The 134,744-nt window shown below is 51.6% G+C and overlaps 12 protein-coding genes and 2 non-coding genes across 28 annotated transcripts in view; 5 read left to right on the top strand and 9 right to left on the bottom strand.

The window, feature by feature from the left end:
• Positions 1–30,210, top strand: part of LOC139011060 (zinc finger protein 791-like) — a 35,689-nt gene extending 5,479 nt beyond the window's left edge. The window contains exons 2-4 of the mRNA XM_070416258.1: positions 23,660–23,786; positions 23,977–24,037; positions 25,780–30,210. Coding sequence (XP_070272359.1) covers positions 23,660–23,786; positions 23,977–24,037; positions 25,780–27,424 — 1,833 coding nt within the window. The 3' untranslated portion in view covers positions 27,425–30,210. The remainder of the gene's footprint in view (positions 1–23,659; positions 23,787–23,976; positions 24,038–25,779) is intronic.
• A 7,322-nt stretch (positions 30,211–37,532) lies between these two features.
• On the bottom strand, positions 37,533–52,981 carry MAN2B1 (mannosidase alpha class 2B member 1). Of its 2 annotated transcripts, none has more exons than XM_070416256.1 (24): positions 52,777–52,981; positions 51,960–52,062; positions 51,613–51,786; positions 51,058–51,251; positions 49,867–49,999; positions 49,500–49,645; positions 48,998–49,114; positions 46,222–46,307; positions 46,018–46,138; positions 45,860–45,938; positions 45,549–45,658; positions 45,091–45,198; positions 44,681–44,797; positions 43,139–43,348; positions 42,219–42,316; positions 42,019–42,136; positions 40,780–40,898; positions 40,588–40,689; positions 40,301–40,388; positions 40,043–40,123; positions 39,360–39,590; positions 38,472–38,627; positions 38,263–38,365; positions 37,533–37,763 (listed from the first exon to the last, which is right to left on the bottom strand). In XM_070416256.1, exons 1-24 carry the CDS (start codon positions 52,933–52,935, stop codon positions 37,654–37,656), a joined length of 3,063 nt encoding a protein of 1,020 aa, XP_070272357.1. In that variant the 5' UTR covers positions 52,936–52,981; the 3' UTR covers positions 37,533–37,653. The 2 variants fall into 2 exon arrangements, with proteins under 2 accessions (XP_070272357.1, XP_070272358.1); XM_070416257.1 differs by having other exon boundaries at positions 46,222–46,304; positions 52,777–52,980.
• Positions 52,982–57,897: 4,916 nt separating this feature from the next.
• On the bottom strand, positions 57,898–59,452 carry WDR83OS (WD repeat domain 83 opposite strand). The gene is made up of 4 exons (XM_070416254.1): positions 59,178–59,452; positions 58,957–59,062; positions 58,383–58,480; positions 57,898–58,286 (listed from the first exon to the last, which is right to left on the bottom strand). Exons 1-4 carry the CDS (start codon positions 59,225–59,227, stop codon positions 58,220–58,222), a joined length of 321 nt encoding a protein of 106 aa, XP_070272355.1. The 5' UTR covers positions 59,228–59,452; the 3' UTR covers positions 57,898–58,219.
• WDR83 (WD repeat domain 83) lies at positions 59,357–63,602 on the top strand. Its single transcript, XM_070416252.1, has 9 exons — positions 59,357–59,669; positions 59,753–59,873; positions 59,954–60,059; positions 60,314–60,362; positions 60,444–60,570; positions 61,676–61,743; positions 61,838–61,946; positions 62,055–62,169; positions 63,267–63,602. The coding sequence occupies exons 1-9, from the start codon at positions 59,567–59,569 to the stop codon at positions 63,414–63,416; spliced, it is 948 nt and encodes a 315-aa protein (XP_070272353.1). The 5' UTR covers positions 59,357–59,566; the 3' UTR covers positions 63,417–63,602.
• On the bottom strand, positions 63,461–67,492 carry DHPS (deoxyhypusine synthase). Of its 2 annotated transcripts, XM_070416250.1 has the most exons (9): positions 67,111–67,486; positions 66,364–66,528; positions 66,004–66,125; positions 65,826–65,922; positions 65,659–65,745; positions 65,073–65,178; positions 64,893–64,996; positions 63,736–63,861; positions 63,461–63,652 (listed from the first exon to the last, which is right to left on the bottom strand). In XM_070416250.1, exons 1-9 carry the CDS (start codon positions 67,315–67,317, stop codon positions 63,557–63,559), a joined length of 1,110 nt encoding a protein of 369 aa, XP_070272351.1. In that variant the 5' UTR covers positions 67,318–67,486; the 3' UTR covers positions 63,461–63,556. The 2 variants fall into 2 exon arrangements, with proteins under 2 accessions (XP_070272351.1, XP_070272352.1); XM_070416251.1 differs by lacking the exon at positions 63,461–63,652 and having other exon boundaries at positions 63,764–63,861; positions 65,073–65,218; positions 67,111–67,492.
• A 2,546-nt stretch (positions 67,493–70,038) lies between these two features.
• Positions 70,039–70,362, top strand: GNG14 (G protein subunit gamma 14). Its single transcript, XM_070416255.1, has 2 exons — positions 70,039–70,155; positions 70,237–70,362. The coding sequence occupies exons 1-2, from the start codon at positions 70,039–70,041 to the stop codon at positions 70,360–70,362; spliced, it is 243 nt and encodes an 80-aa protein (XP_070272356.1).
• Positions 70,363–70,963: 601 nt separating this feature from the next.
• FBXW9 (F-box and WD repeat domain containing 9) lies at positions 70,964–76,124 on the bottom strand. The gene is made up of 10 exons (XM_070416249.1): positions 75,619–76,124; positions 74,334–74,473; positions 74,130–74,255; positions 73,101–73,213; positions 72,926–73,017; positions 71,938–72,086; positions 71,742–71,855; positions 71,523–71,612; positions 71,371–71,436; positions 70,964–71,288 (listed from the first exon to the last, which is right to left on the bottom strand). Exons 1-10 carry the CDS (start codon positions 76,025–76,027, stop codon positions 71,214–71,216), a joined length of 1,374 nt encoding a protein of 457 aa, XP_070272350.1. The 5' UTR covers positions 76,028–76,124; the 3' UTR covers positions 70,964–71,213.
• Positions 76,125–77,911: 1,787 nt separating this feature from the next.
• Positions 77,912–94,767, bottom strand: TNPO2 (transportin 2). 5 transcript variants are annotated; one of them, XM_070416248.1, is made up of 25 exons: positions 94,625–94,766; positions 93,149–93,260; positions 91,838–91,913; positions 91,602–91,751; positions 89,454–89,560; positions 89,226–89,359; positions 89,064–89,145; positions 88,867–88,989; positions 88,642–88,760; positions 87,566–87,626; positions 87,302–87,467; positions 86,963–87,115; positions 84,001–84,226; positions 83,636–83,807; positions 83,088–83,174; positions 82,902–83,009; positions 82,658–82,816; positions 82,081–82,168; positions 81,799–81,897; positions 81,153–81,248; positions 80,744–80,819; positions 80,378–80,477; positions 80,224–80,298; positions 80,009–80,110; positions 77,912–79,904 (listed from the first exon to the last, which is right to left on the bottom strand). In XM_070416248.1, the coding sequence occupies exons 2-25, from the start codon at positions 93,245–93,247 to the stop codon at positions 79,821–79,823; spliced, it is 2,742 nt and encodes a 913-aa protein (XP_070272349.1). In that variant the 5' UTR covers positions 93,248–93,260; positions 94,625–94,766; the 3' UTR covers positions 77,912–79,820. The 5 variants fall into 5 exon arrangements, with proteins under 5 accessions (XP_070272349.1, XP_070272346.1, XP_070272344.1 ...); XM_070416245.1 differs by having other exon boundaries at positions 79,818–79,904; positions 79,984–80,110; positions 80,744–80,849; XM_070416243.1 differs by lacking the exon at positions 94,625–94,766 and having other exon boundaries at positions 79,818–79,904; positions 79,984–80,110; positions 93,149–93,276.
• On the bottom strand, positions 81,966–82,040 carry LOC139011966 (small nucleolar RNA ZL2). The gene has a single exon (XR_011471764.1). It is a non-coding gene; the product is annotated as a small nucleolar RNA ZL2 (small nucleolar RNA).
• Positions 83,876–83,944, bottom strand: LOC139011942 (small nucleolar RNA SNORD41). Its single transcript, XR_011471745.1, has one exon. It is a non-coding gene; the product is annotated as a small nucleolar RNA SNORD41 (small nucleolar RNA).
• Positions 94,768–98,877: 4,110 nt separating the features above from the next.
• TRIR (telomerase RNA component interacting RNase) lies at positions 98,878–102,187 on the bottom strand. Of its 2 annotated transcripts, XM_070416241.1 has the most exons (3): positions 101,790–102,168; positions 99,630–99,707; positions 98,878–99,321 (listed from the first exon to the last, which is right to left on the bottom strand). In XM_070416241.1, the coding sequence occupies exons 1-3, from the start codon at positions 102,126–102,128 to the stop codon at positions 99,214–99,216; spliced, it is 525 nt and encodes a 174-aa protein (XP_070272342.1). In that variant the 5' UTR covers positions 102,129–102,168; the 3' UTR covers positions 98,878–99,213. The 2 variants fall into 2 exon arrangements, with proteins under 2 accessions (XP_070272342.1, XP_070272343.1); XM_070416242.1 differs by lacking the exon at positions 98,878–99,321 and having other exon boundaries at positions 99,631–99,707; positions 101,813–102,187.
• A 2,056-nt stretch (positions 102,188–104,243) lies between these two features.
• On the top strand, positions 104,244–112,329 carry GET3 (guided entry of tail-anchored proteins factor 3, ATPase). Its single transcript, XM_070414003.1, has 7 exons — positions 104,244–104,430; positions 105,253–105,400; positions 110,103–110,251; positions 110,332–110,482; positions 111,196–111,303; positions 111,381–111,578; positions 111,988–112,329. The coding sequence occupies exons 1-7, from the start codon at positions 104,270–104,272 to the stop codon at positions 112,117–112,119; spliced, it is 1,047 nt and encodes a 348-aa protein (XP_070270104.1). The 5' UTR covers positions 104,244–104,269; the 3' UTR covers positions 112,120–112,329.
• A 2,431-nt stretch (positions 112,330–114,760) lies between these two features.
• Positions 114,761–119,905, top strand: BEST2 (bestrophin 2). Of its 5 annotated transcripts, none has more exons than XM_070414000.1 (11): positions 114,761–114,829; positions 114,931–115,011; positions 115,779–115,978; positions 116,101–116,195; positions 116,909–117,142; positions 117,235–117,389; positions 117,670–117,747; positions 117,912–118,064; positions 118,150–118,230; positions 118,399–118,553; positions 119,010–119,905. In XM_070414000.1, exons 3-11 carry the CDS (start codon positions 115,827–115,829, stop codon positions 119,431–119,433), a joined length of 1,527 nt encoding a protein of 508 aa, XP_070270101.1. In that variant the 5' UTR covers positions 114,761–114,829; positions 114,931–115,011; positions 115,779–115,826; the 3' UTR covers positions 119,434–119,905. The 5 variants fall into 5 exon arrangements, with proteins under 5 accessions (XP_070270101.1, XP_070270100.1, XP_070270102.1 ...); XM_070413999.1 differs by having other exon boundaries at positions 115,737–115,978; XM_070414001.1 differs by having other exon boundaries at positions 114,783–114,829; positions 114,915–115,011; positions 115,737–115,978.
• A 1,862-nt stretch (positions 119,906–121,767) lies between these two features.
• Positions 121,768–132,998, bottom strand: HOOK2 (hook microtubule tethering protein 2). 4 transcript variants are annotated; one of them, XM_070416237.1, is made up of 22 exons: positions 132,853–132,998; positions 132,241–132,326; positions 132,099–132,171; positions 130,976–131,026; positions 130,732–130,864; positions 130,582–130,649; positions 130,169–130,231; positions 129,795–129,875; positions 129,542–129,702; positions 129,315–129,455; positions 127,978–128,179; positions 127,081–127,191; positions 126,889–126,976; positions 126,200–126,269; positions 125,393–125,530; positions 125,234–125,321; positions 125,004–125,038; positions 122,953–123,035; positions 122,769–122,872; positions 122,439–122,549; positions 122,299–122,370; positions 121,768–122,218 (listed from the first exon to the last, which is right to left on the bottom strand). In XM_070416237.1, the coding sequence occupies exons 1-22, from the start codon at positions 132,895–132,897 to the stop codon at positions 122,069–122,071; spliced, it is 2,154 nt and encodes a 717-aa protein (XP_070272338.1). In that variant the 5' UTR covers positions 132,898–132,998; the 3' UTR covers positions 121,768–122,068. The 4 variants fall into 4 exon arrangements, with proteins under 4 accessions (XP_070272338.1, XP_070272339.1, XP_070272340.1 ...); XM_070416238.1 differs by having other exon boundaries at positions 122,769–122,869; XM_070416239.1 differs by lacking the exon at positions 132,099–132,171.
• Between the last annotated feature and the right edge of the window lie 1,746 nt (positions 132,999–134,744).

Raw genomic sequence — 134,744 nt, 5'->3', positions numbered from 1 at the left:
AGGAAATTCAGATGACACAGGCTCCTGCCCTTGGACAAGGATTCTTGCCCTGGCCCCACCCCCAACCCCAATGAACACCCAGACCAGGCTCCTTTCCTTGCTTCCATCTCAGAGCTGCTTGAGAGGCCACCCTACCTGCCTGAGACCTCAATTATGTGATCATAGGGTTCTTCCTACCATGCGGGGGGAATGTGTGTATTATGAGCCCAGACACCAATATCATCAGTCCCAAGGGAACCATCCCTCTGCAGGTGACTATAACAGTGGGTGCCACCAGCCACCCGGTGCATCTGTCTTCTCTTGCTCTGACCTGCTCTGCTGCCTGATGGCAGCCCTCACTGTGTGCAGCTGGAGAGAGTGCGGTGAGCTGTGCTAACCCCTGTAGCATTGCTGAACCTACCAAGCTTTAATTTGATGTTCAGCCTACCAGAATTGGCAGTTTCAAGAACTCCGAGCCCTGGTCAGTGTGCCCCAGTTGGTTGGGCATCGTCCCAGGCACAGAAGGTGCTGGATCTATTCCCAGTCAGGACACATGTGCAGATTTCAGGCTCAGTCCCAGGTAGGGGGCATCCAGGAAGCAGCGGATGGATGATATTTCTCTCTCATCGACATTTCTATCTCTCTAGCCCTCCCTTCTCTCTCTGAAAATCAATACTTTAAAAAAAAAAAATCCAAGGCGTTTGGAAACAGGAGTATGGGATCAGGGCCCTCCTTAACTTAATCCTTGGTCTTTGTTGGGATTTATCTATTAGAGTGAATCTGTGACAGAGGCTGGGTTGGCCCCAATGTGTAGGGCACAGGTGGGAGAGGGGGTCTATACCCTGTGCAGAAGGTGGACCCATTGGGTGGTTGTTCCTAGAAGAGCAGTTATTTAAAGAGAGAAAAGGGAAAAAATAAATAAATAAAGAGAGAAAAGGGGGGAAAGGGTAGGTGGCAGACTGATCCACACTCCTAATTCCAGAGGGATCCCACTAAATTTTTTTTTTTTTTTTTTTTTTTCCCCCCCCCCCCACCGCCCCAGATCCCACTAAATTTAATAAACAAATACCCCGGTAAGGGAGTTACTGAAATAATATAGAATACAAATAGAGATTTCACCTTAACCATGAGAACTATGGTCTTACTTAATTTCTCCATGGTCATAGCACCCATTTTCTTAAAGTATACCACAACCAGCAGGGAAGGTTTAAACCAATGAGTTATAAGTTAAATTGTAATTTAGTCTTTGGCACTTTCAAATTATATTAACAAAGTGGGACTCCACTGTCAATGCCAGTTGAAGTCATATGGCCTAATGTAAACTAAACAGGGCCTTGAAGGATTGAAAAGCACTGTACACCTTTTTAGTGAAGAAGTGGTTATCCCCTCTGGTTTACCTTTGAACAGCTGAATTTGTCCCTTTTTTTTTTTTTTTTTAAGATAGTTTGAATTTGACTTGATAGAATAAATTCCTAAATGAGCTTAACTTGCTTGAAGCTCCTTTGTTGACTGATGGGAGAGCAGTCTTTAATTGCATTGATTATAATAACTGGATAGCTTATAACTTTCTTTTAAAATCATAACTAGTAGGGCGGGGGGGAAAAGGAGACATATGTAATACCCTTTGTAAGACTTTAAGCAATAAAACAATAAAAAATAAATAAATAAAATCATAACTAGTTATATGATTTGACTATAGTTGGCAAAGGTGAATTTTTACTTGGCTTGTTCTTCAAGAATGAATGACACCTCACAGTGGATTACTGCAACCTTGAGGCTGTGGTCGAACCAAAGAAGCCCTTATTCTCCGTCCCCAACATTATAGAAATTACTGCCTCTATCCACTCAGGATATTTACCCAAACAGATTTGACTCTGTTTGTTCTGCTCAGTACCTATGTCAGCAGCCTCTTAGCTGCAGTTGCCCTTCACCTCTGAAGGGACATGGTACACCTTTACCTGGTTACTCTCAGGGAACCTCAGCACCATTGTCAGCACCCCCAGTCTCCGCAGCAGGATCCGAACTGTTTTCACTGCTCCAGGAACACAGGTATGACACTACACTAATGACCTCTTCTGAGAGTATTCAGGACATGAAAATAGTAATAAAAAGGCAAGAGGCCATTGCCACATAAGTGAGTTGAGTGCCTTGTTTAAATTCCCAAAAAGTATTTGGTAATCTGGACACAGTGAAAAAATCGCTATTATCTCTCTTAGCACCCACAACATTGTCTAGATTCTTTTGGTGCTCTGGAGGCAACATAGTCTTTGTTTACACATTTTACTTGAATCTATTTGTTATTACTTGCAAGCTGGCCCACCTTTGAGTAGGTACCCCTAAAAATGGGGGGGGGGCCTTAGATTTAGTCAAATTGCCATACAACAGGCACTCCCTTAGCACCGTCAGACACTGTTTCCCAATAGAGGCTTCAGTGACTTCCTGTCGTGCCTCCTGGAGTTACCCATGATGGCTCCAAACTGTATGCCACTAGAACTGCAATTGTCACTGCTTTTATAGAGCTATCCTAAAAATAGCCCTGAAAATGTCACCTCTTCGAAAGCTACCCATTATGCCCTGGGACCTGTAAACATCACCCCAAGAACTCAGTTCCACTATAGACTCCTTCAGACAAGATACGGCTAAACCTGTGCCTTCTGGCCCAGCTGGGGTGCCTCAGTGGTTGAGCATCAACCTGTGAACCAGGAGGTCACTGTTTTATTCCCAGTCAGGGCATAGTCTCCAGGTTGCAGGCTCCATCCCAGTGTGGGGTATGCAGAAGGCAGCTGATCAATGATTCTCTTATCATTGGTGTTTATATCTCTCCCTCTCCCTTCCTCTCTGAAATCAATAAGAAAATATAAAAAATAATAATAATAAAACTGTGCCCTCTGGCATATCCTACTGACAGGAGGGGGTGGCCTTCCCTCTCCTCAGTTCCTTGCCAGGTGCTGTGGAGCTGAAGGAGGTCACCCCTTTCTAAGACCTCCAGACTTACTGGGGAGCTTCTCGGGATTCCCTTAGTTAAAAGCAATGGGAGCTTACAGACTTCTGGGATGACATCGCCTCATTCCTACATGATGGAGCTCAGGCAGACTTACTACTGCTATCCCTTAATTCAGTGGTTCGCAACCTTCCTAATGCCGCAACCCTTTAATACAGTTCCTCATGTTGTGGTGACCCCCAACCATAAAATTATTTTCGTTGTTACTTCATAACTGTAATTTTGCTACTGTTATGAATCGTAATGTAAATATCTGATATGCAGGATGTATTTTTTTCTTTTTTTATATATATATTTTATTGTTTGTTTGTTTGTTTTTTTACAGAGAAGGAAGGGAGAGGTATAGAGAGTTAGAAACATTGATGAAAGAGAAACATAGATCAGCTGCCTCCTGCACACCTCCCACTGGGAATGTGCCTGCAACCAAGGTACATGCCCTTGACCAGAATCGAACCTGGGACCCTTCAGTCCGCAGGCCGACACTCTATCCACTGAGCCAAACCGGTCAGGGCTATATGTGTTTTCTGATGGTCTTAGGCGACCCCTGTGAAAGGGTTGTTCGACCCCCAAAGGGGTCACGACCCACAGGTTGAGAACCGTTGCCTTAATTGGAATATCCTTTTATGCCCCGACCTGCAGGGCACGCTTCGTGGGTATACCGCACCAAATCCTGCAAAGGAATGAGAGGATAGGAGACAAGACAAAGTTCTGATCAAGCCTCAGTTTTATTCTTTACAGCGAGTGGTATTTATGTTGTTTCTAGAGGAAGGGGGTGGGCAAAGGAAGTCGTTAAGGATGTAACAGACTTTGGAATGTCGCAGCTTATCAGCGGAGATGTAGCTTGCTTTGTGCTTAGGGTAAGGGTATGTTATCTTTTAACTCCAGGCTAAATCGCAAGGTTAACTTTTAACTCCAGGCCAAACCGGGAGTTGGCTTGGAGGAGCCAGAAACCTCTTGTTGTAAGCTGGAGATGTATATGTGATTTATAATGGCTCCCAACAATTCCTCCCTTACCATTTAGTTAAGGGTGGGCATTAACCGACTGGGGGAGTAGTGACCTGGTTCCTCCCATGAGATCGGCAGATCTCACCTCTGGTGGCTCTTGGTATCTTTTGGGGAGGAGAGGCAGAGCCAACAATTATATATGTATGGATACCAACCTCTATGCAAACCAGGTATGCTCACAGAGAAATCCAGAGGCGGTCGAGAAAATTTTGATTTTCTGTTTTGACCTTCCCTTGCAGTGCTTTGCCCTGCACCCAGACGGCACCCATACCATACCTCTATATAGAGTGTAGGTAAGCATTCCTCTGGCTTTATGCTGTCCCCGCGGGGAGGGAGCTCTGGCAATCATAATCACGTTCTCGGTCTATAGTAGTTAAACGGTGGTAGTGAACCTGAATGGGTTTGGCCAGGATGCTATCAATTTGCTGTTTGACAAAACTTGTCAGTTTCTTAAAAGCCCATGGACCAAAGGTTAAAATTAACAGTAAGCTGACAAGGGGGCCAAGTGCAGGAAGCAGGTAGGGGAGTAGGCCATTGAGTCCGCTCCAAAGGGGGTTTTCGAACAGCTCTCTTCGCCTTTTCACCAGGTCTTCCTGGAGTTTTCTTATCTTGTCTCAGACAATTCCAGATTTGTTGGCATAAAAACAGCAGCGTTCCTGTAGGGCTAAACATATTCCTCCCTGCTCTGCTATAAGTAAATCTAATCTTCTTCTATTTTGTAAAACTACTTCTGCTAGGGAGTCAATTTGGTCTTGGAGATCATTGATCTAAAGGGTAGACTGAGGGTACAATTATTATTAGAAGTGATGTTACTGATGTCATCTGGAATGACAAGGGGCATAGATGTACCTAGGGTCATGCATAGCCAACAGTTTTCTGCAAGGGATGGATTGGAGGCATTTAAAGCACGGAGTGTGGCTTCTAAGATATCAGAGGTTTGGGTGTCTAGATCTACTCCTCATGATTTAGGTAAGGCTAAAGAGTGATAGTGGAGGGGAGGATACATGTTTCTAATGAATTCTTCAATTTGGTTCTGAACTAGGGCTTCCCTGACTCTGGCAGAATTTATAGTATGATAGGCAGCTTTCTCATTTGATGACCCATCAGTAAAAACAGTTAAAGCTCCAGGAATTGGTTCCTGCGTAGTATTTTTTGGTATAATGATGGAGGTCTTATATAAAAATTGTAAAAGTTTATCTTTTAATAGGTGACAACTAAGTTCCCCTGAATATCCATTTAACCCAATTTGCCAATTTTAAGTCAGTTTGAAATAGCATTTATTCTTTTAACTTTACTTGTCCTAAGTTATGGACAGTAAATGACCTTAATTAAATTTCTGGTATTAGTTTTTGGGTAAATTTACATAAACTTTGTTTAAGGAGACAAAACACAAATTATTTAATTTAGCTTTTGAGGCCCAATATATTGATTTTTAATTTTAGTTAGGCATCTGAAGGAAACCTTTTTATTTCCTTCCAGACAGCTTTCTTTCTCACACAAGCAACAAATGTAAGAAACATGGTTGCCTTTTGAGATTTTAACAAATACTGTCGCAAAGCTATATTTTTCAAGTGATTATTTTAAAAAGGCAAAGCGAAGCAAGTAAATTTAGTATTTAGTAAACTTTTGATTCACAAGGGACAAATGCTGCCCCACCTCCAGCCTAATTTAAAATGCAGCGGCGAGGAGCTTTTGTTATTTCAAATTACATCTTAAAATTCCACTGCTGTATTTTAAGAAATATTAAACAAAATTACTTGTTTTGCCCTTTCTCAGAGGCAAAAACTTAAAATATATTTATTAATTTATATTTGATAAAGCTTTCTATGTGATTTCAAGTATATTAAATTGGCTTTATTAAAAAATCCTTTAAGAAGAGAGAATAAACTTTTGAAAACATTTCAGGGCCCATGAAATGTCCCAAAGTCATTCCTTGGTTATAGTTTTGAAATCCAACTTGAAAGACCATCAAATATATACGTATATATATGATTTAAAGATTATATACCTTTTATAATTATTAAGAGATATCAATTAAATTTAAACTGATCTTTGTATTTAAAAATTTCTGTTGGGATCACAGAATTTATCCTCTTTTTTAATCAGATGAATGAGTAACATATTTTGAATTCTAATTATTTCAGAGAAAGCACAAGATTTTCTTAAAAATAAATTTCTCTACGTTAGGCATTTAGTTACCACAATTATAATTTTTCCCAATTTGATTTAACTAGAACTTTTTAGCTGGCAAGTCAAATATTTAGCATTTCTCAATCAGTAACATTTTTAGGAATAAACTTCAAAAAATGCAGGACATAATCAACCAACAGATTTAATTCTGCTCTTTAGATTTTGTACGAAGTACACTTAGATCTTATTTAATTCAGTATTATGTCACTTCAAGATACCTAGGTATAAACTCCAAGGTCTTAAATTTCACAGCAGATTTGGAAAACCACACTTGAGGCTGGCAAGGCAGGCCTGGCCCCAGCCTTTGATTTTAAAACGACCATAATTTTTCCTCTGGGGAAGGCCAACAAACAAGGTTGTAGATACATTGCTTCCTGCCCCTTGCTAGTCGGTGGGAAGTTTCAATATTGGCCTGGGGGAGGAAGTGGGGGGCTGTTTTCCCTGGAAGAACAGGTTTGGCCTAGCCTGGATTAATCAGATGTAAATTAACCACATTCTTTAAGAATTTGTTACAGGTGGGAAGCAACTAGCCCCTTTTCTCATTAGAAATGTTTTGGCCAGCCTTTTCAATTAACAAAGGGCCGGTTTTTTACCGGGCTACTTAGATTTTTATAATTAATATAGATCAATAATTCTTGAGATTCAAATCTAGATTATTATTTTAAGGCAGTTATTTTGGTAACTTTTCTATAACAGACAATTTTACTAAATTTCTTTGAGGCTTTTAAGATTAACTTTGGAACAGGCTTTATTAACATTTCAAAAATCACTCTTTATTATGGAAATATACCAATCTTATTGTTAGAACCAGCCTGCATTTCTTCCCTGGGTCAAATTCGCCATTTTTCTTAGGAAATAATCAGTCTTGGGTTTTATTCTGTACATTTGTAAAGAGATTTTTAGCTCAAAACTCTATCTAAATGTCCAAAATCAGATGATGCGCGCTTTTAGTTCCAAGCCAGTTTTTCTCTTTACACGTGAACAGAAATCCCAGACACATTTTCTAAATTTTGTAAAACTTTTTTAATTACGAGAAGGAAATTTTAAATTTGAATACTGGGGAGGAGGCGTCCATATAGGATCGCCATGTGTTCCTTTTTCCTTTCCCCTACATATCCTGCTTTGGGGGAAGTTTTAGCAAATGACTTAGATGGCGTATTTGTTCCCAAAGTCATGCTTAATAGAAGAAGACATTTTAAATTTTTTCCTATTTTGCTTTCTAAAGTCATGGCTAGCACCCAAGGTAATCTTAGCCAAAGTTTGGTTGTCATAAGATGTTCTCCAGTAATTTTTAAATAAAACACCAAGTAATCTCATTGCAGGAGAGCCCACAGCTCTGCCCTCTCCTGCCATCTCTGAATCTCTCCGAACCAGAGAGAGATTCGGCAGCGGGGTTTCATTTCTTAAAAGTAAAGAAGCTTTTTAAATCTTTCTTTTTAACCCTAAATCTTCGTGCTCTGAGGGACTCCCTGAGTCCTTCAAGAAGCCTTTTGAATCTTTCTTTTTAACCCTAAATCCTCGCACCTTGAGGGACTCCCTGAGTCCTGTAAGAAGCCTTTTGAATCTTTTTAACCCTAAATCCTCGCACCTTGAGGGACTCCCTGAGTCCTGTAAGAAGCCTTTTAAATCTTTCTTTTTAACCCTAAATCTTCGCGCCTTGAGGGACTCCCTGAGTCCTTTAAGAAACAGCTCATGAGAACTCAGAGCCTGACCCATGTCTTAGCCTCTTCCACGTAAGCCTCCGGGACGTATAAACCCCGTGCCAGGTCAGCCCAGGAGTCGACAAGGAGACGAACCAGCGAGGAAGATGCCAACCGCTACCTCAAAGGAGAGGCCCCTGTTCATGTGTCATAGGTCTGGATGTTGAAATTCTCTGCTGAGACTACTTCAGTCCTGTTTATGCCACAGGTGTGTTTTCCTACGTAAGCAACCGGTTGGTATAATCCGCCAACTCGGACCCCTAGATCAGAGCTCCCCAGATCAAAACTTGTTGTCAAGTGCCTTCCTCGGAGCTGTTTTTGCAGCTCACTCCTCCTACGTAAACAGCCGGTTGGTATAACCCGCCAACTCGGACCCTTGTGAGGCAGGTAACCTGCTAGGACCCTCAGGCATTCACCAGTCGGGAGTCAGGCACCCCATGAGTGCTCACAAGGTGGACGGCTTGTGTTTGTAAATAGGCAAGGAGTTTTCCCGGAGTAACAGTGACACAAGTTCTTACTGGTTTACTTCTAATTTTGGGTGGACGGTTTAAGCTTTAAAGTAGGCAAAAACACTTACTTCAGAGTCTCAGCTGGAGTCCCCATTTTCTCAGAAAGACCACTAAGACAAGGTGAACGCAGGGTTTTTGGAAGGAGTCAACCACGTGGAACGAAACCAAGGGACAAGCCTGAGTGATTCGGAGTTCTCTCCGCCGAAATCGGGTACCTTTCACTCTTCCCCGAAACAACAAGAGAGTGCTCAAAGTGGACTAGAGGCAGGAGACAAGGGGGGAGGCAATGAGGGAAGAGAATGCCTATCCAAAATGAATGCGTTCACTTACCAAAGCAACAGGTCTGACTCACAGAGCGGGTAAGCAAAGCAGCGACCAGGAAAAAAGCAGGCTGACTCACAGGGCGATCCCAGTGGCGCCAAGGGGAGGTCCGGCCGGACATAAAAAGTGAACGTTCCTGAGGAGGATTGGAGAGCGGAGATCACGTTTGGGCGCCAGTTATGCCCCGACCTGCAGGGCACGCTTCATGGGTACACCGAACCAAATCCTGCAAAGGAATGAGAGGATAGGAGACGCGAAGAAATGGAGGCAAGACAAAGTTCTGATCAAGCCTCAGTTTTATTCTTTACAGCGAGTGGTATTTATGTTGTTTCTAGAGGAAGGGGGTGGGCAAAGGAAGTCGTTAAGGATGTAACAGACTTTGGAATGTCGCAGCTTATCAGCGGAGATGTAGCTTGCTTTGTGCTTAGGGTGAGGGTATGTTATCTTTTAACTCCAGGCTAAATCGCAAGGTTAACTTGTAACTCCAGGCCAAACCGGGAGTTGGCTTGGAGGAGCCAGAAACCTCTTGTTGTAAGCTGGAGATGTATATGTGATTTATAATGGCTCCCAACACTTTTAAAGGATGGGACTCAAGGGTCAACATGACTGACCAGCAATTGGCTTCGCTGGCCATGTTTACAAACTCTTGGGTGATTGCCTACAAGTTCCCCTTTGTGGTAAACAAATTCTATGACTTTTCTTGCTTCACTGTTACCCACAGTATAAATCAAGGTAATACCTGTCTCCACATTTACTAAGGCCATAATGTGAGATCTTGCCAAGACGTTCCTCCAGGTGGGAGTTCTAGACTAGTAACAAAGGAACTCATTTCACTTCTCAGAATATACGGTAGTAAGCTTGTGAAAACGGCTTCAGAGGAAGTTTCTCTTCTCTTCCAAGTCTCAGGGTGCAGTCCTCATAGAACACTCTAATGGCTTATTGAAATAACTTCAAATCAGTTGAATGAAAGATGGCTTCTTTCAGCCATCAGTCATTAGCAATCATTATTAATGTACTAGAGGCCCAGTGCACAAAAATTTGTGCACTCGGGGGGTCCCTCAGCCCGGCCTGCACCCATTTGCAGTCCATGACCCCTTGGGGGATGTCTACTGTCAACTTAAGCCCACTCCCCAGGGGATCAGGCCTAAGCTTGCAGTCAGAAATCCTTCTGGCAGCCAGGGAGCCCTCAGGGGATGTCCGACTAAAGGCTTAGGCCCCCAAGGGAGCTGTGATGAAGAAGCTGGGGTGACAGAGGAGCCATGCTGTCCCGCCCCGCCGCCCCGGGTCGGGTTGCACACGGGACGCCCCGGCGGGCCGGCAGATTGCTGCTGCCCTGCCCGGGCGGGCCGGCAAATCACTGCTGCCCCACCCGGCAGCCCTGGATCAGGTTGCACACGGGACGCCCGGGCGGGCCAGCAGATCGCTGCTGCTCCACCCGGCCACCCCAGGTCAGATCGCACACGGGACGCCTGCCACCCCGGGTCGCAGATAGCAGGCCCAGATGGCGGCGGGGCAGGCGGGATGGTGCTGACCCGCCCTGCCTGCAGTATGCAAATTAGCCGCCATCTTTGTTGGCAGTTAATTTGCATATTGTGCTGATTAGCCCATGGGCAGTGTAGCAAAAGTACGGTTAATTACCATGTTTGTCTATTATTAGATAGGATGCCTTATCTTTTTTTTCTTAATGGACTTGGCTTTTCTTTACAGCAATTTTTGGTTTGCAGAAAACTTGACCAGAAAGTAGAGTTCCCACATAACCCCTCTGCCTCCACATAGTTTGCCCTATTTTTTATATTTTACTAGAGGCCCAGTGCATAACATTCGTGCACTGCAGGAGCGGGGGTCTCTCAGCCCGGCCTGTGCCCTCTTGCAGTCCACTCCTGGACCTCTTGGGGGATGTCCACCTGCTGGCGGGGAGCCGCCCTAAGCCGGCAGACAGACATCCCCCAAGGGGTTCTTAGCGCTGCCCTGGAGGCGGGAGAGGCTCACCAGCCTTGAGCCTGGCTTCTGGCTGAGCAGCATTTCCCCTGAGTGCACTGACCACCAGGGGACAGCTCCTGCATTGAATGTCTGCCCCCTGGTGGTCAGTGTGCATCATAGCAACTGGTCATTCCCCCGGTTGGTCAATTTGCATATTAGGGTTTTATTATATAGGATATTACTGTGGTACATTTGATATCAGTGCATTAAAGTCCACAGTTTATATTAGTGTTGAGTGTTATACAGTCTCTGGGCTTTGGCTAATGTGAAATGATGTGTCCATCTTTTCTGCATCACGTAGAAAATTTTCACTGCCTTTAAAATCCCGTGCTCCACCTATTCATTCATTTCTCCCTCCCACCCCCAAATCCCTGGCAACAAAAGATCTTTCATTGTCTCATAGTTTTGTCCTTTACAGAAGTATGTTTGGAATCATAAGTGTGTAGCCATGTCATATTGGCTGCTTTCACTTAGTAATATGGTTTTAAGGTTTCTCCATGTCTTTTTGGCTTGATACCTCATTTCCTTTTATCACTGAATAATATTTCATTGTATGGATGTTCCAGTGATTAATTTTTAAATATATTTTTATTGATTTCAGAGAGGAAGGGAGAAGGGAGAGAGAAACATCAATGATGAGAGAGAATCATCGATCAGCTGCCTCCCACACGCCCCCCACCAGGAATCGAGTCTGCACCCAGGCATGTGCCCTGACCGGTAATCAAACCATGACCTCCTGATTCATGGGTGTACACTCAACCACTGAGCCACACCGGCTGGGCCAGTGATTATTTTTCCATTCACCTATTGGAAGATATCTTTGTTACCTGTAAGTCTTAGTAGTCATGAATAAAGCTCTTATAAACATGCAGGATTTTTTATAAATATAAGTTTTCAACTTATTTGGGGAAATAAGGAATATGATTGCTTGCTTGTATGATAAGAATAGGTTTAGTTTGCCCTAGCTGGTTTGGCTCAGTGGATAGTGTCAGCCTGCAGACTGAAAGGTCCAGGTTTTATTCCAGTCAAGGGCACATGCCTAGGTTGCAGGCTTGATCCCCAGTAGGGGCCATGCAGGAGGCAGCCAATAAATGATTCTCTCTCATTGTCGATGTTTCTATCTCTCCTCCCTTCCTCTCTGAAATCAACAAAAATATATCTTTAAAAAAAAATAGGTTTAGTTTAAGAAACTGCCTATCTTCAAAAGTAGGCATACTGTCTTCCATTCCCCCAGCAGTGTATGAAGGTTCCTGTTGCTCCACATCTTTGCCATTATTCAGTGTTTGCTCTCAATGTTTTGAATTTTAGTCATTGTAATAAGTGCCTAGTAATATCTCATCCTTCTTTTATTTGCAATTCCTAAAGATATATGATGTTGAGCACTTTTTCCTATGCTTATTTACCATTTGTGTGTCATCTTTGGTAAGTGGATGTTCAGATCTTTTGTCCATTTTTAACTGTGTTGCTTATCTTCTTATTGTTGGATACCAATCCTTTGTCAGATACGTGTTTTGGAAAGATTTTTCTCCCAGTCTGTGGCTTGTGTTTTCAATCTATCAAAACTGTTTTCGCAGAGCAGATTTTATTTTAATGAAGTCAAACTTACTTTTTTCTTTGATCAATCTTGCTTTTGGTGTTATATCTAAAAAGTCATCACAAACCTTGAGTCACCTAGATTTTCTCCTATGTTATCTTCTAGGAGTTTCATAGCTTTACACTTTACATAAGATCTGTGATCTGTTTTGAGTTAGTTTTTGTGAAAAGTGTAAGATCTGTGTCTAGATTGATTGATTGGATTGATTTTTGCATGTGGATATCTCGTTTTCATGGCACTCTGTGTTGAAAAGGCTATGTTTTCTCCATTGACTTGCCTTTGATCCTTTGTTGAAGATCAGTTGATCAGCCCTGGCCGATGGCTCAGTTAGTTGGATCGTTGTTCCATACACCAAAAGGTTGTGGATTCAGTTCCAGGTCAGGGCACATACTGAAGTTGCCGGTTCAATCCCTGGTTGGGGTGTGTGTACCAGAGGCAACCGATTGATGTTTCTATCTCTCTCTCCCTCTCTCCCTTCCTCTTCCCCCTCATCTCTCTCACTAAAATCAATAAGAACATATCCTCAGTTAAGATTATTTTTTAAAGATCAGTTGATTATATTTGTTTAGATCTACAGGAAAAAATTGACTTCTGTATATTAACCATTTATTTTTCATTCTTACTCTATTCTCTTATTAGTTCAAGGGGTTTTCTTTATTGTTATTTTCTTTGACATTTTGTCCATAAATAATCAAGTCATGTGACGAAGACAACTTTAATTTCTTACTTATCATTCTGTATACCTTTTATTTCCTTTTCTTGTTTTACTGTATTAGCTTAGACTTTACAGTGTTGACTAGTACTGATGTGAGGGGACATCATTGCCTTCTTGATCTTACCAGGAAAGCATCCAGTTTCTCACCATTAAGTAGGTTAAATGCAAGTTTCTTATAGAGGGTGTTTCTTAAGAGGGTATTTCCTAGTTTGTTACCATAAATTGATTTGAATTTTGTCAAATGCTTTTTTTTACATTTCCACAGCCCCTTCCTCATTCTTTTTTTTAAATATCTTTTTATTGATTTCAGAGAGGAAGGGAGAGAGAAACATCAATGATGAGAGAATCATTGATTGGCCGCCTCCTGGACGCCCCCTACTGGGGATTGAGCCTGCAACCCAGGCATGTGCCCTTGACTGGAATTGAACCTGGGACCCTTCAGTCCGCAGGCAGACGCTCCATCCACTAAGCCAAACCAGCCAGGGCCTTTCAGTTGTTTCTTTTATACAACATTGACTTTTAAAATGATTGTTGATAGCCCTGACTGGTTTGGCTCAGAGGATAGAGCATCAGCCTGCGGACTCCGGGGTCCTGGGTTCGATTCCAGTCAAGTGCATGTACCTTGGTTGCAGGCACATCCCCATGTAGGGGGTGTGCAGGAGGCAGCTGATCGATGCTTCTCTCTCATCGATGTTTCTATCCCTCTCCCTTCCTCTCTGTCAAAAATCAATAAAATATATTTTTTTAAAAATAAAATGATTGTTGATATAGTTGGATTAATATCTACCATAATGTTTGGTGTTTTCTATTTGTTCTCCTTGTTCTTTGTTTCTCTTTTGCCTTTCACTTTTTTTTTCTTTCTCTGCCTTTGAGCATTTTACCTGATTTTATTTTTTCTTCTTTCTTGGCATATTTATACTTTTTAACTTTCTTATTAGTTGCCCTTAAATTTACAGTATATAGTTACAATTAACCCAAGTCCTCTTTCAAGCAATGCTAAACCATTTCACTGGTTGTATACATTTCTCATAACAGAGTATTCCCAATTCCTCTCTCTCTCTGCACCTTATAACACTGTTACTGTTCATTTCGCTTATCCATAAGATATAATTACTGAATACTTTGTTGCTAGTATTATTTGAACAGTGTTATCTTACAAATTGAGAATTTTTAAGGTAATGTTATTTTACCTTCATTTATTCCTTCTCAGATGCTCTCCCTTTCTTCATTTTCCTTCCTTTTTTTATATATCAGAGAGGAAGGAGAGGGAGAGAGAGATGGAAACATCAATGATGAGACATTCATTGATCAGCTGCCTCCTTATCGCCCCACACTGGGGCTCGAGCCACAACCTGGGCATGTGCCCTAACTGGGAATCAGTGCTCAACCACTGAATCATGCAGGCTGGGCTCATTTTCTTTCCTTTTGAATAATTTCTTTTAACACTTTTTGCAAGGCGAAGCAGATGTACTGGTGAAAAATTCTCTCAATATTTGTCTTAGAAATTTCTCTCTCACTTTTGAAGGATAATTTCACTCAACACAGTTTAGTTAGGTTGTTTGTTTTTCTATCAACACTTTAAATATTTCATTCCAGTCTCTTCTTGCTTGCATTATTTGAGACCAAAAAAAAAGTCTGACTTAATTCTTGTTGTTTATCCATAGCTAAGGTGTGTTTTCCCCCTGGCTTCTTTCAAGATTAAGACTTTTAGTGTGCTGTGTGATTTTGGTGTTGTTGGAAGCCAGACATGATGTACTGTGAAGAAGGAATTTTGGTAAATAGGCCTTTAGTGTGAGGTTTTTAAGTGTATCTAGCAATGGTTTAACCTGTGTTTACTATTTTTATACCTGTAGGTATCAGGCTACATCTGGTGTCCTTCCTTTTCTCTCTCCTGTCATCTTTGGGATTCTCTAGAAGCTTCTTAAATAAGGTCTGAAGTGTGGTTCTTTCTGTGAATTCTACTAGAGCTGAACCTAAACACTGGTCTCTGTGTACCCACCAAGAAGTGGGGATTTCCTATTCTGTTCTTTAACCAAATGGGTAAATTATGCCATCATAACTACTGTGGAAAGCATCTTCTCTAACCCCTTCATGTAGGTGTCAGTGGGTTAATGATCTTTTTCAGAGACCAGTGTTTAGAGAAATGATGTGCCTGAAAGACTGAAGATGCTATTAAATTTACAAGGAAGTGGTTATGTATAGAGAATATGAATTTTGGTGACCAAGTCATAGAATTTTTTTTCAAGAAAAATGATCTTAAGTATAATAATGTGACATGCAAAAAACATTAATATCTCAAGAAAAACTATTTTAAAAAAAAAATACATTTTATTGATTTTTTTACAGACAGGAATGGAGAGGGATAGAGAGTTAGAAACATCAATGAGAGAGAAACAGTTGCCTCCTACACACTCCTCACTGGGTATGTGCCCACAACCAAGGTACATGCCCTTGACCGGAATCGAACCTGGGACCCATGAGCCCGCAGGCCAACACTCTATCCACTGAGCCAAACCAGTCAGGGCAAGAAAAACGATTTTAAATATGATAATGTTACATGCAATAAACATTATTACAAGAATAAAAGAATTTTTATCTTTCTCCAACTGGCTTCTTTTGCTTATCATGATGCTTTTAAAGTCTATTTTGTCAGATATGAGTATTACTACTACAGCTTTTTTTTCTTTTCCCTCCCTTCATTTTCATCCTGTGTGTGTTTTGTTTTGAGGTGGGTCTCTTGTAGACAGCATATAGTTGGGTCATGTTGGTTTGTTTTTTTAATCCATTCAGCTACCCTACACCTTTTGATTGGAGCATTTAATCCATTTACATTTAGGGTTATTATTGAGAGGTACTTATTTATTGCCATTTTAATTCTGTATGGCTAGGTTTCTCTCTCTGTTTCTTCTTATTGCAGCAATCCCTTTAGCATTTCTTGTAATGCTGGCTTGGTGGTGATGAACTCCTTTAGCCTTTTTTTGTCTGGGAAGCTCTTTTTTTAACATCTATTTTGAATGATAGCCTTGCTGGATATAGTAATCTTGGTCTCAGATCCTTGCTTTCCATTACCTTGAGTACTTCATGCCATTCCCTTCTGGCCTGTAGAGTTTCTGATGAGAAATCAGGTGTCAGCCTTATGTGAACTCCTTTGTAGGTAACAGTTTGCTATTCTCTTGCTGCCTTTTACGATTCTCTGTCTTTAATTTTTGACATTTTAATTATGATGTGTCTGGGAGTGGGTCTGTTTGAGTTCTTATTTGGGTTTCTCTGTGCCTCCTGAACTTGTGTGACTTTTTCCTTTACCACAGCAGTTCTCAACCTGTGGGTCACGACCTTTTCACAGGGGTCACCTAAGACCATCGGAAAACACATATATAATTACATATTGTTTTTGTGATTAATCACTATGCTTTAATTATGTTCAATTTGTAACAATGAAATTGGGAGTCACCACAACATGAGGAACTGTATTAAAGGGTCGCAGTATTAGGAAGGTTGAGAACCACTGCTTTACCAGGTTAGGGAAGTTTTCTACCATTATTTCTTCAAACACCTTCTTTATTCCTTTCTCCCTTTCTGCTTCTTCTGGCACACCTACTATTCTAATATTGTTATGTTGCGCATTGTCCAACAGCTCCCTTAAGCTGTCCTGTTTTTTAATTGTTTTTTCTTTTTGGTTCTCTAATTGAGTGATATTTTCAAATCTGGCTTCTAATTCACTGATTTGATCCTCAGCTTACCCTAATCTGCTGTGTGTTCCTTCCAATGTGTTCTTTTTTTTTTTTTTTTTTTTTTTTTTATTTTCCTCTTAAAGTATTACAAAGGGTATTACATAAGTATCCTTCCCCCCCCCCCCCCTGCCCTTGACAAACCCCTACCCTCCCTTACCCCCCCGTGTCTTATGTCCATTAGTTATGCTTATATGCATGCATACAAGTCCTTCGGTTGATCTCCCCTCCCTCCTGCCCCCCAACTCTCTCTGGCCTTCCCACTGCAGTTTGACAATCAGTTTGAGGCAGCTCTGCCTCTGTATCTATTATTGTTCATCAGTTTATAATGGTCTTTATTATCCATGAATGAGTGAGATCATGTGGTATTTTTCCTTCATTGACTGGCTTGTTTCACTTAGCATAATGCTCTCCAGTTCCATCCATGATGTTGCAAATGGTAGGAGTTCCTTCTTTTTAACAGCAGCATAGTATTCCATCGTGTAGATGTACCACAGTTTTCTAATCCATTCATCTACTGATGGGCACTTAGGCTGTTTCCAGATCTTAGCTATGGTGAATTGTGCTGCTATGAACATCTGGGTGCATATATCCTTTCTGATAGGTGTTTCTGGTTTCTTGGGATATATTCCTAGTAGTGGGATCACAGGGTCAAATGGGAGTTCCATTTCCAATTTTTTGAGGAACCTCCATACTGCCTTCCATAGTGGCTGCACCAGTCTGCATTCCCACCAGCAGTGCACAAGTGTTCCTTTTTCTCCACATCCTCTCCAGCACTTGTCGTTTGTTGATTTGTTGATGATGGCCATTCTGACAGGTGTGAGATGGTACCTCATTGTTGTTTTGATTTGCATCTCTCAGATGATTAGTGACTTTGAGCATGTTTTCATATGTCTCTTGGCTTTCTGAATGTCCTCTTTTGAAAGGTGTCTATTTAGATCCTTTGCCCATTTTTTGATTGGATTGTTTATCTTCTTTTTGTTAAGTTGTATGAGTTCCCTATAAATTTTGGAGATTAAGCCCTTATCAGATATGACGTTGGCAAATATGTTTTCCCACGAGGTGGGTTTTCTTGTTGTTTTGTTGATGGTTTCTTTTGCTGTGCAGAAGCTTTTTATTTTGATGTAGTCCCATTTGTTCAGTTTCTCTTTAGTTTCAACTGCCCTAGGAGCTGTATCAGTGAAGAAATTGTTTTGGCATATGTCTGAGATTTTGTTGCCTTTGTATTCTTCTAGAATTTTTATGGTTTCCTGTCGTACATTTAAGTCCTTTATCCATTTTGAGTTTATTCTTGTGTATGGTGTAAGTTGGTGGTCTAGTTTCATTTTCTTGCATATGTCTGTCCAATTTTCCCAACACCATTTATTGAAGAGACTATCTTGGCTCCATTGTATGTTCATGCCTCCTTTGTCAAAAATTAATTGAGCATATTGGTTCGGGCTAATTTCTGGACTCTCTATTCTATTCCACTGATCTATATGTCTGTTCTTGTGCCAGTACCAGGCAGTTTTGAGAACAGTGGCTTTGTAATACAGCTTGATATCTGGCATTGAGATCCCACCTACTTTGTTCTTTCTCAGGATCGTTGCAGCTATTCGGGGTCTTTTTTTATTCCAGATGAATTTTTGGAGAGTTCGTTCTAGATCTTTGAAGAAGGCCATTGGTATTTTAATGGGAAGTGCGTTGAATGTATAGATTGCTTTGGGTAGTATGGACATTTTAATGATGTTGATTCTACCAATCCAAGAACATGGTATGTTCTTCCATCTGTTTATGTCTTCCTCTATCTCTTTTTTCAACGTCCTGTAGTTTTCTGAGTAGAGGTCTTTAACCTCTTTAGTTAAGTTTATTCCTAGGTATCTTAATTTTTTTGGTGCGATGGTAAATGGGATTGTTTTTCTGATCTCCCTTTCTGAAAGTTCACTGTTGGTGTATAGAAATGCCTCAGATTTCTTGGGGTTAATTTTGTATCCTGCTACATTGCCAAATTCATGTATTAAGTCTAGTAGCTTTTTGATGGAGTCTCTAGGGTTTTGTATGTATAATATCATGTCATCTGCAAATAAGGACAGTTTTACTTCCTCTTTTCCAATTTGGATGCCTTTTATTCCTTCTTCTTGCCTAATTGCAATGGCTAATACTTCCAGTACTATGTTGAACAGGAGTGGTGAGAGTGGGCATCCCTGTCTTGTTCCTGTTCTTAGGGGAAATGGTGTTAGTTTTTGTCCATTGAGTATGATGTTGGCAGTGGGCCTGTCATATATGGCTTTTATTATGTTGAGGTATGATCCTTCTATTCCCACCTTTCTGAGAGTTTTTATCAAAAATGGGTGTTGGATTTTGTCGAATGCTTTTTCTGCATCAATTGATATGACCATGTGGTTTTTTTCTTTCAATTTGTTTATGTGATGTATCACATTTATTGATTTACGGATGTTGTACCATCCTTGCATCTCTGGGATGAATCCTACTTGGTCATGGTGTATGATCCTTCTGATGTACTGCTGGATCCGATTTGCTAAGATTTTGTTGAGGATTTTGGCATCTATGTTCATGAGGGATATTGGCCTGTAATTCTCTTTCATTGTGATGTCTTTACCTGGTTTTGGTATTAGGGTGATGCTGGCTTCATAGAATGAGCTTGGAAGCGTTCCTTCCTCTTGAATTTTTTGTAGTAGTCTGAGGAGGGTAGGTTTTAGTTCTTCCTTGAATGTTTGGTAGAACTCCCCTGTGAAGCCGTCTGGCCCTGGGCTTTTGTTTGCTGGAAGCTTTCTGATGACTGCTTCAATTTCTTCCATAGTTATTGGCCTATTGAGGTTTTTAGATTCTTCCTGATTGAGTTTTGGAATGTTGTATTTTTCTAGGAATTTGTCCATTTCCTCCAGGTTGTCCAGTTTGTTGGAGTAGAGTTGCTCGTAGTATTGTTTAACAATCATTTGTATTTCTGTGGGGTCTGTTGTTATTTCGCCTCTATCATTTCTGATTTGGTTTATTTGGGACCTCTCTCTTTGCTTCTTGGTGAGCCTGGCTAGGGGTTTGTCAATCTTGTTTATCCTTTCAAAGAACCAGCTCTTGGTTTCATTGATTTTCTGTATTGTTTTTTTGGTCTCTATTTCATTGATTTCTGCTCTAATCTTTATTATCTCCTTCCTTCTGCTCACTCTGGGGTTTTCTTGTTGCTCTCTTTCTAATTCTTTGAGTTGTAGAGTTAGATGATTGACTACCATTTTTTCTTGTTTTTTGAGATAGGCCTGTAGAGCTATAAACTTCCCTCTCAGGACTGCTTTCATTGTGTCCCAGAGGTTTTGGATTGTTGTGTTTTCATTGTCATTAGTGTCCAGGATGTTTTTAATTTCTTCTTTGATGTCATCGGTAACCCAATCAATATTTAATAACATGCTATTCAGCTTCCAAGTGTTTGAGTATTTTGGGTTGTTTTTATTGTAGTTTATTTCTAACATTATGCCATCGTGGTCTGTGAAGAAGCTTTTTATGATTTCAATCTTCTTGAATTTGTGGAGACTTTGCTTGTGACCCAATATGTGGTCTATTTTTGAATATGTCCCATGAGCACCTGAGAGGAATGTATATTCCGCAGCTGTGGGGTGAAGTGTTCTGAAGATGTCAATTAAGTCCATCTGATCTAGTGAGTCATTTAGGATTGCTGTTTCTTTGCTGAGTTTTTGTCTAGCGGATTTATCCAGTGATGTCAGTGGTGTATTAAAGTCCCCTACTATGATTGTATTGTTGTCGATCTCTCCCCTGATATCTTCCAGAAGTTTTCTTATGTATGTGGGTGCTCCTGCATTGGGTGCATATATGTTTACCAGGGTTATATCTTCTTGTTGTATTGATCCCTTTAGTATTATGAAGTGGCCTTCCTTATCTCTGGTTATGGCCTTCACTTTGAGATGTACTTTGTCAGATATAAGTATTGCTACCCCAGCTTTCTTTTCCTTTCCATTTGCGTGAAAGATATTTTTCCATCCCTTCACTTTCAGTCTGTGTGAGTCCCTTCTAATGAGGTGGGTCTCTTGTAGACAGCAGATGTATGGGTCATGTTTTTTTATCCATTCAGCCACTCGATGTCTTTTGGTTGGAGCATTTAGTCCATTTACATTTAAAGTTATTATTGAAAGGTATTTGTTTGTAGCCATTTCTTTTTGTGTGTGTGTGTGTGGCTGTTTTCTTTCTGAGCTTGATATTTCTTCTTTTTACACCAGTCCCTTTAGCATTTCTTGCATGGCTGGCTTGGTGGTGATAAACTCCCTTAGCCCTTTTTTGTCTGTGAAGCTTCTTATTTCCCCTTCAATTTTGAATGATAGCCTTGCTGGATAGAGTATTCTTGGATTCAGTCCTTTGCTTTGCATCACTTTGTAGATTTCCGTCCATTCTTTTCTGGCCTGATGTGTTTCTGTTGAGAAATCATTTGATAATCTAATGGGAGATCCCTTGTATGTTACTTTCCGTCTCTCTCTTGCAGCCTGTAAGCTTCTCTCTTTATCCTGAACATTTGCCATGGTAATTATGATGTGTCTTGGTGTGGGTCTTTTCGGGTTCACCTTGTTTGGGACTCTCTGGGCTTGTGTGACTTTTTTCTTCCCCACCTCAGGGAAGTTTTCTGATATTATTTCTTCGAATAGGTTTTCTAATCCATGTTCATCTTTCTGTTGTTCTGGCACCCCTATTATTCGTATGTTGTTTCGTTTCATGTTGTCCCAAAGCTCCCTTAGGCTCTCCTCCTGTCTTTTAATTTTTTTCTCCATTTGCCGTACAGTTTGAGTGTGTTTTGCTTCCTTGTCTTCTAATTCACTAATTCGGTCCTCCGCTTCTCCCAGTCTACTGTTGATACTTTCAATGGAGTTTTTTATTGAAGCTATGTCACTCTTCATTTCTTCTTGGGACTTACTTAAGTTGTTGATTTTTTCATCTGTTTCTTCTAGCTTCTTGCATAAGTAGTTGAGTTTTTCATCTGTTTCTTCTTGCTTCTTGAACATGTGGTGCATGTACTCTAGGAACCTTATTCTGAATTCTTTTTCCGTCATGTTGCATATCTCTGTCTCACTTAGCTGCTTTTCTGGCGAGTCCTCCTTTTCTTTCCTTTGGGGGTTTCTTTGCCTACCCATGTTTGATCTCGCTGACATATGTAGATGTTGAGGTGTTCAGTGGCTGCTCCCTGGGTGGCAGGGGCTCCTTGGGTTGTGGTTGCTGCTCAGACGGTTGCGGTAGCAGCTGCTTTCCAGTTGGCAGCAGCTCCTCTGGTGGGTGTTGTTCACAGCTGTGTTGGCTCTTCTGGCTGGTGGGGGGAGGCTTCACGTACAGTTGCTGTTCCACAGACAGAGGGTGTGGTGATCAGGAGGCTGTGGTGATCAGGAGGCTGCGGTGATCAGGGGGCTGCTGTTGCTTGGATCTGCCTGGTCAGGGTCTGTGTCTGTCCCAAGAGACGCGGCTGTCTGCCATGCGGTCTCCCTCCGACCCTCTGGGCTCAGGTCTGGCCTCCAATGTGTTCTTTATTTGTGTTGTGTCATTCTTTATCTCAGACTGGGGTTTTTTCATATTTACTATATCTTTTTTCATACTGTTGAGCATTTTTTTAAAATATATTTTATTGATTTTTTACAAAGAGGAAGGAAGAGGGATAGAGAATTAGAAACATCGATGAGAGAAAAACATGGGTCAGCTGCCTCCTGCACACCCACTACTGGAGATGTACCCACAACCAAGGTACATGCCCTTGACCGGAATCGAACCTGGGACCCTTGAGTCCGCAGGCTGGCGCTCTATCTACTGAGCCAAACCAGTTACGGCCTGTTGAGCATTTTTAACATCATTACTCTGAACTCTGTTTCAGATAAATTTCTTATCTCTGCTTCACTTTTCTCCTAGAGAATTCGATAGTTCTTTCATTTGGAGGTTGTTTCTTTGTTTCCTCATTTTGGTTGTCTGTTTGGATTTATGACTATGTTTTACGTAGATCCCCTATACCTCTCTATCCCTAGTGCAGGACAGTGTTAAAGGCTGTTTCTGACTAATTGGATCAAGCAAAGACTCAAAGCCTCCAGAGACCGCCTCTTTCTACAGACTAATAGGATTCCAACTTGAATTGCCCCCGGCAGTCGTCCTCAGGTGTAATGAGTTTTTTTCAATAGGGTGTGGCAGTTGATTTTGCCTGGAGGCTAATTGTTACTTTTAATTTCTTAAGTGGCCTCAGGGCAAGGTGTTTTCCAATAGGGTGTGTCGACTATCTTCCCCTCAGGCAAGGCAGATGTCTACTAGTATGTGGGAAAGATGTCCTCCGCTGTGTGAAGGAATGACTCAGCCCAGGAAACTTGGGCTGTCTGCCTTCTGAGCTCTATTCCCCGAGTTCCCAATCCTGGGTTCTGCTTTCACAGCTCCAGTCCGTTTCTCCCTCCCTCTGCCAGAGCACAAGGTGGATGGCTCCACAAGGAATTTTTGTGCATTGGTCCTTTAAGAGGGTGCCCGAACTTTCAGCTGCCACTCCCTGGCAGACAGCACCCCACTGCTTTTCACAGCTAGATGTTATGTGGTTGCCCTTCTCAGTTTGGTGTTCTCTGCTGGGGAGCCCAGCTTCAGGATTACATCCCAGAGTTCTCAGTGGCACCCCTCTCCCCCACAGCTGAGATATCTCTCTGGGACTTCAGTTGCTGTCTGTGGGTGCCCAGCCAGCCCTTTCGCACCTCCACCCCTCCTACCAGTCTCTGTGCAGTCTCCACCTTTGGTCCTTGGGTATCAGGTTCTCTTCTGTGAGTTTTCCATTGATTATTCAGGAAGCCTTTCTGTATTTCAGTTATAATTCCAGCTTGTTCCTGGGAACATGTTCATGCAGCATCCTCCTACTCTGCTGCCATTTTTCTAGAATATTTTGATACCACAATATATGTGAACTTCTTATGAATACATATGTGGGATGCTTTAGGATTCAGTGGCCTTTGAGGATGTGGCTGTAAACTTTACCCTGGAAGAGTGGGCTCTGCTGGATCCTTCACAGAAGAAACTCTACAGAGATGTGATGCGGGAAACCTTGAAGAACCTGGCCTCAATAGGTAAGGGTGTCAACATTCCTTCATTTAGCAACTTAGAGAACAGATGTTTCTTGTCTATCAACATTATTCTCTGATTTGGAATAGGGAAAGAGAACACTTTTGTAAACAAACCAGGCATAGTCAGAGCTCGTCACAGACCTGCAATGTAATAATTCTTAAACTTTTTTATTTTTCTGGGCCTACATTTCAGGAAGAAAATTAGAAGACCATAACATTGGCGATCAGTACAAAAATCAGGGAAGAAATCTAAGGTAAGTTATATTCACAACAGAAATCAGTGTCCCCACAAGGGGATCTTCATATGTGATGAAAATTTAAAAACAAGCAGACACTCCTCAAAAAATTAAAAATGGAATTGCCTTATGACCCAGTGACTCCACTTCTGAGTATATATCTTAGGAAACCCAAAACATTAATTCAAAATACTATATGCACTCCCATGCTCATTGCAGCACTCTACAATGGCCAAGATATGGAAGGAACCCAAGTGCCCATCAGTGGACAAGTGGATAAAAATATTGTACATATATACAGTGCAATACTACTCAGACATAAAAAAAAGAATGAAATCTTATCACTAGCAACAGCATGGATGGCACTAGAGCAGGGGTGGGCAACCCCTGGCACGCATGCCAAACATGGCACGCCAGTAACTTTTGCTGGCACGCGAAACCCTCTCTTATAATCTTCCATTTACAATTTTTTTCTTAATATCGACTTTTTTATTTTTCAGATAAATTCAGTGTAGGTGCATCTTAGTTAAGACCATAGACATGGATTGACGAAAGAGAGGAAGAGCAATTTCTATGCCTCTGCCTTAACTCTCCCTGCCTTCCTAGATCCGACCAGTGTTTTGGTTTCATCCACATACGCTTGTGAATCTTTGTTCTCAGTGATGAATTTTGTTAAGTCTCGTAATAGGAGTAGCCTGACGGATGAAAGTAGTAGCTCATGGATATCTCTGAAGGTCACGAAATATAAACCTGATGTAAAATCTCTGTCATCAGTGATGCAGCAGCAAAAGTCCCACGGATGATATCAAACGGAGTCATAAAGTTTTTTGTCGGACTATCAGTGTACATGTATACATTAAAAAATAAAAGTATTTTTCATCATCATATACTGTGTTTTTGTCGCTCAAATGAATTTCATGATTTCTTCAAGGTTCTTCATATACGTACACCTTAAGAGATATCAAGTAGGCGTAACATGTTCTCAAAAAATTAGGGTTGGCACGCAGAATAATTTTGAGTCAGAGATTTTGCTGGTTTTGGCACGCACTCACAAAAAGGTTGCCCACCCCTGCCCTAGAGGGTATTATGCTAATGGAAATAAGTCACACAGAGAAAGACAAATACAATATGATTTCACTTATATGTGGAATCTAAAGAACAAAATAAACAAAATAGAAACACACTCATAGATACAGAGAACAGACTGGTGGTTGTCAGATCAAAGTGGGGTTGGGGACTGGGTGAAAAAGGTGAAGGGATTAAGAAGTACTAATTGGTGGTTACAAAATAGTCATAAGGATGTAAGATATAACATAGGAAATGTGGCCAATAATTTTGTAATAGCTATGTATGAAATATCAAGGGGACAACCACTATGCTGTACACATGAAACTAATACAAAATAATACTTTATGTAAACTGTAATTGAAATAATAAATAATAAAAACAGACACAGCTTCAAATTTATTTAATTTTAGAAAAATTTTACCAAAAATGTTTTCTAAATTGTGACATAAGATGTTCAGTGTTTCCAAAATAGTTTACTTGGAAACAGTATTCAGAAACTCCATATATGAATAGCACTACTTTAATAAAGAAGGTCAAACCTTCTTTAAGAGCATTCATTATATTCAGTTTCAAACAATTCAGACAGGGCAGAAAACCTACTCTTTCCCTATAAATTGTAAAAACAATTCTAATGTTTATGAATAAATGTAAATTAATAAGTCACTAATCATGTACTTCTGGTTTTTTTATAGACATATGGCAGAGAGAGACTGTGAAAGTAAAGGTAGTCAATATGGAGAAAACTTCAACCTTATTTCAAATCTTAATCTGAACAAGAAAACTTCTAAAGTAAAACCATGGGAGTGCAGTGTGTGTGGAAAATTCTTCATGAGTCGTTCATCCCTTAATAGGCACATAAGATCTCACACTGCACCCAAACCATGCAAGTATCAGGAATATGGAAAGAAACCTTACAAATGCAAGATATGTGGGAAAGCCTTCAGTTATCTTCAACCTTTTCAAAAACATGAAAGAAATCACAGTGTAGAGAAATCATATAAATGTAAGGAATGTGGGAAATCCTTTAGATATCGTCAGTCTGTTCGAAAACATGAACGAACTCACACGGGAGAGAAACCCTATCAATGTAAACAATGTGGGAAAGCCTTTAGATATCATCAAACCTTCCAAACACATGAAAGAACTCACACAGGAGAGAAACCCTATGAATGTAAGCAATGTGGTAAAGCCCTCAGTTGTCCCAGTTCCTATCGAAGCCATGAAAGGACTCATACTGGAGAAAAACCCTATGAATGTAAAAAGTGTAATAAAGCCTTCAGTTGTCCAAGTTCTCTTCGAAAACATGAAAGAACTCATACTGGAGAGAAACCCTATGACTGTAAGGAATGTGGGAAAGCCTTTATTTCTCTCGGAAGCTTTCAAAGACACATGATAACACATACTGGAGATGGACGTTATAAATGTAAGGACTGTGGGAAAGCATTCAATTGTCCCAGTTCATATCGAATACATGAAAGATCTCACACTGGAGAAAAACCCTACGAATGTAAACAATGTGGTAGAGCCTTCAGTTGTTCCAGTTCCTTTCGAACACATGAAAGAACTCACACTGGAGAGAAACCCTATCAATGTAAGGAGTGTGGAAAAGCTTTCCATTGGCTCACGACTTTTCAAGTCCATGTGAGAACTCACACTGGAGAGAAACCCTATATATGTAAGCTATGTGGTAAAGCCCTTAGTTGTCCCACTTCCTTTCGAAGACATGAAAGAACTCACAGTGCCGAGAAACCCTATGAATGTAAACAGTGTAGGAAAACCTTCAGTTCTGCTCTAGGTTTGCAAATACATGAAAGAACTCACACTGGAGAGAAACCCTATAAATGTGAGGAATGTGGGAAAGCATTTGTATCTCTCACAAGCTTTCGAAGACACATGATGACACACACTGGAGATGGCCCTTATAAATGTAAGGAATGTGGGAAAGCATTCAACTGTCCCAGTTCATTTCGAATACATGAAAGAACTCACACTGGAGAGAAACCTTATGAATGTAAAATATGTGGTAAAGCCTTCAGTTGCTCAAGTTATGTTCAAGTACATGAAAGAACTCACACTGGAGAGAAACCCTATGAATGTAAAGAATGTGGGAAAGCTTTCATTTATCGTACAACCTTTCGAGGTCACATGAGAGTGCACACTGGAGAAAAACCGTATAAATGTGAAGAATGTGGGAAAGCCTTTAGTCGACCCAGTTCATATAGAAGCCATGAAAGAATTCACACTGGAGAGAAACTTCTTCAGTGTAAGCATTGTGGGAAAGCCTTCAATTGGCCCACATCCTTACATAAACATGTCATAAGAATGCACACTGGATAAATTATAACTGATAAATACAGAAAGGTTTTCACTCTTTACAAATACACTCAAAGTTATGTGAAAACTCCACTGGAGAGAAATGGCTATGAATGTAAGTTATATGGGAAAGCCAGATGCAAATTAATTTACATGTAATACTCCAGAAAATTAGTGACATAAAAGAAATGTTTCAAAGCTAAAAATATATTTTCTTTATCAGAGACTCATCCTGAAATTCAGTCTCTGGACTATGAAACTGTCTCTGGGCCTGTTACTTTTGCAAATGAGCAATTAGTTCAGGCAATTCTGTAAGTACTCTTTAAGCAACAGTATACACTTTTAATAGGTAGTTTTTCTTAAATCAGCTTATAAAATTTTTGTTTTTCCATTTTAAAGTCTGTTGGATTTATGGGTGAGTTGGAATATAATTGTACTACATACTAGTAGGATTAATTTTTATACAAAAACCTAACCCTGTAAGTTAAGGGAAATAGTGACACATTGGAATTTGTTAGGGTTTTCCTATTGGCTTATGTGGCAAGTACTGGATATTTCTTACCCATGATAAATATTCCTCTTCTTAGGAGAAAAGCTTTCTTTGTCTTTCATCAAAAGAGCCTTACTAATTTTTCTTACTAAAGGATATTTGGCATAAACTTGTAAATATGCAAAGTTTATTATCTACACTAATAAAAGAGAAACATGCAAATTGGTGTCACTCCGCTACAGCCACCAGCCAATCAGATGACTATGCAAATTAGCCCAACAAAGATGGTGGTTAATTTGCATATGCAGGCATGAAGACTGAAGATGGAAGTGGCTTGGCTTCTCCGCCGCGGCCGGACCAAAGGCCTGGGTCCCAGGTGCTGGAGGAAAACCGGTGCCAGCAGCCAGGGGAAGGAAGGTCTATTGCGCAAATCTTCATGCAACAGGCTTCTAGTAGAGTATGATATCACTTGAATTGCTATTTACATCTTTCCCTTTACTCTGTCATTGGCTGTGATTTGGAAAACAGACTTCACATTAAGAAGAGCTACTTGGCCGTAGCCAGTTTGGCTCAGTGAATAGAGCATTGGCCTGTGAACCAAAGGGTCCCAGGTTCAATTCCAGTCAAGGGCATGTACCTTGGTTGCAGGCTCAGCCCAGGCCCTGGTTTGCTCATACAGGAGGCAACCAATCAATGTGTTTCTCTCACATCAATGTTTTTCTCTGTCTTTCCCTCTCCCACTCTCCCTAAAAATCAATGGAAAAATATCCTCGGGTGAGGATTAACAAAAAAAAGAAGAGCTATCTGTATTAACATCAGCCTCAAACTTACAGAATAATCTTAAAATGTTTACAAGTATAATTATTTTATATTTAAATTCACAGCTACAATATATTTGCACCAAAGCTACATTTTCCCCTCAATCCAATAAATCCTACGATACTCTGATGTCACTATTTAAGGTATTGTTTACCTATAATACAATTAGAATGATTATTTGCTATCATTCAAGTCAACTAGTGGCATCACCATCCCTCTATTCATATTGAGTACCTACTATGTGCCTGAGCTGGACACCAGAAATATAACAGTGAACATAACTAAAGTGGTTACTGCTCACAGTGTTTCAAGTTTGTGAGATTAAAAGCACGTTTCTAACTACTTTCTTATGTGTTTTTAACACTTAAATTCTGATTAATTTTTCATTATAACATTATCTTAGGTAGACCAATAAGCTTTTATATTTTCCACACACACACAAAAAAAAAGATACCTGTGACAGGACAACAAAATGTAGAATTGGAGATGGCTCTCCTGAAACGTTATGTCAACATGAGTAAGGTTGTGCCCTACATTTTCTAGAACATTTTCTGTTCTTTTTATGCTTTCATGTTAAAATTCACTAATAACCTCATTTGCATGAGATTCAGAAGGCCTCAGTTTTTGAACCATAGAGCACAGAGAGACAGATGCATAGACGTTTTATATATACCTGCTTCCAATCCATTGTCATTATTTGTCCTGCCAGTCAAGAGTGTCCTAAATGCCACTAGCAACTACATGACTTCCAGTTTCTTAGAACTGTAGGTTTCCACAGATGCCTCCACAAGATCCACAGCAAAGAACTGTCCTTTTGGCATTTTCTAAAAGCTCTCAAGTATCCACCAAACAACAAATTCAGACTGTTGTGTTTGAGAATGTTCTCTGAAACGCTGACTTCTCTAGACTGTACTTGTATAAGGTCTAAGTTGCAAAGTAAACAACTCATTCTGTTATTATTGCTAGTGACTATGTGTTCCTAGACACAGAGACAGCTACAGAGGTGCTGTCAAGAAGAACTACATGGAGTCTGTTCCCCTGCTGCAGTGTGCAGTGACTGCTCTGACTCAGTCCTTCCTCACATCAGGCAGATTGTGGATATTTTCAGTTACAGCTGAACATAAGTCCTTAGGACATTGTCAGTTATGTTTGTATAATTTAAAGCAGTGTTCACTGACGTTTTTGGGTTTTTTTGTGTGTGTTTTTTTTGTCAAATGCTTCTATAGATGTTTCTTAGAAATTTTTTCAACTGTTTCAAACAGCTTATGTGCTAACAAATATATGTTACACTTCCTGACAGGATATATTAATAAAACATCCCATTGCAATTGTGGATTTTAGGTCAATTTGTGATTTTTGTCAAGTTAATCATACATTTTAAATCAGTGTTATGTATTTTTTCCTCAGGCAAGTTTTTTTTTTTTTAATTTTCCTATAGTTAAAAATGTTTGTGATTAAACTAACCTCTCATTCATTCTTTAATAAAACCTTATATCATGGCTTTGTTGGTGCCTTCTTGCCAAAAACTGTAGGATCACATCTGTACTAAAGAAAGCGGTGTAATGAATTGTGATAAGGATGACCACACACCATACATGATAATGGGTTGCATCAGTGAGAGATCTTATGCAGTTTGGGCTTGTGGTAAGTGATGGGATGGGTATTCCAGGAAGGAAATGTTCCTGTGTATTGGATACTGTGGGGAGGAAAACTAAATTCTGTCTTTGGTAATCATATTAGTTCTTAACTAAACATGGGAATATTCCCTATGGTATGTGGGACACTTTCATATAAAGTACCTCAGTTAAAATGTATAAAGTCGCTTGCTCTTTAGCAAACTTTATAATATCAACTGACCTTTTGGATTCAGATAAATCAGTGGTTCTCAACCTGTGGGTTGTGACCCCTTTGGGGGTCGAACAACCCTTTCACAGGGGTCGCCTAAGACCATCGGAAAACACATATATAATTACATATTGTTTTGTGATTAATCACTATGCTTTCATTATGTTCAATTTGTAACAAATTGAAAATACATCCTGCATATTAGATATTTACATTACCATTCATAACAGTAGCAAAATTACAGTTATGAAGTAGCAACAAAAATAATTTTGTAGTTGGGGGTCACAACAATATGAGGAACTGTATTAAAGGGTCGCGGCATTAGAAAGGTTGAGAACCACTGAGATAAACTGTCAACACAAACCTAGCAAGGGAGAAAGATAAGGTCCCTATTCCATTTGAGCCTTTTTTGCTCAGAAACTATGGATGGTCTTGATGCAGTTTTTTAACATTACTCTCCTGTCAGGCACTAGACTCAAAATACCCACCATTTTTTGTACAGCCACTATAGAAAACAGTATAGAGATTCCTCCAAAAACTAAAATGGAACTATCATATGATCCAGCAATCCCACTTCTGGATATATAAAGAAAATGAAAACAAAATATATATATATATGGACCCTATGTTCATTGCAGCATTATCCTATATAATAAAAGGGTAATATGCAAATAGACCAAGTGGCAGAACCAATCAAAACAATATGCTAATGATATGCTAAGGCTGCTCAACCACTCGCTATGATGTGCACTGACTACCAGGGGACAGTCAACCAGTCGCTATGATGTGCACTGACCACCAGGGGGTACATGCTCCGACCAGTAGGTTAGCTTGCTGCTGGGGTCCAGCTGATTGGGACTGAGCAAGATGGGCCAGACACACCCTGGAGCCCCCCCCCCCCCCCAGTCCCTCCCCGGCCTGATGATCGTGCACTGGTAGAGTCCCTCAGCCTGGCCTGCACCTTCTCCCAATCTGGGACCCCTCAGGGGATGTCAGAGAGCCAGTTTCAGCCCAATCCTGCAGGCCACTCCCCTTGGGAGGGCGCCTGATGCAGGGCTCATGGCTGGTGAGAGATGCTGCGGCAGCACGAGCCTCTCTTGATCGGGACTAATTGGGCGCAAACCATGGCAGGCACAGTGGGGCCAGGATGGGCAGGAGCAGCAGGCAGCGTTGGACTGCGGGTTTCGGCCTGATCCCTGCAGGCCACCCAGAGGGACCCCACCCATGCACAAATTCGTGCACTGGGCCTCTATAATAGTCAAGACATGGAAACAACCCAAGTGTCCATTTGATAGATGAATGGATAAAGAAGTGGTGCATATATACAATGGAATATTACCAATGAAAATGAATGAAATCTTGCCATTTGCAACAACAATGGACCTAGAGAGTATTATGCTAAGTGATATAAGTCAGACAAAGAAAGGTAAATATATGGTTTCACTTACATGTTGAATCTAAAAACAATGAGATTATACTGATGTTTGATAGGAGAGGAGTGGGGGAATGGGTGAAAAGAAGGTGAAGGGAAATATAGTTAATATGATAAATTTGCATGGTGATAAATGATTACGAGGCTTAGTGTGGTGGTCACATTGTAAGCTATATAAATATTGTACACCTAAAACTAATACAACATTGTATGCCAACACTTTGGGTATATAAGGAAATAAATGCTTTGAAGAAAACTAAACAGTAACGTGAGGTAATAGACGGCTGGATATGTGTGTGTCTCTCTTCTCTATAAAGGGTCAGGGCCTCAGTGAGTGAGGATGTCCTTATTGATCATTTTTACTTCCACCATCTAATTCATTTTAAACACTGAGGAGGAATTACTCCGGTGCAGATATCAACAGTGGGGAGCAATATAGGCAGTTGATGGCTGTGGTTAACAGTAATGGTTTCAATAAAGGTATAGATGTGGTTAAAAGTTTTATTGCATGCCCAGCCAGAGTGGCTCAGTGGTTGAGCATCAACCTATGAACCAGATCATGGTTCGATTCCCAGTCAGGGCACATGCCCAGGTTGCAGGCTCAATCTCCAGTGTGGGGTGTGCAGGAGGCAGCCGACCAATGATTCTCTTTCATCATTGATGTTTCTATTTCTCTCTCCCTTGCCCTTCCTCTCTGAAATCAATTTTTTTAAAAATTAAAAGTTTTATTGCACGTAATAGTAATCACAAGTTTAGACATGGGTGATCTGAGACAAGACTTCCTATTGCTTTGGGCCACAGGTATTTGCCTTTTTTTTTCCCATTATCATTTTGCTGCCACACAGTCTGCACGAGGGAAGGGTTCTGGTCATCCGCACAGCTGTAGCCCATCATGGGTTTTCCTGTGAATAGAGTGATACTCAAGTCCAATGTAATTTTCTGGTTAAAACGCCAAAAAGGTCTATAGGAGTAATCAAAGGAATGGTTGAGGTAAGCTGCAGACAGTGCATAATCTTGAGTAACACCTTATTTAATGGAAAAGGGGTATGTTTGACCACCTCAAAATGAGACTTTTCTCATGTCTTTCATAAGAGGAGATCTGGAAGCTTTTTGTTTCAATGGCCCACAAAATTATAAAGTCCATTTTGCTGTTCACAGGACTCCTTTCCATATTCTTAGACTTCCAGCACCTCTTATGGAAGGGGGATGGTGGATATTGCCAGCTTTGTGTTTTATTAAAGAGCAAAGGAAATCCAAACTTCCCCCATTTTTCCAGTGATGTTTTCTTTGCATGGTATAGCTTATGTGATTTCATAATTATTTGTCTCAGTTGTTTTTGCCTCCTTCCAATCATTCATCTCGTCTTACAAATGAAAGTTAAAAGCAGGGAGAACTAGGTCATACCAAACTCATATAGCTCAGAATAATGGCATCTCTGTTTTAAAGGCCTGCAATCACCTCTACTGGGTACTGTCAAAAATTTTAGGGATTCCAAGATGGTGGTGGAAAAGGTGGAAGCTACACTGACCTTCTCCCAGAACCCAACTGGAATTACAACTAAAATATAGAAAAAATCATCCTGAATAACCAATAGAAGACTATCTGGAAAGAAGCCTTATAACCAAGTACTTAAAGAGAAGGCCACATTGAGACTGGTAGGAACGGCGGAAGTACGAGAGGGCTGGCCAGGCTCCCACAGGCAGCCGCTGAAGTTCCAGAGGGACATCTCACCTGTGGAGGGGTTCCCCTGAGAAGTCTGGAGTCTAAACTCTAAGCTGGGCACCCCTACTCAGAGCACCAGAACAGGGAAAGTTAGCCACATAACATCTGGCTGTAAATAGCAGAGGGGTTTCTGTCTGCCAGTGAGAGATGGCGAGAAACGCATGCACCCTCTTGAAGGGCCCACACACAAAATTTCGTTTGCAGTCACTCACCTTGGGTTCTGGTAGAGTGAGGGCAGAGTGGACCACAGCTGCGTGAGGAGAGTCTGGGGTTGGTGGCTCTGGGGAGAGAGCTGAGGGACAGCCAAATCCCTGTGCTGTCATTCCCCCATACTACTGAAGCCATCTTTCTCAGACAGCTTTCCCATCTGCAGTATTAGCCTGGGGGAAGCAACAGTCCCACCCATTAGAACCTCTCTTGCCCCACCCTATCGGGTTTATGCCCTGCTGAGGACTACAGCCAGAGACTGAATAAGTGACTGAGACTAACAGCGAGGATCAATAGTCACTTTAAATGTAAATGGCTAAGAAAACAAAACCCATGTATATACTGTCTTCAAGAGACCCACCTCAGAAGGAAAGATACAGACTAAAAGTAAAGAGATGGAAAAGATATTTCATGCAAATGAAAAGAAAAAAAAGCTGGAGTAGCAATATTTATATCTGAAAAAATTAGACCTAACACCAAAGCTATAGTGTATTTATAATAATAATAAAAGCATAATATGCTAATTAGACTGGACAACCTTCCGGATGAAGCCAGGACTGCCCAGGTCCCAGGTGCCTGCTGGCGGACGGAGGGAAGCCCGGGTCCCAGGTGCCAGAAGGAAGCCGGTGCCGGCAGCCGGAGGAAGGCAGGCCTACTCTTGCACAAGTTTCATGCATCGGGCCTCTAGTCAGTACATAATGATAAAGGGATCAATCCAACAAGAGGAGATGACCCTTGTAAACATTTATGCACCCAACATAGAAGCACCTAAATATGAAAAGCAAATCTTGATGAACATAAAGGGAGAGACTGACAGTAATACAGTTCTAGTAGGAGAATTTAACACCCCATTGACATCAATGTATATATCTTCCAGACAGAAAAACCAACAAAGAGATGGTGGCCTTAAATGACACACTGGATCAAATGGATTTAATTGATATCTTCAGAGCATTCCACCCCAAAGCAGATGACTATGCATTCTTTTCAAATGCACATGGAATGTTTTCTAGGATAGACCACATGTTAGGACACAAAACAAGTCTCAGTAAATTTAAGATTGAAATCATAGAAAGCATCTTCCTCTGACGATAATGCTATGAAACTTGAAATCAATCACAAGAAGAAAACTGAAAAGCACAAAGACAAGGACGCTGAACAATGTTACTAAACAATGAATGGGTTAACAATGAGATCAAGGAAGAAATCAAAAAATACCTTGAAACCGATGAACACAACGACCCAAAATCTGACGGACAGAGGGAAAGCAGTCGTAAGAGGAAACTTCATAGCCTGACAGGTATATACATGGGTTTTGTTTTCCCTGACACCTCAAGAAACAAGAAAAAGCTCAAAGAAACAATGTAGTTTTAACTTAAAGGAACTTGAGAAAGAACAACAAAGCCCATAATGAGTAGAAGGAAGGAAATAAAGATCAGAACAGAAATAAATGAAATATAGTCTAAAAAGCAATACAAAAGACCAATGAAACAAAGAGCTGGTTCTTTGAAAAGATAAACAAGATTGGCAAACCTTTAACCAGATTCATCAAGAAAGAGAGAGAGAGGCCCCAAATAAATAAAATCAGATATGAAAGAGAAGTAACAACTGACACCAAAGAAATACAAAGGATTGTAAGAAAATATTGTGAACAACCAAATGCCAACAAATTGGACAGTTTGGAAGAGATGGATAAATTCTGCCCTAGTCAGTTTGGCTTAGTGGATAGAGTGTCGACCTGCAGAACAAAGGGTCCCAGGTTCAATTCCAGTCAAGGGCATGTACTTCGGTTGCAGACTCCTCCCCAGCCCAGGGCCCTGGTCAGGGCGAGTGCAGGAGGCAACCAATCGATGTGTTTCTCTCATATCAATGTTTCTGTCTTTCCCTCTCTCTTCCACTCTCTCTAAAAATCAATGGAAAAATATCCTCAGTGGTTGAACATAGGCCTATGAGCCAGGAATTCACCGTTCAATTCCTGGTCAGGGCACATGCCCAGTTGCAGGCTCCATCCCCAGTGTGGGGCGTGTAGGAGGTAGCGGATTAATGATTCTTTCTCATCATTGATGTTTCTGTCTCTCTCTCCCTTCATCTCTGAAATCAATAAAAATATATTTTTTAATAAAAGATCATACACCATGATCAAGTGGGATTTATTATGGGGGTGCAAGGTTGGCACAATATCTGCAAAATATAAATGTGATATACCACATATACAAATTAAAGAATAGAAACCACAGGATCTTAATTGCTTCTGGCCCTTTAAATACAGTTCCTCATGTTGTGACCCAATCATAAAATTATTTTCGTTGCTACTTCATAACTGTAATGTTGCTACTATTATGAATCGTAATATAAATAACTGATATGGCCCTGACCGGTTTGGCTCAGTGGATAGAGCGTCGGCCTGCGGACTCAAGGGTCCCGGGTTCGATTCCAGTCAAGGACATGTACCTTGGTTGCGGGCACATACCCAGTGGGGAGTGTGCAGGAGGCAGCTGATCGATGTTTCTAGCTCTCTATCCCTCTCCCTTCCTCTCTGTAAAAAATAAAATATAAATAAATTAATTAATAAATAAATAACTGATATGCAGGATGGTCTTAGGCAACCCCTGTGAAAGAGTCGTTTGACCGCCAAAGGGGTCGCGACCCACAGGTTGAGAACCACTGGAATAGAGGGGAAACACTCCCCAGAGGTTCCTAGCTGGCCTAGGCCCATGCCTATCCTCTGCAACCCCCCAATCCTGCCCCAAAGAGGCCTGAGAAATATTTTCTGGAGGCACATCCAACTTGGGGAGAGGGTGCAATGCTGGTCACCTGACACCACCTTTTCCCGGGCTCCAGCCCCACCTCCTTATTGGTTCAGCCCTCCCCTTCCCAGCTGAGCTCAGACCTTCCCCAATTAAACTCCTCCCGCTTGACCAGGATTAAGCCACACCCCTCCGTGGCCTCAATGAGCCTTCAGGGGGCCTGCACACCAAAGTCACTTCGTTTTTACTCTCAACCTCCTACCTATTTCATCAAAAGGTCTCCTTCCAAAATTGACCCAGAGCAGGCCAGACTCTGCCTCTGCCTCCTGGGAGGTCTGCAACTCCAATATCCGCCTGTCCCAGTCCCCGCTTTGGGACCTGCTGAATCCACTTCCTCCCCCAGGCCCTCCCAGGTTCCTCGCCTCAGGGCCAGGTCTAGGAGGCCCCAGGTGTGTATGGTTCACTGAGCGTGTGGTGGATGATGAGGCAGGTGTGAACAGTATAGAGCCGTGGTTCTCAACCTTGGCTGCACATTAGAATCACCTGGAAATCTTTTTAAAATCCCGATTTCTGGGCCTCATCCTCCGGAAATTCTGTTTGTTTGTTACTAATGTTGTAGCCCCACCCCATAACAAAGAAACAGAATTTCCGGAGGATGGGGCCCAGAAATCAGGATTTTAAAAAGATTCCCAGGTGATTCTAATGAGCAGCCAAGGTTGAGAACCACTGGTATAGAGTCTGGTGTAAGGATCCAGGCAGTGACCTCTCTGCAAGGCATCGGGTCAAGGGTCAGCTCAAGTCTGGAGACCTTTCTGGGTCATAAATTCCATCACCCTCAAAAAGAAATTCAGTCACACCTTGACCCAAGGCTTGGTAGTGGCATTTTAATGGCTTTCACTGGTGTAACAGCAGCAAGAAGAGAAGGGGAAGTTGGCCTGTCCCCTGCAGGAGGGGGCTCAGCTGGAAAGGGGGCAGCCTGCCCCCAGCAGGTCTAGCCTTCCTTTTCCCATCGAACGGAGGCCAGGAAGGTGCGGATTTCCATGGGCTGCAGTGTGATGCTGGCAGGGTCCAGCCGGGAGGGAGAGGGCTTGAGTGTGGGGCCTGGGGAGGTGCAGGGGAAGAATGAGGGACGCAGACTTACTCTGCCTGACTCCCCCCTCCCCTGTGCTCCCTCCCCTGAGCCTGGACACAGCCACACACCCTCAAATCTGTCGCCAGGGCCTCACTACCAGACTCTTCAATTGCTTCCTAGGGCCTGGATCCCTCCCCAGATCCCCAAGTCCCTCCCAATGCCTGGCCACTGCCCTCACACCCTCAAGTCCCACCTCAAGGATTGTCAAGCAAACCCCAAGGTTGATGAAAAGCCGCACCCCACTCCCAAACTAGACACTGACAGAGACTCAGATCTTGTCCTTGGGACTGCACTCCAACCTCAAAAACCCAAGATCCACCACTAGTTTGCTGTACTTATTTAAGACCCTGATACCCCCAGCCTGGATCTGAACACCACCACAGACCCTGGAGCTGCCCTGGGTCTTGGCCAACACTCCCACACCTTCCACACAGCCCCCAGCTCCCAACCCCAGGGGCAAGCCCTCACCCGTGTTTGGTGTCCACTGGAGCCTGGAGGCCTTGGCCCGGAGCTGGTTGGCAGCCAGCGTGGTCTCCTTAAGGTCGGTGATGGTGAAGGCAGAGAACAGGTCCTGCAGGCAGCGGATGGCAGGGCTGAGCGAGGGAGGGTCAACGCGAGGTTTCCCCTCTCCCTCCGCTGGCTTCTCTCCTGTTTCCTTCCCACTCTGCCCTCCTCACCCTCAAGTCCAAGGTAACTGGAGAGCTCAGGTTGCCGACCATGTCCTCCCCTAGAGCGAACTGGTGCTCCAGGCGCAGCAGCAGCATTTCCCGGCCCCAGCGGGCTAGCGTGAGCAGGTGCACATTGGGCGGCAGCTCCCGCCGCAATCCCGAGAACTGAGGAAAGGAGGGGGCGGGGCTGAGATGGGGGCGGGGCTGAGTAGGAGGGGAGGGGCTGAGCAGGGGGCGGGGCTGAGCCGGAGGAGAGGGGCTGAGCCGGAGGGGCGGGGGCTGATCTGGGGGCGGGGCTGAGCCGGGGGAGAGGGGCTGAGCCGGAGGGGCGGGGCGGGGGCCGGAGGGGCGGGGCGGGGCTGAGCTGGGGGCGGGGCAGGACTGAGCCGGAGGGGCAGGGCGGGGGCCGGAGGGGCGGGGCTGAGCCGAGCCAGAAGGCGAGGACCCGAGGGAGGGGAGGGGTTTGGTGAGGGGCGGGGTTTGGCCGTGGTCATCGGGGCAGGATTTAACGTGGGAAGGACCGGGCCCAGCCAGGAACGGAAAGGCTGTGCTAATGAGCGGATGGGGCAGGGCTGGGCTGGGGGCGTCCAAACGATCTGGCCTGAGACCCCAGAGAGGGCGGGGCTGAAGACGGAGAGGCGGGGCCGGCCGAGGGGCGGGGCGGGGCCTGGGGGAGGTAAGAAGGGCGAGCAGAGGTGCGGGAAGGGGCAGGAGCAGAGGATGTGAACCTCCTTGAGGGATGGGGCTGAGCTGCGACTGCACGCTAGCTAGGCCATGGCCTCCCCGGGAAGAGTTGGGGGCCGGCGACGTGGGTTCTGGCTGAGCCTAGAGAGATCCGCCCCCGCCCCTTCAGGCTTCCTCCAGCTCCTCTCTTTCTGCTGGCCCGCCACCCCTCACCTGCTTGCGCGGGGCGACCTCCAAGTGGTAGGGGGTGCCGCTGCCCCTGGCCAGCACAAGCTGCGGGGCCAACAGCTCCTTCTCCGCCTGCAACCGGTGCCCTACGGCCGCGGTCCGGGCCTTGTCCAGCAGCACGAGGTGCCGCCCTCGTACCCACAACCCCGACTCCGATGTCTCTAGCAGTGGCTCCCCAACTCCGCGATCGTCGTCTTTCAGCAGCCTTCGGTGCACCTGCGGGGAAAGTGGCCAAAAGAAGTGAAGACCCCTCTGGCCAATTTCAGGGCCAGAAATTGTGGGGACTTCCAGATAAATTGAACATTGGGGTGATCAGATGAGAATGAAGGTATGCTATAGGGGACCCCAGCAGATGTGGGGATCCTACCCACCAGAAGAGAGGGAGGTAGAGGCCTAAAGGAAGCCTGGGTAGAGCAGGTCAGAAATTGGAGGGGGCGCCTGCGTAAGGATTGAATAACAAGTATGGAGCAGCTCACCCTAACCCTCCCCCTCAATCTCACCCTCAAAAAAAAAGCATGGAGTAAACTTATTACATAGGAATGGAGGTCGCAGCTTGGGGGACCCCAAACAGAAGGGTGCAACTAGCAGAGAACCTGGCTTCCCGGTCCAGCAGGGGCCGGGGGGGCCTGGTGGGAGAAGCCTGGCTTAGATGGGCTCAGACCACTCACCATGAGCTCTATGGAGCCATCGCTCAGGCTGCTGCCCCCCTGGGAGCGGTCGGTCAGCACTGTCAGCTGCATGTTCCCATCCTGGGGGCAAGGGATGAGAGTGAGGAAGGACACTGCCAGCCAGGCCGGGCCCCAGGCAGGCAGCACAGGGCATGGTGGGCACGGCCAAGACGCTGGGAGATGCTAAGAATGAGAGGTGACACCACTGTGTAGAAGAGGGTCTGGAAAAGGTGGGGAGCAGGATAGGGGAGGGGGTACCGTAATGTAAATGCGGGTGTTGACTGGATAGTAGTTTCCTGCCACTGGCTCCGTCTGGTTCAGCTCCCAGGTGGGACGATAATCCCGCCTGAGGGGGTGGGGGGAGGGAGAGGGTTTGGTCGGTCAGTCCTGGGTTCTGGCTTCCCTTCCCCAACTCCCTTTCCCAGGCTCACCCACTCCTCACTCCCCCTTCATACTCTCCCACCCACACTCATAGGATCGGCAGATGCCCCCATCACCCATGGGCCCCAACACCACAGTCCTCCTGGGTGCCCCCATCACCCCACCTCCTCTCCAGGATCTCCCGGCCATTGCTGTCGGTGAAGAAGAGTCCCTTTGTCTCCAGCGCAGTGTCAAAACGACTGATGACTTCCTTCCCCCAGTCATCACTAGACCCAATGGAATAGGAAAACGGTGAGCCAGGCCTACCATCACTCTGCCCTGGCCCCTACCCCAGAAGCCCAGTCTGTGCCACTCACCCCACGGGTATTGGTCCCACCGTCCACTCCAGCTCCAGGTGCCGCTGTCCCGGGTACAGGCGCACCACCTGGGAACACCAGGCTGAGAAGTTCTGGTGCACCTCCTGCACCAAGGCCGTCTGCAGGCACATTGGGCAAGTGTGAGCTTGCACCTGAGCGGAGGTGGGCCCTACAAATACCCACCCCTGCCGTGAACCTCACAAAGGCCTACACCAGGGTCAGCCCCACCAAGAGCATGAGAACACAACCTACCTGCCTCATCTGCCTAGGAGTGAGGCCCATACTTCCCGCCACAGTCAATGCCACATAATTCTCGCTTGCTACCCCATCCTCCTCCTTAGAACAGGATTCTAGCTGGGCATGTGGCTACCTACAATAAAGACTGTATGGCCCAGCCTTCCCTGAGGCTATCAGTAGCTGTGGTCTGCCCAATGCAGTGATTAAAGTGGTGTGAACATTTCTTGCCCCTCCCACTAGCTCAAATGCAAATGTAATGGCTGGAGCTTGAGCAGCCATCTTGGGTTATGAGGTAGAAGCTGAATGCTGAGGAAGGCAGAGCAATGAAATAGGAGGGGCCTGAAGGACTGTGGAACCACCCCACCCACCCTGGATGGTCCAGCCAGACTTTCTGTTCCATGGAAAGACCCTGCCTTGTTTTAGGCAGTTAAATTGGGTAATTCTGTTACAGCAGTAAAACTATATCCTAACCCAGGTATGCAGACCTTCCCGTCAAAGGTGAGTCTTACCATTACCTGCCCCATTCCCATCCTAACAGGAAGTGTTCACAAGAAGCCCCTGTTCCCGACCAGATGCATGCTCAGCTACCCACTGGTGAGAACCACCCAAGCCCTATCCAAGTGTGAACTCTCCAGTACCCACCCCAAATATAATCCTGTCCTAGCACAGATCCTTGGTGAACTCTTCAAGATACTCTACCTATTTCTCCCCATTGACTCCACACCCTACTGACCCCCACAGCAGATGTGAATGCCTTGGTATACCACAACATAAAAGCTGATGAATACCAGCCCTGTGGAAGGATTTCCCATCTTCCCCTCGGTCTTAGCCCTCTGATCTGATGGAGACACACATCCGTCCCCCTTCCCCACTCCCACCCAACACATTGCATACCACCCTCCCAGACTGCACACATGCGCGCACACACACACACACACACACGCACGCGTGCGCACACACACACACAACCCAAATGCCCACTCATCATTCTTGGCCCCGGACCTTCACCAGGCGGGTTTGAGCCCAGCGGCTGATTAACAGAGGTTTCTGTTGGTTGGGTCTGAAGATGTAGGCACCTGAGGCCTGGGAGCTTAGAGTGTTTCCTGTACTGGCGTTGTACCTGGGGCCGGGAAAGGTAAGTGTCAGGTAAGAGACCCCAGCTCTCCTCCCAGCCCCTCCCTGGCCTGGTGGGCATCCCTCACCAGTAGAAGGCTTGGTGAACAGGCAGCAGGAGGTGCTGCTCCAGGTTCTTCATCTCCACCAAGAGCCCCGTGTCAGGGTCAAAGCTGGCCGAGATGTACTGGGCAGAAGAGGGTGGACAGATGTTAATGAGCATCCCTTCAGCCAAGGGCAATTTCCTCCTTCCTGGGACTCAGGAGAAAGCCCTAGAGTCACTCTCCCCTCCTCTCTCTTGCTCACTCTTCACTCCTGACCCTACTGGCAAATCCTAATAGCTCCACCTTCTGCCTTATCATCAGTCTGCCCTCTTCTGACCATCTCCCAGGCCTTCCTGGACTAGTGAGTGCTGCTGACCAATGCCTAGTCTCCGGGTCTTATTTCAGACCAAAGGGTCACAGGTTTGATTCCGGTCAAGGGCACATACATCAGCTGCAGGCTGGATCCCTGGGCCGGGGCACATGGGGGAGGTAACAATCAATGTGTCTCTCTCACATCAATGATTCTCTCTCTCTGTCTCTCCCCCTCCCTTCCACTCTCTCTAAAATCAATCGGAGAAAAAATATCTTCAGATGAGGATTAACACAAAAAAAGGAAATTTATAAATTTTAATTTATTTTAGGGCTTTGTCTGCTGCTCCCTGCCTGCCTGGATTCCTCTTCCCCCAAAATGTCCTCCGAGTGGGCTTCACTTAATTTGCAGGCCCCTATCACCATCAGCTCTGACTGTCATCTGTCAAGTGCCACCATAATCACACCAGTCCCTCAAAACAGCCCCGGGAGAGAACATTGAAACTCAAAGGAAGGCAGTCACTCACTCCAGGACACACAATGGGGGGTGGTGACATTAGACCATGAACCCAAGACCTGCTGACCCAGAGGTCAGCTCACTATGACATCTCAAACTTGTCGCTGGGGCAGAGAAGGGGATCTGAATGGGTTCTCACCTCATTTTGGATGGTCAAGACACGGGACGAGGGCTTGACCCGAGATGAGGACTTGATCCAAGATAAGGACTTGTGGAATCTGGGCTCAGGGCGGTCAGCCCGTGGGCTCCTGCCAGGTACCTGGGTTACTGAGTAGATGCTGAAGCCAAGGGCAGGCACTGAGGCTGAGAAAAGCAGCTCCTGTACATCTGAGCTGGGCATTGTCACCACCTCAGGACAGGGAGAAGGGAATCAGAGTCAAGAGGCTGTGCGTACACACATGGAGGCGTATATACTGGGAGGGGTCATACTCCAAAAGGGGAAGGAGTCCCAGGACAGGGAGAAGAAATGTAGGTGTTGGGCGGGATAATGAGGCGGGGAGGGAATTCTGGGTTCAAGATTGCAGAGAATGCCGAAACCGGTTTGGCTCAGTGGATAGAGCGTCAGCCTGCGGACTGAAAGGTCCCAGGTTCGATTCCGGTCAAGGGCATGTACCTGGGTTGCGGGCACATCCCCAGTAGGAGATGTGCAGGAGGCAGCTGATCGATGTTTCTCTCCCATCGATGTTTCTAACTCTCTATCTCTCTCCCTTCCTCTCTGTGAAAAATCAATAAAATATATTTAAAAAAAAAAAAGATTGCAGAGAAGCCCTAGCCGGTTTGGCTCAGTGGATAGAGCATCAGCCTGCGAACTGAAAGGTCCCAGGTTTGATTCTGGTCAAGGGCACATGCCCAAGTTGTGGGCTCGATCCCAGTGAGGGACTTGCATGAGGCAGCCGATCCATGATTCTCTCTCATCATGGATGTTTCTATCTCTCTCTCCTTCTTCCTTCCTCTCTGAAATCAATAAAAATTAAAAATAAAAAGATTGCAGAGAAGATTCAGTAGATAGAAAACAACCCATAGGGAGGGTAGAGAGACTGTAGGAAGGGGGAGAAGTGAGGGAGTAAGTGGGGGAAGGGATCTTTGAGGCAGAGGAGTGAGGGAAAAACAAGATTCCTGGGGGAGGAAGAGGTTCGTGGGAAGAGGCCTTTCAGGATGAGAGTAGTATCCATAAATAGAAAAATATTTCAGCCCCAGCCAGTTTGGCTCAGTGGATAGAGCGTCGGCCTGCAGACTGAAGGGTCCCGGGTTCCATTCCAGTCAAGAGCACAGGCCTGGGTTGTAGGCTAGATCCCCAGTAGGAGGCGTGAAGGAGGCAGCCAATCAATGATTCTCTCTCATCATTGATGTTTCTATCTCTCCCTCTCTCTCCCTTCCTCTCTGAAATCAATAGCAACATATGTTTTTAAAAAAAGAAAAATATTTCATGGAGAGATATTACAAAGAGGGAAATACAGGGGAGGAATGTTCCCAGGAGATTTGATATTAAGGGGCAGAGGGGGCAGATTCAGAGGAGGAAGAGAAAGTACTGGGCCTGAGGTACTCATGGACGGGCAGGTATCCATGAAGACAAGTATCCAAGGAGGCACGGGGTCCATGAGGGGAAGGAGAAATGCCCATGAGGGCAGGGAGTCATTGGAGGAGGGGGGTCACGGGAGGAATATTCATTAAATGAGCTCACATCGCTGGGCACAACTGCACCACTGGGATCCTTCACAAGGAAAATGTGTTTGCTGACTGGGAGCCGCACCATCCAGTTTACTTTCCGCCCCAAAGGGTTATAAACGGTCACCTGGAACTGGGGAGGGAGATCGGGGTGCGCATGAGTCACAGCAGGCCTTCTCCAAACCCAGGCACGATGCACTGCCACGACCCTGGGTGATCCAAGCCCCTGTGTGGTCTCCATCCAGCCCCGGCTACACTGTGGCCCAGGGGATCTGGCCCAGAGGGACCCCCCAAAATAATTTGGCCACCAGTCCCACCTCATCTTCTCCCAGTCGGGGATCTGCAGCTCTCATCCCACCCATTAGACCTGCCTTCCCGCCCCGCCCCCCACCCCACCGTAGCCCACCCATCCCAAGCGTGGCTCACGCTCTTTGAAGTCTGGCTGAGCGGACACTGGCTGGTGTTGAGATTGCGGCAGAAGGTGAACTCTTCCTTGGAGCCGCTGAGCCGCGCTAGCGCATTGCTCAGGAGAACCTGGGGAGGAACATAAAGGCAGGGGTCCACTCTGCAAGCCCGTGGGAGCTTCCTCGCCCCACCCAGGTCCCGCCCTACAAGCCCTTCTGGGCCCTGCCCCATTTCTGTCTCCGCACTCCCACCCCCCACCCCAGTAGCCCTTCCACGCCTCGCCCGATTCAAGACCCCTCATCCCAGGCCCCGCCCCACTGGCTCTTATAGGCTCTGCCCTGGTGCCTGGTCCTGCCCCGTTCTTATCTATGCCCCTCCTGCCGCCAGCCCCGCCCCACAAGCCCTTCTAGACTCCACCCCCCTGCTTTGACCACGCCCTTCCTGCCTCCGCCCTTATGCCCCAGACCCCGCCCACGCACCTCACAGGGCTCCCAGCCTGCTGCCAGCTGGCGAGCGTAGTCATTGGCCACATGCTGCTTGGAAGTCCCACTGACGGCATCGTGGTGCTGGAGCACAGCCATTGCCTCATCTGCAGGCAGATGGTGGTGAGCGAGTGGTGAGCTGGGTGGGGTCGGTGCAGGACTCTGAGCCCTGATCTCAGAGAGATGCGAATGGTCACGTGCAGGGCGCCAGGGTTCTTAGGGGCTTTGAGAAGGGACTCCAGGATGAGGCCATGGTCTGGTGTCCAGCTTGGGCCCCGCCCCCACCCCCTCACCAACCATACACCTACTGAGGGGTGCACTGTCTCCAGAGCCATAGGGTCCCATGTTGGCCGCTGGACCTGCCAGTGCCTCCAGCTGGTTGCATACCTAGGAGGCAGGGAGTATGTTGAGGGACGGGGCCGGCTGGGACCCCTAAGCTGCCCCCTTGAGTCTAGCACCCACCCACCTGCAGGAAGTTATAGCTGAGGCGCTCGTAGCGTTTGAGGGCCGGCCGGCTGGTAAAGTAGCCAGTCCAGAACATGTGGGGGCCATCGGCATAGGGGAAGAAGTCATCCTGTTTCACCGACCTGCAGCGGCAGAGGCATTGCGGGAGAGTCACTACCCACAGGGCATGCACACCCCCCTCAAGCTCCCCAGGTCCCCCACATACCAGGTGAGGTTGGCCTTGTTCAGCTCCCAGAGGTAACAGGCCGGAGTGGAGTAGAGAACATTGACACGGCTCCCATTGGCCTGCTGCTGGGGGAAGGTGTTGCATGTGTGAGCCCTCTGGAGTCTGCAACTTCCTGAGGGGGTGGGCCCACAGGTGGGCAACACATACACACATTTATGCATCCAGTGGGTTCAGATTCTCTTAGTACACATTTTGAATGCAAACCAATAATCAAGTGTGAAGATGTATTTTGGCCAAACCTAAATATTACCAGCCTGGAAAGAATTTCAGTGATGCAAGAATAAATCTGAAATATTACTAAACTTTTTAAATAATTCCTATTGTATTATTAAAAACTTTCATGGGAAAATTAAGTCTGACATATAGGGCAGGAATAATCATTTCTCAGCACTGTCAGGTTATTGCTAAATGACACAATTGTCATAATGAATAGAGGCTCACTTTCAACTGAGGGAGGTAGAGGAACAGGCTCAGTTGGTTAATGTGTCGTCCCAATATGCCAAGGTTGTGGGTTTGATCCCCGGTCAGGGCACATACAGGAATCAACCAATGAATGCATCAATAAGTGGAACAACAAATCAATGTTTCTCTCTCTCTCTCTCTCTCTTTCTCTCAAATGAATCAATAAAAACATTTTTTTTAATAAAAAGAAGGTGACATCTTCCATGAGGAAAGGATGTTTGTATCAGTACCTGGTACAAGTAGATGCTCATTCACTCACTTGAAGGGAAGTGCATGAGACCACAGGCCTTTATGTGCGGACACACATCTACAGTCTTCAGCATAGTCATATACACCGTTACATACACAGACCCACATACACACTGTATTCACTCAGCAATCACTCAATTCTTCAACATGCTCGGGATGGCTGACGCAAACTAGAACCACAGGCCAGCCCCGCTCTCATGGGATTCACAGCCAAGTGCAGGAGAAAGACTGGACAGATAGTCAGTTGGTTACAATCGGCCTGGATGTGACAGGTATTTGTGAGGACTGGTGTGAGTACAGAGGAAGAGCAAGAGCTCTACTTAGGGTTTGTGAATGCTTCCTGGAGTAAGAAACATTGGTATCTTAAAGGAGAAGCAGAATGTTTTCAACCTCAAATAATAATAATAAATTAAAAACATAATATTTATTATTTACCCAGCACTGTTCTAACTGATCTGTGTAAATGAACTCATTAAACTCTCATCCACAGCCTTAACAGGTGAGAACCACTATTATGCCCTTTTTCTAGATAAGAATACGGGGAGGTACTGAGTACTAAACATTTCTGAAGGTCACAGAGCCAGCAAGTGGCAGAGCCAGGATTAGAACTGAGAGATTCCCACTTCCAGTAGAATGGAGTGGTCAAAGAAGCCGTCAGTGGTGGGAGAAAAAACAAGAAAGTGTGATGTCCTGACAGCCCAGGAACATGGTATCTGCAGAAGGAAGTGATCAGGTTTTTCAAGGCTCCTCAGGGACATGGGGAAGACTGAGAAATGTCTTTTGGAAGATCCTTGGTGAAGTTCCTGAGAGCTGTTTTGGTGAAACAGCAGTGCAGGGAGCAAGCAGACGTTGAGGACATGGAGACTGTGCTGATAGACAACTCTGAGGAGGGAAGTGATGGGAAGGGACATCTTAGATGGAAGAGGGGAGACAGGTTCTGTGCTGATGGGAGAGTGACTGCCTGCCCACACAGCCACAAGCCACAGGCCAATTACAAGAGCCACACCAATACATCTGAATAATGGCCACCCAAAACCTTCCATGTCCTAATACCTGTGACATGGCAAACAGGAATTAAGTTTGCAGGTGGAATTAAGTTGCTAATCAGATGAACTTAAAACAGATATTATCCTGTCCTAGCTGGTTTGGCTCAGTGGATAGAGCGTTGGCCTGTGGACTGAAGGGTCCCAGGTTTGATTCCGGTCAAGGGCACATGCCCTGGTTGTGGGCTCGATCCCCCGGGGGGGTGGGGGGTGGGGGAGGGGCAGGAGGCAGCCAATCAATGATTCTCTTCATTGATGTTTCTATCTTTCTCTCCCTCTCCCTTCCTCTCTGAAATCAATAAAAATATATTTTAAAAAAAACAAAAAATAGATATTATCCTAGATTATCTGGGTGACCCCAATGTAATCACAAGGGTCTTTAAAAGTGGAAGAGGGAAGTGAAAGAAGTAAGAGTGAGAGAAAGAGATGTGGCAGTGGAAGCAGGATCAGACTTTAAGATGGAGGGAGGGTGCCATGAGCCAAGGAACATGGGCGGCCTCCAGAAGATGAGCAAGGCAAGGAAATTTTCCCCTAGAGCAGTGGTTCTCAACCTTGGCTACACATTAGAATCACCTGGGAATCTTTTTAAAATCCTGATTTCTGGGCCTCATCCTCCGGAAATTCTGTTTCTTTGTTACTAATGTTGTGGCCCCACCCCATAACAAAGAAACAATTTCCAGTGGAGGAGGCTCAGAAATCAGGATTTTAAAAAGATTCCCAGGTGATTCTAATGTGCAGCCAAGGTTGAGAACCACTGCCCTAGAGCTTTCAGAAGGAATACAGCCCTGCTGACATGCTGATTTTAGCCCCATGACACCAGTGTTGAACTTCTGACCTATAGAACTCTAAGATAATATATTTCTGTTTGAAGCTGCTACATTCCTGGTGATTAGCTCATTATAGGAGCAAAAGAAAACTAAGAGAGCACCCATAGCTACTCCCCTTGACCCAAGGCCCGGGGATCTAAGCACCGCATGTGCACACAGGGTGGACACACTCACCTGGGCATTGACCAGCTGGATGAGCTTGTCAAGGTTCTTGAACCACATGTTGGCATTCTCATATTGGAAGTCCGAACCCATGGTCATCACAGTGTGGTTGGTGCGGTAGAACTGACCCTGCAGACAGAGTGGGGGTGTCCTCAGGCCAGAGTGTCCTCGCCACCCCTGTGCACAGCTGTGTCTTGGTATATATGTGGTCAACTGTGAATTCACAGTAGCATGGGGAGAGGGGTGGGACATGAATAAAAATAGCCACAAGTTGTTGAGTTAATTCTCTTGGGCCTGCCATGCTGTTTCATGACCATGGTGAGTGTGTGGGGAGGGGAAGGGCTCCACAGGCTTCTAATCAGGAGCAAATCCAGAAGGAGGACATGGTGAGGTGAAGGGACTATGACCTTCCTCTGAGGGTAGGAGGAGGTATTAGGGAATCAATCCCTGGGCTGTGAGAAGGACCTGATGCAGTATGTACCCCTGTTTTCCGGGTTCTGGGCACTGGGGATACCTGGTCTTTGGCTAACTTTAGGAAGTAATCAACCAGATCTTCGGCGTTGTACTCAGGGCTGTGGCGGTCATCCACGATGGGTTTGTCAGCACACACGACGTCCCAGCACAGGTTCTCCGGTGGGTTGTAATTGTTGGGGAGCACACCTGTGGCCACACTAGACTCAGGGGGTAGCCCAGCGCCCTGGACCTGCCCTGGAGTCACAGCCTGCAGTGCCCCACCCAAGTCGGACTTCAGAATTTGCAGGGGCCCAGCGCAAAGTGCTGAGCTCTTGGTGGTAAATTATTAAAAACTTCAAGATGATGACAGCAGAGTGTAAAGCCATGCCTTTGGAGGCGACCCTGCCCCCACCTATCCACCCCCTTACTGGTGAAGAGGTCGGCGGTGGGGGGCTTCAGGCTGGCACTGCCCCGCCACACCTGCTCCATCTCAAGCTTCATCTTCCGCACCGATTTATCTTGGTAATCCAGGCGCCCGAAGAAGAAGCCGTCAAAGCCCATCTGGGAGAGGTGGGGGATGAGGACAGGAATGAGGGCAGGGTGACTAAGTGCGAGGCCTTCTCACCACCACCCTCCAGCCCCCCTCCGCATGAAAGGGGTGGGTCAGAGCACAGAAAAAAGCAGCTCTATCCCTCTCTCCCTCTCCCTTCCTCTCTCTGACATCAATACATATATATATATATATATATATATATATACATAGATAGATAGATAGATAGATAGATAGATGATAGATGATAGAGATAGATATAGATATGTAGATATCTATATCTATCTATATATATTTTTTTTTATTGATTTTTTACAGAGAGGAAGGGAGAGAGATAGAGAGTTAGAAACATCAATGAGAGTGCCGAAACCAGTTTGGCTCAGTGGATAGAGCGTCGGCCTGCGGACTCAAGGGTCCCAGGTTCGATTCCGGTCAAGGGCATGTACCTGAGTTGCAGGCACATCCCAAGTGGGAGATGTGCAGGAGGCAGCTGATCGATGTTTCTAACTCTCTATCTCTCTCCCTTCCTCTCTGTAAAAAATCAATAAAATATATTTTAAAAAGAAACATCGATGAGAGAGAAACATCGATCAGCTGCCTCCTGCACATCTCCTACTGGGGATGTGCCCACAACCCAGGTACATGCCCTGACCGGAATCGAACCTGGGACCCTTGAGTCCGAAGGCCGACGCTCTATCCACTGAGCCAAACAGGTTTCGGCATATTTTTTAAGTGTATATATTCCCACTTCTGCAGGCTGAGAATGGAAGGGGTCATGGCACTGGTCAAGAAGCCTCTTGCAAAACAGGGCAGGCCTCCACCTGCCACCTGGCTTGGGGAGGAGCCAGGATCCTAGCAAATGGGGCAGGGCCAGGAGAGGGGGAGAGGGGCAGCTAGAGGGGGGTGGTCAGCAGAGAGAGGCCGAGGCCAGAGAGGAAAAGGAGTGGGGTTCCAGGGGCAGGGTCTCAAGAAGTTAGAGGGACAGGTCCCAAGGACGGGCGGGGATTGAGTGGCCGAAGGAGGAGTCAAAGCAATGAAGGGGAAGGCCCAAGGGAGGCAGGGAAAGTACCTGCGCAAACAGTGAGGCCTGCTCCCGAGAATGGCCAAAGGGGTCGATGTGCCAGGCCACACGGGGGCGCCCGTCATTGCCAAACGTGTCCTCAAGGAAGCGGAGCCCTAGTGTCATCTGGTCTATGATGGCTCCGTAGTGGGTGGCCGCCTCATCATTCATCACCCAGCCACCGTTGGCAAACTCCAGGCGCCCTGTGCCAGAAGGGGCAAAATCCAGGTAGGCTGTCAGGGCCGGGAGTGGGGCTGGGGTTGGCAATGCAGGGGATGAGAAGACCTGCCTGCATGCCCAGGCCTGGAAGAAGAGAGGTCTCCCCCAGGCCAGTATAGCCAGATATGGAACAGAGGGCCTCCTGCATGGCAGGCTTCCCAGAGGATCTATTGGAGATGGGGCCTTGCAGGATGCATAAGAGTTCTACAAAGAAAGGGAAATTCCAGGCAGGCAGATCACATGCGCAGTCAGTCTGCACGTAGCGTGATAAAATCTCAGAAGGCAGGATGGCAAAAACAGAAGCTAGGCTGGGCTTCCTCTTTTCACTTCCTTAGGGCAGCTCACCCTGGCGCACCAGGTCCCGCACAATATCCTGTGTTGCATTTGTCTGTTGATGCCACCAACGGGAGAAGAAGGCCATCTCCACGTAGACGAAGCGACGGGTGGGCTCCGCCAGCAGGGAAGAGATGACAGAGTCTAGGATGTACTGAACACCTGCATGTTGGATTCTATTGTGGACTGTGGACACAGGGGTCAAGCAATCAGGGACCAGCAAGCCAAAGGGGACATTCCTAGACACAGGACCCCAAGCTGGGCATTGCCCCCACCCTAATATCCAGGACCCACAGAGGATGTGAAGAGCTCGGAGGGATCAGGGGAGTCCCAAGCGTCAGTCCCCACCCTCTACTCACTGCCATAAAAGTACTGGTCCACGGTCTTGAGCCAGCCCACGTCATCGTGTGTGTGGGCCAGCAGGTGCACATTGAGCATGTTCGGCTTCACCGTGGGGCATGTCTGCACAGGGACCCCAAATGCACACTCACACACCTTGTCTCCCCAAAGTTAAGAGGCAGGTTGGGGTGGGAGCAGGGGTGGGGGGCACAAGGTAAGTCTTGATCTAGAGGTGAGTAACTCAGAGAGGTCGGGACAGGCACTCCCAGGGAGGACACACACATAGTTGCACTGACGGATACAACTCCCTAGCGGCACACTCCTCAGGGCAGCTCTCATTCATACCCTGGGAAAATAATAGTAGTAGCTAATATTTATTAAGCATTTACAAATACCAAGCAGCCACCTTGCGGGACAGGGACACTATTATCTCCAGTTTGCAGATGAGAGCACTGAGATCAGAGAAGTGTAGTGATGACAGTCCCGCAGCCAGGAAGTGCAAGGGCCAGGCTGGAACTCCAGGCCGGCCGCCGCGAGCTCCAGTTCTCAACCAGCATCCGCCCCCAACCCCCACACGCACACGCCCAATCACACGGTTCAATGCATGCAAAGTCCAGGCAAACTGACCCACAGAAGCAGGAAAGCAGGCACCGGCAGCCCCATTCTCAGACGCGCGGAGCCAGACCTCCCACTGACACAAAGCACGCCCTCAGACCACACAGTCATATTAGCAACCATAAACCAGGCAACCACAGAACAGACCCACCCACACCTCCAGACCCTCCTCGGGGCTTCCCTCTGGCTTGTGGACATTTCCGCTCGCCGACTCCCGCTCACCTCGTATCCCGCGGCCCGAACGCTGGGCGCAGCCAAAAGCAAAAAAAGGAAGGAAAGAGGTGGGAGCGGTGGGCACAGTGCACGCGAGCTCGTCCAGGGCCACGCTGCGCCCCGGCCGCCGCCGACGCGCACCCCCAAAGGCCGCGCGCGGGCTCCCATGGCTGCTCCGCCGCCGCCGCCACCTCGCCGCGGCCACTGCCTACACTACAGCCAGTTCCCGGCCCCGCAAAGGCCCAGCAAAGCCCCGCCCCCATTTGCGGCCTAGCCAATGGGAGCTTGTGGAGGCGGGGCTAGGGCGCAACTCGGCCTGTTATTGGATTGAGGCCGTAGTTCCGGATACTCCTACAGTCCCTGGCCCGCCCACCCTCCGTTTGGCAGAAGAGCCTTGAACGTTTCGCCGCCTTGGTGTGGACTGGGAGACCCCCCGGAGGTCTCAGATTTCCCTCCCCGAGCCGGGTTGCCTAGGCGGTGCCCGGGGTCCTCCGGCGTTCCATTAGCCTTCAGGGCTAGGAGCAGGGAGGGTTTCATGGGCGTCCTGTTCTGTCCAATAGGAATTGAGCGCTGGGGATGGGAGGCTTGCAGCCTCCTTGAGAGAAGTTAGTACACGCAGACCCAGGAAAAAGCCCCAAGGCTGAAAATCTATCTCCATGAGCAGAGGGCAGGGGAAACCAAAGAACGAGTCTTCCCTCCCACTAGTCTAAAAATTAATGGAGCTTGTTAAGGGAAACTTACCTAAGAGGCACCTCTTGCGTGACTACAGGAGGAAATGGGTCCCTGTGCCGCTTGACAGGTGCCAAAGAATTATATAGGGGAAGGGGAGAGGGGCGGACAGTCATAGGTACTAGTACACGAATGCTACCAGGTATGGAGATTATTTCACATGTTTGAACGGGCCAGGACAATAACCTGTTCCCGGAACCAGCGCAGAGCGGGAGGCAAAGGGAGGTACTGGTTTATGTCAGAGTGAACATCAAATACAGTCAGGCAGTGTCTCAGGGAGGTTTGCAGTAGGCAATCTCCCCCTTCTGGCCCAGGTCCAGCTCTCGGGTCCAGCAGTGGTAACTTCACGGAAGTCTCTCCTCCACACTCTACCCCTCATGACCAGCTCTTACAATCTCACATGACCCCGTTCCCCACGGTGCCCTGAGTGGTCAGCACGGGGCTTCAGTAGCAGGGAAGTAGCTCTCTTAGTTGCCAGTTGACCTCATTGGAGACATAGTCGGCAGCAACAGTACCGACACATACAAGAAAAGAGACCAGTTAAAAGAAGCAATCCAAGTATTAGTAACTTTTTCCATCTTGCGTCCCCTCTGCCAGGACCTAAACCGGTGGATTAGTAAGTCACCTAGGTTTTGGCTGGGTCATTTAAGGCATTTACATGAGTTTTCATATGTACTAACAAAGAAGAAATATTAGCAGATTCACCTGGTATAAGAACACAACATTCAGTTTGGATAATGGCACAGGTCCCCCACCCCCCACCACACACATACACAGGCCTGTAAGGGATTGCTACAGGAACAGCAGGAAATCTAAGGTCAGAAAGACAAATAGTTAGCCCTGGCTGGTTTGGCTCAGTGGATAGAGCATCAGCCTGCAGACTGAAGGTTCCCGGGTTTGATTCCAGTCAAGGGCACTTATCTCAGTTGCAGGCTCCTCCCCAGCCTGGGCCCTGGTCAGGCTCATGCAGGGGGCAACCAATCGATGTATTTCTCTCACATCCACATCAATATTTCTCTCTGTTTTTCCCTCTCTCTTCCACTCTCTCAAAAAAAAAAATCAATGGAAAAATATCCTCAGGTGAAGATTAAAAAGAAAAAAAAGACAAATATTTAGTAGGGACTTGAATTGGGAGATCTATGAGAATTATACTTGCAGTCTGATCTTTAGATGTTAGTGTAGCCGCAGTGTTTGGAACCTGGCCAGGCTGTGTAAACCATACTTGTTGGTCAGAAAGAAATGGTGCTCTTCCTCACCAACAAGTAAGGAGGTGAATAGGGGGAGGACTGTATTAGATCAGGACCCCTACCTTCTCCCCTCTTTCAATGGTGCATGTACCAGTCTGAGTATAGCCATCTCCATGGCTCCTGACTGCATTAGGGTAATAGGGTCCTACGGGAGACTGAGCAGTTCCTCTCCCCCAGGTGCATGAAGTAACCAACCCATCACAGGGTGTATCTCATTGCAGATTCCAGTGAATGTTCCAGGGACGATAAGGCCTGGTGCCTTCAATATCACGGCCCACTGGTCCATGGCAGCATCAAGACTATTACTGCGACCTTTGTTTCTCACACCTTAACCATACTGGGTGCCTCGTTTGAGCTCCCAGCCTGGCATACAGAGCAATAGGCCCCACTGTTGATCATTTAAGAGTATTTACACTTGGGAAAACACCTTTGTATACAGGCCAAAGTTGGTTTTCTAGTTAGTAAGTTAATCTGTTAAGGACCCCATTTTTTGAAAAATAGATTTTTATTCCTTCAGAGAGAAAGGGAGGAGAAAGAGACAGGAACATTAATGATGAGAGAGAATCATTGATCGGCTGCCTCCTGCACGCCCCACACTGGGGATCAAGCTCAAAACCCGGGGATGTGCCCTGACTGGGAATCAAACCATGACCGCCTGGTTCATAGGTCGATGCTCAACCACTGAGCCACACCAGCCGGGCAAGACATATCTGTTTTAATTAAACCAACACACTTAAACTAGCTTTAATGACAAATCATGTGATCTTCCCAGAGCATGTGGTTCTGAGAAAGCATTTGGCTTAATTTCTGTATCTCTGAGAATTTTAGAATACCCAATCCTTAATTTATAGAAGCACTTCATTCCATTAAGCCAACTAAACATAGCTCTTTTACAAGTTAGCAACACCATTTCGAGGTAGAAACTACTACACCAAAACAACACATATATACACACACATGAACATATGGCTTCTAAAAAAGAGGTGGGATCTGTTCAAAGGAGCTTCCCCGCTGCCCACCCCGCCTTTATCTGCCAGTCCCTCTGCTAACAGAGTTGTAGACATTCTAACATCTTTTTCTAGTTTCAGTTTTTCCTTTCTAACCCTGTCTTTTGCTTCTAGCTGGGCATCTGTGACCAGCCTACAGTTGTAGCCGTGGATTTCCTGCCTTGCCAAAGCGAAGTTCCTTAAACAAGGAGACCAGCCAGCATTTTCAGAGTCCCCTGTACTCAAGCGGCAGTCCACTGTGTCTGGCGTACAGCTCACCCCTCCCCCCATAGAGGTCAATGGCCAGGTCGACCCCCTTTACCAAAGCCCATTTCTTTGGTCTCCTGGCGGGCTTGTCAATTGTTAGTACACGCACACCCAGGGGAAAGCCCCAAGACTGAAAATCTACCTCCAAAAGCAGAGGGTGGGGAAAGACCAAAGAAAGCTGCCACTCCTCTCTAATAATAGTTTTCAAAGGGAAACCGACATACAGGTGTGTCTTGAGTGGCTGCAAGCTGAAATTGATCCCCATGCTGCTTGGCAGGTGCCAAAGAATCGTACAGGGTAAAGGGAGGAATAGTCATATATACTGACATGTGAATGCTATTAGGTAGGGGAAATTACTTCACATGCTTGAACGTGTCAGGACAACCTATTCCAGGAACCGGCACATAGCATGAGGCAAAAGAGGGTGATCTGTGTCAGAATGAACATCAAGTACAATCAGAAAGTTGTCTTTTTCTTGGGGGGAGGGGGGAGGCGGGGGGGCGGGGGTTACTAAGCAATCTCCCCATTCTAGTCCAGGTTGGCTCTCAGGTCCTACAGCAGTCAAGTCATGGAACAACAGTCTCTTCCCCTCTGGGGGAAGACAGTCTTTTATGTCTTTCCAATTCCCTATCAGTCCATCTAGTTCAATGACATTATTTCACTCCTTTGATAAGAAAATCAAAGCCCTGCCCTAGCTGGTTGGGCTCAGTGGATGGAGCATCGGCCTGTGGACTGAGGGGGCCCAGTTCAATTCCAATCAAGGGCGCGTACCTCAGTCGCAGTCTTGCCCCCCTGCTGGGGTCCTATCCCAGCGGGTCCAGGGGTCCCCAAAGGTGTGGACGGAGTCGGCGAAGAAGGAATGACACGAAGACAGCCTTCAGTTGATCAGCAGCCTAGTCAGGATCTATAGCCAGGATTTCCAGCCAAAGTTCTGGTCGGAGCTCTGGTTAGGAACTGATGAGGTTCTGATGTTTATTGTCTTGTTACATTCGTATTTATACCAGCCGATTTTAATCCTGTCAATTTCTATTACAAAGGTTAGGGCGTTTCTTATCTCCATTCCAGGGAGTAAAGATTATGTAGCTTAACTACCCGCCTGGCACTAAATTAAGGGGTTGTATCCCCTCCCTAACCTCAGGGAAAGATCCCCACCTGGGGAAACAACCTTTTTGGGAGAGGTGACCTTGGTTAAAACACATGGCGCTTAAAGGGAGCAAACATATTAAGAACAGTATGCTATATATGCCAGGTCCATTGAAACATATGCTGTGCAGATGTTTCTTTCCTGCAGCGACTGTGTCAAGCAGCGAGGATGGACCGGCTTCCGGCACCCCCCCCCCCCCCATCTCACATTGATGTTTCTCTCTCTCTGTCTCTCCTTCTCCCTTCCACTCTCAAAAGATCAATGGAAAAAATATCCTGGGGTGAGGATTAACAACAAACAACAACAAAAAGAAAACCAAAGCCCACATTCCTCAGGTCAGCAGGGCCACTGTCCTGTCTCCGGCAGCTGACTTAGGCATGAAGGCTGTGAATAAGCAAGTGAAGCAGAAGGCTCCAGGCGGGCCTCACCCCAGGCCTGAGGAAGTGGAGGAACTGGAGCTCTTCCAGGAGAGCACCCGCAGTGCACAGAAGGAGAGGTCTCAGAGAACAGCCAGAGTGCAAATCTTTTTTTTTTTTTTTTTTTTAATATATTTTATTGATTTTTTACAGAGAGGAAGGGAGAGAGATAGAGAGTCAGAAACATCGATGAGAGAGAAACACCGATCAGCTGCCTCCTGCACATCTCCCCACTGGGGATGTGCCCGCAACCCAGGTACATGCCCTTGACCGGAATCGAACCTGGGACCCTTCAGTCCGCAGGCCGACGCTCTATCCACTGAGCCAAACCGGTTTCGGCGAGAGTGCAAATCTTTATTACGAACTGGTTTCAACAAGAAAATGAGTGTTTATACCTAAAAACATGGACAGCTCTCCCCCAGCAGCACCCAGGGTGGGGAAGGAGGGCAGGAGTCTATCTAGGGTTTTCCCCTCCCTGCCCCAGTAGAAGTGGGACCCCAGGCCAAGGTCCAAGTTCCTTCCATCCAGCTGGGGGCCCTGCGACTACCTCACCCAGGACAGCCAGCAGCTGAGGGCAGGGCAGGAGGCTGAGCCGCTGAGGCCCAGCCCTGGAGGGAGGTGTATAGAGAGGTCCAGGATGTGACCCCTCTAGGCTGACATCAATCACCAAGGGGGTGTCATGGGCTGAGGGTTCTGAAGATACGACATCACCACGGCAGAGATGGACAGCCTGAGTGAGACGGGAGAAAGGTGTCAGTCAAGATGGGAAGGCTTGGGTCCTCCCCCCCTTACTTAGGAGTCCCTCCTCCTCCAGGCCCAGCCTCACATGAAGCTACTCATCATCTGCTTAGTGTCTTCAGAGCTCCGGGAGTTGGCGAAGCTGATGAAGGAGCAGTAGACAGCAACCCAAGCGCACCACTTCAGCTGGGGAAAGGTAGGTAGATGGGCGGGTTAGGTCAGTGGAAGACAAGGGGCATTCCCAGGCCCTGGTTCCCACCCCCTGGTTTCAACTGGGGCAGCGTAAACCTTGTCCCCTTGACCCCCAGGAGCCCCTCAGTCTCATCCACCCAGAGCCTCCTCCAGGTACGGAGTTGCTGGCCCTACCTCCCTGGCCAGGGCCTCTGACCCCACCCTCAGACCTAGAAAGACTAGACTTCGACATAGCCTGTCATGCTCATGACCCCGCTTTCTCCACCATCCGCTCCAGGTGGCTGTACAGTCTGGCCCCACCCTCACACCAACCTCCCACACACCCACCCTGACCCGGATTCCTGACTCCCCGATGGCTTTGGCTTCCTCAATCCAACGTCACCCCAGCCCCGCCCCTCAGCGCCGGCCCCGCTTCATTCCGAACCCGCCCCAGGCCTCGGAGCCCAGCAGAGACACGCAGCCCTGCCCACCTTCAGCATGAGGCCGCACATGCTGAAGATCATGCCGAGCAGGTTCATGTAGTCCGGCGTCGGGTCGTCCAAGGCCGGGTTACACTCGCTCGGCGGAGGCTTGTACCTGCGGCGGGATTGAGGGTCAGGGGCACTCACGTCCCGCCCCCGGATAGACACGTGCTTCCCTGGGCCCCGACCCACAGTCCGAGCCTCGTTCCCACGGCGCCGGGGGTCCCTACCTCAGCACTTTGTTCGGCCTCCGCGGGTCCGACATGTTGTTCGTGGACATAGCGAGTCGGGGACACCCCTCTTCCGCCGCCGGAGTGGCCCCTTCCGGCGTGGAAACCGACGGTGCTTTTTACAGTCACACCCGCAGCCCTCGCGCTTCCGTACCTAGCGGCGGGGGGGGGGGGGGGGTACGGGTAGTGGAGGGAGAAACCTGGAACCTAGAGGCAGCCTGCAGCAATTGTATTTTCCAACATTACCTCCAAAAAGCCGAAACTGTGAGCCCGGAAGTGGGGAACCGGAAGTAGACCGCAGGGACAATAATAAGGTTGCACCAAGCGAGAGACGCTCGGAAACTTCGGTAAAGACCGATGGAAAGCGGCGAGGAAGGCATCCCGGAGCCATGTCTTTCCCTGAGCCCAAGCCGCGTGGCCCAGTGCTGCCGGAGAAACGGTTGAAGACGCTGGACTGCGGGCAGGGAGCGGTGCGAGCCGTGCGATTTAATGGTGAGCGCCCTCGTCTTCATTCCGGGTCGGCCTGTGGCCTCTCGAGGTCGGCAGCCGGGTAACCCCCGCCTGGTCTTCCCAAGTGGACGGCAATTACTGCCTGACGTGCGGCAGCGACAAGACCCTGAAGCTGTGGAACCCGCTGCGGGGGACGCTGCTGCGGACGTACAGCGGCCACGGCTACGAGGTGCTGGACGCGGCCGGGTGAGCCGGGGCCAGGCCGGGAAAGGGGCATTGGGCGGGGATCCCAGGTCGATGCTGACCTTCCCTCCCCTGCCCTCCAGTTCCTTTGACAACAGCAATCTCTGCTCCGGCGGCGGGGACAAGGCGGTGGTGCTGTGGGATGTGGCCTCCGGGCAGGTCGTGCGTAAATTCCGGGGTCACGCAGGGGTGAGTACAAGCAGAAAGAAGCCTCATTAGAACGTGGGTAGCGGAGGGGACCCGCATTAGTGTGCAGGGGTGACAGGTACCCTCCCACACACATATTAAGCGCATTCACAGGCCCCTTGCTTGCAGTACCCTCAAAACCTTTCACCTCCCCTACCGCTAGCTTTTGTCCTCACTTTAATCTGCACTGGGAACCCGGTCTTTATCCCAATCCTTCAAAGACCAACCATATCTGAGTGGTAGTTCCTGTTTCTCAGAAGGTGAATACGGTGCAGTTTAATGAAGAGGCCACAGTCATCCTGTCAGGTGAGTGCGTGGCCTAGGTAGGGGCGCCCAGGGGAGCCCCTGCCCCCAAAACCTGACCTCACCTTCCTGCTGGCCTCACAGGCTCTATCGATTCCACCATCCGCTGCTGGGACTGCCGCTCTCGGAGGCCGGACCCAGTGCAGAAGCTGGACGAAGCCAAGGATGGTGTATCCAGTGTGAAGGTGTCAGACCATGAGGTCCTGGCAGGGTGAGTGGAGCTAGACCATTGCCCCTCCCCGGTTCCACTGCCTATCACAGCCGCCTCTGTGCTTAAAGTCTACTCTCCTCACTGCCTCCCAAGACCCCGCAGTCTGGTCCTTGCTGACCTCTCAGCTTCTGTGATCCCCAGCCTCGTTTCAGGGAAATATGCCAAGCGTGCTTTGCAGCTGCTCTTCCTCTGCCTGGACTGTCTTTCTACTACTTACTGCAAGTGTTTTTGAGCACCTCCCAGGGGCCACTTTTTTAGGCAATGAGCATGTAGCAGTGAATAAGGGAAATAAGGAAAAAATTCCTGCCCACAGAGTTGATATTTAAAAAAGAAAAAATTCCCATGCAGAGCTGCCCAAGTGTTGCCACAGACCGAGAGTGCCATTCCCACCATGGGGGGAGTTTGGACTGTCTAGCCTGTTGACTGGCCACTCCCACAAGGTTGGCTCCTTCTCGTCCTTCAAGTCCCAGTTCAGATGTCACCTTGGGAAGGACTTCCTATATTACCCTCAGTCAGTGAGGCTCCAGAAATGTCTCCTGGCTTGGTCGAAGCTGTGTCCCAAGCCATCCCTTCCTGCTATGGAATCTGGCCCAGAGAGGATGCTCGGTGCCTATCAGAAACGAATTGAGTTGTTCCTAATGGTCCCTGGGTCTGGGTCTCAAAGACAGTGCCTCAGAATTCCCCTCATGAATTCACTTCAGTGCATGTTTTCTTGTTTTCCTTTTTGTTAATCCTCACCCAAGGATATGTTTCCCATTGATTTTGAGAGAGGGTGGGAGGGAGGAGAGACAGAGAAAAACATCGATGTGAGAGACATTGATTGGTTGCCTTCTGAACTCACCCCTACCAGGGCTGGGGAACTACAACTGAGGTATGAGCCTTGATCCAGAATTGAACTCTCGACCCTTTAGTCCACAGATCAACACTGAGAAAACTGGCTAGCCCTGAGACGGGAGTATGACAGTGAGGGGTGCATAGAAAGGATGGGCTCAGCCTTGTCCTGAGGGCCCTGGCCAGGTGCAAGTGTAGAGGGACACAGGTTACCTAGAGCCATGGAGCCACTGGCCCCAGTGGAAACTTTAATCGGATCCACCCTCTCTTGCAGCTCCGTGGACGGCCGGGTCAGGCGCTATGACCTGAGGATGGGACAACTCTTCTCAGACTACGTGGGCAGTGAGTCTGGCCAGGCTGTGGGGCAGGCAGGGGAGGCAGAGGCAGCAAAAGGGGCCCCAGCCCACCTGCCTATCCACCTCTCCCCCCCGCCCAGGCCCCATCACTTGCACCTGCTTCAGCCGGGATGGCCAGTGCATCCTGGTGTCCAGCCTGGACTCCACGTTGAGGCTTCTAGACAAGGACACAGGGGAGCTGCTAGGGGAGTGAGTCCTTGGGGTTGTGGGGCCCCTCTCCCTCCCCCTCCCCCTCCCCCTCCCCCCCGCCTTTGCCCCTGGTAAGGCCCGAGCCCCACTGATTCCATCCACCCCCAGGTACACAGGCCATAAGAACCAGGAGTACAAGCTGGACTGCTGCCTGAGTGAGCGTGACACGCATGTAGTCAGCTGCTCCGAGGATGGGAAGGTGTTCTTTTGGGACCTGGTGGAGGTGAGCCTCTCCACCCCCACACTGCACTGTCCCCAGTTTGCCTTTACCTCAGTCATTCCCAGACCGGGAAAAGGGAGTGTTATTAGAACAGTGGCTAGAAGGAGAGGGCAGGAAAGGCATTCCAGCAAAGGGAACAGTATGTGCTAAGGCTTCTAAGCGTGGCACGCGATGGTCAGGAAAGAGCAGCACTTCAGGAAGGCAGTGGCAGCAGCAGGAGCCACGTCAGGCAGGGCCACCAATGCCAGGCTGAGCCACTGGGACTGACCTTGAGGGTGGGGGAACCAACGGCGACATCTAACCCTGGGGGAGATGAGGCCGTAGTTGTTCAGGAAACCTGAGCTACTTCTGAGCATCCCTGTGGTTTCCGGCCCCAAGTCCGTGAGCCGTATCCTGATGTGTCCCAGCCTGGTGGCGGCATCAGACTGAGAACAGACAGGCTGGGCTTACGGGATTCAGGGCTGGAGAGTCTCATGGAAGAAGATGTGGGTGCTGGGGCTTGGCCAGGGAAGTAAGTCCCTTAAGAGGATGGAGGGAACTGGGGACCTAGGGAACTTGAGGGGGACTAAGGAGGAGCCAATATTCTGCCTACTTGAGGATCTGATAGAGCAGAGGTCACACTGAAGGAAGGGGACATTTCAAGGGAAAGAGGAACCGGGGCCTCCTTGAGAAACAGTATGTGTGGAGCTGCTGTGTCAGCGGGTTGATGAAGGAAGTACAAGCACTGATGCTGCCAAATAGACCTGTAGAGCCCCTATGGCGGCGGGGGGATGCAGCTGAAAGCCGGACATAACGGCTCAGAGCGGGGTGGTGGCCTCTGAGTATAGTCTAAAGCAGTGGTCGCCAACCTTTCGGACCTCACGGACCACTGCTGGTCTAAAGGCAGAACCAAGAGGATTTACAGATAAAGGGATGTGAGGTGTGAAAAAGACTCCCAAGGTTTTGGCTTGAACACCTGGAAGGACGAGCCACTGAGAGGCTCATTTTTGGGCAGCCTAGTTTTGCAGTGACTGGAAAGCCATTAGAAGCAGATGGCTGAAGGTCAGGGGATGAGAGGCTCACTGATAACTGCTCCCCCCCCCTCCCTCCTTGTTCCACAGGGTGTCCTGGCCCTGGCCCTGCAGGTGGGTCCTGGTGTGGTGCAGTCACTGGCCTACCACCCCACAGAGCCCTGCCTGCTGACTGCCATGGGGGGCAGCATCCATTGCTGGCGGGAAGAGGCCTACGAGACTGAGGGTGGCACAGGTTGAGGCCAGGGGACCCACCACCACTAAGGACACAGATGCAGACTCTGGACCACTAAGACCATTTATTCCAGATGTGCTACTGACCAAGGAGTGGGGGAGGGGCTGGGTCTGAAAACAAATAAATAGGGGGAGGGCCACCGCTGTCAGTCTTTGTTCTTCTCAGGCATGAAGGCGTCTACCTTCTGGGCAAAGGTTTCAGCCACAAGCAAGGGGAACACCAGGGAGGCATCAGCATAGACCTGTGGAGGGGACCCAGGTAACCATAGGACCCAGAGCTATAGCTTGGGAGACCCTACACCCCAGCAGGCTGGCTGGCCCTCACCTTGACAGGCTCTGCATCCATCTTGATCTTGCCCCAAGACACAGCTTCGTCCGGCCGGGCACCAGAGTCAGAGCCATCAAACTCCTGGGCCGTGTTGACGTAGACAGCATAGTCAGCCCCATTCCGCTGCGGGCGGGGAGACAGACAGACACACACATATAGAGGCAGGCGCTGCAGCTAGAGAAGCTGAGCCATGTGTCCTAGATAAAGGAGGGCCCCTTGGTGGCCCCTCTCTGCAAGGGACGGGTCCTACATCGATGCTGGGCAGTTGGGGTTGGAGAGTTACTGGGCAAATGATAGGTAGTGTTGCCCCAGACCAACCTCCTAGAGAGCAGTAACCCTCTCACATCTGCCACCAACTCTATCTTTATTTATTTTTTAATATATTTTATTGATTTTTTTACAGAGAGTTAGAAACATCGATGAGAGAGAAACATCGATCAGCTGCCTCCTGCGCACCTCCTACTGGGGATGCGCCCGCAACCAAGGTACATGCCCTTGACCGGAATCGAACCTGGGACCCTTCAGTCCGCAGGGGCCAACAATCTATCCACTGAGCCAAACCGGTCAGGGCTCACCAACTCTATCTTTAGAAGACCTCTGAACCCAACCACTTCTTACCTGCCTTGGTCCCTACCCTGGTCCTGGCCCTAGTTGTTCCCCCTGCAGCAGCCAGAGGGCACCTGTGAGCACCTGAATCACAGCCCTCAAGGCCCTGCCAGTCTGGCCTCACACCTCCCACTCTCCCGGCTTCACAGGCCTCCTAGCTGTTCCTAACATTTCAGCCACCTCAGAGCCTTTACACTGGCTGTTCCCTCTGCTGGGACCTCTTCCTCAAGGCAACCACATGGCTCCAGGGAGACATCTACTAAATTTGCTCTATTCACAGGTCACATTTCCCAGAAAGGCTTCTCTCTTTTTGGTACAGTGTACCTTTTTATTACCATCTTGTCATCCCTCATTTTTCTCCATGGCAATGACTGCCACCTAACTTACTGTCTCCCCAACTAAAACATCAGTCGCAGGAAGGCAGGGATCCTGGCCTGTCCATGGCTGTGTCTGCAGCATGGGGCCTAGGCCTAGCACACAGACATCGCTACATGGCAGACCCAAGTGCCACCCCCACACTAGGGACCAGGTGCTCCATCCCCACTCACCATGAGGTTGGCATTTGCGATGTGGTGCTTGATCAAACCCCCACCCAGGATGATCATGCCAGAGCGCTTGGCAAAGATGGCCTGTGTGTTGATGAGCCTCAGATCTGGGGAAGAGAACTGTGATCAGGCCCTGGGCCCACCCAGCCCTCCTCCCCGACTCCTCTGGCCCCCACACCTCACCCTCCACGATGTCCAAGACCAGACCCGGGTTCTTGTAGGAATGGAAAAAGATCATGTCGCCCAGCGAGCCATCTGTGAGTGCCGGGCTCAGTACGGGGATGTGGTTCTGGGGGAGTGCAGGACAGGACAGCAGCAGGAGTCAGATCCTGGAGGGGATAGGCTGGTCCCCATTCTGGCAGCGTTCCCTCTCTGCCCGATTCTGGGCATGGGGTTTAACTTTTCTGGGCCTCAGTTTCCTTGACTGTAAAATGACAGTAACAACAGTACCTCCCTCACAGACGAGGAAGCATTTACAAGAAAACCCACCCAAAACACTTAGGCCCATGCCCAGCACATAGAGAATGGCAGGCTGTTATTGTTCCCACTGCTGGACGTCAGCCTCTGAGGAGCAGGGGCCCTAGCACTGCCCCAACTGCTCCCAGGTGGTGTGGGAGTAGAGCTAGGATATGAGGACCACACAATAGCTGCGTGACCTCAGAAAAGCTGCCGAGCCTGTGTCTGAAATTCCTCATCTAAGAGTGCAGGTGATGAGAACAGCACTGACTCCCTAGGTGACTGTGAAGATGAAACAAGTCCAGCCCCTCACCTTCTGGGCCCAGTAATACACTGACTCTGGGTGGTTGATCTCCTTGCCGAGGCGGGCAATCATCTTGGAAGGCGTCCACTTCACACCCTGGGAGGGGACATCAGCTTCAGCCAGTGGTGCCTTCCCTTACTGCCACCATGCTAGCCCCCAGGTTGTCCCAGCCCCACCTCTGTGTTCTGCTCCAGCACCATCTGGTCCAGAATGGGCATCAGCCAGTCCTCAAACTTGCAGTAATTGTCATTGGGCACCAGCAGGTTCCCAATCCTGGAGACAGGAGGCAGACAGGCATCAGGCCCCAGGACCCTCAGTCCAGCTCCCCTGCCCAACACCACTTAGGCCCCCCACCTGTTAATCCCGTTCTCGCGTAGCTCCTTCCCCCTGAGGCTGAACTCGCCCAGGTATGTGGGTGCCAGGCACTTGATGAGATCCTCCTCCACGCCCCCAGCCGTAGTAACCAAGACATCCACCTGCAGCCACAGACAATGAGGTTGGCCCAGATAGGAGGACCCTGCCCTCATTCTGGGCAGGGCTCCTAACTCCCAACCCTCACCTAGTAACTTTACAAGAATGTCTGCTGCAAAACAAAACTCAATCCTGTCCCTCTGCTTAGAACTGGCCCATGTCTATCTTACTAAAATACCCGTGATCTTATTGCCACTGACCCCAGAGAGGTCAAGGCCACAGCCCATCCCATCAGCTCCTCACCATGTTGTGCTGCACGAGATAGCGGATGGTCTCACGGATGCCTGAACTGATGAGGTTGGACGTGTAGCCCAGGAAAATGGTGCAGCCAGTGAGTGGGCGGCGGCTCTGGGTCAGGTCTTCGTGCTGGTCTTCATCCTGCGGCAGAGGTTCCAGCTTCTTCTCTATCTGTGTGCGAGAGAGGAGTCAAATTAACCTCTGAACCCGAACTCCAGCCCAAGGACCCCAGTGGTTTTCAGGATTACACTCCGCTCCCAAGCCCTGCCCACTCGGAAAGAGGACCACTTATACCAGGAACCAGGGGAGGGAGTGCAACTCCGCCCCTTTCACAGGTTGGCTCTGCGGCACACCCTCGCTTTGCCTCACTCGGGAATCAACATCTTTGCAGGATTCAGCCGCCTTTCTGCTGGGAGGAGCAAATCCAAGGCCCTGCCCTGACTTAGGCTCTTCCAATTCCTCCTTCCAGGCCACGGTCTAGCCCTAGGCTCCTTCCATTTCAGAAAATAGACAAAGACTATAAACCGCCCTCTACCTAGAGTCAGTCCCCGCCCCTTATTGATGTTAGGATATCGTTGCGGGGGCGGGGGGCCAACTTCCTCTCTTTAACACAGAAACTCCAACTCCGGTATGGCCCACCTCTCCAACCATTGGGCCGCCCCTACGAAGGACACGCCTCTTTCTCAGGTAAGCCCCGCCCCCTCCACGAACTGCACTGCGTTGGTGCCACTAGAGGCCACGCCCCCGCCTCACCATGGCATTGATTTGATGCACCGCGCGCCCGAAGTTGGTGGCCTGGAAACCAGTGGTGCCGAAGGCTTCCAGCATCGCGCGGTAGTCCACGCCACGGTTGAAGTCGTAGCCCCGGACCTGGGCGCTCTCGGACGGCAGCGCCGAGCTGTGCTGAAGCACCGCGGCCCGCGCCGCCGCCGGCGCCTCCCCTTCCGGGGGGCCCTCCATGCTCCGCCGCCGCGCTCGGATCAGAGCAGTCCCACGCCAGCCTTCAGGGGCCGCAAACGCTGTACCTGGCACGCGCTTTTCTACGAGAGCACAACAGGGCTCGGAAAAAACGGGAGAGGGAGACCGGAAGTTGTTTAGTCACCAGGCCGTCTTCGAGGCCCCTAGTCCGGGGCGTGGCCTGTTGCGAAATACGGAAGCCGCTTAGAGCCCTTATTCCTTTTCGCGACGCGCCTCACAGGAAGGAGGACTCATTGCCGCCTAGTGGAGGCCCACCGCGTTGCGGGGCGCCTGTCCGTTTCTGTCCCCTGGAGTGAGAGAATGGCTTCTTCTTTTTTTTTTTTATTGATTTTTTACAGAGAGGAAGGGAGAGGGATAGAGAGTTAGAAACATCGATGAGAGAGAAACATCGATCAGCTGCCTCCTGCACACCCCCCACTGGGGATGTGCCCGCAACCAAGGTACATGCCCTTGACCGGAATGGAACCTGGGACCCTTGAGTCCGCAGGCCGACGCTCTCTCCACTGAGCCAAACCAGTCAGGGCGAGAATGGCTTCTTAAACGTCCCCTTGGACAGAATTCAAGTCATCGGGAACTGTCAGTTTCTGCCACTGAGCATCTCTTATCCAATGGGTATTGATCCTTGTCCGTACCTCGCAAGTCCATGAATGCAGGATTTTGTCTGGTTTCACTGCTGAGCCCCTTACCCTAAGCCAGTGGTTCTCAACCTTGGCTGCACATTAGATTCACCTGGGAATCTTTTTAAAATCCTGATTTCTGGGCCTCGTCCTCCCGAAATTCTGTTTCTTTATTACTAATGTTGTAGCCCCGCCTCATAACAAAGAAACAGAATTTCTGTAGGATGAGGCCCAGAAACCAGGATTTTAAAAAGATTCCCAGGTGATTCTAATGTGCAGCCATGTTGAGAACCACTGCCCTAAGCAGTGTTGGACTCATATTGGGATCTCAGCAAAGATACTGAATGAATGAATGAATGAATGAATGAACGAACAAACGAATGAACACATACAAGGGCATCAGCATGATCCATGAGGAATGAAGGAGGAAGAAGTTGGTAAATGAATTCAGAGTGGGCAGGAGGTGCCAGACCAGGCAGGAGCCTATGGGCTGTAGTAAGGAAGGTGGGTTTTATTCTTAGAGGCTGAGAAACCACTGGAGAGTTTTAAAAAGGAAGGGAGGGCCCTGGCCATTGTGGCCAGTTGGTTGCGTGTCATCCCATTCACAAGGTTGCCGGTTCAATTCCTGGTCAAGGCACATGCCCAGGTTTCCAGGCTCCATCCCCAGTAGGGGGCATGCAGGAGGCAGCCAGTTGATGTTTCACTCTTACATCAGTGTTTCCCTCTCCCTCTCCTTTCCTCTCTCTCAAAATCAATTTAAAATCTTTTTTAAAGAAGGAAGTGAGAGACTAAAAATAAGACTCACCATCTTAACCATTTTTAGTGTATAGGTCAGCAGCATTAAGCATATCACATGGTTATGCAAACAGTTGCAAGCACAATCCATCTCCAGAACGTTTTTATCTTCCCTAACTCTGTCCATATTAAACACCAGCTCCCCATTCCCCTACCCCAGCCCCTAGTGCCTACCATCTTACGTTCTGTCTCTATAAATTTGATTCCTCTAGGGACCTCACATGCATGGAATCGTGTGTCCATTTGTGACTGGCTTATTTCACTCAGCATAATGCCCTCAAGGTTGGTTCATCCATGTTATTCTGATTTGCTTTTTACCATTTCCCACTGGCTACCTTGAGAATAGTGGCAGGGGTGGGGGTGGACCAGGGTGGACTGGTCCAAGTGAGCAAGGGTGGAGATGGGACCCATGTGGTGGTGGAGAGAAGTGACCAGATTCAGGACCTAATTTGAAGGTTAATTGGCTGGGACTTGAGACGGGATTAGAGGTGGGGATACCGGAAAGAGAGGAATAAAGGAGTTTGAGATTTGGGCCAGGGCAGTTTGGTGGATGGTGGTGAATCTGGGGGCAGAGGGTCTGGGGAGAAGGCAATCCAGAATCCAGCCTTAGCCTATTAGGTGAGAGACACCGGAGCGATGGGTGGGATGGACCAAGGAGGCTGGAGGGTCCTCAGGGGGATCGAGGTCAGGGCAGGGTTGGGTTGGGGCAAAGGAAGCCATCAGCATAAGCCATGGACTGAGGCATCATGTTGTGGATCCCAGAACAGAGAGTGTAGGTGGAGAGGAGAGGCAGGGATGCACCCGAGCCTGGGGACACTGCACACTGGGGTACAGAGGCTGGCAAAAGAGGGGTGTTGGGGCCAGTTAGCAGGGGATTAAGCAGATCAGTGACAGGCCAAGGCCACACACTCCCTCTGCCAAGGTAACGCAAGACCACAGGGTGCCCACCAGGCCTCCTGGGGCAGGGAGCCCCTTGGCTGAGGCAGCTGCTGCTGCTGTCACTGGTGACATTTCACTCCGTGAGTGTCCTGGCTTCAAAGTCTCTGCAGGGGTCAGGGAGGAGGGGACTGGAGAGGCCAGGTGGGGGAGGAGGGGGGCGAGGGAGAGAGGCAGAGCAGGGCCACAGGAGAACTGAGCAGCCAGGAGTCGGCCATAGTCCTCAGCTGAGGTATGTGGTTCTGATGGGTGGGGAGCATCCACCCCTATCCCACAGTTCTCAGGGGACACCAGGAGAGGTGCAGGGACCCTCGCGTGGCCCTAGGACTCCAGGTCTGGGTTCAGCCTGCTTCCTATGGCCCTTCTCACCCTCCCCCAGATGTCCAGCAAGGAGGCCATTGGCTGCGACATCGGGCAGGCCCGCCAGGCAGTGGAGCAGCTGAGGATGGAGGCTGGCATCGATCGCATAAAGGTGAGGCTGAGGCCAGATGGGCACGCCTGGGCGAGGGGACAGAGGGACAGCCAAGGTCTGGCTGACTGAGCTGGCCTGCAGGTGTCCAAGGCAGCCGCTGACCTGCTGCAGTTCTGCATGGAGCAGGCCAAGAGCGACCCGTTCCTGGTGGGCATCCCAGCTGCCACCAACCCCTTCAAGGAGAAGAAGCCTTGCGCCATCCTATGATACTGGCCCCGAGGCCCCCTCAATAAACATGAGGTAAATGCTCCTCAGGGCTTGGTGAGCGGCAATGGGGGGCAGTGGGGAGCTGCAGGCTTGCAGGGGCACCTGGCCCACCCCCCTCCCCGGCCCACTCCGGGGTCACTGCCACAGGGGCACACCCCCTGGACTCTGGACGGAAGAGCATACACCTATGGACTAGCCCTAGCAGGTCCCCTCTCCCTCTGCACAAACACATTCAGGGACAGTCCCTTTCTACATGCCATTGCACACTGTATACATACACGTCTCTCTCACACACACACACACAGAGGTGTCATCACACAGACAGGTGCCCACATCCTCCAGAATCTCCCTCTTCCTCTCACACGTGCACACTCACGGGCATGCAGTCAGTCACAGACGGGGTTACAGTGACATCACACACAGCCAGCTAACTCGCCTCCCCGGGGATGCACAGACACACACGATCCCAGGAATGCACTTGGGTGGACACAGGCGCGCCCAGACATACACAGCAGAGGCCAGGGCGGTTGGGTGGATGGTGATGACTTTGGGGGCATCCCCAGCGTCCCAGCCCCAAGCAGGCACCACTCCAGGCCACAGCACCAGTACATCAGGTTTATTTCCCCTTCGCTCTCAAGGGAAAGCAGGCGTCCAATCGTAAACAGGACCTGAGGGTGGGCTGGACATGGAGCACAGACCAGGGACCCTGCCCAACGGTGGCCTGGAGTCCTTGTGCCCCAGGCCTGAGCCCAGGGCAGCACCAGAAAAGGGGAGGGCCCCCCGCCCCGAGAACAGAGGCCTTGACCCAGCCTGCGGCCAGCAGATCCACATCCATATCCATGTCTGCCTGCTCAGGCCTGGAGCCTCCAGACTTCCAGCGACAGGCCCCCAGAGGCGGCCACCACCAGGTTGCCCTCAGCACAGATCTGGGCAGGGAGATGAAGACTTAGGGGTGCCCTCGGCAACCAGCAGGGCATGTGGGGCAGGGCACAGGGCATAGGGCCTTACCCCATTCAGCACGTTGTCGTGGCTTCGGGTGCAGATGGTCCGTGGTGGGTCTGTGGGCACGTGTACCTGGTGACGGGCAACAGACGAAGGTCAAGAGGTGTGCCCCCTGCCAGTGGGGGCGGCGTGGGAGGGGGCTTGTCCTGGGGCCTCACCCGGATGGTCTTGTCAGTGGACGTGGTGTACAAGGACCCCAGCGAGTGTTTGATCCCTGTGATCTGAGACCTGTGGCCCACATCGAAGGACTGCAGGGAGGAGGGAAAGGTGACACTCAGGCGAGGCTCTCCTCAGGCTAGCCACCCATCGCCACGGGGGGTCTAGGGGTAGGGAGGAGGCTGAGGAAGGAGGGGGCAGGGGCGAAGGCCCTGGCAGACCCGGACAAGTTGGAAGCAGCCGTCCCGGTTGGCGAAGACGTGCAGCAGACCCTGGTTGTCACCAGCCCAGAGCTGGGGCTCTTGGTAGGACATGCAGAGCAGGTAGGAGTCCAGCTGTGGGAGGGACACGGGACGGAGCCGCTCAGGCTGGGCCAGGCCGCAGCCCCATTCCCTCGGGACGCAGGGGAGGGCCCACCTGAAGCCGCTGCAGGACGCTGTTGGCCCGGCGGTCGAACACAACGAGCGTGTGGTCCTCACTGCCCGAGATGATGTGCCGGTCATCCGCCAGCAACGCCAGCACCGCGCTGGAGTGCAGCCGCCGGCTCTTCAGCAGGGCCGGGCCGACTTTGTGGGTGACGGGCCAGGGAGGAAGGCGACATCAGAGCCCCTCAGAGGCACCCCCAAGCCAACCCCAGGATCCAGGGCCTCTGTGGTCTATGGCAAAACCCTTGGTCAGCTTCCCGCCCCCACTCCCTGTCCTACAAATGACCTGCCTTTCCTCTCCTGCTCCAGCTGAATCCAGGCCTCCCAGGACCCCAGGCCTGTGCCACCCCCATCTCCTGTCCCACATCTCTCCTCCTGTCCCATCTGCTCCCGGTACAGCGTAGACAGGCAAGTCCCAGCATAAAATGCCAACTCATGCTAGCAGAGTCACCGCCACCTCTACCCCCACTCAGCTCTGCCCGGATGAGGTGCACTGGCCCTTCAATTAAACGACATAAGAATTAAAAAATAACAGAAAAGGCTTATGTGCTGGGCAATGTTTGTTCTAGGGATTTGATGTAAACTAACAATCCACCAAGTGTTCTTAGTATCATCTCCTCCCATTAACCCGAAAGGGCTGGAGTTGTTATCTGATTTTACAAGATAGGAAAACTGAGGTTCAAGTCTGACTGGTGTCGTACAGCCAGGGAGTGGGAGAGCCTGGATTCTCGGGCCTGTCTGCCTCCCACGGGATTCCGGCTCAGAGGCCCCCTGCTGGGTACCCTCTATGTCCTTTACTCCACCGCCACCCAAAAGCCCCCTGTGCTGCCCCCAGCACAGCACAGGCCATTCTGAGGGGTTAGCCTCGGCGTATGTGACTGTCACCCAGCCACGCTGTGAGGCCCGAGTGCCTCCTTCCCCAGCATGACCCTGGGACCCCCAGGCGGCCCTGTTCGCCCCACTCCAGGCCCCTGGCCCACCTCTGGGGTCGTAGACTGTCACCTTCTTGTCATAGGTGCCGGTCACCAGGATGTCAGGCTGGTAGGAAAGGCACAGCACAGCTGCCTTGCCCCTGGGGACACACAGAGCACGAGGCTGGGCCGTGGCCAGGCAGGGCCCTGCACACCCCTGGCCCCTCCTCAAGACCCCTCACACTTTATCTCGCCAAACTGCTGCCCGTCAGCTGCCATGTCCCAGAGCTTCACCGTGCTGTCCCAGGAACCGGAGCACACTCGGTGGTCCAGCGCTGCCAGCGACCACACCCAACCCTGTAGGACCAGAGCCAGGTGACAGGCCTCACTTCACAGATAAGTAGATGGAGGGCCCGAGGAGGAAGATAACCAACCCAAGAACCCAGAGCCACAGCAGAGATTAGAGCTGACGTCTGCAGGTCTGTCCATCTGCAGAGCTCAGGACACGCACACCCCCTCACCCAACAATATTCCTACATCAAGTTCTGCGGAGACTCAGAACCTGCGATGGTTTGAGGCCACATGACAATGAGATGAAACATAGGGCCTCCGTTCCATGGCGTGGGTAAATTACCTCCCCTCCCTCAGTTTCCTCTTTGGGAAAATGGGCATAAAAGCCATCCCTGTCTCAGGAGGTAATTTACAGAGTGCTGGCTGATGACGGGCTTATTCCTCTCCAGACCCTCTGAGAATACTGTCAAGTGTCCCATTCTGCAAATGAGAAAACTGAGGGCACAGAAAGGTCGAGTTCCTCGCTCAAGGTCACACAGCCAGGAAATAGCAGAATGAGCAATGGAACCCAGCAGCCTGGCTCAGAGACCAAGCTCTTGGCCACCACCCTAGATTGCCCCACTGACTGGTGAAGGTGCCTCTCCATGGCCACTTCACACAAGACGACAGTCACGCTCAGAGCTATCAGATCCCCCAGGGCAGCCTCCTCACACCTTGCCCTGGGCCTCTCCAGGCACACCTGACATCGATTAAGCACCTACTGTGTATCCAAGTCTGAGTGAAGCTCTTAATGCCTGTTCATTTCATTCATCCTAACTGACCCTGGACAGAAATAGAAACTGAGGCCCAGAGAAGTCCTACATCACACCCAAAATCACACTAATAATAGCAGAGTAAGACTGTCATCTGTCTGGTCCGGTGCCAAAACCCGAGCCCTTAGGCACAGCGCCCTACCTAGGCCTCGAGCTTCCTATAGCCTTACCTTGTGGGTGCTGCTCTGGGTGCCAAGGGCCTTGACCAGAACCCGGCTGGGTTCCACCCCAAGCTGCCGCAGGTCCCACAGGTTGACATTGCGGTCTCGGGAGCCTGACAGACAGAATGTCCCACCCTGGGAGGGGAGTAAGGAGATACTGTTGGGGTCACCCTGGCCCACCCCGGTCTGGCCTCTCACCAAACCCCATCTCACCTGGAACAGCAGCACTGAGTCAATGGAAGCAAAGTGCCCATCAGCCAGGCAGAAGTACTCGGCCCAGCGCCCATCCTCCGCCCAGCGTGACAGGTGCTGCTCCAGCTCAATGCAGGCCGCCGGCCAGTCAAAGTCCTCCTCTGTGGGGTACCACAAGTGGGGTCTCTGGTGGGCAGGCACTCTGCTACCCACACCAGTTATCCAAGTCTGCGCCTGGTTCCCAGGGAGCCCAACCAGCACCAGACTTGGAGAAATCCCCCATCTGGACCCCTCACCCCACTCCAAGGAGGCCCAGGCTCTAGCTTTGGGACCACTGCCTCACCCACCTTCGAAGCAGGTCTGGGACTACCCCTCACCCCTGTTTCCAGAAGCTGGGGGAGTGGAGTCTCAAGACCACCTCCTCAGGCCTCAGCCCCCAACCCGTGTCTGGGAGATAGCAGCCTCAGGACATGAGCGTCCTTCTTCACCCCCGACTTAGGTCTGACCTTAATCCTTCGGTCTGGGCACAGGAGCGAGGACTTTCTGCCTCGGCCATCCAAACCAGACCCGGGAGAGTGTTCCTTCTCAAACTATAAACCTGGCAGAGTTGTCAAGATGCAGAACCCAACCCTAGGTGTAGAGATTCAGTGATATGGATGGAGCCCAGGCATCCATGTTTATCAAGCTACTCGGGAGAGTCCCATCAGACCTCGGGGGCAGGGGTGATGACCACCAGCCCCTACCTAAGATCCCAGGCTAGACCCTGGGCTGGAGGATCTGTGATTTTGGCATCAGAGATTCCCAACCCCAAACCCTACCTTGGGCTCAAGAGTTGCAGGTTCAAGAGTCCCTGCCTCACCAACCATCTAGGTCAGGGCCCTAGGGGTAAGGGATCACTAGTTGCTGCCTCAGCATCTTGACCCAGAACCTGAGGATTCTTGGGTTTACCCTGAGCCCCAAGCAGATTCCTACAATCTGAGACTTTCAAGTCCCTGTGTCAACCTCCAGCCAGGGATCAGGGCCTTTGTACCACCACCAGAACCGAAGCCTGATGATGGCTGGATCCTGAGTTCACAGGACCCCACACCCCCAGACAGGTTTCCACAGCTTCAGGACCCCAAATGTCTGCCTCATGGTCCACTCAGAATTCAGGGACCCTGGCACCACCAGTAACCACCTCAGCCTCCACGGGAGCTAGGACAGCCAGGAAGTCTGCTCTAGGGGCTGTGCTCGCAGCATCCCAGATACTCCCTCCCGGGCCCTAAAGCTGACCTGGGCGGGCGACCCTGGCCCCCCGCGTGCGCACCTTCCACCACTGGATAGGGTGCGCGTACGCGGCGCTGCGCGCGGAGCCTCCAGGTGACATGGTCACGCACAAGGTCGCGCAGCGCGTGGCACACGCGCGGCAGGACGTGGAGCACGAGGCGCGCGTCCAGGTAGGCGCAAATCTCGAGCAGCAGCTCCGGGGGCAGGCTCAGCAGGCCCGGGACCCCCACGGCTCGGCTCTTGGGCGCGGCCCGCGGCTCCAGGACGCCCGGGGACCGGGCGGACGCGGACAGCGGAGGGGCGCGCGGGGGCGCCAGTCCGAGTTTCGGTGGGCTGAGCACGCGGGCCACGTAAGCCTCGGCCTGCGCGTCTGGGTCAGGCTCCGGCTCCGGGTCCGAGTCATCGTCCCAGGCGTTGGGATGGTCGCGCGGCCCTGGGGGCAGCTCCATGGCGACCGAGTGGGCGCGGCCGGTGGTGCCCTGTCAGCCGCAGGCCCCCGCGTCCTGTCTCCTAGGCAGCGCGAGGGCACTTTCGGCTCTGCCTGATGACGTCAAGGCGCCGGCCGGAAGTGAGCGGCTCGCGTGAAATTGGCTGGATGCTGACACCCTCCTCGCCCCCTCCTGCCCCGGGGGTCTCGCTCTGGAGCTGCGTAAGCCTGGAACATGCAGACTTCTGGTTCCTGCGTTTTTTATTATTTTTAAAAATACATTTTATTGATCTTTTACAGAGAGGAAGGGAGAGGGATAGTTAGAAACATCGATCAGCTGCCTCCTGCACACCCCCCACTGGGGATGTGCCCGCAACCAAGGTACATGCCCTTGACCGGAACCGAACCTGGGACCCTTCAGTCCGCAGGCCCACGCTCTATCCACTGAGCCAAACGGGTCAGGGCGGTTCCTGCACCTCCGGTGGTGCCGACGCCGGCCAGCCGGCTCTGGTTTGAAAACCGCGGCCCTCGGGTGACACCGCACCGATTAGAAAAGCAAAGCCCTTTTCCGGGTTGTCTGGGGCGGCGACTCGAACTCCTCTCTCCTTCCGCAGCTAGAAACATGCGGTTACAATGCAGGGGTTTCGTGGAACAGAAGTGAATCATACCGATAAAAACAGCACCTGACTGGGAGCCTGAGCCAGGCAGCGATAGCACCACACTCGTACCCTCCGCCAGGCTCCTTGTATCCACGACGCTTTGTTCAAGCATTATCTCCCCAGAGCACCTACTGTGAGATCGCGACCATCTTCCCGTGTCCTCTCCCCTCCCACTGTCCCTCTCCGCGGGACATGTCACTGCCTCCTTGTTTATATTGTTTCCCCTCACTGAAGTGTACACATTGAGTTAATGTCGGATGTGTCCGCATTTTCCCCAGGCTGGTGCAGGTGATCCTTGGGCCATACTGAGGTTGCCACCTTTTATTCTGAGGCTTGCCCATCTCCAGAGCCCAGCAGTTTCTCATTTGCCTTAGTAATTGACGCTATTTTACTTATCTCCCACAGGCCTGGTGCTGGGCCAAGCTTTCTACAAAAATGTCTAACTTGCCATATGGCAAATGGGAACATGGGCCCCTCCCCATGTTCCAACTCCCCCTGCCACCCTGGGAAATACAGTGAAGGCCATCTGTAAGCAGACTGTGAGGCCTTGGGAACCTGGCCAGCAACTCGGGCTAAGAACAGCCAAAGAGAAGCTTTTTTAGATGTGAGCCTGAATTGTAAACAGCTAGTGTTTTGATCTCAGAGAGGCACATCCCCCTCCATTTTTCTGTACTCTATACAGCACCAGCCAGCCGCCCCTGGTGCTACCCGTGCACAGGCTGATGGGACTTAGCAATTCGTCTTCACTGGCTGACCACCACAGGTGCGCATGCAAGTCCTCATGAACCCATGTCTTTCACAGCCAGTCCTCCAGGTTATTTCTTTGGAATCTATGAACAGTAACACTGAAGTTTTCTGGGACCTCGGCACTTTGTATAACACATGCCCAGCTATCCAGTGTGGAAGTCAGTTTAGTCTAAGGCAGGTGGGGATCTTGAACCTAGGCTATAATATTAATGGTTCCCCTTTAGTGAGCTCAGGACATTCAGTGAGCTGTAATTATGGCCGAGAGAATGCACTCCATGTATTTATTACATTTAATCTTTACCTTTCACGTTTAACCTAACCATTCTACGGGGAGGAAAACTGAGGCTCCCAAGTAATATGCCTTGTTATTGCTTAGTTCCTTTCCCACTCCCCCAATTATTTCCTGAATCTTGTGCACCCCCATTCTTAAAGCTTCCCAGTTCCTTTCAACATCTCTACTGCCAAAGACAAGGACACAGGAGGCCAGGTGGAGACCGAGGTTTCACAAGAAACTGATCTTTACTCAACAAAGTTCTACACAAGTGGAATCTCACGCCACCTAGGCGCCAATCCCCAGCACAGCACGGTAACAAATGGACAGACCCTGGAGCCCGCAGGAGGAAGAGGGTAAAGGGGAAGGAGGGACATGGGAGCAAGTGGGACTGTGGATCGAGGCCAGTCAGGGTCCACAGCCCAGGGCAGGGAGGGTTGAGAAGCTACAACTTCGTTGTGCAAAAATCAACCAAAAATAAATTAAAATTAAATAGTTTAAAAAAAAATAAGACAATGAACCAGACTCCCACTTCCCTGAAGGCAATTGGAGACCCTCATCCTGGGTGGAGGAGTTTCCAAACCCATCAGCCAGCCAGTCCAATCCACACACCCCAAGACCCAGCAGAGGATGCTCCAAAGAATTGGAATTACCAGGAAATTAAATGGTATTAAAATTTTTTTTTCTTTTTTCTTTTTTACAAATGGCTTCCAGAGACCTGCTGGAGTTTCAAGGGGGAGGGAGAACCAGCTGTGTTTATGGAATGTGCACCAAGTGCCCCTTGGAATAGAGGCAGGGCCTGACCCTGTCTGAGAAGACACAGGACTATGATGGGGGCAGGGTCCAAGAACCCAGTGGGATGGATGGAGCAGACCCTAAGATGCAGGAATCATCAGTCCCCCCAAAGCCCCTAAAGGGTCCCCTAAAGTAAAAAGCAGGGGAGGAGAAAAAAGAAAACATTAGGGGGCTGCAGGGCCCAGCTTCATTTCTAGGCCAACTCAGAATCACATTCCCTCTAGTCCTAGGGGATCCTCTCGCTGTGACCACATCCCTGGCCAATCCCAGAAGGATCCCTAGAATCACTGCCCCAATCTGGTAGGCTCTTGGGGCCGCTGGGAGCAGTGATGAACAGGAAGACTCAGGGCCTCACCACTCCTCCTCTAAGCCCTTGCTTTCCTTCTTGCTGGCAAAGCATAAGCTTTTGTCTGATCAACATCAATTAAATGCCCCGGCCCTTATTATAAAAACTTGGGCCTGGAACTTGAGGACTCTCAGGAGCACAGAGAAATAGACTGCCCTTTAAATGGACACGCTTATGGAGAGAGGCAGGGGTAGGTGTCAGCCGCTCTGGCCACTGCAGCTCTCTTCCAGAAAAAGGCCCCAGCCCAGTGTCTTCATGTCACTGGAGCACAAGGGAGGGAGGAAGGGAGACCTCTGGCCAGCCCTAGCCACTCCTCTGGTCCCCACTCTTCTGGCTGGGATGAGACAAGGAGAGGGACACGGTGGCTGCGGCTGCCGTAGAGCTGGCAGAAGTGTGCTGAGCAGGTCCAAAGTGTGTGTGTGCTGACAGGGCAGCCCCAAGGTGGCCATCCTCTTATCCCGCCCTGGGTTCCCAGCAAAGGACCCCAACCCACCCAGCCCTCCCCAGTCATCATCAATTCTGGTAAAACGGCTGAAGCGTCTTAAACTCTAGATGCAGGTTACACGGAAGGCCTCATGGGTTAACTTAGGGGTTCACTAATTCTACTGTCTCCATGCAGTCAGGGAAATGGTGGGGCAGCTGACCCAGCCTAGCTGGCTGCAGCGCCCACACATGCGTGTAGCCACGTGTGTACGTGTGTGTCCGCACCTCTACAGGGACCCCCCCTCCCCGCCTGCTTTCCCCCTGCCTCACCCTAAGCTGGATTCGGTCGGCGGTGTTGATTCTTCCCTCCCACATGGCTGGCCTGAGTCGGCTGCCTGTGGTGACCCTACTTAGAGAAAGGGGCCCTTGCTGCCAAGAAGTCCCACCCCCCTCCCATTTGTAGGATGAGTGTGGAGGCCCCACCCACCTGCCCACCACTGCCGGCCACACAGGCCAGGCATGGCAGGTAGATGGGCAGGGAAGGCATCTGGATTTGGGTCCCACTCACTCCTCCCTAACCCCCCTCGACCAGGGCACGGCAACTTCTGGACGCGGTGTGCTCCCCAGCCACCCCTCCGATGACGACGCAGACAGAAACCTGCAGGGAGAGGAAGAATCAGGGCCTGTGCTCCCTCAGCCCGGATGACAGCACCAGCCCCTACATGCAGCCTCCTCACCGGCAGTCTCAGTGCTCCTCTAGACCCCGTAGAAGGCAGCCAACCTCTCCTTGAGCAACGGCGGGAACTGCTCTGAGAACTGCTGCCAGTTTTCCTCTCCAACTTGGTCTTTGAAGCCATGGAGAATCTGCGGGTCGGGGAGGGACACCAGAACAGAGCAGATGAACTCAGCCTCTCCCCCCAGAGAGCCTTCCCCCTGCCACCTCCTGGGACTACATCAGGGCGAAGCAGGGGCCTCACCTTATAAAACATGTCCCGAAGGTCATCCTTAGGGCTCACCCAGGAGGCTACAGCATCGCAGAAGAAAATAAAGTCCTGAAATGTGACGGATCCCATGTGAGGGGCCGCCCGAGCCCAGCCCCAGTGCCTTCCCTCAGAGCCCAGCCGCCCCAACCTGCACGACGCCCCCGGGGTTGACGCCTATCATCATGCAGATGCCTCGGAAGGCTGAGTCCTTCTCCTCATTGTCCCTGATGTTCCTGAGGGATGTGCACCTGTGGGGAAGGTGAGCAGGGGGGAATCAGCCGGCAGGGGTGGGGCAGGAGGGGCATCCATAGGAGCAGTGGGTAGAGGGGCTGGGGTGGGCCTTGTGTCTACGGGGCATGGAGGAAGCAGGGGGTCAGAGGGTGATGGGGCTGGGACGTGCATCTGAGGGTGAGCAGGGCTGGGTGGGCACAGGCAAGGGAACGGATTGGGCCGGTCCCACCCACTCTGCCGCCCGGCCCACCATGCGGTAGGCCCCACACAGACGAGCACACACCAAGGCCGGATGAACTGCTGCAGCATGGGTGCCACCTCCTGTGGGCACACGTAGCCCAGGCGGCCGATGGTAATGGCTGGAATGGCAGAGGGACTCGTCAGGCGACCTGCAACCCCGAGTGGCCCCGGGACAGTACATGGGGGGGCCTCTGGCACCAGGCACCAAGCCCCGTCCCACGGGCCACAGGGGAATAGCTCCTGCCAGCCACCAGGGCCTGGAGCTCGGCCCAGCTTGGGTCTTCCCTGGAAGCCAGCATTAGCTTTCTTGCCTCACCTCCCAGAACCCCTTCCAGGTCCTTCCAGATACCTTCCCTGTTTCTTTCCCAAGGCCACGTAACTACCCTCCCAGCCAAGAAGCCCACCTCCAGGAGGCGAGCAAGGGGGCGGCAGCAGCCAGACCTGGCGCCCACCTGTATTTTCCAGCAGGGTCTTGGGTGTGTTGGGCCGGTTAATGATCTCCACCAGGTTGTTGAGGACCATCTGCACATAAGGCTGCATCTCTGCCCCTGGGGGACCAGACAGTCAGAGCCACACACAGCCCATGCCACCCATGCCAACCACCACAGCTCCATCTAGATACTGGCCAAGCACATCTAGTGACGGAGCAAAAAAACCTTAGCTGGTTCCTGGGCCAGGACCCATAGCCAACCAGAGGTAGATCCACACCCTCTAAACACCAGAAGCTTCCCTAGAGTCACTGATGAACACCAAGGTGAGGCCAGATGGCCAGCTCCTTTGCGGGGAGAGGGGAAGCTGCCCAAGTCTCCCTACCAATCCCTGTGGAACTGCATTTGGGGTGGGGAGGTGGCAAATTGTCCAATCAGAACAAGGCTCCTGTCCTGCCTCTTTACAGAAGCCAATCACAGATGGCCTTTCAGCCATTCGGCCCATCTCTGATGAAAATGCTCAGAGGTACCCACTTGCCCCTGGCCCATGGGAGCCTTCCTCAAGGAGCACCAGCACCCTCTCAAGGGGACCTGTCACTCAGAGCCAGGCTCCAGGCCAGGAACAGATCAATGGGGAGGGGCAGAGCCTGCCCACCTGCAGGGCACTCACCCATCTGCATGCAGATCTCGCCAATGGCCCAGGTGGCATTGTTGCAGACAGAGATGAACTCAGGGTTCAGGTTGGTGCCCAGGATGGGCATGAACTCAGCTGGTGGGGGAAAAGAGGGGTGTTGAGCAGGAGGACCGGCAGGGTGAGCTCCTGGACCGGGCTGGGTAGGCCCCATCAGACAGTACGAACACATCCTAGTTCGGTCACAGTCCTCCCTGGTCATTGTTCCATCACTTGAGGCCAGGGCGGGGTTGTGAGGTGAAGAGGAGATGGGTGTCGTACCAATACAGGGCTTGACGTGGATGAAGCAGGCTTTGGTGAGGTCTCCCAGGAGGGCAAAGGAGCTCTGCCGAACTTCAGGCATCGAGTCCTGGGGGTCAGAGCAGGGTCAGCACGGCACGGCTCCCCTCCCCCCAACCAGCTGGGGTCCCCACTAATCCCTCAGCTCAGGGCAGCTAGGGGAGCAGTCCCAGGAACACAGCCTAACCCTTCCACTCCCAGCACCAAGGCTGCGGGCCCCACATACACCAGGGCTCAGGGGCCGTGTGAGCCAGTGCCTTGCTCAGGGCACCGCTGCAGAAGGAAGGGGCACATGTAACCGCTGATACATGGGCTGGGGGTGATGGGGAAGGGGCTGTGCTTTCACGTTTTCTATTTTCTACTTCTAAGTTTTCTACATTGTTGCCTTGAAAATGAGTTTGTACTCATGTCTTAATCAAATGCCTTTTTAAAAGAATTACAAGTTTTTTTAATAGGCCCCCTTTCCCTGATGTCCTTGGGGACCCTGACCCCCCAGGGTGGCCCACACAGGCTGCTCGGTGTCATCACTGTGAGAGGTCTGCGAAGGGTGCCCACCCACCTGCATGCACTGGAACAGCAGTGTCATGATGTTGCTCCGGGCCACCAGCTGCTCCACGTGACCACCCAGGCCCTCGGCCAGGCCGCTGAGCAGGTCTAGCGCCACGATCATAAAGTCCTTATCGGGAGCCTCGTACTGCTCAGGGTGCTGGGTATACATCTGGGCACAGAGGGGTAGGCAGGAAGGTGAGGGCGGTAGGCCAGGGCTGGAGCAGCAGCAGAGGAGCGGGCAGGTGGGTGCTCACCATGGCCTGGGCCAGTGTCTTCTGCACTAGGGTGACGCAGCGCTGGTAGACAGGCTCGCAGTAGGGCAGGAAGCCGCTCTGCAGGGCAGTGGCCACGGATGACAGACACTGGTGGGAGGAAGGCAGGAGAGGTGAACTTGGGTGGGGTGGGGCAGGACTGTGGGAGGGAGCCTGAAGCCCACCCACCTCCAGCAGAGGAAAGAGGTCCTTGTCTTCATCCTTGAGCTCGTTCCACTTCTGGATGAGCGGAGGCATCAGCTTCTGGATGTATTCCTGGAGGGGGAGCAGGAAGTTGGGGCTCTCTGGGCAGAGGTGGCAGTCTGGGAACCAACAGGGCTCCCTATGACCCATGAGCATCTATTGCCTGAGCAATGAGACCTGGCTCCCCACTGTGTCTCATGGGATCCTGCAAGGCCTGGCCATCCAGCCAGACCACCAGTTCTTCTCACCCATCCCAAGCTCCGACCTATCCACCACTGCCCCTTCAGGAGCCTGGGTCAGCCTCCTGCTACCCGCAGGCCCCTGAGCTCCCAGCACAGCACTTACCATGCTGTTTCATAACTGGTTGTCTCCCCCACTAGACTGGGAAAGGGCGAGGGCAGGGGCCAGGGCTCTCTGTCTACCTGTCGAGGTCATGGCCATGTCCCTGGTGTGCAACACGGGGTTGCCGCCAGGTCCCTGGATGCCAGAGGTAAGCAGGGAATCGGGAAGAGGGAGGTGCTGTGGGGTCTCACCGGCTGGTTGAGATGGTGGCCCACAGAGTCAGCCAGGGTGCCGATGGCATCATAGAGGATGAGCAGGTTCTTATGCTGGTACTTGCCAAAGGCAAAGACAAGAGTGTCCAGGATATAGCTGAGGTAGGGCACCAGCTCTGTGCAGGCCTCCTCCTCCAGGGTGGCAAAGGCACTAGAAGGGGAGAAAGGGCTCAGTGGGCATCTACAGGTGGGGGCTGGGCCAGAAGCAGATAGAGCACCCGGGATCAGCCAGTACGAATACGTTAGAAATCAGCGAATATCAGAGGTAATGAGTGTCATCACTTCCCGGATGGCAGCCAGCGGCGCAGGGGGTAAGGACTGGGGGGCCGGGGGCCAGGGGTCACCTGCAGGCTGCCTCCTGCACCCTCTTGTTGCCATCTAGGATGCGCTTGAGCAGTTCTGTCATCAGAGGCTTGAGGTGCATGTCTGGCGGCTGGCTGACCACCCAGTGGGCGTAGCGACTCAGCGTCCAGCAGGCAATGGAACGAACCAGGGCCTTCTTGTCCGACAGGCACTGGATGAGGTGTGGGATCAGCTCGGGAAGGTAGGGTACCATGCCCTGCATACAGCCTGTAAGGACAGCATGGGGACAATCCTGAGTCCAGTTGAGCCCAGCCACACCCACTCTTTAGGGGAGAGGATCAGCCGAACCTGTCAGATGGGGAAACTGAGGCTCAGAGGTTAAATAACTAGCTCAGAGCCCTGACCTAGTAGGTCAGTTGGTTAGAGCAGCATCCTAATATGCCAAGGTTATGTGATCCGTCTCCCATCAGGGCACATACAAGAATTAACCAATTGCCCTAACCGGTTTGGCTCAGTGGATAGAGCGTCGGCCTGCGGACTGAAGGGTCCCAGGTTTGATTCTGGTCAAGGGCATGTACCTTAGTTTCGGGCACATCCCCAGTAGGCGGTGTGCAGGAGGCAGCTGATCAATGTTTCTAACTCTCTATCCCTCTCCCTTCTTCTCTGTAAAAAATCAATAAAAATATTTTTTTTTAAAAAAAAAGAATCAACCAATGGCCCTGGGCTGTGAGACTCAGGGGTTAGAGTCAGTCCGTGCACCAAAGATCATGGGTTCGCTTCCCGATAAAGGACACATACCTGGATCGTAGGTTGAATTTCTAGCCCCGGTTGGGGCGGGTGCAGGAGGCAACCAATTGATGTGTCTCTCACATGGATGTTTCTTTCTCTCTCTCTCTCCACACCCTCTTTTTCTCCTTTCCTTCCTTCCACCCTTTCTAAAAATCAATGGAAAAATATCCTCAGATGAGGATTAACAACAAAAAGAATCAACCAATGAATGCATAAATAAGTGGGACAACAAATCAATGTTTCTCTCTAAAGTCAGTAATGAAAAAAGTTTGAGTCAGTGAAAAGTAGGATCAGGAGGGGAAGCCATAACAGGGCAAACCTTTCTTTGCCATCAGCTCCACCCCAACACGGTCACTCATTAATTCACAGATGACCGGGCTGCACACTCACTCAGGCTTTGTGGGCAGTGACCACAAAGGTTTCTTTTGAAACTTTTCCTGGATGTTTGTGATATTTCTTTCTCTATTTTCCATCTTCCTTTTTTTTAAAAAAATGAGTATGTCTTTTTTTTTTTTTTTTTAATCCTCACCTGATGATATTTTTTTCCATTGATTTATTTTATTTTATTTTATTTATTTATATTTTTATTGATTTCAGAGAGGAAGGGAGAGGGAAAGAGAGATGGAAACATGGATGATGAGAAAGAATCATTGATCAGCTGCCTCCTGCACGCCCCCCACTGGGGATTGAGCCCGCAACCCAGGCATATGCCCCTGACCAGAATCAAACCTGCGACCCCCAAGTCCGCAGGCTGACGCTCTATCCACTGAGCCAAGCTGGCCAGGGCTTCCATTGGTTTTTAGAGTGGAAGGAGGCAAGGAGGCAGATAGAGAGATATAGAGATAGAGATAGACATAGAGAAACATCAACGTGAGACACACATCGATTGGTTGCCTTCCTCGCAAGCCCCTACCCACCACCAGGGATGGGAATAAAACCGAAACTCCTTGGTCCCCGAGCTGATGCTCTACCACTGAGGCAAACTGGCCAGGGCTATCTTTTTCTCTTAAGTATGTTTTTATTGATTTCAGAGAGAGGAAGGGAGAGGGAGAGAGATAGAAACATCAATAATGAGAGATAATCATCGATCAGCTGCCTCTGGCATGACCCCTACTAGGGCACTAGGATGCATGTGCCCTGACCTCCTGGCTCATAGGTCAATGCTCTTTTAATTAGAGAACACAGATAATAGCACACCCCCTAATAATCTAAGAGAAGAGACCTGTTTTTACTGGCTTAATGTTAGTTCCTCCAGTTCTTTTTCATGAATATGTAGAATACCTAATGTGAGGGGACCTCTCCTTAGATAAATTTTGAAAGCTCTCCAGGGTGAGGGCTCCTGAGCTTATCTTAATTTTTAAAAATTTGTATTAATTTCAGAGAGGAAGGGAGAGGGAGAGAGAGATAGAAATATCAACAAGAGAATCAATGATCAGCTGCCTCCTGCATGCACCCACTGGGGATCCAGTGCGCAACCTGGGCATGTGCCCTTGACTGGAACCGAACCCAGGCCCTTCAGTCTGCAGACTGATGCACTATCCACTCAGACAAACCAGCTAGAGCTGAACTTATTTTTTAGGACAGGCCTGGATGCTGAGACAGTCACAAGTGATGCCGGTAACAGACTCGAAAAGCCCTCTGGTTCATTCAAGCTGTACATTCCATCAGGACAAAGGGCGCTCGAAAGCCACATCAGTAATAGCCCACCATGTGAATTTGTAGAAACATGACCACGGCACACTTCTCATTCTGGAAGGCCAGCCCCGCAGCCAGGGAGCAGGTTTGAGGCTCAACTGCACCCTGGGTAACTGGGGAGGTGATGAACATCCCTCTGTAACTTAGTGTCCCCATCTATGAATCCCATCTCATCAGGTCGGACTGAGCCCATAGAACAGGCTGCCTGCCACGGGACATGCACTGCGGAAGTGACATTATTATTGTAGCTATAATTATGCTACGGCCTCACAGAATTGCATGTCCATGAGAATTAAGGAGAGGGTTTGCATTTCAGGTTTGGGGTTCCTTTAAGGCTCATAGGCTGAGGGTAAGATTAAATCCCAGATCTGTCTGGAGAGGCTGAGCAGGCCTCTGGAGGGAACTCAGGGATGAGGTCCATCACCACTCTCTGCCCCCAGGCAGCTCCGCCTAGGCCAGCCCGTCTCATGCTAGCACAAGGGTCAGAGGTCAGGCAGTCAGGACAGCCAGGGCACTCACCTTCAGCGATGGCGCCCAGCACTAGGATGCCTGACTCCTTGACGACCCATTCAGGGTGAAAGAGGAGGCCCTTGAGCAGGGGAAGGAGGTGGGGCAATAGTTCCTCCCGGAAGACATTGGCCAAGACATCCAGTGCAGCCGCCGAGCACTTTCCTGGGACAGGAAGGAAAATGGTGGGGAGGGGGAGGCAGGCTCAGGGAAGCCCATCAGGCAGGGCCTCCTCCACCACACCCCCAGGTCAGAGATCACGATTAGGATGACCTTCACGATCTGCTCCAAGTAAGTTTCTCCTCACCTTCCAGCCCCACCACCCACCACCCCTCCTGCCGGGCCACGCACTCAGATTCCAGTCCGATAAAGCATCATCGTCATCGTCATCCTCAGCATCCTCAGAGCCGTCGGGCCTCTCGGCCTCGTGGGGCAGTGTCACCGTGCGCGACTTGTGGAAGCGGGGCTTAATGTCCTGCTCGCTGTCGGGGACTGCCTCGTCCTCTTCCACATCTCCCTGTGGGCCAGACAAACCGCTAAGCACCACCAGAGCCCCAGCCCCAACTCCCACCACCCTCACCCACCAGTCTGTGCCCGGTGGTCAGCCCAGCTGACCTTGAGCAAGATAATGTCGATTTCCGAGTACTTCATCCCATTCACCAGGATAGGGATCAGCCTGTTGGGAGAGAGGCTATTCACTGGGAGGCAGGGTGCCCTGGGGGAATTGAAAGCCTGGGCAAGAGGAAAGCAGAGGTACAGATGGGAGTCAAGGGCAGACTGTAGAGCGCACAGTGATTCTGCTGGCCCCGCATCCCTTCATTTCCCTTAATGGGAGCTACCCCAACCTAGTCTCAGCCACTGTGACAGGCACAGAGCTGACACCACTCCTGGCTCCACAGGAAGGCTCTTGACCCAGACCTGGACACCTCTGAATACACTGAGCTTAGAACAGTGCCTGACCCCTAGTTCTAAGGCAGGGACACGTGGCCCAGTCACCAGGAACTTCCCTGGGATGGGGCCAGGTGAGGGGAGCAAACAGGCAAGGCAGCCAGCCCCATCCGCTGGCGCCCATGTACCTTGGGGTTGGAAACTGTGATTAGTCTTCGCTGACTTGGGGATAGGTGAGTGATCCAAGCTGACCCTAGGAGTTTTGCTGGAGATACTGGTCAAGAGGGAATTCTTTTTCAGAGGTTCCTAAGCTGTAAAGCTGTAGAAGGCCACAGCCAGGAGGGAAGGTCATGCCTGAGAACAAAGCCAATGGAGAGGAAGTAGATCTGAGACTAGACAGATGCCTTTCACATCCTTTGAGCACCTGGACCCAACTATGCCTAAAGCCTCTCTCGACTTCTCATTTATTCCATCTATAACTTAACTAACTTCTAAGTCACTAAAGCTACATTCATATCCTCCAAAATATATGCAGGCACCCAGCGAGTGTTTCCCAGTGGTTAAGTATCGACCTATAATTCCTGATCAGGGCACATGTCTGGGTTGTGGGCTGGATCCCAAGTAGGGGACAAGCAGGAGGCAGCCAATCAGTGATTCGCTTTCATCATCGATACTTCTCTCTCCCTCTTCCTTCCCCTCTGAAATCAATAAAAACTGAACAAAAGTGTGTGCAGGTATAGAAAGTAAGCTGAAACAGGAAAGGTGGAGGCTGGGGTGGGACAGCACACAGGAGAGACACTCACTGGACCAGGTGGGAGGCCAGGACGTCCTTGCAGATGGGCTGTTCGGCCAGCGTCAGCCAGAACTCACAGGCCTCAAGGGCCACATTCTCATCGTGGTCCTGGGTCCTCTGCAGCATATACTAGGGGAGTGGAGTGAGAAAAGCTGAAGGCCCTGCCCAGCTGGGGGTGATGCCCGCTGTGCCCCCAGCCCCACAGCACCCCCCAGGCTGGCCTGGGTGTGCACACCTGGATGATGCTATGCATGTGGGGGATAAGCCTGTCGATTCGCACTTCCAGCAGCATCACCAGGGCGCGGCACACGTTCTTCCGCACCTCAGGGTCATCGTCCACAGCCAGGGCAAACAGGTGCTGCAGGGAGGGGAGGGTCAGCCACAGCAGGGACCCTGGCCCTCACCCTGCTCACCCCCAGCCTGGCAGCCCACCTCAATGAAAGTGTCAATATTGTCCATCAGCGCCTGGGCCCGGTCCATGATGAACTGGTTCACACAGGCGATGGCATGGGACCTGGCAGGGAGTGGGCATGTGGGTCACCCCCGCCCTGCCTACTCCAGGCCCCCTGCAGACCCCTGGGGAGCTGCACCCACCGGATCTTGGGGCTGCAGTGCTTGAAGAACTGCAGGAACTTGGGGATCATGATGTTGAGGGGCCTGTTGAGGGCATCGCTATCCAGGAGCTCAGACGAGTCTTCACAGATCTTCTGCAGGGCGCCAAAGGCTCCCTGAATAGTGAGGAACATACATGGATGCGGGTCTAGGTCCAGTCCCGGTTCCCACTTGGGGGCGGGGGCTGGGGGGCCATGGCCCATGGCCTACCTCACATGTGTTGTAATCCTCCGAGTTGAGCAGGTTGCACAGCTGGGGCAGCAGCTCAGGCCACATCTGCAGCTCACCCTTGGAAGCGATGGTGGTGATGAGAATGCCTGGGCGGCCAGGAAAGGACGCTGCCTCAGGCTGGGTGCAGGTGGGCTTGCTCGGCACCCCAGTTCTCCCTGCCACTCTTAGGATGCTCTCCCTGTGAGCCCCACACACCTTCTGAGATCCTCTGAGCCTTACTGTAAATCAGCTCAGTTCCAGGTCTTGGGATGCAGCACAGAACTAAATACAAAGTCCCTGCCCACAGGAGCTGTCTGTCTAGTGAGGGAGGCTGCTAGGTCAACATAAACCTGCAAAACACCTGGGAGGCTATACGCCAAGAGCTAAAGGGGGAAATAAAGCAGAGAAGATGGCTAGCAAGGGCTGAGGACGAGGGTAGCAACTTAAAACTGGGTGTCCAGAGCCTCCTCCAAGTGACATCTTGATATCTGAGCAAAGGCCTGAAGGAAATGAGGGAGCAGCATCCGGGTCCCTGGGTAAAGAGCATCCCAGGCAGAGAATGGCAGGTGCAAAGGCCTGAGGGCAGGGGCATGCCTGGAGAGATTACAGATGGATAAGGAACCACAGGGCCTGAGCAGAACCACAGGGCCTGAGCAGAACCACAGGGCCTGGGAGGGGCAGGGAGCAGGTCCAGGAGGGCCACATGGCTTCCTGAGACCTTGTACTGCTTACTGGAAACCCAAGTACAACCTGCAGTAGGCATCTGAATGAAGGATGAAGGCAGTACAGGGGTTTGGCAGCTGGGCTGAACGTGGGTGATGTCAGTGCAGAGATAATATTTAAAGCCAGGAGGTGGCAGTCTTTCCTAGGGGAAGCTGCTGCCAGTGCCAACACTCCAGATGACCCTGGCTTACAGCTCTGCTAGTAAGGGTGCTCCCTGAGGTACTGTGAATGCAGTCGCAGTCCCATCCCTGTCTGTGTGACGTTGGCCACATCACCTAACCTTTCTGTGCCTCAATGGGAACAAAGACCACCAGCCTACCAGGGCTATTGGGAAACTTCAGTGACGTAAATCAAGTATCCAGAGCAGAGCCTGACACCCAGAATGCACTTGGTGAATTCAGATCCTTCTGCTGGCATGTGAGGAGTGAGGGTGTATTGCTGGGGCTATGAGTCTCTTAACAAAAGCCAGGGCTGATCTTGTGGTAGGTCCCAGCATCTATCTTAAATTTAACACTATTTTTCTGTCTTTATTTCATTTTAAGACTACCTTCCCTTAGGGCAGTGGTTCTCAACCTTCCTCATGCCGCGACCCTTCAATACAGTTCCTCCTGTTGTGGTGACCCCCAATTTCATTGTTACAAATTGAACATAATTAAAGCATAGTGATTAATCACAAAAACAATATGTAATTATATATGTTTTCCGATGGTCTTAGGCGACTCCTGTGAAAGGGTCGTTCGACCTCCAAAGGGGTCGCGACCCACAGGTTGAGAACCGCTGCCTTAGGGTAAACGCATCTGTCTTTTCACTTAAAATAGTTACATACAACACCCTTTTAAAAGCAAGTTTTAAGAGTTGACAAAGATTTTAAAGAAACAAAAATGTAAGTCATTATATGTCAACTAACCTCAATAAAACTGGGGGGAAATGTAAGTCAGTAACAAATAGTAGGGATGTATTTATCAGTAGTAAAAAGGCTTAAGATAAACTGCTCGAAAATTGTGGTCATCCTTCTATTAACTCCCTCACGCAGCCTTCCAGGAATCAGGAAGTCTCCAAGGCAAAGCTAACTCACTAATGACAGGAAGCTCCACAAGGGTAGGGAGCTCTGATTTTAATCTGCTGAGCCCTCAGGACCTAACACAAAATTCTGGGCATTGGGTGACTGCCTCCAAAGCAAGAATGGCTATTTCAGGAAGGAGTGGTTCAGAGCATGGACCTGCACTGGTCACTCCTGAGCTCTGCTACTTACCAGACAAGCCCTCAACCTCTCTGTGCCTCAGTTTCCTTATCTGCAAAATGGCAGTAGTAATAGTTCTACCATCCATGGTGAATCAATAGCCTTAACACTTTGAGATGCTTCCTGGCTGAGAGGAAGGGCTCAGGGCATCACAGGCTGACTCCTGCTGCCCCCCACCCCCTTACCTATGGTGGCTCGGATGAGGGATGAGGCATCTCCGATGTTGTTCAGACACTCCTGCTTGATGAAGTCCGCCACAGGCGGCGGGAAGCTCTGGTAATGCGCCTTCACATTGTTCTTGAGGATAAGGCCGCTGAGAGAGCGAGTAGGCTCATCTGGGGGATGAGAGCTGCGGCTCAGGGGACCACAGGGGAGCGAGTGGGGGTCTAGCCTGCCTGGCGGGGCATCGAGGGCCTCATACCTTCTGACTTGAGTCTGGTCAGGACGAAGATCAGGTAGTTGTTGAAGTCGGGAAACTGGTTCAGTTGTTTGAGTTTCTGTCAGGTTGTTAAGGGACTTGGGAGACAAGGGCCTTCCCCCGGTGGGGCCCCCTTCCTACCATGTAGCTGGCAGGACCTCTGACCTCTGGGACCAGGCAGCCACCTGTCCATCCCCATGCCTACAACAATGCAGTATTTCAGGCATGTCAAATGCATCCAGGAGGTGAGGGAGCATCCCTGAGCTCCCCACCACTCTTGAAGACCTGGCCAGAGCAGGTAAGGATTAGCAGGCCTGGCTCTGTGTGAAGATGGCAGCTGCTACTCAGCTATGCTTACTAGCAATCCAATGTTGTCTGCTTTAAAAAAAAAAAGGAATCCGAGCCCTGGCCAGTGTGACTCAGAAGTGAGAGCGTTGCCCTAGCTGGTTTGGCTCAGTGGATAGAGCATCAGCCTGTGGACTGAAGGGTCCGGGGTTCGATTCCTGTCAAGAGCACATGCCAGGGTTCCAGGCTCGAGCCACACTAGGAGGCGTGCAGGAGGCAGCCGATCAATGATGCTCTCTCATCGCTGATGTTTCTCTCTCTCTCTCTCAAATCAATAAAAATATATGAGAAAAAAAAAAAAGAAGTGAGAGCATGTTTGCCAGCACACAGACAGGTTTGATTCCCAGTCAAGGGCATATACATGGGTTGTAAGGTTTGATCCCCACCCTGGTGGGGGAGGCAACCAATCAATCTCTCTCTCTCAACTTCCTCCCTCCCCCCTTTCACTCTCTCCAAAAATCAATGGAAAAAATATCCTTAGGTGAGTATAACAACAACAAAAGAGGAAACTTGCCAATGATTTAAGTATTTTAAGTTTAAGTATGTATAGGCCCAGTTGGCATGGCTCAGTGGTTGAGTGTCGACCTATAAACCAGGTCATGGTTCGATTCCTAGTCAGGACATGGAGGAGGCAGGCAATCAATGGTTCTCTCTCATCATTAATGTTTCTATCTCTCTCCCTCCCTCTCTGAAATCAATAAAAAAATATTTTTTTAAGTTTAATTATTTTAAAAAGTATTTTGAACAACCAATCGAAAAAAATTTTTAACCATGAACCTAAACAAAAGTTGAATCCCAACTAGAGGTGTCATTCCCCCAACCCCAGAGTCACATTTCTTCTGGAAATGGGACCCAAAGATTCTAACCCTTAATTCTCTGCCAAGGGATTAGGGGATGGGCCCCATCCTCTGTGGCCTTCAGGGGATGCAGATGTCTGCCCAGTTCCCCCAGGCCCAGAAGGAAGGATACATCCTGCACGATTCGCTGAGTGGCTGTATTGGGTGACTGCGAGTCTTTAAGCAGCTGTAGGACCTGCTGCAGACCCTGCTCGTCTGGCTGCCAGTCCATGGTGCAAGGCAAGCTGCAGGGATAGGAGCTCGGGTCAGGGCTCGGTCACCGGGGCTCTGTGTGAGACGGGACTGAGACCCAAAGAGTTGGCAGCAGAAGTGTAATCAGAGGAGTGCTGCTGCCAATTCAGCCAAACTAAGTGCGCGGGGGGGGGGGGGGGGGGGGGGGGGGGGGGTCCCAGCAATCTGCACCATTCACGGTGGCACAGTAGCAAGCTTGGGAGAACAGGCAGGGAGATGTGGAAATGGGCCATGGGAGGCAGTGGCTGGGCCCGGTGGATCATCATCTGGCGGGCAGAGCCGGGGGGTGGGGGTGGGGGTGGTTCTGCAGCCCCTGGCTGCAGGCCCTAAGGTTTCGAGGGTCCAGCCACTTCTCCAACCAGGTACCCTGCCCCAGACCTTGATAACCTCTGGCCCCCGTAGTCTCCCCAGTGCAAGCAGATCCCCCTTCTCCCGAAATTGAGACCTCAAGCTCCGCCACATCCTCTGCGGAGGCCTGGGGGTCTGGTCCCTGAGCCTCCCTAGGTGCACCATCCCAAGGCGTTCCGATATTCATGATCCCTGCCGCCTCCCCTAATCCAGCTCAGCCGGATACCAGACTCCCGTTTCAGGCCTAGCTGGACCAGCGATTCCCCTGAATCAGGGCGCTTGCCTCTCCGAGAGAGAGAGCCAGTCAAGGATGCCCACCCTGCGACAGAAGCAGGTCGGTCCCTGTCCCTTTCCCCCAAACAGGTCTGGCCAAGCCTGGCCCCCATTCCCGCCCTCCGCCCCGGTCAGCAGCATCTCCTGCCGACGGATCTCCGCTGCTTCCCCCCATCAAGTTTGGACAAGCCCCCACACCATCTCCAGCCGGAAACCCCCTTCGTCGATCCCTGCGGATTCCCCCCAATTAGGCCGGGCCGAACCACCCCTGGGGCACTCCCCCCAACGGATCCAGAAAAGCCCTCTAGGCCGAAGTCTGACGACCCTCCTATCAGAGCCCAAAAGAACCCCCAACTTTTCACTGCGGCCTCAACCAAGGAGACCCAACCAAGCCCCACCGAAGAGCACCCCCCACCCCGCACACACCCGATCCTCGCGACGTCCCCCAATCAGATGATCTCCAGCCCGACCCTAGGCGCCCCACTGGCCGGATTCTCTCGGCACCAAGAGCGGACCGGGCTCCGAGGCCCCACCCCCTAAGCCCGGCTCGGTTTCCCCCTCCCCCCCGCACCCGTTCCTGCCGCCTCGAGAATCGGGCCCAACCCGAGAACCCAAGGTTCGCGGCCTTTACGGGTCAGGCGCGGCCCTGACGCCCGGGCAGCACAGGCACAGACCCTGACGGGGGTCAACGCCAGGTGGAGCCGAGCAGGTCCGGTTCCGGGTGAGGCCCACTTACCCGGCCCGAGGCAGCGGCGGCGGCGCCTTGTGCTGCGGCTTCTCGTGAGACTCGCGCGGAAGGAGGGAGCCAAAGCGAGGGAATTAAAAAAAAAAAAAAAGAACCACACACTCATACATACACAAACGCGGCCCCACATGAGCCGCGGCGGCTCCCGTACGCCGTTCAAATTGGCCCAACCAAGCCAATCGGAAGCAGCAGCGGTCGCACGTGGCCGTGCACCCGGGAGACCCAGGCCCCGCCGAGTTGGGTCACGTGGCCAAAGAGTGAGCGCCTCTCGTGGCCTCTCTGGCCGGCCGGTCCTCCCATCGTCTCGTCTTTCTCAGCTGGTCTCACGTGGAAGCTCCAGCTAAGTTTGGCGGAACCTGGGACTTGGGCCGTGCAGTGGACACCGGAACCGCTCCGCCAGAGCCAGCTGCGGTGCCGGTCACCCCCTCTGAGAATTTAACTGCCTCCCTCTCCCCATCCAGAGCGTACTTGGTAGGAGTACAGTCTGTGTGCTCAAGTTGAGAGTAGAGGGAACAGCCGCGGGTGGACTTTATACCCCAGAGACCAAAAAAAAAAAAAAAAAAAGCCAGACAAAGGGAGTGCCGGAGACAGGCTCATCCTACCGCAGCCTCTGCTACATTTTACGTTATATACTTCCCAGATTAAATTCCAGTTTAACAATTTTTACAGGGACATGAAAAAAGACAAGGATGTAAAATTTTTAATGAAATGAACTAATAAAATAAACACTGGAGCAAAACGCCCCAATCCCTTTCCCCACTTGAAGCTGAATGAAGTGGAACGGCCCAGGAAGTTTAGGCGAGAGCAGGGTCATAAAGAAGGCATTTTTGTGATCTTTGCGCCGCCGTAGGACAAAGTGGGGCCCTCTTCCTCTTACCAGCAGGAAAGAGCTGGAGACCCAGTGCTCTGAGGACAACCCAGCCCTGCCCTGAGAGACTTCGTGGCCTCCGGAGAGGCACAAGGTCAATTTTTGCCCCAGCCTGGAGGAAGGGGATCGGTTTCTCAGCCCACTTTGCGTTGACAAAGTCAGTCCTGGTTCCGTTCATTCATGAGAAACAGGTGCTTAAGACCCCTCTTGCCGAGCACTGGCTTGGGAAAGGTCGGCTGGCGCCGGGCTCCACCCGACCGTCGGGTTCCCTAAAGCAGCAGTCTCGATGCCCACCATAGCGGGCTGAATTGGACAGACATCTGATTGGAGAGACACGTGCGCGAAGCCACTGCCTACGCATGCGCAGTGGCCTTCCCTCGCCGGCACTTATCTGGACTACAATTCCCTCCTGGCACCCGCGGCTATGGCTCTAGCTGAGACTCAGAGCCTGGGGATTTGTAGAGCCCTGGAGGTGGGCGTTAAACAGAAGAAAGTGAGGTCGAAGGGCTGGCAGAATGTATATAGGTTTCCGGAAAGTGTATGAACGGTGGGAATTTTTTGCTCAGGGTTGGGGATTGCCCCAGATAAGGGTCAGGTGGGGAGCGAGTTAGAGATGCAGGAGAGAATTTGTTAGGGTTCACCTCCCTTTTAACTCGTAAAGTTTCCAGCGACTCTGCACAAGCCTCGGGAGAGAGGGGATCGGGGCAGAATAAAGTGGCCCCTGCTACCTGTATGGCCCACAGTACTGGTAAGTTTCCTCTCCCCAGCTGGTGGATTTGAGTACTGAAGTGGGACTCCCCACCCCATTTCTTAAGCACCTACTACTGCCTGTAAGGCAGTTTCTAAATGTAATTCTCACAACAGCCATGTGCATGGCAAACTTACTTCATCTAGAAGCTCTAGGGCAAAAAGACACTCAAGGAGCTGATGCCCAACTGTGAATCTGAGATGGCAGACAAATGCCTATCACTTTACAATAGCCTCTCTGCCTGTGCATCTCATCACACTGAACCGGCGTTTAATGGTCAGCATTTCTCAAACACGACCACCAAACAAAAGCCAGTTGCTTCACCCAGGAAAGCAATGACAGCTGTTCGAAATGTCATAGTTACCACTGACTATATGAACATTAGAACATGACTCTAGAGATGGTTCTGCATTTTACATCTATTTTATAGATGAAGAACCTGAGCCACAGAAAGGCTAAGTGACTTACCCAAGATCAAACTGCTAACAGACATCAGAACAGTTTGAAGCCAAAACCTGCAATTTTCTTTTCCTCCCGCTTCAGACTTTCCCTAGGTCAAAGCTGGTGAGCACCATGAAGTGAGGTGCCAGGACTCCATCAGCTCCTCCTGCCGCTTGACACTTCAGAATAGAAGCTGAGCTGCTGCAGGGGCGACCTACTTCTCCCACATGTTTCTTTTTAAAGATCCAACCACTGCTGATGGCTTCCAGGGAGTAGGAAGTAGAGGTGGCTCCATGGGCTATGTCCCCTCCCCCCACTAGTCACACTTGGGTCAGCTCAGCATCCCCAATTTGGAAGGAAAGCACTTTGGGTCAATGTAAAAAACAAAACAAAACCAGCCCTAGCCGGTTTGGCTCAGGGGTTATAACCAGGGGATAGAGCATTGGCCTGTGGACTGAAGGGTCCGGGTTTGATTTCGGTCAAGGGAATGTACCTCAGTTGCAGGCTCCTCCCCAGCCCAGGCCCTGATCAGGTATCTGCAGGAAGCAATCAGTTGATGTCCCTCTCTCACATAGATGTTTGTTTCTCCCCCTCCCATTCTCTAAAAGTCAATGGAAAAATATCCTTGGGTGAGGATTATAAACAAAATTTAAAAAAACAGACTTTATTGTGTATTAGCAGGAAATGAGAGAGGGTATGTCTCCTGTTCCAAAGTCTGCTTGCTTCCTCAAGTCAGGGATGGTTTCAGCTTGAGGTTTTTGTACCTGCAGTTCTTTCCACCTGGAATACTTCCAAAGACTCTTCACTGCCAATCCCACCTTCTTCAGAACTTGGGACAAATGCCACCTTCTCAGGGAGGCAGGCCATCCATGACCTACTTAAAATCGCCATCTCTTCCACTCTTATATCAGTCCCCCTTTCATATCCCACCCCAAATGGATAACCATCTGATGTGTCCCGTTTGTTTCTTGTCTGTTTTCCCCAACTAGAATGTTAGCTCCACTAGGACAGAGAGTTTTGTCTGTTCTGGTGCTCCACCCCAGCTCCCACACGCTGGAACCCGGCAACAGGCTACGCTCTCCCAGGAAGGACCACAGCTATCTGCCCTTCCTCCCTCTGCCTCCACAGGTCCCAGTGACCACCATGATCCTCCAAGCCCTGCTCTTCCCCTGATGGAAGGGGCACAGGAACCTGGCCATGGGATAGACTGGAGTGCTGAGCTGCTCAGCATTTGGGCCATGTTGGGGATCCCAGGTCGATGTTTGAGAAGAGGTTGGAAGGCGAGGGCATCATAAAACATTCCAGCTCCATCAGGATTAACAAAGGGGCCAGGAGGGCATTAGAGGGGCACTAGGGAAATAAGACTTCCTTTAGGACACCCTGTCCCCTAACATGTCAATAGTCATGCCTGCAAGATGGGACAAACAAGCCGTGTGCTCCTTCTCCTATGTATTCCTTTTCTGATCATATATACAGCCGGCGGGGCCAACCCCAGCCTCTCCTGTTAATATAAAACAGTGTGTTGCTCCTTAGCTCAAAACCCCCAAAGGCTTCTTCTCACTAAGAATAAAGTCCCAAGTTTCCACCCTAACACACAAGGCTCTATATGTAATCCACTCGCACTTCTCACTCACCTGGCTTGTCATAGGGGCCTCCTCAAGCTCCCCTAAGGGCCAGGCACTCTCTGGCCTGTCTTTACACTGGCTGTTCCCTCCACCTAGAACCCATTTCCTCACCTCACTCAGGTCCCTGATCATATGTCAATGAAAACAGACACCCTTCCCCAGCCGCTACCCTGTACTTCTTCACAGGCACCTCCCAAAATGGTTTCCTCTTTTTGTTTGTTTCCTTCCACAAGGGCAGGGAGCAAGCATGATCAGTTCTGTCCATAGCTGTGGCCCCAGCCCAGGCACAGAATAGGTACTCAGTGTCTGCTGAATAACAGCTTTGGCCCAGCCCAATGGGACTGTGAAGAGAACCTGAACATCAGGAACAACAGTGGGGGGTGCAGTCAGGGGTGGGGGGGGAAAGGGTCCTAGGGAAGAGTCCAGGCCTACTGACGGGGCCATACCCCCATCCTCCCCAGACCCCGAAACCCCCCTCGCCAGGCCAGATCCAGACTTTGGAAAGTGTAGCAGGGGAGGCTTTAGGTTGGAAGGAGCAAAGAAGGCAAACCAAGCACACAGCTCCAGCACTAAGTCAAGTTCTTTACTTCCCAGAAGTGATGGCTAAGGGAAGGAGGAAGGGGAGGGCGAGAAAAGGAAGACAGAAAGAGCCAGAGAGAGCGAGGAGGTGGGAAGAGAGGAGACAGTAAACCACTGTTCTATGAAGTCTCAGGAGGCAAGTGCTCAAGGTAAAAAAGAGTCCTGGAGGATCGTCCGCGGCTGCGGGAAGCATCTTGGTTTCCTTCTGTGTTTAAGTCCTTGGGGGGAAGGGCTGCTGCCGCCGCCGCCGCCGCCGCCACATTAAATAGTTATGTACATCGCAGAGAGTCCCAGGCCGTGGGCAGACGGGGGAAGGGGGTCATTTCACCAGGGGCCGAGTTTTATCATCATCGCCGCACTGGTGGGCTTTGTACTTTTTCACTTCTGCCATGTACTTGGCCCATGCATCACCTTTACTTGTTAATACCTGTGGGGAGGGGGGCAGGGGCACACAGGAGGTTGGGAAGGGGATACCAGGGAGGCCAGGAACTGGGGTCAGGACTGTCCTGAGACAGCTGACCCACCCCCAGTACCACCACCCAGAGGTCCTGGATTTGAGGTAAAGATATTCAGAGTCAAGTTATCTGGGGACCTTGTTGAAAGCCCTCCTCCCTCACCCAGTACCCCCACATCCAAGGTCCAGATGCTAGACAGGGAGGGACAGGGATGGTTAGCCAGGTGCTGAGGCTGTTAAGGAAAGGCCGCACGGGTAGCCCCCAAACCTGGCCTGCTCACCTCATCCTCCGTCTTCTGCTTCTTGGCTACTATTCCCGTCTTGAGGGCTAGTTTGTTTCCGCCTCTGCGCTTGCCCACCTGGGTGAAGGGACAGAAGACTGCAACGGTTACAGGAGTCGGGCCCGCCCTTGGCGGCGCTGAGGCCCACTACACCTTCCTAGCCCGGCCCGGTGGCCCGTCCTGACGCCGCGCCCAGCTCCGCCAGCCGGCCAACCTGCGCAGCAATCAGAGAGGAGCACACGCGACTCTTAGCGCCTGCCCTGGGCCCATGATACCCAGGCAGTCTTGGGCCCCCATGATGCCCTCCCAGGGAGCGAGAAGAACCCCCACACCAGTGGGGACAGGCTCCGTCCTCACTCTCCATGCTGAAGCCTCACCCTCCCCTAGCAGTGACCACGCAGGCAACAAGAGCTCCTTTTATTAAGCACTTACTGTATGCCAAGCCCTGTGCCCAGTGCTTTGCATGTACCACCTCCTTTCACTTTCATAGTTACAACCATACCAATTTTATACATGAGGAAACATTTTTGAGAAGGAGAGGCCTGTACCCTCGGTCATGTTGGCAGCAAACAATGGGACTGAATTAGGGTCGAGTGGGTCCAAGCCACCGAGCAGCATCCTTAACCACCAAGCCACACTGTGTCCCTGAACCTAATCTGGCCTGGCCTCTTGGAGGGTGCTCCCGAAACAGCCCCTCAGTGAATAAATGAAAAGGCAGGGACTACTACTCCCACTCAGCTCCTGGCATTTCCCTTCCTCAAACAGAAGCCTCACTCCGGACTCTTGTCCTGGTCCTCCATCTGCTCCCACTGACGGAGGCTTCCCGTGCCCCACAGGCAGCAACGAGCCTGAAAGGCATCATCCTACCTTTCCACCCATCAACCAGGCATTCAGGGACCTGCATAGCTGGGACTAGTCGTCTCACACCCATTTTTGGTGGAAGAAGAAACTTGACCCCCAGTCTGTTATTCTCTCAAATTTTGGCATTTTTTCCCCACACCACAGGGCCTTGATCTCAACACCTGAGACAAAGCAAGCTCAGAATGGAAAATCAATATAGATGCCATTTACTTAACCCACAGCCCCTCAATCTCGCACTAACGACTTGTGGAGCTGGATCACTCCTGCTGGGGAATTTGGAGTGGGGGTTCGAGGAGGGCTGCCCTGAGCATTTGAACAATGTTGAGCAACATCCCTGTCCCTGGTCCCCCCGCAGATGTCAGCAGCACCCTCTGGCCCAGTTCTGACACCGAAAATGTCTCCAGGCTTCCCTAAATAGGAGGAGCATCTCCAATTGAGAAGGACTGACCACGGCCGGGTCACTCGTTGGTCAGAGCATGGACCCAACAAGCCAAGGTTTCGGGTTTGATCTCGGGTCAGGGCACGCACAAGAACCAAGCAATGGATGCTTCAATAAGTGGAACAACAAATCACTGCTCGACTGTCTCTCTCTTTCTCTCTCTCTTCCCGTTCCTAAATTTAAAAAAAAAAAAAAAATCTTTTTTTTTTTATTTAAAAAAGTAAAAAGAGGACAACTGGTCCAGCCCTTTCTATCAGACAAGCCCCGTGATCCTTTTCCAGGATGGCCTCACTGAATTCTCATCACATCAGAAGAGGAGATGTCCGTTTTTCCAAATACAAAAAATGAAGGCAGGCCATCACAGACGCTCCAGGAAAGCAGCGATCGTGCCCGTCTGGTTCACCCGGGCACAGCCAACGCCTAGCACAATGCCCAGCACCAGGGAAGGGGCTCAACAAACGGACACTGGGCGAAGGAGGCTCAGGGGAGCTAAGCAAATCTCCTAAAGCCACACAGCAGGCGGTCTGAGTGTCTAATCCACACACCTGAGACTCCAGATTTGCATTCGCTCCCCTCCGAGTAGGGGGAGACGGTCCCAGTTTCCACAGTTATGGCACCAAACAGGCATCCTGGTTTCCCCATTCCCGGCTCCCGGTCCTCACGGGCAGTCTACGGGGAAGCCTACCCTCGCCCCCAAACCTCTCTCGTGGGGAACCCAGGTTGCGCATCTTCGGCGAGAGACCTGGAGGTAGCCCTCTTCGGGCCGGAGGGGGGCCCCGGCTCCCGATTCCCTTTCTCGGGCCCGATTCCCGCTGCCAAGGGAGGCCCTGGCGCCCTCCCCCACCCCCGCGGCTCCTTACGAAGCTGAGCGTGGGGCCCGGGCCGCCCTTCCTCTTCGGATCCCCGGGACCCCCGGCGGCGGCGGTCGCTGGCTGGTCGGGTCGCGGCGGGCCCGGAGGCGGCTCCTCCTGCCGCTGCCGCTGCTCCTCCTCCATCTTCCGCTTGAACAGTTCGAGGAAGCTGCCGTCGTTGGCGAACAAGTTCACGCCGCCCGACACCGGGCTCGACATCTCCTCGTCCCCGCTCTCGGGCGACGTCCCTGGCCCCGACTCAGCCCATCGGCTCCCGCCGCCGCTGCCCGCCGCAGGGCCCGGCGCCTCCCGGCCCGGAGGCTCCGCCCGTCTCCCTCGGGCAGCCATTTTGTCACCAGGTGCGGCGCAAAGGACTCCGGGAAGGCCGCTCCGGCCCGCGCTTGGCGCCCGACTAGTCGGTCCCGGGCAATGCATGCCGGGAAGAGCCGTCTGGTCCTCAAGGCGTCGCAGTGGAGGCGGGACCTGAGGGCGGAGCGAAGGAGGGTAAAAACCGGCCGGCGGATCCGCGGGCTTTTCCGTTCAGCTAGGCTTGGGCGGGCATCACGGAGACGTGGTGTAGCGGGCTCTCAGGAGTGAGGTTTCCGCTTGAGACGGGGGTGGGGGTGTGGGGGGCATAGCTTTCCGTGGCTAGGACCCCCTTCTTAGCACCAGAGATAACCTCAGTGGGGAGGGATCCCTTTTGAGGCTGTGTGCTCAACTGACACCTTGGAACAGTGGTTCTCAACCTTCCTAATGCCGCGACCCTTTAATACAGTTCCTCGTGTTGTGGTGACCCCCAACCATAAAATTATTTTCGTGGCTACTTCATAACTGTAATGTTGCTACTGTTATGAATCGTCATGTAACTATCTGATATGCAGGATGTATTTTCATTGTTACAAATTGAACATAATGAAAGCATAGTGATTAATCACAAAAACAATATGGAATTATATATGTGTTTTCCGATGGTCTTAGGCTACCCCTGTGAAAGGGTCGTTGGACCCTCCCCAAAGGGGTGGCGACCCACAGGTTGAGAACCGCTGCCTTGGAACATGGGTCCCTAACTGAGTCTAGAGAGCGTCTCTAGCCTGGATGAGGTGGTTCTGGGTTGATGACATGTCCCGGGGATGGAGCTCCGTGGAGCTGGGGATCCCATCTCAGAAGGAGGGTATTATTTGAGCTTTCTAAACCGCAGTCCCCCCCCCCCCTCCCCCGCTTATTATCAAGAGTGTCCGCCAAGCCCTGGCCAGCGTGGCTGAGTTGGTTGAGCGTCGTTCCATTCGCGTCAGGGCACACGCCCGGATTGCGCGCTGGAGCTCCGGCAGGGGGCGTGCAGGAGGCAGCGCATCGATGTTTCTCCCTCTCCATTCCTCTCTCTCAAAACCAATAAAAATATTTTTAAATGTCTTAAATTTGATTTTAGAGAGAAAGGGAGAAAGAGAGAGAGAAAACATCGATATGATCAGCTGCCTCCAGCCACCACCACCCCCAACCAGGGATAGAGCCCGCTACCTGGGCATGTGCCCTGACTGGGAATGGAACCGGCGACCTTTTGGTACATGGAAGGAGTCTCAACCAACTGAACCACACCGGCCAGAGCAATAAAATAGCTTAAAAACAAACACATACACGCACAGAAGTGTCCGCCAACGGCCTGGTACCCAGCTTGTATTCCTGTCCAATGCTGAGGTCCAACAGGGGGAACTCGCTAACCTGGAGTCTCCCCTGCCGTGGGGAGCAAACTGCAAGAAGGTTTTCGGGAACAGGAAACACAAGGAGCGCGGTTGCAAGTGTGATCCCTGCCCTGATCTGCCCGGGATGGGGGCTCTGGGAGCACTGGACAAGGGTCTGCGGGCCTTGCGCACAACTGGAGGCAGTCTCCCTCTAGGGCTAGGCCATTCGCAGCCTCCGGAGACGTCTTCAGTCAACTAATCAATCTGTCTGATTTGCGTGAGGAGCCCGCGGCTCACAAAGGAGACGGCCATGAGACCATTTGGGGACCCAGTTTAGAGAACTGGGGGGGAAATGATCGACATGAGGTTGAGCCCATAGCGTCAGGCCAGGGCGAGTCTGGGATCCAACTTCGGGGAAACGGTATGGACCGGGTGCTTGGTGGGTTGCTAAGGAGAGGTGGGAGACTACCGGCACAAGTGAGTGATTGGAGAAAGTAAAAAAAAAAAAAGAAAAAGTAGCCAATGAAAAGAGTGCTGCCAGACTTGGGGTCCAATCAGTGAAGGGGAGTATTCTGGAACGTACCAATATGTTAATAAGCGGGGGCTGTCCGTGAGATAACATAATCGAGAGATCAACAAGGTAAGCCTCGGGAATGGAGAACATTGGAACTATAGCCTCTTCTATGGCGCCTAAAAGCCAGGGGGTGGGGAACGTCCCTCGGGCTGCTGGTCCCGCTGGAGATGTGACCGAGAACTCCCCCCGCAGGTGCCTGGCGTGGTGCGCTCCGCGTGGTCACGTGAGCCGGTTCCAAGATGGCGGCAGGGGTGGCCGGGTGGGGGGTTGAAGCGGAGGAGTTCGAGGATGCGCCCGATGTGGAGCCGCTGGAACCCACGCTTGGCAACATCATCGAGCAGCGCAGCCTTAAGTGGATCTTCGTCGGGGGCAAAGGTGGCGTTGGCAAGACCACCTGCAGGTAAGGAGGCCGCGGCGGGAGCCGGGGAGACCGGTGGGCTGGGCCACTAGGCGAAGGGGGCGGCCCGGGACCGGCTTTTCCACGCCGAGCCGGGCACGGGAGGGAGGGGCGCCGGGGCCTCCCGGGGTGTGCTCTCCAGAAGCTACCTGGAGCGCGTGGACGGCGCCTCCCGGATTCAGGCCCGGCACCCTCTGAGTTGGACCATTTCCGTTAGGGCTCAGGGGCCGAATCACGCTGAACCCAGCGCACGGCGGCCGGGAGAGCCCTTAGGGGTCCCCGTCTGCGGGGCCACACCGGAGGGTGCTCAGAGTCGGGGCCGGGGCACCGGGACAAACGATCCTCGTCTGGTGAAACGTGCTACTCTGTGCCCACGTGGCGGTGGGGTGTGGGGAACGGAGCGAGAGAGGGTAGGTGATCAGACTATTCCAGTCAACCAATAGGAGAGGGAGGGGGTTCCTGGGGCAAATTATCCTGAACAAATGGGACTGAACCATCCCGAGTGCAGTAGGAAGTTCCAGGGACCCCTTAGCTTAGCATTGAGGGGGTGCAAGGGACCCCTGAGTTATGCTGGCTGGAGAGCTGGACCATGCCATGCTGTGCCCGCAAACAAGAAGCAGGCATCAGGCCAGACTGAACCTGGCCACTCGCCAGCTGGAGTGGTCTTAGCAAAGGTCTGAGAAGGGCCCTGCACAGAGACTGGGGACTGATCCCGCAGTCACCCCTGTTCTTAGGGCCCCCGCCTCTGAGCCTCACATCTCCCCATGCAGATGGGGAGCAGGCCCTGACCCGTGCTCCCTACCTTTTGACCTTTTCCTTGCCCAGCTGCAGCCTAGCAGTCCAGCTATCCAAGGGGCGGGAGAGTGTTCTTATCATTTCTACGGACCCGGCCCACAACATCTCCGATGCATTTGACCAGAAGTTCTCCAAGGTGCCCACCAAGGTCAAAGGCTATGACAACCTCTTTGCCATGGTGAGTAGAGCAAGGCTCAGCTCCCCAGTCTGGCCACGGCCCATTCAGGTCTTTCCTGTGGACATCTTCCATCGGCCCATCTACATCCTTTGTCATTCCAGTCTCGCCCCTTCTTCAGCGTACCCACAGGGAAACAACTGAGGAATGCTTGTGGAGCAAAAAGGAAGCCAGAGCGACTGGAGCTTAGTCAGCAAGGGGAGGGAGACATCAGAGAGGTCAGTCAGAGCCATGTGGTGTAGGACTTTGTAGGTCACTGGGAGCAGTTTGGCCTTGATTCCAAGTTTAATAGGAAGCTGTTCATTTTGAGCAGGGCAATGTCATAGCCTTGACAAGTTCCCTGTGGCTGCCATGAGGAGAATGGATTATAAGTTGAGGCTGGAAGTAAGGTCAGTAACCAGGCAAGAGATGAGGGCAACCAGTACTAAGATGGAGGCAGAGTGTTGGGGGAGAAAGGTTGGATTTGGGATGTCTCTTGGAAATAAAGCAGTACAGCTGCTTGGTTGTAATGGGTGAGAGAAAGAAATGAATTTTTACTTTAAGAGAAGGTGGGAGGAAGGGGGAGAGACAGAGAAACATCAATGTGTCTCTCTCACATCGATTGGTTGCCTCCCACACACTCCCTGATTGGGGCCGAGGATCAAGCCCGCAACTGAGGTGCGTGCCTTTGACCGGAAACGAACCTGGCACCCTTCAGTCCACCGGCCGACACTCTATCCACTGAGCCAAACCGTCTAGGGCAGTGGTTCTCAACCTTCCTAATGCCGCGACCCTGTAATACAGTTCCTCATGTTGTGGTGACCCCCAACCATAAAATTATTTTCGTTGCTACTTCATAACTGTAATGTTGCTACTGTTATGAATCGTCATGTAAATATCTGATATGCAGGATGCATTTTCATTGTTACAAATTGAACATAATTAAAGCATAGTGATTAATCACAAAAACAATATGTAATTATATATGTGTTTTCCGATGGTCTTAGGCGACCCCTGTGAAAGGGTCGTTCAAACCCCCCCCCCCCCGCCCAAAGGGGTCGCGACCCACAGGTTGAGAACCGCTGGTGTAGGGCTAAATACATCTCTTGGTTGGCCCCTGAGCAGCTGGGCTGAGGAAGACTAGCAGAGAAGCAGGTTTAGAAGGGACAAGTCAGGAATTCTATTTTGACCACAGTGAATCCACGGTGCCCACTGGACATCCAAGTGGGGACACGGGACAGTGGCTTAACTGTGTGAGCCTGGAGCTCAGAGGAAGTTGATACTGATTTGGGGGTCACTGTCCCGAGGGAGGTATTGAAAGCTGTGTGAGTAAAGAAGAATATGAGAGAACAGAGAGGCCCAGAAACAACCTGAGGGCATGTCAGCATTTAGGGTCCAGAAGTGAAGGAGGCTAACAAGGAGCCACCAGGGAGGTGGGAGGAGAGACAGAGGTTATACCCTCCTGAGCTCCAGGAGGACAAAGGAACTTGGGCAGAAAGAGGTTGTCTGCTCCAGCAGGTACATCCGTTTTAGAGACCACTGGTGAGTGGGGGCAAAAGGCTGTCTGGAATGGGTGAGCTGAGGAAATGGAGACGGTGATCGCCATGATGGGGGCTGAGAAATGGGGCCATCACTAGAGGGAGACGGAAGGGGGGTTGAGGAGGGCTTTTTTGAGAAAGGAGACGCTGGAGCATGTTTGTTAGCCAATGCAAATACTTTACCAGGGAGGGACAAGTAGTGTTGCAGGAAGGAGTGAGGATGCTGACGGAGGACTGTCGGGGGGGCGGGGGGGGGGGCGGTGAGCGACATACAGTGCACAGACCTCTTACATGGACTCCTCCGGGGCCAGGGATGCGGAGGCAAGGTGGAGGGCCTGGGGCGTTTCCTGGGGGGAAGGGATAAGGTGTTGACAGCCAGTGGCTTTTCTTTCTCTCTGAGGCCCAGGTGAGGCACAAGTCTCAGCAGAGAGCAAGGAGTGAGTGGGACGGAAGGGGTTTGAGGAGACATAAGATGGGACATAAACACTCGCAAGAGTGGATGGTCTGGCTGTTGGGTGCCATTGGAGTTTGTGATTGGGAATGGGGAGCAGGTGGGAGTTATTTATCAGGTGTGCTCCCCTCGTGTTCACCTCAGTGTAGCCACACCAGGGACCCAGGAATAACCAGGATGGGGATTTTGGCAACCACAGAGGGGAGGGGGAGTGTTTGTAGAGGCAACCTTTGGAGCCTGGGCTGGGTAAGGGTGCCGGCCAAGAGGGACACTGACAGTGAACTGGGGTCAGGGGAGAGGGAATGAGGTGGCCCAAAGAGGTTTAACCCTTTGCGGTCGTATTAAATTTGGACGTGGGTGTCATACTGTTCGGAATTAATTTCCATTGAAAGAGCAGTGATACATAACATGCAAGATTATGAAGGATAAACAAGATTTATTAATTCTTTTTTGGAACTACGTCACTACTAGTAGAATCACTACAAACGTTATCACTTTCTACGTCAGAGTCAGTATTCAAGGTGCCAAAATGAAACTCTTCACCGTTACTTTCAGATTCGCAGTACACTTCTTTCGGTAACTTTCTTTTTGCCATTTTGGAGTATTATTTTGAAATATCTTAACAAGCGAGAATGCCTAATTACAGTTAAACGTAATTTGTAAAGCTTTATTTGAAATTCTGCGAAGTATCTCTGAAGCTTGTCGATTTCTTCACTCTCAAAAGGCGACTGACTCGCCACGGTGTTTTGCATGGCGAGTGTGGAACGACCGTGTTTGTTTATATTGAGTTTCGATATCTCCGATTTGTCGGGGCAATGTTTTGGTTCGTGACTAGGTCGCTTAGACACTTAAGAGCTTTCAGAGAAATTATGAACTGATACATGAATGAATAGAGTTAAGATTCGTACGGTTCCTTGCTGTGGTGGCTGAGAGCAGACATACGACCGGAACGGTAAAAAAGCTTTGTTGGCTGAGAGTAGACAAACGACCGCAAAGGGTTAAATAACTGAAGCAGGACCAGCTGGCGTGGCTCAGTGCTGGAGCATTGACCCATGAACCAGGAGGTCACAGTTTGATTCCCAGGCAGGGCACATGCCCTGATTTCGGGCCTGATTCCCAGTAGGGGGCTTGCAGGAGATAGCCAGTAGATGATTCTCTCATCATTAATGTTTCTGTCTCTCTCTCTTCCTCTTCCTTCCTCTCTGAAATCAATAGAAACATATTTAAAAAATAACAGCCAGACCAGTGTGGTTCTGTTGAGCATCGACCTATGAACTGGGAGGTCACAGTTCGATTCCCAGCCAGAGCACATGCATGGTTTGTGGACTCCATTCCCAGTGTGGGGCATGCAGGAAGCAGCCGATCAATGATTCTCTCTCATCTTTTTTTTTTTTAATATATTTTATTGATTTTTTACAGAGAGGAAGGGAGAGAGATAGAGAGTTAGAAACATCAATGAGAGAGAAACATCAATCAGCTGCCTCCTGCACATCTCCCACTGGGGATGTGCCCGAAACCCAGGTACATGCCCTTGACGGGAATCGAACCTGGAACCCTTGAGTCCGCAGGCCGACGCTCCATCCATCCACTGAGCCAAACCGGTTTCGGCTCTCTCTTATCTTTTTTTTTTTTTTTTTTTAATATATTTTATTGATTTTTTACAGAAAGGAAGGGAGAGGAATAGAGAGTTGGAAACATCAATGAGAGAGAGACATCGATCAGCTGCCTCCTGCACACCCTCTACTGGGGATGTGCTCACAACCAAGGTACATGCCCTTGACTGGAATCAAACCTGGGACCCTTGAGTCCGCAGGCCGACGCTCTATCCACTGAGCCAAACCGGTTAGGGCTCTCTCTCATCTTTGATGTTTCTATCTCTCTCTCCCTTTCCCTTCCTCTCTGAAATAAATAAAAATATATTTTAAAATAGTAATAACTGAAGCGGGAGGCAAGGAGGCCCAGGTCAGAGAATGGGGTATGTGAGCTCAGAGGTGACCCAGTGACTAGGAATAACCCATCAAGGGTGTGACTGGGTGTGATGGGTCGGAAAATGGATACACAAGCTCTATGCAGGGAAGTGGACCTCTGAGGCCAGTGGAGGGGACTTCATCACAGGACCTGTGCAGTCACCAAGGAGAGGTGACACAGGAGAAGGATAGAGAAGGAGGCATCAAGTCAGGACTGGCCAGAGTCCCCAAGGATGGTCATATCTTTGTGGATTCCACATCTATGTTGAGGACTTCCTGTGTGCAGACAGTTCCTGGTGTCCTCAGGGGGCTGACATTCTGGGTGGGGAGACAGATGAGAAATGTGATGAGTGTATCATGTGAAGGGAGGCTGGATGTTAAGGAGAAAGGCAGGCGGGACAGTGAGGACTGTGTCTGCCCTGTTAGATGAGATGGTGAGGGAAGACTCACATTAGAGAATAATCTGGAAGCAATCAGGGGCCAGGTGGGGGAACAGCCAGTGCAAGCCCTGCAGAGGGCTTTGGCTTCCCTCTGTGGACACTGATCACAAAAATTTGCAATTTTCCATCTGTTTTTAAAATTGTTTGACCTTTTGAGCAATCGGAAGACCTTAATGCCTGAGGGAGGGCCATGGCACCTTGGGGGTCTCCCCAGCCTCTTCCCTGATGGGGCCCTCTTCGGGCTCCCCTGGCCCTGGTGCCCGCCAGGTGAGACGGCCCTGGGAGTAGCAGGAGCAGCCTGAGTCTCGATCCCTTGTGTTCCCCCCCCAGGAGATTGACCCCAGCCTTGGCGTGGCAGAGCTGCCTGATGAGTTCTTCGAGGAGGACAACATGTTGAGCATGGGCAAGAAGATGATGCAGGAGGCCATGAGCGCCTTCCCAGGCATTGACGAGGCCATGAGCTATGCAGAGGTCATGAGGTCAGGCCCAGCAGGCTAGTGCGGCCTGGGACTGGGGTGGAAGAGGGAGCAGAGTGGGCCTGACCTTCATCTCCCCGCAGGCTGGTGAAGGGCATGAACTTCTCAGTGGTGGTGTTTGACACGGCGCCCACGGGCCACACGCTGAGGCTGCTCAACTTCCCCACCATCGTGGAGCGGGGCCTAGGCCGCCTCATGCAGATCAAGAACCAGATCAGCCCCTTCATCTCACAGGCAGGCAGGGCCCCAGGGCATCCAGGTGTCCCCTGAGTGGGAGCCAGTCCCCAGGCCCCCAGATGTGCAGTGACAAAAGCCTTTCTCTCACACAACTCTGGATCCACGATTCCCAATGGGGGGGAGGGGATCTTCATTATGGGGGACTTGGTGTCCCTGCCCCTACCTGCTGAGTGCCCCAGACAGCTTGAAAGCACATATTCCAGAGCCAGACAGCCCAGGTTCAAATGTTTTGCATTCTAATGTGACCTAAGGCAAGTCACTTCATCTCTCTGGGCCTCACCTTCCTTGTCTGTCAAATGGAGAGCATGCGAGTGTCCCTGTTGTTGTTAGCATGATAACATGACAGCCCCACTTCTACACACATCCCACCTCCAAGGTGGTACGTGTGATCCCCCTTTGGGTACCTGTGTCCCAGATTAGTCACATTTGTAGAGCGCTTACTTTGTGCCAGGCACTGTTCTGAGCACATGACATGTTTCAGTTCATCTAGCATACCAGCCCTTGGAGGTAAGGTCTACACATGGGGAAACTCAGCATTCCGGTCAAGCCACCTGGCTATAGTCCCCCAAAAGAAGCGGAGCTGGGATTTGCCCCCTGTGGTCTGTTCAAGGGCCCAGGCTTTTAACCACTGGGAGGTGGTTAGCAGGCCCCCACCTAGGAGGTATAATGGCCCCAGGTAAGCCTCAAGCCCTCCCATGTCCTCCCCCCAGATGTGCAATATGCTGGGCCTAGGAGATATGAACGCAGACCAGCTGGCCTCCAAGCTGGAAGAGACGCTGCCTGTCATCCGCTCTGTCAGCGAGCAGTTCAAGGATCCTGTGAGTCATGGTGCACACAGAGAGTGAGAGGCCCCGGGGCCAGCACCTGGCCCTCACTGTCCTCTCACATCCTGCAGGAGCAGACAACTTTCATCTGTGTGTGCATCGCCGAGTTCCTGTCTCTGTACGAGACAGAGCGGCTGATCCAAGAGCTGGCCAAATGCAAGATCGACACGCACAACATCATTGTCAACCAACTCGTCTTCCCAGACCCTGAGAAGCCCTGCAAGATGTGTGAGGCCCGCCATAAGATCCAGGCCAAGTACCTGGACCAGGTGTGCATGCCCAGCCGTCCACCCAGCCCTCAAACCTCTGATCTTGGCAGTGGGGACCCGGCCCATCCTAACCATGGCACCCCCAGCCATTTACTCTGCGCTCTGAGTCTTTGCTCCATCCTCCCTCTGACCTCTGCCCCAGCCTCCTGCTCTTCACCCCTCCTTCAGTCCCTTCCCCCTAATTCTGGCCATGAAGGAATCGGGCTGGCCTGGCCTGGACACCTCTGACCCTGGGGAGCCAGAGGTCCAGCCCTGGAAACTCTGACCTCACTGGCACCACTCCCCCCTGTGACCCTATGAAGACTGACCCTGGGAGGCCCCATCCCAACCCCTTCGATCTACCCACACCCTGTCCCTGCCTGCAGCCAGGCCCCTGACCAATGTCCTCTGCCCCCTGCCCCGGCCACAGATGGAGGACCTGTATGAAGACTTCCACATTGTGAAGCTGCCTCTGCTTCCCCATGAGGTGCGGGGGGCGGACAAGGTCAACACCTTCTCTGCCCTCCTCCTGGAGCCCTACAAGCCGCCCAGCACCCAGTAGCACTGCTGCCAGCCCCAGCCGCTACCATTTCCACCCACTCTCCACCCCCACCGGGGCAGAGTTTGCACAAAGTCCCCCCAGAGTACAGGGGGAGTCACTTGAGGTGGGAGGCGGGGAGGGGGTCTGTTCCCCCTGGTGGGGCTGGGGTGGCTGTAGCTACCCCTCACCTCTCCCCGCCTCTCGCTTCTCAATAAAATGATCTTAAACTGCTGTGGGTATTGATACAAGGATTTTGGAGTCAGCGCCTCCATGAACATTGCACAGGTTGTGCTCTGCACAACAATGTCACAGCTAGAGGGATGCAGTCACAGCAGACTAACAAAGATGCGTGTTTATTATGGCAATTAAGGGGGTGCTTTTTCTAGCTCTGTATGGGTAGAGGTGTCCCTGCCATAATGCCTGAATTGGCACATACCCCCTTCCTTTGAGGCTCAAAGGGTGTGGGAACCAGGAGGCCCATTGCTGTACCTCAGGCGGGTGGGGAGCGGATTAAGCAGGCAGCGGCCCAGCACCGCCTGCTGTTTGGTTTGGAAATTAGTGGGCACCCTGGGCAGAGGCTGGGCTGGCCAGACTAGGGATTAACAGTCTCCACCCCCCAATTCCTGCCCCCGTGGGATGGAATTCGCTCCACCCAGCACAGTTACAACCAGGAACAGATTAGGTGACCTGATGGTAGAGGACTCAGGCCATAGGTATCCCTGAAGTCCTAACTGTAGAGCCATCTCACTGAGTGGCCTCATGTTTTCCTATAGTTTGAGCTTCATCTCTAAAATGGAGGCAAGTGTGGCCATTCACAGAGCCATGGGACAAATTCGCCTGGCCCTGGAAGGATCCGTCGGCACAGCACCCTGGCAGGCACCCAGTGGGCCCCCTTATCCCCTTCACTCCTCTCTGCAACTGCCTGGACAGCCACATTCGTCCCCACCTGGGGGACCCAGCACTGGCAGGACCTCATGTTTGCAGGTTCCAAGCCAGAGCTGGGTGGGGGTGGGGGAAATGGACAAGAGGTACCTGAAGACACGCATGAGTCAGGAAGTGTTCAAATTGTGCACACCCAGGGTCTGGGTGTGTGAGGGTGTGCGTGCATGTAAGGGGAGCCCAGCCACAAGCCCAAACGTGTCCTGGACTCGACTGTACTGGGTGTGCACAAGCGGGTGTGGGCATGTTGGGGTGGCATTTGTAAACAGTGGCAAAGACCCCCTGGCTCCCAGCTGAACCACCTGGGTTCAAATCCCAGCTGTGCCGTCAAACGACTGTGTCATTTGAGCCTCAGTTTCCCTACCAGATAGTGGGAATGACGAGCACCAACTTCATAAGCCTGCTTGTAAGGACTCAGTGAGGTGAAATAAGTAACTTCTTTACAAATGTTATTATTCGTTGTTACAATGAAGCCTGTGAACTAGCTTGGGCAACCTGCCCCTAGCCCAGCTGGTGTCCAGCTGTCAGAAGTGTGTGGGGACCCTGTGGATGGAGGAGGGAGATGAGCAGGGAGGGGAGAGGTTGGCTGCAGTGTGTATAAATATACATCCTAGGGAGTGGGGGCCTCTGGTCAGGAATGGAGCTGCATCAACTTGAAGCCTGTCCCCTGCCCCCACCCCCCCACCCTGGGGCCAACAGCTAGCAGTGCCAACCTGCATCCACTTTTATGGGCTGTCCGGCAGCTGGACAGCGAGGAGCAGGTTTGAGGGTAGCCAGCCTGGGCCAGTTCCTAATTACCCCAGGCGGGGCAGACATATGCCAGGCTTGGAACAAGGTGTCCTGGCTGACAGGGCTTCCGGGTGGAGCGTCGTAAAGCTATCCACATTCCTAGTGTACAAGGTGGACTGGAGGGGCCCAGGGTCCGGACCTCAGAGCTTTCACCCCTCCCACACCAGGCTGTGTGTTTGGGGGATGGGATAGGGAGGCTGCGTGTTTGTGCCAGGCCAGGAGTGTCCACTTTGTAGGTGTGTCTGTGAAGGGGGAACATCTCTCCTGCCTCCATGCAAATGTGGGGACAAGTTCTTGTGTCCCCAAGCTTGTGTGTTCACAGCAATGCTGAGAGGGTCTGAGATCTGAGGTGTATCTATGGGGGACGGGGGTGCCTGCACACCCACTAAGGGGGCATTAGAGAGGGGGGTCTCATCAATGTGCAAACGCAGGCGAGTTTCATGAGTTATGGTATGACCCTGTCTGGATGGGATTGTGGAGGGTCTGTGGCTGTGGAGGAGGGGTCACTGTCATATGCGTGTGTCCTTGCAACACTGACGGATCTGAGGCTCCCAGGAGAGGGCAGGGCATTCCCACATCTGTTGTGTGACCACGGGTGTATCTTTGTGCAGGAAAGACCAGGAATAAATGTGTGCTACCACCCTCTGCAGGATGGTGTGTGGCTGTGTGTGAAGACTCTCTGGGCTCTGGGTGGGGTCTGCATTTAGCTGGTGTGTGTCCGTGTTGAGGGAAGCTGAACTTGTACCCGGGTCTCTGATGTATGTTTCTAAGTACAGTACATCTTTGTGGCAGTATGATTACAGGTGACTATGGAGTGAACCAGCCCCACTGAGCTGTGTGAGTGTGTGTGTGTGTGTGTGTGTGTGTGTGTGACTGGGAAGGACACAGTCCCCGCCCTCTCCTCAAGCTCTGGATCCAAGATCCCTTGGACCTGCCAGTGACTGCCGGGGAGAGAGACAGGGAGGAGCGAGGGAGGCTGGTTGGATCTCTCCCCCTGCTCCAGGTAACAAACTGGCCAGACTTCTACACATTTCTGAGGCTGCAGCCCGGGGGTGCGGGCCAGGGAGGGACTATCCACGCCCACTCAGCCCCCTCCCACTCCAGGGTCTGGCTTAAGCTACACCCAACGTTGAAGCCACCTGCCCATCTTGTCCCTGTGCCTGCGTGTCCTGCGCCTGCCATCAGGTGAGTAGGGCCCCGGGCCCAGGGGAATAGGGGACCCTGAGGACAGGGGGGCTTGTGGGTAGGAATCAGGCAGGAATCCTTCAGAACCCTCAAAGCATGGAGTGGAGAGCTTGGAAGACTGGAGAATGAAGAGAGAACAGATCCAGGAGACCCAGAAGAAGGGGAAGGATAGCTAAGTGGGAGGGTGGGAGGCCGGGGTAGCTGTGCAGGAGAAGGGCCAGCTTGAGGCCGAGGGGTGCAGGAGGGAACCTGGGGGCCTGGAGGCTTGAGGATGGCTTCCTAGGGCTTCACACGGGAGTGCAGGGGTGGAGGAAGGGCAGAGACTGGGAGCTAGGAGGGGGGGACAGGTGGGATCTGAAAAAGGAATGGGGTGGGGCAGCCTGAGAACCCAGAAACGGAGGCATGGGGACTCCGGGAGTAGGGAAGCTGTAGATGCAGCCCAGGTAAGGGGGTGGGATGGGATGGGGTAGAAGGCAACTCGGTTGACTCAAGAGTTTGAGGGGTGGAGGCTGGTGGGGGCCTGAGGAGGTAGGCGCAAGATGTGGAGAGCAGGAGTCCAGAAAGGGGGTGGCCTGCGGGGGAAGGCTTGGGGAGGGCGGCAGCGGGAGACGGGGCTGAGCAAGGCTGGGAGGAGGCTAGACCCGGGAGGTGGCTGGCCCGGGGGCGGACACGTTGAGCTGAGTCAGACGTCCACCGTCACCCCGCCCATGGCCCGTTGCCCCCAGCCCTCCCGCCGGTCCCCTCCCTCCCCGCTTCCTCCGCCACAGGTGGGCGGTCGGTCCGATCCCTCCTCCTCCGGCCGGACCGGCGCGGCGATGACTGTCACCTACACGGCCCGCGTGGCCAACGCGCGCTTCGGCGGCTTCTCGAAGCTGCTGCTGCTGTGGCGCGGCAGCATCTACAAGCTCCTGTGGCGGGAGCTGCTCTGCTTCCTCGGACTCTACATGGCGCTGAGCGCGGCCTATCGGTGAGGCCCCGCGGCGTGGGGGCCGAGGGGGCTGGGCCCGGCCCTGGTGTGCGGGACTGGAGCGGGAGGAGAGCGCGCGCTGGGGAGGGAGCTCGCCCCTGACCCCGCACCCCTGCCCGCAGCTTCGTGCTGGCCGAAGGCCACAAGCGCTACTTCGAGAAGCTGGTCATCTACTGCGACCAGTACGCCAGCCTCATCCCCCTCTCTTTCGTGCTCGGTGTGTTCTCGATCGAGTTCCCTGTGCCCCATCCCCCGCCCCCAGAAACCATCCATGCCTTTTGGGGACCCCCCACTCCTGCCTCTCTGGGACGCCCCTCAAATCCAGCCCCACAGACCCCCATTTCTGCGTCCTCTAGACAGATGTGGCCCCTTGGACATCACCTGGTCACCTGCCCCTTGAGAATTCCATGTCACCGGAGGGTTTGCCCCTGGCCACCTCCACCTCGGGGACTGCTCCCGTGTCTGCAAAGATTACTAGTGCCCGCCCCCTTCCTGGCCCAGGAGCCTCCTCCAGGGACCTCACAGGCATCTGTCCCCCCAAGTCCAGCCTAGGAAGTATTTCTCTGACAAGTCCTGGCCCCAGCCTCCTTCCCATGTGCTCTGCCCACACGGGTGGGGTTACCAGCCTACGCCCCGACATGGACCCTGTGCCCAACCCCTTCGTATGTCTCTGGCCCAGGGGTTACCTGTTGCCTCTGCCTCCGCACTGAGACCCCAGGCCCCATCTCAGGTGACTCCCAGGTAACCAGAGTGACCCAGGCTGCTCGAGCCACTCTGACCTCAGGGCTAGACCCCCGAGCTCCCAGCCTAGGTGGCCAGCCTGCCGGGTGTTGCTGCTGCGGGCTCCATGTCACTCCTCTTCCCACAACCTGGGCCCACAAGCCCCTGCCCCGTGTCCCCACCGAGCGCCCCTTCCCGGCTCTGCCGCAGGCTTCTACGTGAACCTGGTGGTGCACCGCTGGTGGAACCAGTACCTCTGCATGCCGCTGCCCGACGCGCTCATGTGCATCGTGTCGGGCACGGTGCACGGACGCGACGAGCGCGGCCGCCTCTACCGGCGCACGCTCATGCGCTACGCGGGGCTCTCGGCCGTGCTCATCCTGCGCTCGGTCAGCACTGCGGTCTTCAAGCGCTTCCCCACCATCGACCACGTGGTGGAGGCTGGTGAGCCCCGGGCTGGACGCGGGAGCCTGGCAGGGCGGAGGGCGGAGGGCGGGGCGAGTGACCCGCTCCCCTCCGCCGTCTCACCCCTCCAGGGTTTATGACCCGGGAGGAGCGCAAGAAGTTTGAGAACTTGAACTCATCCTACAACAAGTATTGGGTGCCCTGCGTCTGGTTCTCTAACCTGGCGGCACAGGCGCGGCGGGAGGGCCGCATCCGGGACAACAGCGCCCTTAAACTGCTGCTGGAGGTGGGCTCGCCAGCTGGCCATGCATACAAAACACCAGAGACATTATACCGTCAGACGACGAGCCTCCTAAGAGGCCGATTCCAAACACCCTTCCCTAGCAGCCCCCAGGTGCACAGCTATCTCATGCCCCCCGCCCCCCCGGGGTACACTCACCACTAAATACTCTCCCTGGAGCCCCCAGAAGCACACGGTGACCACTCACCTCCATCCCAAGTACCCACACTAATCCCCACGTGTGAGCTCACTGCCAGGCCCGCTCATTGCTTGCATCTGCCCCCAGGAGCTGACTGTGTTTCGGGGCAAGTGTTCGATGCTCTTTCACTACGACTGGATCAGCATACCCCTCGTCTACACCCAGGTAATCCCGCAGTGCCTCCTCGTAGACCCATCCTCAGACGCACTGGTCTCAAGGGGACATGGAGGGCCAGCTAAGACCCCGTCACAGTGACTCCTAACCCTAGCCCTGGTCTCTCCGAGAACCCGAGGCCAGGAGAGCCCTGACCTGGCCACCGCTGCCCCCAGGTGGTGACCATCGCAGTGTACAGTTACTTCCTGGCCTGCGTCATCGGTCGCCAGTTCCTAGACCCTGCGCAGGGCTACAAAGACCACAACCTTGACCTGTTTGTGCCCGTCTTCACTCTGCTGCAGTTCTTCTTCTATGCCGGCTGGCTCAAGGTGGCTGGGGCCCTGAGCCTGGGCTCCGGGAGTGGGGCGGGCAGGGGCTCGCAGGTCTCCGCTTACCTCCCTTCTCCCCACTCAGGTGGCAGAGCAGCTCATCAACCCCTTTGGAGAGGACGACGACGATTTTGAGACCAACTTTCTGATCGACCGCAACTTCCAGGTGAGACTCCCTTGAGCCCAGGCCCAGGCTCCCCAGGTGGCCCTGGCCTCACTCACCCCTGCCACGACTTGCCCAGGCCTCGCCTCTGAACCATCCTTCTCCCCTTGGCATCACACTCCTGAGGGCCCGTGCTCTGCTACCCCGCCTAGCACGTGTCCACGGCTGCAGGTGTCCATGCTGGCCGTGGACGAGATGTACGATGACCTGGCCATGCTGGAGAAGGACCTGTACTGGGACACAGCGGAGGCTCGGGCCCCCTACACCGCGGCCACCGCCTTCCTGAGGCTGCAGCCCTCCTTCCAGGGCTCCACCTTCGACATCACGTGAGCCAGCGGGGAGGGGGGGGGGGACGGGGGCGGGGCCTGCTGGATGCTAGGCTTATGGCACTGTGAAGACTAATTGAGGGGGGTCTCTGGGACCCCACAACAGGGCTAACGGCTAAACTGGAAATTTGGGGCTAAGAGCTAAAGTCTATGAGGAGAGTGATTGCGGTCAAGGTCTGGGATGAGGCCACTAATTGGGGTCAGAGCTAAGGGCCAAGGTGTGTGAGGATTGGATGGGTGGTCAGAGGCGATACAATGCCACAACTAAGGCTTTGAGGCCTAAGTTTGAGCAGAGCCAGAGGACAAGGCCTGGCTCTTGGGTGAGCGGCCACAATCTTTCGGGATGAGCGAGAAAAATGGGTGGAGTGCAGCCAGGAAAAGCAGTGGGCCTCGGTCCCACCTGTCAACCAAGGAGAGGGGCGAGGTAGCAGGGCTGACCCCCTGTCCATCCCACAGGCTGGCCAAGGAGGACATGCAGTTTGAGCGGCCCGACGGCGCGGACTTGCCGCTGGGCGAGGCGCATGGCGATTTCTTGCAGCGCCTCCTGCCGGTGGGCCCCGGCATGGCTGCAGGAAGCCAGCTGGGCCGGCGCCTGTCCGTGTTGCGCCGCAAGAACAGCGCCGTGTCGGAGGCGTCTACAGCCCCCAGCTGCGCGGGCACCAGCGTCCTCGATGGCGTAGCCCCGGAGGGTGACTGTGGGGACCTACTGTTGGACTCCGGACTTCGAGAGCCGGAACCCGAGCCCCACACGGGGCCAGAGCCGCCAGCCCCCGGGCTGGACGCTGAGCCCTTCACCAGAGTGTCCATGCCCGCACCCAGAGGGCCGGCTCCGCCCTGGCTGCCCAGCCCCATTGGCGAGGAAGAGGAGAATCTAGCTTGAGGCCCTTGGGCCCAAGATCCCCAAGAACAAGGAATCAAGACCCACGCCGCACCCACGCCGACATCTGGGTCCGCATAAGCCCCTCGTGAATTTCATCCGCCGGCTTTAGACCAGTTCCCGCTACCCGTGCTCCTGTCTTCACGTCTGGCCTGTGTCTCCTGTGGGCCGGCCCTGGGCTAAGGGCAAAGGGATTTTTCCAGCTTAGAGCAGCTCATTCTTCCTACCAGCTCTACCCCCCGCCCCCCCCCCCCCCCTCACTGCCTGGAAGGGCCCTATGTGTGTCCTGCCTTTATTGTTTCCTTAAAATGGAGATAGGAGTGCCTACCTCTTTGAGGTGTGAGGATGGGAATGAAATAACAGCTTTAAGGCGTTTGTACATAATAGGTGCTCAATAAAATGTTAGTGGTTTCTACTCAAATGCTGTTAGTCTGACTTCTCCTGCCACGCATTATGCTCAGTCTGATTTTAATAAATTTCCAGGTTATTTCATGATGCCCTGCCCACTTCTTTCCAAAGTCTGCTCTCTGAAATGGCCCCATCAGCGCACACAACTTTACTCACTCATTCATGTACCAGCCACAGTCCCAGGACTACAGCTTCCTGCTGCCAGCCTTGATTCATGATTCTACCTTTCCACGCCAAGTCCCTGAATTCTCACATACCCTTTTAGTGCTCCTGGTCTTAATTCAATCATCTGCCGATGACTCTGTATTTAGATGTCCACACAGGATCCCTCCCTTCTCTAGACCCATAGATCCAACTGTCTTCTCAATGTCTCCATGTAGGGATCTCTCAGGCACCTCGGACATAACAGGTCCCAGAACCAGTCCCCTTTGGCTCCCCAACCTCTCTGTCGGCTCTGTCCGTCCAGATGATGAGGCTAAAAGCTGGAGTCATCTCTTACCCTCCTCCACACTAACCCAGCAGCAAATCTCATCGGCTTGGTCTTCAAACTGTATCCAGATTCCAACCATTTCTCCTTCCTCTAGGGCCCCCACCACTGTTATACACCCACCCAGCTGGACTAGTGACCTCCACCCTAGTCTCCCAGCTCTGGCCTTAACGCCCCCCGTCAGTTCCTCCCACAGCAGCCAAGGGGAGCCTATGAACACCCAAATTAGATAACACGCTTCCACGACTCCCACCGCACTTAGGATAAAAGCTCAAGTCTTCTCCGCAGCTCACAAGGCCCTGAGCAACCTCCCTGCCCTTGTCTCCTCCCTTCCCCTCACTCACTCCACACTATCCCTCTAACCCACCCAGCAAGGTCTCATCTCAGGGCCTTTGACATGGTGTTCCCTCTGGCTGGATCACTCTTCCCCAGATACCTACATGGCCCCTTCCTTACTCGCCTTCAGGTCTCTGCTTAAATTATATCAATTCCTTGGCTAGACTTCTTTTGCTGGCCTTTTATTACAAATCCCCACTTCCTGGAGCATCTGAGATCTTGCTCCCCATCATGCTGTCAATTTGGCTCCAATAAATTATTATTACTTTTGCTATTATTGTTAATCTTCACCCAAGGATATTTTTCCATTGATTTTTACAGAGTGGAAGGGAGAGGGAGAGATAGAAACATCGATGTGAGAGACACATCGATTGGTTGCCTCCTGCATGCATCCCGACCAGGACCAGGGAACCTGCCACCAAGGTATGTGCCCTAGACTGGAATGGACCCCTGGATCCTTCCATCTGCAGGCTGACATTCTATCCACTGAGCCAAACCCACTAGGGCTCAAATAAATACTTATAAAAAAAATTTTTAATCACAGTCTACCTCCTGCATCCCCATCACTTCTGTCTGCTTTATTTTTCTCTATTGCACTTCTCACATAAAATTTTATCTATTTCCGCTGAAACTGGTTAGGCTCAGTGGATAGAGCGTCGGCCTGCGGACTGAAGGGTCCCAGGTTCGATTCCGGTCAAGGGCATGTACCTGGGTTGCGGGCACATCTCCAGTGGGAGATATGCAGGAGGCAGCTGGTTGATGTTTCTCTCTCATCGATGTTTCTAACTCTCTATCTCTCTCCCTTCCTCTCTGTAAAAAATCAATAAAATATATTTTTAAAAAATTTTTATCTATTTCCTTTATTGTCTGTCTCCCTTCATTGGAAATAATGGCTTCATAAGGCAGAGATTTTTGTCTGAAGCTTCTTTAAAACCCACCACACATGCACAGTTACACAAACACAAATATGACTCTCACCTCTCACTGGGTACTATCAGTCATTCACACTTTAGTAAGACCACAAGCCAGGCCCTTCTTAAAAAGCAGTGGTCTGAGTCCTGGACCCATGTTCTCTCCCCCACCTCAGTGCCCAGAGTCCAGCCAGAGCAGATTGAAAATCTTTATTATTTTTCTTCTCAAATATAAAATCACTCTCTCCATCCTGGCAGCTCATTAGCCTCAGGAAGAATATTAAGGGTAAGAATCACATTGCTAAAAAGAACACACCCGTACCTGCCTCGCGCCCTGTCCTGTAGCTTGTCTCACCAGGGAGAACAAAAGGCACAGGTCATGACCTCAAGGCTCTCAAGCAGCTGACCCAGGCATGATGCTGAGCCCTGGGGGAGTTGGGGGGATCTAGGATTAAGCCCTGACTGGCTGGGCAGGTGGGCAGGATCCTGAGGTCCATCAATGCTTGTCAGCGGGGCGCATGTTCAAGTATGCTAGGCGTCCCAGGGGTCCACGGCGAGCATTGGTAGCCAGCCGCTGCTGTGCCAGGAATGACTGAGCATGTGCAGGCGCCCGCTCTTCCCCTGCTCGCTGCTGTAAGGCCATGCCCTGGAGAGAGGGGTGTGGTTGGCATTAGATGAGCCCAGGGGATGCCCCCGACACTCCAGTGCTGGTGCTGGTGCACTCACCATATTATACCAGGCACTGATGAGCAACTTTTCTTCCTGCTCCCGCTGACTTCGATTCTTCTCAAAGTCCATCTGCCAAGGATGCAAGAGTCAAGGGCCTGGATATGCTGGGGGCAGTGAGGAGGGATGAGGGCACCCACCTCCAGGTGTCGGATTCGGACTTCCCGCTCCCGGAGCTGTGTCCTCAAGGTATGGAGTTCCGGAGGCACCCCCCCAGGTGGCCGCTGCTTTGGTTCCAGGGTCTGTATGACCTAGGGGTTGGGGAAGATACAGCCAAGGTGACCTTGGCTTCACAGGTTGTTGGACACAGTGGAGTGTGTTGAGTGTGACAACTCATGGCGATGCTGTAAAAGTCTGTGACATAACGGGGTGTGACAGGCCTGGGGGTGGGGGCAGAGCTGTGCAAACTGTGGGAGGCGTGACCCAGCGGGAGGCAGCCGGCTGGACAGGAGGTCACTCAACATCCTCACCGTGCGTGCCTTGTCCACATAGCGGCGGTACCGCTCCTCCATGGCCCGCAAGTCTGCGTCCTTCTTCTGCAGGCTGTCCTGAAGCTCCTCGATTCGCCGATCTGCTGGGGGAATAAAGTGGCCCCTCAGGTGCACGCCAAGCTCAGGTCCCCCCCCTCCCACCCGGCTGTGGAGCACGGCTCACTGCTGCCGTCGCTGGGTGGCTCCAGCTCCTCGATGTACTCGCGCTTCCGCTGCAGCTCCAGATCCGCTTCATGCAGCTTCTGCCTGTGGGCAGGGGACAAGCAGCGGTGGTGGCAACCGAGGCATTCCCAGCGGGAAGTGTCCCTGCCCGGCTACAGAGGCCTCTCCGCCTGCCTCCCAAGCACAGCGGCTGTGTGCTCTGGCCCCACTGCCTCCTCTGCCACCAGAACCACAACCCTCCAGACCCCTAGTCAGGTGGCCCTTAGACCAGCACCCCCTCTGTCCACTTCTCCTATTTCACAGCTCATATTCTGATCCAGCCATGACTACCCTCTGGAGGGATTGTTCTACTCTCAACCCCTCAGTTCCATGCCCCACCCAACAGCCAGTGATCTTTCTAGAATGCAAATCTCTTGTAACAAAAGGAAATGCAAACTACAAGTTGTATCTAGGTTTAGTGCCCTTTGCCACCAGTGGCAAAACACAAACGATTTAATAACACTCCCTGGAGGTGACACTGTTATTGTGCATTGAACGTGAAACATAGTATAACACCTAATAGTTACATCTACTGAAACTACAAAGGCATGTGCCCTCTGAGCGACCAGTTCCACTTTTGTGATATATTTGCACACAGGTGAAACAATGCATATGCAAGGTTTTACACTCAGTTGCCTTGTTTGAAATTGTAAATACCTAGAAAGAACAAGTTAGCCAAAACCGGTTTGGCTCAGTGGAGAGAGTGTCGGCCTGCGGACTCAAGGGTCCCAGGTTCCATTCCGGTCAAGGGCATGTACCTGGGTTGCGGGCACATCCCCAGTAGGAGATGTGCAGGAGGCAGCTGATCGATGTTTCTCTCTCATCCATGTTTCTAACTCTATCTCTCTCCCTTCCTCTCTGTAAAAAATCAATAAAATATATTAAAAAAAAAAAAAGAACAAGTTAAATACACTATGATCTTCACAGAAAATGCTACAGTCCAGCCCTTCTGGCCCAGAATTTTATAGGAGCATTAAGCTCTAATGCCTCCAAAGTATCCAGCCTCTGTAAGGAAATAACTTTTTCTGTGCTCGGCGTGAGCCTCAGCTACATTCCATCCTTGGTCAGAACTGAGAAAGCCACCACCCAAATCGTTTTCAGTAAGACCTAGGTTCCCCATGGAAACCCAGCTGACACAGGCCGCTGTATATATATATTTATCCTCATCCAAGGATATGTTTGTTGAGTTTAGAGAGAGGAAGGGGAGAGAGAATTGGTTGCCTCCCATACATGCCCTGACCAGGAATCGAACCCGAAACCTTTTGGTGCACAGGATGACACTCCAACCAACGGAGCCACCTGGCCAGGACCAGGCTGCTATATTTATAAAAGATAATGATGATTTATTTGGAGAAATTTCTCTGTTATCTTAAATAGGAAAAGCAAGTACAGACTAGCACATATTATACCACCTTTGTGTAAATAAGGACAGAAAATTAAAATCAATATTCATATTTGTTTGTATTTGCTTTAAAAAGCCTTGAGGGGGAAACACTTTATAAAATAAATGATTGTCTAACCACTAGGCTGTACACCTGAAACGAATACAAAATAATATTGAATGCAAACTGTAACTGAGAAAAGGAAAGGAAAAAATCCTCTGGAGGGATTTCCATAATAAACTAATAGGAATGGGGGTAGAATAGGGTGGAAATGAGTCAGGGTGGGGGTAGTGGGGGGAGGAGGGGACATTGGAGGTATACATTTTGGGTTTTAAGCTATAAATGTGATCACTATTTAAAATAGTTTTTTTTAATAATGTAAAAAGTAAAAGATGACTATCGCTTTCAGCAAAGAGAGACTTTGATGAAATTCTCTGTGGTTTCTCCACTGCTCCCCCAAAACAGTCTTTACTGCTTCCCGTGGCCTTGAAGGCCCCACTAGATCCCAACTTTCAGTCTGTATTTCTGCTGACTGGTTCCCCTCACAAAGGACTCTCCATGACATCTCCCATCCACCACACCTTTGCCCCAGCCTCCCCACCACTAGGAGAGCCATCCCTCTGGGACTCACAGATGCTCCTCCAGCTTCCTCTTCAGTAGGGCGGGCTAGGGAAGAGAAGAGGGTGGGGTCAGTGGGTCCGGAGGTCCCAAGCCTTTTCTGGGGTGAGGACAGAGGTGTCACCCCGGGGCCCATGGTACTTACAATGGACTGCATGGGGCATCGGGCAGCAGGTGGGGAAAGAAAAGAGGGTTATTAGGGGACAGGAGGGAGGGCCAGGCAGGAAGGAGGTGGGCACTCACGTCCTCGCTCTTGCCCCCCTGCTCCTTCAGTGCCTTCTGTAGGTCCTCCACCTGGACCCGCAGATCCAACAGCTGCTGCTGGTTCAGCCTGCGGGGTAGGTGGCCGCTCAGTGCCTGGCCGCAGGTCTCCACCGCCTCCCCCCCCTCCACCGCGCTCACCGGTGCTGCGTCTCCAGCTGGTGGCGCGCACGGTTGGCCTCCTCCAGGTGGCGCTGCAGCTCCTCCTGCCGCTCCCGGTCGGCCGCCTCCTGCTGGCACAGGCGCCTGTTCTCGCCCTGAAGCTGCAGGAGCGTCTCCCTGCGGACCAGACCCCAGGGAGTGAACGCTGCTGGGACCAGTCACCCCGCAGCTGGCGGAGGGGACCAGGAAAGGGACAGGGCCCTGGGAGGAGCCCGGCCAGACCCTAGGGCAGGCCTAGAGTCCTGGGGACCAGGCCTAGGTATTCTGAGTGGAGCTCTGGGGACCAAAGTGGGCCGGCCTAGGAGCTGGGCCTAGGGGCGATGCTGGGCCGGGCGAGGGAGGGGATACAGGAACTGGTTTGAACACTTAGGGAAGGGGCTGTGAGGAAGGAAGACGCAGGAATGGGAAGAGCTGCGATGGGAGCGCCCATCTGGGCAGGGCACAGGGCACTGAATTAGCAGGAGCTACACTGAGGACAGGGCTGTGCCCTGGGAGCAGAACCCAGTGTGGGCAGGGCTGGGGCACAGGATTTGTGTGTGGCTGGTGGAGCAGATGGGTTGGACCTGCTTTGTGCACTGAGGTTGGACCCTGGAGAGGCAAGCCGCCGAGAGGGCTAGAGCCCCCGAAAGGTAAGAGCAGAATTCGGAGTGGGTGGGCCTAGGAGTCCAGGTAGGACTTGGGAACTGAGCTGGCTGGGTTATGGCAGGTGCTTGCACTGGGGACGGGGCTGAGGGTGGGCACTGGCAGGCCAGGGTGTGGCCAAAGTTCTCAGTGACCCCAGGATACCTGAGTTCTGCAGGTAGGATCTCTGCTGCCAAGTTTTCCACAGCCGGTGAGGTGGGATCCAGTGAGGGGTCTGGAGAATGTGAGAAACGTTTTCAGGTAGCTGCACGGCCTCCACTCCCATCCTTAAGATCCTCTGTCCAAGAATCATCTTTTATTTTTAATCCTCACTCGAGGATATTTTCCCATTAGTTTTTAGAGAGTGAAAGAGAGAGGGAAAGACAGAGAGAAATATTGATGTGAGAGAAACATATCGATTGGATTGGTTGCCTCCTGCATGAGCCCCAACCAGGGCCCGAGCCTGGGAGGAGCCTGCAACCGAGATACGTGCCCTTGACCAGAATCGAACCTGGGACCTTTCGGTCCACAGGCCAATGCTCTATCCACTGACCCAAACCAGCTGGGGCCAAGAACCATCTTTGAGGGCTCAAGTGCCGACAAAAGCCTGGCTTGACATAAGCCCCACCATTACCTCCAGCCTGGCAAGGAGCCGTGATGCCTGGCCCACCCTGAGCTCAGGAGGACAGCTCCCGCCTTCTGTCGGCCTATCGCCTGCCCCTCTAGTGACTCTCCAGCAGGACCGAGTTCTGCTCCCAGCCTAGACAGGCCCCGAGGCACTGCCTTTTCTGCCTGCCTAACAGCACCCCAGGCCACACATACGCCCAGGATCCCGGGATGGGCCCCAAACTCACCAGCCTGGCTCGGTCCCCGAGGCTGCAACTGGGCACAGCGCAGCTCCTCATTGGCCTCCCGCAGTGAGTCCCGCTCAGCCAACAGCCGCTGGAGGGAAGGGGTGCAAGACACCACTTGAGGCCCACTCAGGTGGGCTACCCCATGGTGGATGGGGGGGAGGGGGGGCTTGTGTGGTAGGACCTCAGCCTCACCTCTTTCTCCTTTGTTACCGACTCATACTTTTCCTCCAGATTGCGACACTCAAATAGCCATTTTTCAGCCTTCATGGCCTCCTCCTGCTGCTGGCTCTGCAATTCCTGAACCTGAACAGAGGGGAGGTGTAAGGATGGCAGAGTGGGAAGAGGGGCAGGGACTGAGTTCAAGGTAAAGGGGCAGGGCCCTGGGTGGTTGCTCAGTGGTTAGAACACCGGCCCAGCACTGAAGGGGCTCAGGTTTGACTCCCGGTCAAGGGCACATAAGTGGGTTGCGATTTGCTCCCTGCCTCCCGTCGGGGCATGTGGAGGCGGCAATCAGTTGATGTGTCTCTCTCACATCGATGTTTCTCTCCCCTCTTCCCTTCCTCCCTCCCACTATCTCTGAAAAGCAATGGAAAAAATGTCCTCAGGTGAGGAGTAAAAAAAAAAGGTGCCCGGCGTGGCTCAGTGGTTGAGTGTCAACCTACGAACCAGGAGGCCACAGTTTGATTCCCAATCAGGGCACATGCCTGGGTTGTGAGCTCAATCCGCAGTGGGGACATGCAGGAGGCAGCCAATCAATGATTCTCTTTCATCATTGATGTTTCTATCTCTCCCTCTCCCTTCCTCTCTAAAATTAAAAAAAAAAATTTTTTTTTAAGGTGTTAAGGTGAAGGGGCAGGGCCAGAGGACCCAGACTCAAAGAATTGGAGGGCTGAGCTTAAAATAAGGAGCAAGGCCTAAAACCTAGAGAACAGCTGGCCTGCCTAAAGGGCGTGACCATATATATAAACAATAGAGACCACTCATCTCTAAGGGGCTCAGCACCACGTGACGGTCCCCAAAGTGAAGGGAGTGAGCCAGGAGGGCCCAGATGCAGGTACAGGCTCCCAGGCACCCCAGCCCCTGCCGCACCTGCAGCCGCTGCGCCTCCAGCTGGGCGCGCAGAGAGCCAGCCCTGCGCAACTCCTCCTCCAGCTGCCGCGTGCGCTCTGCGTGGCCAGCGTTGCGCTCCTCCAGCTGCCGCACCTGCCTCCGCAGCTCCCTGAGCTCTCCCAGGCGGCTCCGGCAGCTGCTCAGCGTGGCCTCTAGCTGCCCAGCACGCTCCGAGGACTGTCTGGGGGAGGGGGCAAGTGGGAGAGGTGGCTGGGATCTGAAGTCAGGGTTTAGCTTGGACGCAACACCCTCAAGGCAGAAGGGATCATGTCCGCCTGGGGGCATCTGAGTTAGAGATGGTGGGTCTTGAAGATCACGGTCAGCCTGGGCCTGGTGCTGTTGGGGGTTGTTAGGGGGCATAAAGGGAGCCTAAGTGTCAATGCTAACCAGGGTCACAATCAGGGATGCTCATTGGTGGCACCGTGGTGGGGACACAGAATGGCTGTGGGGTTACAGGGAAAATGATGGGGGCCCAGAGGGATGGAGGAGCCCCAAGGACACTTTGGAGTCATGAGGTGACTGAGGGGTTGATGTGAGCACTGTGGGTGCAGGGGCGATGGTGGGGCCATGGGAGAGCTTTGGGGCCAGAGCACTGTGAGGTCCTTGAACTTACTCTAACATTACAGAAGTGGGGCCCCGGGGGAGCCCTTTGAGGTTACAGAAGGCACAGTGAGGTCGAGGGAGGGGGCGAGTGCTGTGGGGGCCCACTAAGCACAAAGGGGTTGCCAGGGTACTGTGGAGTCACGTAGAGTCGTGTCATGGGGGGCACAATGGGAATTACAAGGGATGGCAAGATTGCTGCACTGCGGGGTCCTGGAGGGCACCATGGATCCTGAGGCATGGGCTGGGGCACCCTGGCCAGATCGCTCAGTTAGAGCATTGTCCTGATGCGCCAAGGTTTCGGGTTTGATCCCCGGTTAGGACAACCAGTGAAAGAACAACAAACATTGATGTTTCGATGTTCTTTCTCGCTCTAAAAAAATAAGACCCAGAATGATGTAGTGGGATCTGGGGAGCGTTGTGGGGGGCTTGGGCTTGCTGTGATCACAGGGATGCTATGAGGTCTGGGTGATACCACATGGGATAACAGGGGGACACTGGGTGGGTCCTGGGAGACACCATGGCTCCAGGGGGCTTGGTGATATCCAGAGGACGTGGCAGAGTCCAGAACAGTGCAGTGGGGTTTAGGATGGCATGGAGTCTAGAGGGCATTATGGGGGTCTACTGGGCATTTCAGGGTTACAGAGATCCTGTGGCATCAGAGGGACACTCTGGCAATGGGGTGTGCACTGGGGACCCAGAGACCCACCACTCACCGCAGTTCATCCATCTCATCCTTCAGGGCCTGCGCCTCCTGGGCCAGGCTGGTCAGGGCCTGGTTCCGCTGCTGTAGCTCAGTGACCTCCCGCTCCAGCTCCACACACCGCAGATGATCATCCTCCCTGCTGCTCTCCAGCCTGGGGGTGCGGGGGGGGACACACATGAGGGGACCGCACCCACCCAACCCCCTGACCTGCCTGGCCCCAACCCCAGCAGCCCACACCTGAAGTTCTCTTCCTGCAGCTGCTCCAGCTGGGACTGTAGCAGCAGCAGCTTCTTGGCAGTGAGGCCCATGGCGACCTCGCCCTCTGGCTGGCCCACCCGCTGCCGCAGCACCGCGTTCTCCTGCGCCAGGCTCTGCTTCTCCTCTGACAGGAGCACCAGCTGTGGGCAGCGGGCGCAGTGAGCTAGAGCTGAGAAGGGGGCTATGCAAGATAATCCTGCCCTAGAAGCACCTGTCCCCACCTCAGCCCCACCTGCCGCTCCAGGTCCAGACAGCGCTGCCGCAGCTCGTCCCCCTCATCAGCCTCCTCACTCAGGAAGTAGTACCTGCGGGACTGATAGGGGAGCGGCAAGGAACTCAGGAATGGAGGGAGGAGACTGGGGGAAGGAGGCTCGGATCTCTAGGGGCAGAGAGGAGGGATTCAAGAAACCCTCAGGATCTAGGAGAAAGCTGGGACCTCAGGATCCTGGAGGAAGGTCGTTTGGGAATCCTGGGTACCCAGGAAAAGAGGCTAGGCCCCTGAGGGATGGGGGTGGTTTTCAGGCTCAAACACAAGCCCCTCCTACTCAGGCAGCTCAGAGAATCAGTAATGGGGTTGGTACCCTAACCAGGTGCCCCACCCCTTACCTGGCTGTCAAAGTTCCCATATGTCTCCTGTGACACGGCATCAGGGGTGTCTTTGTTCATGAGCTGGAGGGAAATGGGGTGGCACTGAGATGAGCTGGGCCCTCTGAGGGCAGCCTCCAAGGCCTCCATGATCCATCCTGAGAACCTCTCCATCCTCCTGTCCCCAAAGCCATTTCTCCCTATAATCCCACCCTGCAGGCTGCCCCCCTGCCAGGGTCCAGCACACAGAGAAGACTGGCCCTTTGACTGTGACTTAGAGCTGGGAGGGCTGGCAGATATGAGACAGGGAAATCCGGCCAGCTGAGTTCCAGGCAAAGGCCCGACCTCACCAGGGCAGAGCCTGTGGCCGTTGCCTCTGCCCCGGAGATGTGCCCTCCCCTGCAGCTCCTTGCCATGCTGGGCACCCCTCCTACCTCCTGGATGGCTGCCATCACCTCATGCTGAACCGACTCCTCCAGCGTCATAATTCTCTGGATGTGCTCTGGGGGTCAAGGTTGAGGAGACTGAGATTGGGGAATAGGATTTCCTCGGGTTTTCCCCCAGGGACCCCCTAACCCCCATACCCTGCTTTTTCTCGCAACTGATGGCACAGCCCAGCACCAGCTGAAGCAGCTTGCCGAGCTCTCCAGGGTCTGAGAACTGGCCAATGAGGCTCACATCTGGGAGGTGCTGCTCCAAAACGGGATGTCCTAGGACCTGAGGACAGGTGGGAGGAGGGGTGGGTGGGTGGGTGGGTGGGTGTCAGGGGCTCACAGACTCGTCTCCGCCTCCCAATACAACCCCCTAAATCCCTTTACAGTTACTCACATCCTGGGAGTACTCCACCAGGCTCTGTAAGATTATCTTCAGATTGCTGACCTGAGGAGAGACAAGGAATTTGATCACGAGCTGGAGGGAAATGGGGTGGCGCTGAGATGAGCTGGGCCCTCTGAGGGCAGCCTTCAAGGCCTCCATGATCCATCCTGAGACCCTCTCCATCCTCCTGTCCCCAAAGCCATTTCTCCTATAATCCCACCCTACAGGCTGCCCCCCTCCAGAGTCCCAGAGCCCCCCCAGAAGGGGCCAGGCAGCCCTCACCCTGAATCTATCTACCCCATCCTTTTTTTTTTTCCACCTCCCCTGCCAATCCCTGGTCATCTCATCCTATTTGGCCTCATTCTCCGTCTGAATGTCCCTTCTCCTAGGCCTGGCCTGGCCTGCCTGCCTGCCTTTTTTATCCACCTGCTCATCTTGTTCCCATGTCCCCAGAATCCAATCACTTATCACCGTCTGTCCCACCACCCTTTGGCCCCAGCCACTGTTATCTCTTCCCTGAATTACTGCATCAGCCCTACCCCAGCTTCCACTTTCCATTCCTCTGGAAGCAGTCAGGGGGAGCTTTGTCAAGCCCAAGCCAGGTTGTGTCTTTCCTCTTCTAAAACCCTTCCTTGACTTTGCACAGCACTTAGAATCCGCCTCCCTGCCCCAGCCCGCCAGGCCCCTGAAGCTCTCACATACCATTCCTTTGCTTCCTGTTCAGACTCCTCTACCATTCCTCAGTCACACCAAACTCATTCCCAACTCAGAGCCTTTGCACTTGCTATTCCCTAGCCTGGAATACCGTTCCCCCAAATGTTACACGGAGATCAGCCTATCTGGAGTGACCGTCCACCAACCCCCAGTTGTTCTCACGCCTGGCCTGCTTTATTGTCTTCACACAACATATTGCCACTGGAAGTCAACATTTATGTTTGTGCATGCAGGTTTCTGTTATTCCTTGTGGCATGCCCAGGCCTGCTCAATAGATGAATGGAATAAAGTTGGCTGATCACCAGACATCTATCCCTCTTCCTAACCAGGTCTGTCTGTCCATCGCCCAGGAAATATGTCTATCTGACCCTTCTCTGATCATCTCTTCACCAGTCTGAACCCAGGCGAGTCCACCTATCACCTTCTGCCTCCCGCTGGGACCTGGGTCTTCTGAGATGCGCTGGAGCCAGGCCTCGTTGAACCAGGAAGGGTCTCTGGAGGTGAGAAGGTGGAATGAGCTGCTGGGAGACCTTTCTGGGGCCCTCCCCCTCAGCCTCACTCACATCTGGTTCAGCACATAGGCTATGGCCAGGCCACTGCTCAGGTCCTGGGGGCTGGCACAGGGGGATGGGACGGGGTATGTCTGCAACTGTGGGGAAGAGCAGAGCGCAACAGGCAGCGTCAGGGCCTGGGTCACTGAGCCACTCCCCTTTGCAGACTTTGTCGGTCAGCGTGAACTTCACACAGTTGAGCTTGCACGGTTGAACAGGAGATGGCCTGTTGCTCCACAAGCCAGGTCCTTGGGGGAGTGACCTCTGCTCACCTGGGACCGGAGGGGGCGTGGCCTCACTTCACCTCCGTCCCACCAACCTCCCCCGACCAGGCCAAGGCGGAACCAAATCACCTGCTCCCACAGGCGACGGGTCACGAGGCCAGCTCACCTGTGCCCCGGCCCCACGTGACCCAGTAACGAAGGGGCGGGACCTCACCTGTCCTGTCCACGCAGACCTTCTACGTGACAGGGGCGGGTGCTCAGGCCAGAGTCCAACGGCCCAGCAAGCCGACGACCCCCTTCCTCCTCCCAGCCCCAGGACGAAAGGTGAGCCGAACCAAGGCCGGGCCCCCGGGCGGCAAGAACGGGCGCTCACCTGCCCCTGGCCCCACCCCCGACCTACCCAGGTGAACAGAGACACACATAGTTCGGCCTTGTCCACACTCATGGCTCCCGATCGGATTCGACCCCGGCCGCGGAGCCCTGCCACCGCAGCCTCCTCCAGGTCCGCCACCAGCGAGCGCCCGCAACCGCGACCTCCCGCTCGGCCTAGAGCGCCGCCCCGCCCCGCCCCGCCCCCTAGGCGCCAGGCCCCGCCCCGGACACGTGATCGCCTCCCCGCGCCCTCTCAGGCCTCCAGGGCGGCCATCTTGGTTCCGGGCAGCGTTCGGGCGCCCGCCCTGCCGCTAGGGGTCAGTCTGCGCCAACCTTGCGCTTCCGGTTTCACCCTGCTCTTTAGATGGGGGGCTGGGGGAAGTAGCGGGGACCTCAGGATCGTTCCTCAGCCTCCCTTCGGCCGGGAGGAATTCTGTCTGCGCGGGGAAGGGGCAGCCATTACACATCCTTTGGACCTGGAGCGGGGGGTCTCAAAGGGGTCTGTCTGTCTTCCTGGTGAGGTGCCTCGGGAGTCTTGCCCGGGGTAGGTAAGGAGACATGGATGTGGTCCTAGGTCGAGGACAGGGTGATTTAGCCAGACAACGTCCTGGTGGTGGACAAACACACTTGCGCAGCCTGGATCCGTCCTCCACGGGGCTCCCCGCACCTTCACCTTCCCGAGCTCCGGGCAGCGGTCCTCGGGTCTCAAAGCCCAGGCCAGGCCGCCCGGGTCCCCGCGCCCACCAGGGGGCGCTCAGGCTGCAGGAAGGCGGCCTAGGAAGGGGGCTCAAAGGAAAGAACCAGAGCAGCTAACAATACAATCGCAGCCACCATCTATTGAGTGCCTACAGTATACAGTCCCTGCGCTTCGCGATTTTCGTATGTAAGCGGCTGGAATCTCCCCGGGACTCTAGATGGCAAGTGGTGTTTTAATTCTCGGTTCACCGGCGGGGAAACAGACGCTCTGGGTGGACCCGGCTTCGGGAGGAGTGGTAGAGCCGGCGCCCGCCGACGCCCGAGTTCTCCGAAAGCCCCTCCCCCCGGGCGGGCGACATAACGAGCAATAATTAGAGGTTATTAGCTGTACCCGGAGGGGAGGGCGGGCTCTGCTTCGGGGCTGGGTCTAGGTCTGAGGGGCGGGGCGCTGATCCGGGCAACGCACAGTCCGGCTCCGCCAGCCCTGCGGCGGAGCGGGTTAGGCGGGATGACCGCAGCCCCCACGCCGCTTCGCACAAACACGCACTCTGCCGCCAGACACGCGGTCCCGGCCCACTCAGGTGCGCAGCCGCGCGCACCCACTCGGAGGCTCGTCCACACCCCCACGTCCCCTTCCCGTGTTGTTTTCAGCCTCCAACCCCTGGGAGCTGGGGGGGTTAGGGTGGGAGGGGGAGATGGGGGAAGGGGCCCGGGGCCCGCAGGCTGTGCTGGCTTCCGGACCGGGCGGCCTTCCGGCGGGTGTGGGAACCGCTGCGGCTGGCTCCGGCGTCCCGCACCCACCGGAGGGAAGGGTGCCGCCAATAGGGGGAAATGGGCCATCCTGGCCCCGGGTAGAAGTGGAAGATGAGCCAGGAACTAGGGCTGTTGCTGAACAAGGATGGGGGCTGGAGGGTGGGAGTGTTGGTGAGAGGACCTGGTTGCCTAATGTTTGGGGACATACTAGAATCACCATATAGTTAGGTTGGGGTCCCCAATGTTCACAAAAGCCGCAGAGATCTTGATGTTTAAGAGGAATCCGGGAATCCAAATATTTGGAGCATGGTCTTGAATTGTTCTAATGCTGATGTGATAGGATGGGCATTCTAGACAAGTGACCTGGATCCCCATATTTAAAGAAAGGTCCGTGTGCCATCAATTTGGGAGAGGAGCCACAAACCTCCATTTGGGGCAGCAGGAATCTCATGTTTGGGGTGGAGGGAGCTC

This window comes from Myotis yumanensis, unplaced genomic scaffold (genome assembly GCF_028538775.1).
Source record: "Myotis yumanensis isolate MYYU_CA2020_CCGP unplaced genomic scaffold, mMyoYum1.0.hap1 SCAF_5, whole genome shotgun sequence".
Classification (NCBI taxonomy): Eukaryota; Metazoa; Chordata; class Mammalia; order Chiroptera; family Vespertilionidae; genus Myotis; species Myotis yumanensis.
This window is presented reverse-complemented; position numbering and strand designations above follow the sequence as displayed.

Excerpts from the sequence above, each read along its gene's own strand:
- MAN2B1 (XM_070416256.1), bottom strand. The coding sequence starts at position 52,935 with ATGGGAGCCCGCGCGCGGCCTTTGGGGGTGCGCGTCGGCGGCGGCCGG. Across the intron at positions 52,063-52,776 it reads TTCGGGCCGCGGGATACGAG|ACATGCCCCACGGTGAAGCC; the intron begins GTGAGCGGGAGT and ends GTCCCTGTGCAG. Across the intron at positions 45,199-45,548 it reads CAGGCTGGGAGCCCTGTGAG|GTTCTCCTGAGCAATGCGCT; the intron begins GTGCGTGGGCGG and ends GTTCCTCCCCAG.
- WDR83OS (XM_070416254.1), bottom strand. The coding sequence starts at position 59,227 with ATGTCCACGAACAACATGTCGGACCCGCGGAGGCCGAACAAAGTGCTG. Across the intron at positions 59,063-59,177 it reads AGGCCGAACAAAGTGCTGAG|GTACAAGCCTCCGCCGAGCG; the intron begins GTAGGGACCCCC and ends ATCCCGCCGCAG. Across the intron at positions 58,287-58,382 it reads CAGATGATGAGTAGCTTCAT|GCTGTCCATCTCTGCCGTGG; the intron begins GTGAGGCTGGGC and ends CGTCTCACTCAG.
- WDR83 (XM_070416252.1), top strand. The coding sequence starts at position 59,567 with ATGTCTTTCCCTGAGCCCAAGCCGCGTGGCCCAGTGCTGCCGGAGAAA. Across the intron at positions 59,670-59,752 it reads GCGAGCCGTGCGATTTAATG|TGGACGGCAATTACTGCCTG; the intron begins GTGAGCGCCCTC and ends GGTCTTCCCAAG. Across the intron at positions 60,060-60,313 it reads AATTCCGGGGTCACGCAGGG|AAGGTGAATACGGTGCAGTT; the intron begins GTGAGTACAAGC and ends CCTGTTTCTCAG.
- DHPS (XM_070416250.1), bottom strand. The coding sequence starts at position 67,317 with ATGGAGGGCCCCCCGGAAGGGGAGGCGCCGGCGGCGGCGCGGGCCGCG. Across the intron at positions 66,529-67,110 it reads TGCATCAAATCAATGCCATG|ATAGAGAAGAAGCTGGAACC; the intron begins GTGAGGCGGGGG and ends TCTCGCACACAG. Across the intron at positions 63,862-64,892 it reads TCGCAAATGCCAACCTCATG|CGGAATGGGGCTGACTATGC; the intron begins GTGAGTGGGGAT and ends CCCCGCCCGCAG.
- GNG14 (XM_070416255.1), top strand. The coding sequence starts at position 70,039 with ATGGCCCTTCTCACCCTCCCCCAGATGTCCAGCAAGGAGGCCATTGGC. Across the intron at positions 70,156-70,236 it reads CTGGCATCGATCGCATAAAG|GTGTCCAAGGCAGCCGCTGA; the intron begins GTGAGGCTGAGG and ends GCTGGCCTGCAG.
- FBXW9 (XM_070416249.1), bottom strand. The coding sequence starts at position 76,027 with ATGGAGCTGCCCCCAGGGCCGCGCGACCATCCCAACGCCTGGGACGAT. Across the intron at positions 71,437-71,522 it reads CCACTGACAAGACCATCCGG|GTACACGTGCCCACAGACCC; the intron begins GTGAGGCCCCAG and ends GCCCGTCACCAG. Across the intron at positions 71,289-71,370 it reads ACGACAACGTGCTGAATGGG|ATCTGTGCTGAGGGCAACCT; the intron begins GTAAGGCCCTAT and ends CTCCCTGCCCAG.
- TNPO2 (XM_070416248.1), bottom strand. The coding sequence starts at position 93,247 with ATGGACTGGCAGCCAGACGAGCAGGGTCTGCAGCAGGTCCTACAGCTG. Across the intron at positions 91,914-93,148 it reads CTCAGCGAATCGTGCAGGAT|AAACTCAAACAACTGAACCA; the intron begins GTATCCTTCCTT and ends ACAACCTGACAG. Across the intron at positions 80,820-81,152 it reads GACCCTGCTGGAAAATACAG|CCATTACCATCGGCCGCCTG; the intron begins GTGGGCGCCAGG and ends CTGCCATTCCAG.
- TRIR (XM_070416241.1), bottom strand. The coding sequence starts at position 102,128 with ATGGCTGCCCGAGGGAGACGGGCGGAGCCTCCGGGCCGGGAGGCGCCG. Across the intron at positions 99,708-101,789 it reads CGGGCCCCACGCTCAGCTTC|GTGGGCAAGCGCAGAGGCGG; the intron begins GTAAGGAGCCGC and ends CCCTTCACCCAG. Across the intron at positions 99,322-99,629 it reads AGCAGAAGACGGAGGATGAG|GTATTAACAAGTAAAGGTGA; the intron begins GTGAGCAGGCCA and ends CCCTCCCCACAG.
- GET3 (XM_070414003.1), top strand. The coding sequence starts at position 104,270 with ATGGCGGCAGGGGTGGCCGGGTGGGGGGTTGAAGCGGAGGAGTTCGAG. Across the intron at positions 104,431-105,252 it reads GTTGGCAAGACCACCTGCAG|CTGCAGCCTAGCAGTCCAGC; the intron begins GTAAGGAGGCCG and ends TTCCTTGCCCAG. Across the intron at positions 105,401-110,102 it reads ATGACAACCTCTTTGCCATG|GAGATTGACCCCAGCCTTGG; the intron begins GTGAGTAGAGCA and ends TTCCCCCCCCAG.
- BEST2 (XM_070413998.1), top strand. The coding sequence starts at position 115,719 with ATGGCCCGTTGCCCCCAGCCCTCCCGCCGGTCCCCTCCCTCCCCGCTT. Across the intron at positions 115,979-116,100 it reads GCGCTGAGCGCGGCCTATCG|CTTCGTGCTGGCCGAAGGCC; the intron begins GTGAGGCCCCGC and ends CCCTGCCCGCAG. Across the intron at positions 118,231-118,398 it reads TGATCGACCGCAACTTCCAG|GTGTCCATGCTGGCCGTGGA; the intron begins GTGAGACTCCCT and ends CCACGGCTGCAG.
- HOOK2 (XM_070416237.1), bottom strand. The coding sequence starts at position 132,897 with ATGAGTGTGGACAAGGCCGAACTATGTGTGTCTCTGTTCACCTGG. Across the intron at positions 130,232-130,581 it reads TGATGGCAGCCATCCAGGAG|CTCATGAACAAAGACACCCC; the intron begins GTAGGAGGGGTG and ends ATTTCCCTCCAG. Across the intron at positions 125,531-126,199 it reads ATCCTACCTGCAGAACTCAG|GGAGACGCTCCTGCAGCTTC; the intron begins GTATCCTGGGGT and ends TCTGGTCCGCAG.